Source organism: Nyctereutes procyonoides, unplaced genomic scaffold (assembly GCF_905146905.1).
Source record: "Nyctereutes procyonoides isolate TBG_1078 unplaced genomic scaffold, NYPRO_anot_genome, whole genome shotgun sequence".
In the NCBI taxonomy this organism is placed as follows: domain Eukaryota; kingdom Metazoa; phylum Chordata; class Mammalia; order Carnivora; family Canidae; genus Nyctereutes; species Nyctereutes procyonoides.
In genome coordinates, this window is record NW_026575140.1 from 50,635,682 (window position 1) to 50,759,229 (window position 123,548).

Genomic DNA, 123,548 nt, shown 5'->3' on the forward strand with positions numbered 1-123,548 from the left:
AGGGTGAGGTCGGAGTTTGGAGAAATTTGTACAAGACACTGAGGACAAGGAAGCCTGGACTTGGGGGTGAGCACGTGTGAAGGAAAAGCGGAGGGCCCCCTATGTGTGATCTCTGAAGTGGAGACTGCAGGGAAGGGTTGAGGGTTTGCCAAGGGGTGTTAGAGGTTGAACTGTGTCTCCAGCATCCCCAAGTGTATGTGTTCAAGTCCTAAGCCCTGGGACCTCCAAATGCGACCCTATTTGGAAATGGGGTCACTAAAGGAGTAATCAAGTTAAAGTCAGGTCACTACAGTGTGACTAGTGCCCTTATAAAAAGGAGGAAATTTGGACCCAGAGACACCCACTGAGGAAGAATGCCATGAGAAGGCCAACAGGGCCATCTCTGGGCCAAGGAGAGGGCCCCGGGAGCAGATCTAGGCCCCAGACCCTCAGCAGGAACCAACCCTCATGACACCTTGATCCTGGACTTCCAGCCTCTTAAACAGTGAGGCAGAAAAACTGTTGCTGGAGCCCTTCAGGCTGTGGTACTTGGTTCCAGTCGCCCTCCACGCGCCACGCGGAAATGTTGATGGCATGGCTCATGCCGGGGCCGGTGGCACCACGGTGGCTTGGCCCCTGGGGCTGCCCCACGCCGCTTAGCAAAGGCAGAGTTTGACTGCTCCCCTTCCTTCCCAGGGGCCTCCCACTACCTCCCCAGCTGCCTGCCTTCCTGGTTCAGCAAAAGAAAATGATTCCTGTTCTGAAACTAATACACCCCAAAGAGACACAAACTTTGAAGAGTAGTGCAACTCTTTGTGGAAGGTTTTCTTGGGGGTGGGGTTGGGTGGAAGAGACATGTGTGTCACATTGCACAGGGTTCTTATAATGCATGCTGTCTACACTTGTCTTCTCCTTTCTCTCCTCCCACTCGGAGTCCCCACCAAGGCTGCAGCAGCTACTTGAGCCCCTTTACTCTCCTCCCACTTTTTTTTTCTAGAAGATTCCCAGCTGCTCTGGATCTTCTCTGCTTCCCCTTTCCTGTCCTCTTCCAGCTCTTTCAACTTCCTTCCTCATCCTGTGCATTTCCCCCCTACTGGTCTCCTTGTGCTCTTTCTTATGTAGATCAATTCAACTTCCTGTAGCTTAGTACTGGTCTCTTCTGGGCTTCAACCCAAACAGAACAACAAGGGCAGGGCCTGAAAGATTCTGTCCTCACTTTCCAGGGAGGTTGCAAAGATACCATTTAATTGTAAGGATATCATTTACTATGTGTTATTATTATAAGTATTGATGATAGATCGCTGAAGTGACTTCATAAGAAATTGCTTGTTCTACTGTTTGGAGCACATCAAATTAAGACCAGTCTTGAATCTGAGGCTCATCCTATTCTGATCAGGGAACAGAAGAAATAATGAAGCTTGATGTGGTAAATATAAATATCACACCTAAATTGATGTTAATTAGTGGGTCTGGTGTCAGTAATAGAGTTCATATTGTCAAGGCCAGTCAGTGTCTGGGATAAGATTGGTGCAGTAGGGGCACCTGGATGGCTCAGTAGTTGAGCATCTGCCTTTGGCTCAGGTTGTGATCCTGGGGTCCCGGGATCGAGTCCTGAATCGGGCTCCCAGCATGGAGCCAGCTTTCTGCCTATGTCTCTGTGTCTCTCATGAATAAATAAATAAAATCTTAAAAAAAATTGGTGCAGTAATAGGTAGAGATGGACAATGTTAATGGCTCTCAAGGCACCTTGATAACTAAATATAATGATATAATGTATAGATATACATACATAATTTTAATTCCCACCACATAGAAAAAATACAACACTTATCTTTCTCTGTATCTAAGCCTAAAATATTTGTGCAGAGATGCCCACCATTTCAGCCAGAACTTGAAACTTCCCCAAACTACACACACACACACCAACCTCTTTAAATGGCTATCACATCCACTTACCATCTCCTCTCAAGCTAGTGTTTCCTTTAAGACCCACTTGAATTTTTTGATTTCACATGCAATACATGTTCACTGTAGAAAAACCATGAAAGGAAGCTGGAAGAAAAGAAAGTTAATGCTGTCAGGTATTGCAGTGACCAGTTTCGTATATATGCTTTCAGGTTTGTGGTATTAAAATATACACATGAATATCTTTTTTTTAAATAATAAATTTATTTTTTATTGGTGTTCAATTTGCCAACATACAGAATAACACCCAGTGCTCATCCCATCAAGTGCCCCCCTCAGTGCCCGTCACCCAGTCACCCCCACCCCCCGCCCTCTCCCCTTCCACCACCCTAGTTCATTTCCCAGAGTTAGGAGTCTTCCATGTCTTTCTCCCTTTCTGCTATTTCCTACCCATTTCTTCCTCCTTCCCCTCTATTCCCTTTCACTATTATTTATATTCCCCAAATGACTGAGACCATATAATGTTTGTCCTTCTCCAATTGACTTATTTCACTCAGCATAATACCTGCCAGTTCCATCCACGTCGAAGCAAATGGCGGGTATTTGTCATTTCTGATGGCTGAGTAATATTCCATTGTATACATAGGGTGCCTTGCCACCCCCTTGCCCTCCAGAGATGCCCCCCCACCAGCCCAGCTGCCCTCAGGCCTCAGAGTCCCTGGCACCTCCTTCTGCTCTAGCTGCTGGCCACCATCCTCTTGGAGCCTTGTGGCCACTCACTCAGCCCCTGCTGCCCGGGCCACCTCCACCCCACTGTGTGGCCCAGCCCGGCCCATGCACCAAAGACCCTGCATGCCGTAGGCATTCAGTGCATTGTGGTCAAGGAGCAGACCGAGGAAGGAATGGCTGGATGGCTTCAGCAAGGACATGTAAGCCCTCTTCCCCCGAAAGGGCACGAGTGAGATTCAGGCTGCCGTTCCTCACATCCCCGGGCCTCTTTGCCCCCAAAATAGGAAGCATCTGTTACCCTTTGCACCTCCCACTGCCCCATCCTGCCACCCCAAGGCTTTCTACTGGGCCTTGCCAGGACCCAGCCCATGAGGTCAGGACTGGCAGATATGGCTACTCAATAAATACTTGTTGAATGATTAAAAAAAAAATGATGTCCATTCATCTTTCGATGGACACCGAGGCTCCTTCCACAGTTTGGCTATTGTGGACATTGCTGCTAGAAACATCGGGGTGCAGGTGTCCCGGCATTTCATTGCATCTGTATCTTTGGGGTAAATCTATACATGAATATCTATCATCTATCTATCTATCTATCTATCTATCTATCTATCTATCTATCTATCTATCATCTATTTACCTACCTATTTATCCGTCTCTAAATATTTATTTACAAAAGTGAGGCTAAACACATACTGTTTGTATATTTATAAAAATGGCATTGAATGCATACCATTTTGAGACCTCTTCCATCTTTCTCTCTCAATACTTGTTTGTACTTATTCGCGTGCTCTTCAGTGGCTGCTTGGTCATGGTGGAAGGGTCATGGGACAATCTTCTGGATGATGAGGAGAGGATGGTTGGGAGAAGGATCTAGAGTCGGGGGCCTTGTCACGCTCTGACACACAGGCACCCATGAAATAATTGTTGATGGACTGAGTAAAAACTCAAAGACAGATTGATCAAAGGGAAGAGTTAACTTATTTTGGGACTTATTACAATGACTTTATTAGACTTTATTTTTATTATTGTTTGGATCATGGGAGGGTCATCCCTAACTGAGTCAAAACAAAATACTCTCCAGCAACTCTGCTGACATGGGCTTGTAGGCTCCCTTTGATTGTGAGTTTGAAAGTGCTCCATGCAACAGTCAGCTGCCCAAACTAACTAATGAGGGCACCGGTGTATCCACAGGGCCTCTTGGGGGATGTTCGGGTGAAGCCTTCAGGCCTGTTCATGGATGTGGGATATTCAGTAAATCAGGACAAACTTGAGGAACCACCCACACTTCAGAGAACTTTTTAAACCAAACTTTCTGGGATTTATGCATCACCACACAAAAATTTCCCATGACTTAGATGACCAAGAGGGAATACAATACTGTTTTTCATAAACAGTTGGGATCTCTTGGCTCAGGGAGCAGTGGCCAAGGAGACATCATAAACGGAGCAAAATCTTGTAGATGTCCATGTGTTTTTCTTTCTCCAGGTCAGATGCAGAACCACTGAGGCTGCTGACTAGTGCAGGTTCTGGGTGATGGCCATGCTGGCGATCAAGAGCAGAGGGGACGTGGTACTACACAGGTCTAAATACATGCCTTGGTGGCTGAAACTGATGGCCGAAATGTCTGGCATTCTTAATACACATTCCGGGCAGTTTAGGGACTCCTGGCCAGCTAATGTGAATTTAAGGGGAAAGAAAGAATTATTTTTCTGGAATGATCCCATTACCCAAATTGGACTCTTGTTATCTTGTGCTCTCTGGTGATGGGATAAGAGAGACACTCCCAGCCTGGCAGCTCCCTCCTCCCCTGCTGACTGGTGTCTTGGGGTGACTCAGCTGAGGTATACTGGGGTCATCTCTTCTGGGTGGTCTATTTCTTGGGGTAGGGATAGACCCCCTGCCCTGCTCTGCCCTACCAGTAGGCTCCTTCTTCTTCTTTTTTTAAAAAATATTTTATTTATTTATTTATTTGAGAGAAGGAGAGAGAGGGAGAGGGAGAGAGCATGAGCAGAGAGGGAGAAGCAGACTCCCCACTGAGCAGGGACCCTGATGCGGGGCTCCATCCCAGGACCCTGGGATCATGACCTGAGCGGAAGGCAGAGTCTTATCTGACCCAGCCACCCAGGTGCTCCTCTTTGGGCTCTTTTACACCTTTCCTGTGAATGAGGAATTTCAACTATACTTTTGGGGTGGCATGTGAAATCAAGTGCCCTTAGTTTATACAAACAAAAACAAAAACGAAACCCTTGCTACTTGAGTGAGATAATATTGAGAAATACTTCCCCAAATGCTGGTCCCACTTCACATGTTAAAGTAGATTCCATTTGCTCTAAAGAAATAGTCCTTGACTTCCCAGCCCCATGGAGCTCTAGGTGTTGATACTTCCACCAAGAGTTTTGGCTCCCTGACACCCACACTGATGAACCTTTTTGATAAAGGCTACCTCTGTAGTAATAGGTCAAGGTCCACCTGTGGGTGGCATAAGAGACCCATCTGGGGATAGGACATGTTTGAGGAGAGGCCTGGGCACCAGGCCGGCCCATGCCTTCCCCAACAGGTTTGCCAGGACATGCCCTTCTGCTTCTCTTACAGATCAATCACCCAGAAGCTGGAACTCCAGGTCCTACTAAAAGGCTCCTTGGCTTATTGGTTCTTGAACAGGGTAAATTGGGAAAGAAAGTCCTTGCTTTTTAGGTCAAAGTTCCGGATTAAAAAAAAATTATGGTAAAATATACATAACTGAATTTACCGTCTTCTCCATTTTGAAGTGTACAATTCAGTGGCAGGAAGCACATTCACACAGTTGTACCACCCTCACCACCACTCACCCACAGAACCCTTTCCATCCTCGCATAGGTTTGTCCACTCCCCACCAAAATCAAGATACAGATTAGTTCCATCATTACAAGGATGGCTTGCGTAGACAAGGTCTCAGTGTTCAGCGCTAGATTTCATGTTCCATTTCCAAAGGGTGGGAAGCAATGACGTAACTCGGCTTTCATCAGGAGATGTCCTACTGTGGGTTTCCAACACAGACACCTGAGTCCAGGTGATGATTCATCACCTGAAGCCTCAGCCATGCCCTCCAGGGTAATGAATGGAGGGCGGGATGTGGGCGGAGGCCTGGGCTTCTAGTACTTTCAGCCAGCGCTGCCATAACACATCTCTTGTCCTGGTCATCAGCCACCAGGGTTATGCCGTCAATCCCCACACCGCTAGTCAAATCCCATCCAGTGTCACTGGAATTAAATCCCAGAGAAGTGGCCTTTCAGATAAAATGCCTCCACTGGAACATTGCTGTCTAATAAGAATACAATGAGAGCCACACACGTAATTTTAAATTAAAAAAAAAAACAACACATGGAATTAATTTTAATAACACACATCGAATCCAATATATGCAAAACATAATAATTTCAACATGAAATCAATACAAACATTTTTAAAAAATATTTTATTTATTTATTCATGAGAGACCCAGAGAGAGAGGCAGAGACACAGGCAGAGGGAGAAGCAGGCTCCATGCAGGGAGCCCGATGTGGAACTTGATCCCAGGATCCCGAGATCACACCCTGAGCTGAAGGCAGATGATGTTCAACCACTGAGCCACCTGGTTGTCCCAATAGAACCTTTTTGATGAGGTATTTTGCATCCTTTATTCTTCCTATGAAGTCTTGGATATTTGGTATGTATTTTGCACTTAGAGGGCATCCCAGTTTGGACCAGCTACCTTTCAAGGGCTCGGTACCCATGAATGTGTATTGGGCAATGCAACTTTAGAAGCAAACTCTCCAACAGGACCACCTGTTGTCCGAGGAGCTTGTGGATTCCACTGATCTAAGCATTTGCCTTGACGGTGTTCACGTAAGCCATGCGTGGGGCCAGCTGGTGGTGGAGAGTATACCAGTCTTGCTCTTAGGGTTTTGCTCCCTTGGGAATCTGTTATTTATTGGGGGCCTTGGCTGGTCCACCTGTTTAGTGGCCTCAACCTCAGACCTCGTCTAGAGGGGCAGAGAAGCACTTAGCCCCGAGATGCACATTGACACCTTTAGACAAAGTACAGGCAAAGCCAGTTGGCAGCAGCTTTTTAAAGGACTTGAGATGGAATTCCAGACTTTTGTTAGGGAGTGGAACTCTGACATTTGCTACAGATCCAGATAGGACTCTGAAACATCTGGAAGTTGGTAGAGTTCCCTGTGCCCGAGGGGCTAGAGAATTAGCCACATTAGTCATTTGGGCTGACCTGACATGGGCTCCAGTGTGGGGGGCAGTCCCTCTCTTTCTCCAGGCACTTCTGTTCCAGCATTCTTCCCAGGAGTTGGCACTGCCACCCACTTGCAGCCACCTCAGGAGATAGCTGGGATGCCAGCACCCCACAGGAGTCCTTTGTCAGCAGAAAGCACCCCGGCAATGGAGGGCTGGATAAAAAGTCCTCTGTTGTGTTGTAGGCTGGGGCAATGTCTACCTCGGCCTACACTTTCATTATGGGGATATTTCTCTATATGCTTAATGCTCCCGAGAGAAGTGCAGACTTTCTGCAAAATGTATGGCTTAGTGGGCTTGCACATTGATTGCTTTTCTTGGAAAGACTGCTATTCAGAGTCTGACCCCCACTCCCTGCCCTCATCCCTGCCAAATGCAAGCAGACGCGTGCAGCGTGCTTTGAGATTGAGGGCCGAGAGGTGTGTACAGAGGGAGTCTGTGCATTTTGCACACACTGGATAAAATATTGTGAGGCTTAATTCCACCTGTGTGCACAACTCTTTACTTTTTAAATGTGAAAAGGCTGAAACCGCATCTGTGGCTTGTGTTATATTTCTGTTGGGGCAGCACGTCTCTGGCGGGTGCTGGACAAGGGGCCATGGTGTCTGAGTTCCAGTGTCGCCTATGGGCACCGATGGGCTGGGAGATGGAGCACATCCCTTCTCTGGGTCTCAGTTGCTTCATCTGCAAAATGGGAGCATTGAACTAAATAATATTCAAGCCACCTACAGCTTTCTGCCTTCTCTGCTACCCAACTCACAGATGTGATGGTCAGCACAGCCGGCCTCCATTCATGCAGAGACAGGGCTCATGCTCCCATCGTTTTGATAAACGGTTAAACAGCAGAGTATTGGTGACCCTGGGGTGTCCTGGGAGCACCTGTTTATTTATTCATCAGGCACCCCCCCCCCCAACCCTTGACCAGGCTAAATTCTCTAGAGACCTATTCTCTCTCTCTCTCTCTCTCTCTCTCTCTCTCTCTCTCTCTCTCTCTCCCTCTCTCTGTCTGGAAACCTAAGCTCCCTGAGTTTCATCACATCCCCACCCAGGAGGTGAGAGGGGCCTAAGAAACACCACTCGCAGCCAGCTCCAGGGTGCAGGGCCCCGCTTCTCAGAAATCAATTTCAGGGCAAAGGAGCAAAGGCATTAACTGTCTCTTCCAGGAACACTTCTGCAGAAATCTTTTAAAAGCTGGAGGGAGTGACTGCCTCCGGGCTCTTTGCATTGTTTATGCATGCAAACATTGAAATAAATATTTAAGGCAAAGGAGTAGAAGAGCCGCGGGTACTCACTGGGCTCTCCTTTGCAACAGAGAAGCCCACTTGGGTTTTTGTCTTTCTCTCCTTAGATTTCTTTTCCACCAGCCGGTCAGCATTTCCTTCTCTGCTTGAGACTTGCCTTTGGAAGCTTGAATGGTTTTTTTCCCCTCTCACAGGGAGTGAAGTCCAGGGGGGGAATTCCAGCATTCTCTTGCTCTCACCTGCGTTCCCCTGCCCTGTCCCTGGCTCTCCCAGGTGACACCTGTCTCTGGCCAGCGCTACCTTTGTGTTCTCCACTTACATGCTGAGGGACTCCTCCACAATAATTAAGGCAGCAATAGCTACCCTCTCCTCGGGGCTTACTCTACAGACCTGCTCCATCTTAGTTCATCCTCTCCGTGACGATACCTGGTGGGGACTGTCGCCGAGATCCTGGCCCATCAGGGGGGCCTGAACCCAGCCAGTTCCGTCCTGGGACCCACACTAATGACCGTCTGCTGACTTCTTTCCTTGTCAGCATCGATTTCTCTCTCTCCCTTACAATCTGGTAGCACCTTGGCTTCTCTCTACGATAGCACTTCTGGGGGTTTGCTCAGAAGTACCAAGTACCCCAGAGTCGGGGGCTTGAAGATCAGAAATTTATTGTCTCTCAGTTCTGGAGGCTGGATGTCCCAGTAAGGGTTGGTTTCTTCTGAGGCCTCTCTCCTTGGCTTGTAGATGACTTCCTCCGTGTCCTCCTGGGGTCTTCCTTCTGTGTGTGTCTGGGTCCTAATCTCCTCTTCTTATAAGGATGCCAGCCCTCCTTGAGGTCTGCCCTAGGGATCTCATTTAACTTAATTACCTTTTACAGCCTTCTCTAGAAAATATAATCACATTCTTAGGTGCTGGGGATTAGGACTTCTTCTTCTTCTTGTTCTTCTTAAGATTTTATTTATTTATTCATGAGAGATACAAGAAAAGAAACAGAGACACAGGCAGAGGGAGAAGCAGTCTCCCTGCAGGGAGCCTGATGCAGGATTCGATCCCAGGACCCTGGGATCATGCCCGGAGCAGAAGGCAGATGCTCAACCACTGAGCCACCCAGGTGCCCCAAGTTGGGGGGCATTGAGTGAGGTCTGTGGGGCCTGAGACTGACAGCTGAGGTCACCATGTCTAGCTGGGGCTGGCTTTGGGATGCCATGGACATTGGCCTGAGGAGCTGGGGTTTCTTTGTTCCTTGTTGCCCATGAAGTCCAATTAAGGTGAGGCGCTGGGCAGCCAACTGGCTATGCCTGGCCCCTTCCTCAAGTTCATGGCATGGAATTTCCAGGAAGGGGCATCTTCTGCTCTTACTGTTGCTTTTTTAAGTAAGAAAGGTACAGCCAATCCTGCTGAGTTGCCCCCAGGTTTCCCCGTCTTGGTAAATGTCAGTACAAAGATGCCCAAAGCAGAAACATGACCACCACTCAGACGCCTCCAACAACGTCACCCCCTGAGTGAATCCATCTCCAAATTCCAGTGATTCCATCTCCTGAGGACCTCAGGAGTCCCGCTCCTCTGTACTACCACGCACAAGCCACCACCCTGTTGCCAAGACCCTGCTGGGCTCTGGGCTTCTTGCCATAGTGTAGACCCTGACTCCCCACCCCACACTCCAGTTTGTTTTGCCCTCAGCCGTCAGAGACATCTTTCCAAAATGTGACTCACTCCCCTGCTTGGAACTTTTTGGTGACTCTTGGTTATGCTTTGGGTTAAGCCCCAGGCCTCTCTGACCTCTACCCAAATCCTCTAGCTGTCGGCCACATGGAATGTAGTGAGAGCTCCATGCCCAGCTCGACCCCTTTCTGCTTCCTTGCCTCCCTGAACCTAACTCGTCACTCACGTCAGATGCCATCTTTCTTGGAAACGATCCTCGATCCCCAGTCTGGGATCCCATGTGGCTCTCTACTATCCCTGGCGTAACACTCACCACAAGGAAGTTAGGCACCCATGTGCCTACTGCCTCTTCTCTGGTTCTAGGTTCCCTCAGGACAGTACTTGTTGTCCTTGTACCTCCAGGGCCTAACACGGGGTTTGCACAGAGAAGGGATTCAATACATAACTTATTAACTGGGCAAACAGGTCGTGCATTCCTACATGAGACCATAGTCACCCTCTTCCTGCTTAAATAGGTCCAAACTTTGAGGACCTCATGAAAGTTAGAATGTTCAGTTCTGGTTATTTTGAATTAAGGCCCGAATTCTCCACCCACATAAGTAACTCCAACAACATAGGTAGAAAGGAAGAAATAACCTGTCAACCTGGTTTGGCTCTTCCTTGTCTTTCTCTGGGGGCCCTGGTTGGTTAGAACACTGTTGCATAGGATGTGAGCGTGTGGGATGGAGGGAGCCCAGAACAGAGGTGGAGCTTGGTAGCTCCTCTGTTGATCAGAAATAGCTTCCATACTGGGGTGTTATCAGTCTAGGTAGGCTCAGGGGCATGGGGTTCTTTTTTTGTGTGTCTGCTGTAAACCTGGGACATTCTGTTTTCCCTCTAGGCAGTGAGAACAGGCAGACTGAGGCCTACATTTGCCTCATTACCTTCCTGTGTGTCTCTGAGCAGGGGCTTTCAGGCCCCTTGGGATACCCATAACCTGACAGAGGATGTAGATCAATCGACCCCATAGTTTGCCCACCGGCAAATGATGAAGGAGCCCTGCGTCCTCCCCAGGGCTTCAGCTGGTGTGACCACCCAGAATAAGATGTTAGAGGAAGCTCAGTGATTCACAGGGCACAGGGACAGCTCACACATAACCAGTTCCACCCTCTGAAGTCAACAAAGGCTACTCAGGTCATCAGTTAAAAACCATTTCTGTGTCTGCCTAGAGAAGCACATTCCGCAGTGGCAACTACAGTGATCAGAGGTCTGTAATGTAGCTGTGGAGACGTTCAGTCAGAAAGAACTTAGCAACAGAAGGTAAATAAATATTCGGGACTTCCGGTTGCAGAAGGCAGTTTGCATCCATGCTCATGAAGCTCCATCTGCATTATGGGAGAGGGTGTGGGAAAGAAAAGCAGAAGACCATCAGGGTAGAGAAATTGAGGAAGGAGTCAGCTGCAGCCACATGCTGGAAGATAACACATTGGGCAAATAGGAGCTGACTTAGCAGTATGGGAAGCTCATTGCTAACTCTGAGCCAGGAAAGATGAACAAAGCAGCCCAACTTATGCCCTAGAACCCTCCAAAGGCTCACAAATGGCAGCTCCCTGTTCCTCCAAAAGTGGAAGTCGGAGAGAGTATCCTTCAAAAAGCTGTCAAAGAAGAAGTTAGTTTCACCCTATTGGCCCCTCCTTACCCCCATAACTTCCTGCCTTCGCTTTGCATAGTCAGATAATGACCTGACCCATATACTGATAAAACATCAGATTTTTTTTTCTCTGCAGATGGTTAGATGGAAGGTCTCTAGATGGGGGGATGCCAGGCATAGTGAACCAATACTCAATGGCTGTTTTGGATTGCTTCCTAAAGAGCTGGGTGCTGTGGGAGGTGGTGGCCCTGAATTGATGAGGAGGGAGGCAGTTTTATGATGGGAGGGATGATTCATGACAAAGCACAGAGGCCAGAAAGCACCGGTTGTTAGGGAGATGGGCTTGGCTGGAGCCAACAGGGACTGGTACTGGGTGGACAGGACTGAGAAAGGAGGTGCAGCAAGCTTTGAGGCACATGATGATGCCAAACTGGGGTAAGAAGGGGTGTGGCTAGGATGGGGCTGCGGATCCAGATGGGAAACAAAGCACAAACTCTTCCTCTGGCCAAGGCAGATGCTATCTGTTCCCGCAATTGCTCCTTTGGCTCTCTAGGTCACTGCCATTCCTCATAAATGCAAACAATTTTGGCAGGTAAGAACACTAGGTTTAGGAAAACAAAGTCCCAGTTCTGTGACGCATTTGAAGGAATCCAACCCAGAAAAATGAACTTGACTTTATACAGAGAAAATATATTCTCTTAAGAGACGTCTTGAGCTATTATCAATCTTTGGCCTCCCACAGGGCACTGAATGTGTTCACATACAGACCCCGAAGGCAGTGAAATCATGCCCACTCATCATCACTCCTGAAGCCTCCTGGCCAGGGTTTCTCCACTTTCCTTTTCCCACCCTTCCTGCAGGGCCCAAATCACTCTGAGCACCACAGCCCATGTAAGGTAAGCATGAGCACCTGACAGATAGGAATCAGTTGATCTTATTTTAAAAATTTTTTAAATTTTTAATTTTTTAAAAGATTTTATTTATTTATGAGAGAGAGGGAGAGAGAGAGAGAGAGAGAGAGAGAGAGAGAGAGAGAGAGAGAGGCAGAGGGAGAAACAGGCTCCCTGCAAGAAGCGCAATGCAAGACTTGATCCCAGGACCCCAGGATCACGACCTGAGCCAAAGGCAGATGCTCAACCACTGAGCCACCCAGGCGCCCCGGTTATCATTTTTGTTTAAAGACAGAAAAGACCTCTCTGACTGCACATCACTGGCACCCCTCACTTTACTTCATGTGACAAGATTCCTATTTATCTATAATTGATCCCCTTCATGGTCATCAAACATACATTTAATTGAGAATCTATGATATCTGTTCACATTTCAAAAACATTTGCAATTGAGCCTGATGAAAATGATCCAAAGAGTTGGCAAATTGGAGGCAAAAATCATCCACTCATCCAATGTTTATAATACTATGCATTTGCACAGAAAGGCTAGAGGCTTTGGGCATTGTTTATGTAACAGTCTGTGATTATTTATGTAACAGCTTATGATTATGTAATAGCTTATGAGCCTGAGATGGAATCCAGAGGATGTGTCCATGAAAGAGGGATGGGCTGGACTCTGGTGAGTGTAGTTTCATAAGAGGCTGAGGGTATCGTGGGAGGGTGCCCATCCTAAGGCATGAGGAGCCAGGTATGATAAAACTCTAATCGTTGCAACAATCGTTGCAAGGGAAGGGTGATTCTGTGTGGGTGTCACTCAAATCCATCCCAAGAACAACATGTAGACATATATCTCGGTGCCAGAGAAGAGAAGGGAGGATCTGAAAGTAAAAATGGAACTATGTTACTAAGAATGCTCATAGGCAGTGGGTCAGAATGAGGAGGTTGGCCGAGAGCCAGGGAACTGTGGATTATAGTGGTAAATGTTGCTCCATCTGTGCCCATTGGTAGTGAGGACAGGAAAAATTCAAATGATTTCCACACAGAATACTGCTTAATGAGTGACCAAAGTTCAAGCAGGGGATTAAAACAAAACAAAACAAAACAAACAAACGTAAATGGCCATAAGAGGGTAGGAAGTGCCATGTGCTAGGAGGGAGGATCAGATAAACTACTCTAGCCATTCAGGAAATGGAAAGAAGGCTTGCAGAGAAGGTGTGGGCAGGAGCAAAGGTTGGGTAGCACACAGGTAGCCCTGAACAATGGGATAACTAACATTGACTCTGTCCTCCAAGTTCTCCTTACCTTCCGCAATAACACAGCTCCCAAGTTTTAATTGGGAATTTGGTCACTTTCAAAAAAAGGCATTTCCTAAATGCTCCTGCAGCTAGATGTGACCTTGTGACTGAGTTCAAAGAAATGTTAGTGAACTGTTGTTATATGGCAGTTTCCAGGAATGATCCCTAAAAGACAGGTGCTGTGCATCCTTTGCCCTCTTTTTCTTTGCCCCTTCTGCACCCTGATTCATGCAATGTGGATATGATGAAGGAACTCTAGGTTCTACCTCGGACCATTTGGATGATGGAGCAATGAACAGGAAAGAGCCTGGGTCTTTAAACTTCCAAAGGAAGAGAAATAAAATCTGGTTTTGTTTAAACCTGTTATTTTTGGTCTCTGTTTTTCCTAACAACAATCCTGACTATACAGATGGATGAGATTTAGATAAATGGAGGTGGAGTTCAGGGAAAGAAGATTCCAGGCAGAGTGACGGCAAGAAGACAGTATGAAGGACATGTGAGGAAGAAGGGGAAGAACCATGAGGGTCTGCTGAGAAGTTAAGGCCAGTGAAGGGGAGAAGGAAGAGGTATGATTAGAAAAAGAAAATCACTGGATCTAGGTAATGCAAGGCTCCAAACAATGATCAAGGAGTCTGGACTTTATCCTGTGTGCAGTGGGGAGTCACTGAATACTTTTGGGTGTGGAAGTGTCCTGATAGGACCAGAGCCTTGTGGAAATGAATCAGAGAGCAGCGAAGGCAGTAACACCCACTGTAGGGCTATTGTAATATCTGGGCAGGAGAAAGAGTGTGTCTCAATAATGACAGGGACAGAGAGAATGGAGAGAAGAGGTAAGATCCTCAGATATTGGTTCCCCCCCTCCCCCAAGTGTTCTCCAGGAGATTATTTCTGAGAGCAATTTTATTTGGGAAGGGAGACTAAGAAAAGTTATGGAACCTTGAGCACAGAAAGAAGAGGTGAAGGGAATGTCACTTGGGGGAAGATAGGGCACAGAATGGGGCATTGGGGGGCACCTGAAGATGAATCACCTACTGTATAAACAATAGGGTGCTTTGTGTATGATCAGCCTTTGTATTTGGGGTCCATGAGGGATAAATACCTACTCACTACTTCAGAAAACTTGAGACAGCACTGACCATAATCACATAAACTTCACTAGGAGAGGGAAGGTCCCTGCTGCTAATTGTCAAGAAGTAGCAGAGTGAGAAGATATGGTTGGTCCTCCAGGCAGAGCCTACGGGGTCACCCTTGGAGAAGGATGAAAACAGGGGTCATCTCACCCTGGGGAAAGTGATGTTTACCCAACTGACAAGTGTCTGATGTGCCAACAAATACGAGGTTATAATGGAAGACCTACCTCTGGGTATCTGTATTTTCTTCCAAGGAATTTCTGTTCTGATCTCAAGGTAGCTTGGGATCTATTGGAAAAGAGTGTTTTGTGAACATGAACTCAGAGCACTGAGAATTAGTTTTAGAGAGTGCCTGGCAAAGGCTTCAGGGTATATTATTCCACAGACTACACTGGTATAGGGCTTAGGGCACTTACATTTATCAGGTGCATCCCCTCCCTGTCTCTTGCCACAGCACAGGGATAGAGAAACACTTTCTTTTCTTCTTTTTTTTTGAGAAACACTTTCTAGACTGTTTGGACCTCCTGTCTTTGATGGCAGCATTACTTGGCCAGGGCATAATTCTTAGCTCATAGAATGAGTCGCAACACTTCTCTGGGCTATAGATCCCTCCTCTATAAATTAAAGCTCTTAACCACATCATGATGAAGTCAATTCTAGCCCCAACACTCCAGGATGCTGTGAACACATCTCACTACCTTGGGGGCATCAGGGTAAAGAACATGATGCCCAGTCCTAAATCCAAGGGAGTGTCCAAGGGAAAGCAAAGGACTGAGTCAGGAACCGGAGTCACAGAGTTAAGTCACTCCTTGATGGAGCTTGAGGACACCACAGCCAAGAGACAACCTTGGCAACAGTGTCTTTGACAGTTTTCTTAAAGTCATGACAGTGTTTGATCTACAGCGGGCCCATACACTCTAATTTGCCTTGACTCTGGGTAATCAGACTGGTCTACTGAATTTGAAGGGCCCTACTTGTTCCAGATCAGGCTCCTTCATGGTTACTATGCTTTGATTGGAATTTTCCAGAAATGGATGGAGACAAGAGTCTGAAAAAAGCCTAAAAACATTGTATGCCTAGACCCCTTACCGTATCCTCATAAAGTAAGATATGAATGTCAAGTTGCGTTAGTACGCAAATGCATCCTTTCTATTTTTGCTGCCTAAGAGGACTCAACTTGTTCCTACATTCTCTTCTTCCCCAGGCAGTACAATTATTTCCTCTCACTAGGGGGGCATGTGAGAGGAGACTGTGAAGAGACTGGTCTAGTTGAAGCATGAGCATGGCTCAGGTAACTCTTTCATTGTCCATCCCCCAATCCACAATTTCCACGGCCGGTGAGTGCCCACATGGCTCATGTCCCCCCACCCCCAGCTCGTCTCTGGCCAACCGTGCTGGTCCTCCTCCAGCTCACCAGTGTGATACATTGCTCATGCCTTTTTCTCCTGGGCTGGTGTTCAAGCCAGCTATGGCCTTCTCTGGTATTCAAAGAGTGCCGGTCACCACGTGTCAAGGCATCTGCCGGTAAAGAAGTAAAGACCCAGTCTGCCTGCTTCAGAGGTGCTCTTTGATGGAGCCAGCACATCATCTCCCGTGCATTCTCTGAAAATGAGAGCTACTGGAAATAAGGAATTAGCATGTCATGGGCAACAAAGACCAAAGTTAAGGAGGGTGGTGATCAATACAGGTTAGGGTAAAATTGGGAGGGGCAGTGTAGACAAAAGGCCAGCATCTGCTCAGCCTCTACTGAGTGGTGCCTTTGTCTGGGGAGAACCGTCCCTTTGCCCATAATCTCTTCTCCTAGATGAGGCAGTACCAAAGAGAAGGAGAAATAATGGGGTGTTTTCCATCTCAAATTTATCAGCCATACAGTGTGTCACAGTCAGAACTATCACCTCACATTTAGTGGGCACCAAGTCCTATTATCTCCAAGACCTCAACATCTTTCAGATCTACTTTTCTCCAATCCCTACTCATTGATCTCTCTTATCTGAAGTATTACCTTGGAGCAATATGGCCTACTCTGGCCATATCCCTGCATATCCTCTACACCCCTTCCAGACAGATTTGCCTAAAGTATGACTGATTATGGGGATGACTTCACTGCTCAAATCCCTTCCATTTTTCTCCAGTGCCTATTGGCGATGGTCCAAACTGGGAGACAATGCTTTCTGGGTCCTGCTTGCTCATCAGTTCAAACTTAGGACTAGCCACTTGCCATGGCACAATCTACTTCATTCATCATGGGCCCCAGGCTTCCTAGGATATTTCTCACTTGACTCATATTTGCACAAAACACTTTGCATCTCCCTTCTTTTCCTGCTGAAGTATTGCCTGTCCTTCAAGGGTTTGTCCAATCACTATTGTCTCATGAAGCCTCTCCCAACTATCTTGAAGAAACTTAGGTGATCCTTCATCAAGGTCACCATTGTGTCCAGCACCCAGCAGTTGCAGACCAGAACAACTGCCAAACTATGTTTCATTTGTTTACACTTAGTGGAGAAACCCAACCTGTAATCACATTTCTATCTTCACAGTCCCAGCACCTTACGTACTGCTCAGCATTTATTGGGTGTCCAACAATTCTTTTTATACACTTAGTTCATGTACAGAAAAAAAGGAGAATAGTAAATAGAGAGGTGGAGAGGTTGGCTGTGCTGCTGGTAGAAGGGTAGATGCGAGGTTCGATGACTTGGTAGAAATCTGAGAGAAAAATATATTAAAATAATTGTGCTTGGATGTTTTAAATGAATGTTGGCTTGGATGTGCAAGGAGTAATGGTAAAATGAGGACTTGTGTTTTTTTTTTTTTTTTTCCTCCATTCCTGGAGTTTTGGGGTCTGAGAGGTCAGAAATGTAACACTGCACTTTTCCTAAACAAAGCCTCAGTTTGTCATCTGCGAGTGAGGGGGAAGATCTCGGGTGAGGGGGAGGAGGCCAACAATGGCTTTTTTTACACCCATATTTCTAGCCCCTGGATACTTTGGTTTGCCAGCAAGGGAAGCCCTGGAGCCAGACATCATGAGTCATCTGTAGAGGAGAAAGAGTTACCCCAGGGGCAAATATTAAAGGGCATTCCAAGTGCAGGCAGCTTTTGAATTGTTCCTTGGAGATTTGTGTTTTCAAATATTTCAAAATATTCAACAGGTACCTGCTGTGTGCTAGGCAGGAGAGTACTAGGCATCTGTAGACTACTAAAATTCACAGTCTAGTGGAGAAACGTGAATATAGAGAGACAATTCCAATAAAATGCAATAAGCCTCCAAAGTGCTAGAGGAACAGAGTGAAGATTAACTGCATTAGTTAAGATCAGGAACAGATGTATACGACAGAAATCCTCAAAATAATAGTGGCTTATATAAGATGGAGGTTTATTTCTCTTGCACATAAAAAATGTCCAGGAGCAGGCAATCCTGGGCTGGTATGATGGCTCACCTGCATTAGGGGCTCAGAATTTTGTCTTCTGCTCCATCATTTTGGCTTGTGGCTTCCTCACCATCTTGTCCTTGCTGGCTAGCAGAGCTTCAGCCAAGACACCTGCATTCCAGGCACCGGAAATGAGGAAAGACGAGCCCCTCTTATCTCCGGCAGCTCTTGTAGCAGCCTTCTTGTAGGACAGCATTCCTGCTCAAGTCTTGGTGGTTAGAACTTAGTCTCCTGGCCGTATCTAGCTGTAGAGGTGCCTGGAAATCGTCTTTTTTTTTTTTTTTGGGTGTAGTCAGCAACATTTCCAACTAAGAGTTGGGATTCTATTACAAAATGGGGAGGATGGATGTTTATGTGGCCAATCAGGAGTTTTTGACATACTAACCTCAACTGAGGCATTCTGGGGAATCTATTTGAATCATAAAATCAACATTACTTAAGATTCCACACACTTCTTCCATAAGGGAAGGAGTACATGAACTGCACAGTTTTAAGATTTGGGCTCTAGGAGGACAAGGGCTGTGGTAGAGGGACAGAGATGAGCAGTTAGGAATTTGCAAACGTTTTGGTGCTTGAGTTGTGATGCATATCCTTGTCCTCTCTGAGTTGGAGAGAAACACACCAGAACAGTCCAGATACCCCCCACTCCCAAGGCAGAGCTCCCTGGTAAACCTGAATGGGTGAATGTAACTTTGGCCAGGAGTTAATGAAGACTCTGGAATCTAGGCTGGTGAGTGCCAAGCAGATAAGACTGGACTGACTCATCCAGCCTGGGATGCAGAGGATTGGAGAAGGTGAGAGTCTGAATATCACTCACCTTCTATGAAGTGATCCTACTCCCTTGTCAACCCTGACCTAGTGACTGTCTCAGACTCTCACTGCTCAGGTTGTCAACCTCTCCTTTCTTGGTAATAATCTAGTTCTAGGCTGGAGGTTTCAATAATTCCTTGATCCTGGGCTGAGGTGAGGTGTGGGGACAAAGGGAAAATATTCTCCCCTGTTCCTAGCCTCTGAGTAAGAGGGTGAATGGCACAAGGTGTGGTAGAAATGGTGCTGGGCCACATCATATGCAGATCCTCAAGTTGCTCGGAACTTGAGTTTCCTCCTTGACAGATGATAGTAGCTTCTGCTCTCCCTCCCTTGAGTTTGTTGGGATGATCTTACTATTATTCCTTGTTTTTTGTTGTTGTTCAAATCCTAAGAAAGGGAATCTGACGGGAGGATATATATGAAGTAAATTCAAGCAGTGAGTATTTAACAAATAAAGAAGCACAAACAGCTGCAAAAATATGGAATCCCCAAGAATTAGTTTATGGGTAAAAGAATAGGGTAACATGGTTTGGGTTGGTGTGTTACCAGCTTTACGGAGGTAGAGCTGGCATGAATGAACAATTCAAATTTTTACGTATATAAACAAATATACATGTGCACCACGAAATAATCACTACAATCCAGATAACAAATATATATACACCTACCAAAATTTTCATGTCCTTTTTTGTCATCCTTCCTTCTCATTCCTCCCTGCCCCTACCTTCTCTTCTGTTTTTTTATTACTATAGGTTTATTTGTGCAATCTGGAATTTTTCACAAAGGGAACCATACAGTACAGTCTGAAGTCTTGTTTCTGTCTAGAGTAATTATTTTCAGATTTGTCCATGTTGTTGCATGTGTAAATAGCTTGTTCCCTTTTATTGTTATTTGTTTACGCATTCACTTGTTGATGAACATCTGGGTTGTTTTCAATTTGGGGCTTTTAGAAATGGCGCAGTTTTAAAAATTTAGGTACAAGTTTTTATGTAGACACATGTTTCCCTTGCTCCAGGATAAATACCCAGAAATAGAATGACTGGATTACATGATAAGTATATATTTAAATTTGTTAAGTTAAGCTTTTAATTGTGGGAAAATTGTAGTTTCTTATGCAGTTGTCAGAAGTCTTATCTTTACCCAATTTCCTCCAATGGTGACATTTTGCAAAAACAAAGTACAACTTCACAACCAGGATATTCACACTGCTATAATTCGCTGACTTGTTCAAATTCCCCCAGTTTTGTTTGTGCTCATTTGTGTGTGTGTGTGTGTGTGTGTGTGTGTGTGTACATTTAGTCCTATGCAATTTTATCCCATGAATATGTTCATGTATCCACTGCCTCAGTCAGGATACAAACTAATTGCACCATCACAAGGATCCACTGTGTTCCCATTTATATCCACACACCTCCCCTCTTCCCCACGCCATCTCTGTCCTCAGTTCCTGACAACCACTAATATGTTCTCTATCTCTATATTATTGTTCCTTCAAGAATGTGACGTGACTGGAATTATAGAGTATGTAGCTTTGGGGATTGACTTTTTTTTCACTCAGCATCATTTCCTTGAGATTCATCTAAGTTGTATGTTTCTTTTTATTGCTGTATAGTACTCCATGGTATGGATAGACTGCTGTTTCTTTAACCATTCACCTGTTTAGGGACTTTTTGGTTGTTTCCAGTTTTTGTCTATGATAAATGAAGCTATTACAAACATTTTGGTATAGGCTTTTGTATACACCAAATTTTTCATTTTTCAGGGATTAGTGCCCAAGTGTGCCATGACTGCACTCTGTGGTAGTTGTTATGCTTTGCTTTATAAGAAACTGTCACACTGTTTCCCAGAATGGCTGTACTATTTTCCATTTCCAGTTGACATGACTGTGCAACTTTCTGCGTATCCCATGGGCCACTGGCCCCTATAAAGCTGCTATGCCTCTTAGTCTCGGGGTCCAAGTCCCTGCTCCGCTGTGTCGGGTGCACTTGGACCCAAGCTCCAGCTTGTAAATAAACCCTTGGGAGTCTGAAAATAAAAAAAAAAGTAAGTAACCTATTTTCCTCCACATTCTTAACAGCCTTAGAGTGTATGATTTTTTATTTTTGCCCTTCTGATAGATGTGTGGTGATGCCTTATTGTGGTTTTAACTTGCATTTTTCTGGTAGCTGTTGCTTTTGAACATCTTTCTGTTGCCTATTTGCTATTTGTATATCCTCTTCAGCAAAAAAAAAAAAATGCCTATTTTCTAATGGGATTTTCTTCTTAATTTTGAGTTTTGAAAGATTTCTTAAAATTATAAATCCATTCTTAATCAGATATGTGATTTGCTAATATTTTCTCCCAGTCTTAGCTTGTGTTTTCATCTTCTTATATATATATATTTAACTTTGTAAGAAATAGCCAAACTATTTTCCGATGTGGTGGGACCATTTAGCATTCCTACCAGCAGTGTACGAGAAAGAGGTCCAGTTCCCCTATATCTTTTGCCAACACTTGGTATAGTTGGTCTTTTGAATTGCAGATATTGTGGTGAATGGATAAGTGACATCTCAGCATAGTTTCCCTCATGGTTAATGATAATACAAGTCTTTTCATGTGTTTATTTGCTATCTGTGCATCTTCTTCGGTCAAGTGTTTGCCTAGGCATTTTGCCCATTTTTATTGGGTTCTTTGTCTTCTTCTTAAGTTGTGAGAGTCCTTTACATACCTTGATATAAATCACTTGTTGGATATGTTTTACAAATATTGTCTCCTAGTCTGTGGCTAAGTGGGCTGTGTCTGAAGAAACATCTTTTTTCCTGTAAGAACTAGATTTCATCTCATTTCTCAGGAGTAAAATAAAATATCCTATTCATATGGCCACTATTAAGACGGAGGTTAATTTGTTTGATTAGTATGGCAAATAGTAGAAGGCATTTCATCCCATGTTACTGGAATGATGGGGAAAGGAAGCACCAACAAGCAAAGATGGGTAAATGTTTTTGAACTATTTCCTAATTTTACCTGATTATTTAGTATTTAGTTGCGTAGTTATTTTTCATGCTTTTTGGTATTTTATCATTGACTAATTGCTGTTATTTTTTTATTTTTACTTTTTGTTATTTTGATTTGACTTTAAGGTTGAGTGAGATCTAACATATTTTAGTGAATAAACCATTTCTGGTTTTTTTTTTTCCCCTCTGAAATGCCTACTCCTTTCCATTCACATTTTTCTGTGGGATTGTTTGTCATTTGCTGTTGTTGATTCATATGACCTGCTTATTAATTAACATTTGTATATATGTTTCTATATGTCTTATGAATATTTTTAGGGGGGCAGTTTGATGTTCTGTTTTATTGGTGGCTTTTCATACAGGAGTTAAACATTTTTATAAGCAAGATTGTAAAAAGGTGAGAAATGGAGGTAAAGATCCAGATACTTCATAGGAATTACACCTTTTCTTGGTGTAATTACACCTTTCTATTGGTGGCTTACTGGGATGAGAAGAGGCTCTGGATAGTGGGGGGAAGGATCGAGAACCATCTGGGCTTGTTCAGAACAGATTCATGGAAAGAAAGCAGACCTGCTAGTTACAGACCCCTGGGTTCTAATCACCATGTTGCTAACACCCAGCAACCTAACATTGGACAAGGCAGCCATTCCCTCAGATTCTCCACTTTGACAGTGTTAAAATAAAGCATTTAGTCCAGATGATTTCTAGTATCTCCCCCAGTTTCAATATTATTTGCAACTGGACTGTATCGCCATCACATTGACATGAATCGGCTACTGGGATCCTCAGACAGAATCAGCATATCCACAACATGTTGGTCAGCCTCAAAGCTTGGGAAGTATCACCCCATTTGCAACTCTCTCTCTACTCAGCTCTTCTGCTCGTTTCTCTTTAATGGCCTTGGCTCAAAATATGCAGCTTGTGGGGAAGGGACAGGAAATTGCACAAAACCCTCAGATGATCCTGGGTGTCTGGGGTTGGCAGAGTGGCAGAAAGGCAAGAACATGGCTTTTGGATCCTGATGGGCTTGGCCCTGATCCTGGATCTGTCCCTCACCAGCTGCATGACTTTGGATGGGCTCCTGAAACTCACTGGGTGTCTGTTTCCTCTTCTGCAAATTTTCTTTATTTGCCTGTCTCCTGGATAATTGTGACCACCAATACTAAACAAATATATACTCTTCTACCCATCATAATAATAAAAATCCAGTGACTATAAATACACTAGGTTAATAAGAGCCTTGCATCTAACGAGGTGCTAAATAAGTATTTGGTGATTAAAGGAATATATGATGTGGAGAGAGAAATAAACACTCCCGTCTATTGTTGGTGGGGTTTATTGTTTTAAATAGTACGATATTTTTGGAGGCCAAACTAGACTATTTATCAAGAGCTTTAAAATTTGCAAGTCTTTTAATCTGGCAATTCTAGCTGTAGGATTTTTTTTTTTTCCTAAGAAAATAACCAGGGGGCGCCTGGATGGCTCAGTCCGTTGAGCATCTGATTCTTGGTTTCTGTTCAGGTCATGATCTTAGGGTCATGGGATCCAGCCCCTACTCAGGATGGAGTCTACTTGGGATTCTCTCTCCTTCTCCCTCTCCTTCTGCCCCTCTCCTCTGCTCTCTCTCTTTCTCAAATAAATAAATAAATCTTTTTTTTTTTTTTTTTAAGAAAAGGATCAGGTAAAATGTATATAAGGACATTTGTCCACAGGTGCCAGAGTGCTATTAATGGTGAAAAACTGACAACATTCTATATGCACAATAATGGGGGACTGGGCAAACAAAGTATGGGTCACTCCCAGTGGATATATGTAGCCACGGCATACGCTGTGCTAGAAGAACATTTGGTTTAGAGAATAGGCCTTGATGCCTATGATGAGTTGAAGCTGGTTATGTGGACTTTGGCAAGTTTACTCAAAGTTCTCAAAACATTAATTTTTCCATTTGTAAAGTAGTTATAATGATGCCAATCTCATTGGGTCAGAAAAAAATTGACAAATGCTTGGGATAGCTGTGGTAGGCCACCAGGGCCCCAAAATGACAAGAATGAGCAATTCATATGAACAGATGGAATGCATCCAACGAAATAATGTAAGCTAAAGAGCTATATGATAACATTGTTAGAAAAGTCAATACACCTACAGGTAGAATGTAAAGAAAAAGTCTGGAAAGATATATGCAAACATGTTGATAGTGGTTATCTCAGTGGGGGTGTTGTGGATGGATGAAAGATTGCTTTTCATTCATGTGCATTTTCTATTTCCTACTGTGTAATAGAATTATTTCTGCAATAAAAATTCAAATTATATATATATGGTATGTGTGTGTAGATATATATATTTATATATATACCTATATATATATATATAATACTATATATATATATAGTACCACCGTATATCTATATATAGATATATACTTTTTAGAGTATTTGGGAAAGGATTTTTATATTGTTTGGTATCATTTGATGATTTTTCAAAAAGAGAGATGACCTGATGGGCAGATTTAGTTAGTCTGATCAAGGTTTATCAGATAAGAGATGGCTCCATCCCTTTTGGAGGAGCTTACATTATATTCCCATCAAGGGACTTTGGATACTGACTTCTCAGGTGTGGCTAGGTATGTAGCATTGGAGTTACCACCTATAGTGCTCCTTGGGAGGTCAACAACAGGCAACAACAGTAATCAACATTTACTGAGGACTTACTGTCTGCATCGTGGTGTTAAGCATTTCCTATGAACTGTTCAATCATGACAACTCTGTATTATGGAGCTCTTTTTCCCTTTATTATGTGGCTTAGGAAATGGAACCATAATCCTTGTGTTACCCTTAAGGCTGGCTTGTCCTTTCCCTTCCTCTGGGACAGCTCAGATGTTAATAAGGATGATAATGATCATCTTCATGATTCTGATACTTTCAATAATCCTGTTTTCTAGAGTTAGGGATGCTTAAAATTAATATAATGAATTTTTAGCTGTTAGTGCTTGAAATTATCATTAATGATGTCATTTGTAATTTTTCTTATTTCATCTTTCTCAAATGTTGTCTTACATTTCAATAGGCATCTGTTTTTTAAAGATTTTATTTATTGATTGATTATTAACTCTAGTCCCCATGCACCACACATAGTGTTGAATTTTTTCCCCATGCATTTTTGTTTGCAAATCCAACCTTGAAATGAAGTTTATTACTCTCTAAGAAGATGGAATTATGATGTGGATGAGCTGTCATCTGACAGCAGTTCTTCAGCTACATGATCCAGATTCCAAGGCAGGTGTGTTTTAGGATTTATCTAGAGATTAAGCAGCCGTGAATGACACAGTGAATCATACCTTCTGGCTCTGGGTCACATGGGTGTTGCCACATGCTGTGCAAACATTAGCCTCATTCCAGTTTCCTAGTCTTCTAGTGGGAAGAGTATTAAGCTTCATAACAAGAAAATTATGTTAAAATCCAGTAGAAATAAATTATTACAAAAGTGAAAAGGCAATATACTCAGAAACATCTAGAAACTCGCAAGTATGTGGATTTATTATCCTAATGAATACTATCAATGTTTTCAGTGTTTCATTTCACTTTTTTCTTGTCAGATGGAAAACCAGTGGAATTGCTTTTCCTTTTTTGATTATAGAAGTCCAGAATGAGGTGCTCTCAGTTTGGGTGAATCCACTTTTTCTACTTCCCTCAAAGAAGGTGGAATGGGGTGGGGGGGGCAAAAGACAGAGGGGCAAGAGAAAGATTAGCTAGCAGTCATCAAGTACTTTTACATGCTAGGCACTGTTTCTGAGTCTGAAAACTTTAATATATTTTAACTCATTTGTAGTAAGTGCTTTTATTAGTCTGATGTTACCAATGACAAAACTAAGATGTAAAGGAGAATTTGCACACATAATAATATGTGGTAGAGCCAGAATTTAAACATATGTGATCTGACTCTAAAACCTGGCTCTTAATCTGTGTATTATTTTGCCTCCTCATTGGCAGCCCTGGTGTTTTATTTTTTATTATTTTTTAATTTTTAAAAAGATTTTATTTATTTATTCATGAGAGACACAGAGAGAAGGCAGAGACATAGGCAGAGGGAGAAGCAGGATCCTTGCAGGGAGCCTGATGTCAGACTACTCGATCCCCGAACTCTGGGATCATGACCTGAGCTCAATCGCTGGGCCACCCAGGTGTCCCATCCCTTGGTGTTTTAAACTACAATCTCTCCTCATTACTTGTGGATTCCATATTCGCGAATTTGTCTACTTGCTCAAATGTGTTTATAACACCTACATTAGGACTCATAGCTGTCCTGGTCCTTCTCAGACACACACCTGCATAAAGTGACAAAAACATATGAGGTGTCTAAAGTGAACACAAGGTCATATCCTTCTTGTTCTGGATCTCTGTACTGCAAGCCAGGGTCATCTCTATGGGTATATTTAATGCCAGATTTTCCATGTTTTGTGTTTTTGTTGTTGTTATTGTTGTTGGTGGTGATTTTGTTGTTTAATGTGGCTTCCAGGTGTAGTGCTGAAATGTTATTTGGTGTTCCTAAGTGCAAGAAAGCTGTCATGTGTCATCTGGAGAAAGTCCATTTGCTAGGTTAGCTCTGTGGGGACATGAGTGACAGCACTATTGGCCATGAATTCAATGTGAGTGAATCAACAATATATATTAAATAAACTGGATTTACACAGGAGCAAACATAAAATAGGGATATGTATTGATTGGTTGAATGAAAATATTGCGATCAGGGACTCAGAGGAACCTAGCCTTGTATTTTTCCAAGAAGCAATGGTTCAGTATCTACTAATTCAGTGTTCTCAGTGACTTTAGAGACTGTAACTACCATGAATGATGAGAACCAACTATATTGATATCAATTATCTATATATCTATCTATCATACCAATTACACTTCAACAGTACTAAAATATTTCATTATAGTGAAGACTCTCCAGGAGGGTGGGAAAACAAGTCTTTAATCGGAACCATCTCCCTTGCAGAGCTGGGTGTTGTATGAGGCTATCATAAGCCCCTAGGACACAGTGACCTGTGAAGGACAGCTATTATGAAGATGACAGCATTCTGAATCATTTCAGGTAGGTTGAGACAGACCAGTGAAGTGATTCCTAGTGTCGATGTTAAACCCACACCCTGTTCCTACCCTTCCAATAATAAAAAGTTCCAGACTTCATAAACATTAAATTATATTCTGAAGTCCAGTGGAAATGAATCAGTAGAGTAGGAACACACAAAAAATGTCCTATACAAGGGCAAGAAGGTGTTTATCACCAAGTTAGGGCCTGAGTGTGTCTTATGATTACTTATTTTGCACAAGGTTTGCTCTTACTGTTTCAGGTTTGATCGCCCAGAGTTGGTTCACTTCACTTGAAATGACCACATAGCATTTGAAGGTTTGGATGTGCTCATTTATTTCTTTAAAAGATTTCATGTATTTATTTATTTATGAGAGATACAGAGAGAGAGAGAGAAGAGAGAGAGAGAGAGAGAGAGAGAGAGAGAGAGAGAGAGAGAGAGGCAGAGATAATAGGCAGAGGGAGAAGCAGGCTCCCCATAGGAAGCCTGATGTGGGACTGGATCCCAGGACCCCAGGATCACAACATAAGCCAAAGGCAGACATTCAACTACTGTGCCACCCAGGTGCTCCAGATGTGCTCATGTTTTTTGTGGTGGTTGGCTGGAGTCTGACCTTGAGACAAAGAAGTAAAGCTGCAGGAATTTACATTTTTAGAGTGATTTAAAAAATCAGATGTGCTTTAGTTATTTCTTCTTCTTCGTGTAGATAAAGAAATAAGAGTCCTGTCCCCCCACTGGGCCCCACCAGATAGTGGATAAGGTAGCCTCAGGTCTAGATCCCATGACTTCCATTCAGGATTCTTGTTAGCACACTGTCTCCCTGGATTTGATAGAACGAATCCTACTTTCTTGGGGGAAAAAAAAAAGAAGCTACTGTGTCCTAGCTAGGTTGGACAGTAGGATGTCTCCCATCCATCTCCTCTACCCAACCCAGAGGTGATCAGCAGTTAAGACATCCGAACTCAGTTAATGTTCGAGAGGCCAAAACTGCACCATTAATCCAGCCAGCTGCTTTCTGAATGCATATGATTAGTCCCAGAAGATACTAAAAATGGGTGCATCAGTGCAAATCCCCCTGAGCTGCAAGAATCTTCCCAAGCATAGCTCACTGATCCTGGATAGGTTCTTATTCTGTTTCCCTTGACATAATGAAAATAGGTTCATTGGCTGATTACTAAGGGCCAGGTACTATGCTAAGTACACCACATTGCCCATCATTTAGTGCTGCTGAAGTTCTATGACTGAGGCACTGTCAGCATGCCCACCATAAAGCTGAGAAAAGCAAAGCACAGAGATGTGTTCACCTTGTAGCTTACAGGTGAATAGTGAGGGTTGGTCTGGAGGCAGGTGACATACTGCTGTGCCAATATATCTCTTCAGCCGCATGGTCTTCTATGTGGTACACCTGGTATCCAGAAAATTCAGGTAGACAGATCTGGATTAAAATTTCAGTCCTTGGGACACCGGGTGGCTCAGTGGTTGAGGATCTGCCTTTGGCTCAGGCCATGATCCCGGGGTCCTGGGATCGAGTCTCACATCTGTCTCCCCACAGGGAGCCTGCCTCTCCCTCTGCCTATGTCTCTGCCTCTCTCTGTGTCTTAATGAATACATAAATAAATAACATCTTTAAAAAAAATAAAATTTCAGTCCTTACAGGTAACCTTCATCCAGCTACTTAACCTCCTGTATCTTCAGTATTCCCAGTTCTAACTTGGGGATACCTACCTAAGGAGCAAGTTGTTCCATGTAGGTCTACAATTAGAATCGTGTACCAAAGTTTTAGGATTACCTAAATGTGAATAAAAATGGCCAAACACTTATTTCTATGTGTGCATGAGGGAACTGGGGGTGGGCATAGGGTTGAGTGAAGAGGGAAAGATGTCTTTGGGCAGCTGCATCCATATGCTATTAAGAAAATAACCCTCCTAGCTTTCTAAAGATCCAGTGCTTAGTAAGTTCTTGATCCTAAAACCAACTCTTCTGAAAGTGGCACCGTCTTTTGAGAGGGTGTTTGCTTTCCTCCTCCTTCAATAGACCACGCTCCATGAATTCCTGGAATAGTTTCACCGTAAAAGCCAAGATCCGAGACATCTACAATCGACTCTCTGGACTGTGTCTGTGCTCACTCCCACTGGCTGGAATTTTTTATGAGGAGTTGGGACAAAGGCCATTTTGTGGCTACTCCCTCTGCCCCCTGCCCAGAACTGGCTCTACTGGAATGCACTAATTGCTGCTGAACAAAAGGACGCCTATGTCTCTCTCTACTCCATGGTTGTGCATTGATTCTTTATGGCATTGGTATCAAAACAGCCAGTGTTTCCACTCCGTGGTCTTTTTGCAGCCACAGAGCACAGCACCTTGGTCTCCTGCACTCCCAGGGAAGTGCCTGTGAGGCTGTGGTATGTGACAAACGACAGGCTTAATTCACCTAGCACCCTGTGGAGGAAAACACCTTCGGCTGGTCACAAGGACCCCTTTTGTCTGTCTGGGCATGTGCAGCTGTGACAGACTCTGTGGGCCCAGCCCAGGTGTGGAAAACCAGTCAAACATATTATTCAAATGTATTAAAACCATTCAAACATATCACATCCATAGGCTGGGTGTGGACCTAAGAAGAAACATGGCCCTCCCCAAGGAAGTTTTTAAAGAGAAGAACAAATGAAGGGCATGGCAAAGGAGGTGGACTGAACTCCTATGTGAAAGTTTTGTGAAGTCATAAATCCATAACAGCACGAAAAACAGAAGATTGCGTTCCATGAGTCAATAAGGATGGAGGACTTTCTGAAGATGGAGGGGAAGACAGAACAGCAGAAAAGCCATCCGGAGGACATGTGGTGAAAGGCTGTGAGTGGTGGGAGGAAGCCCTGTGCCCAGTCTTCATGTGAAAGCCCAGATACAGATAGGACTGCTGGGCTCTCCTTGGGGACATAACTTGGGAGCTGCATTTGAAAGTCCAGCAGCCCCTTCCCCCAGCTCCTACTTCCGAAGCAATAACTTTTGCACCCTGACTCAGATAGTTAGAGTGAGCACTGGGTACTAAGAGGGAAGGAGGTACCTCCAGAGGCTATTGAACCTGAAGAAGGATGGAGGCCTGCCCAAGCCAGAAAACCTCACCTTACAATCACCAAGAGCAAAGTGCAGTGAAAATAAACCCCTTCATAGACAGACAAGGAGGGAATCCTCAATACGAAAGGAAGCATAAGAAGAACCATTCCTGGGCACCTGAGTGGCTCAGTGGTTGAGCATCTGCCTTTGGCTCAGGGCATGGTCCTGGGGTCCTGGGATTCAGTCCCACATCAGGGTCCCCACAGGGAGCCTGCTTTTCCCTCTGCTTATTCTCTGCCCCTCTCTCTGTGTCTCTCATGAATAAATAAAGAAAATCTTAAAAAGAAAAAAGAACAACCATTCCAGACAAATATACATCAGAAAGAGAACCATTGATCATAATAGGATGTGTGTGGGAAATCATCCTCTAAGGAAATAAGTAAAAACAGAAAAATACTTTAAAATAAAGATTAACTAATTAATTGATGTCTTATGATGGGTGAATTGGATGATCACCATAAGAACAGCTGATGTAAAAAAAAGATCGAAATAGAAATTCTATACATTTAAAAGAAGATAATTTTTAAAACTTTTATACATAGAATAAATAACTAATGTGAAAAATAAATCTGTGATTCAAACAGTTGAACCAAGAAATTCTCCCTGATTTAGAAAAATGTGAGGGGAACCTGGGGGGCTCAGTCATTTAAGCATCCCACTCTTGATCCCAGGGCAATGAGATCAAGCCTTGTGTTGGGCTCTGCGCTCAGTACAGAGTCTGAGACTCTCTCTCGCTCTGCCCCTCCCCCCTCATGAGCTTTCTCTCTCTAAAACAAAATTTAAAAATCTTAAAAAAAGAAAATAAATTTTTAAATTAAAATTAAAAATATGGTAAAATATACATACAGTTTACATTCTAGCCATGTTAGCAGCATTAAGCATTCACACTCTTGTGCAATCATCACTACCATCTGTCTCCAGAACTTTTTTCATCTCATGAAACTGAAACTCTCTCTCTATTCAACATGAAATGTCCCATTTCCTTTTTCCTCCAGCTCCTAGAAGCCACCATTCTACTTCCTGTCTCTATAAATTTGACCCCTTTGGGGACTTTATACAAGTAGAATATCTAGTATTTGTCTTTTTGTGACTGGCTTATTTTCCCTTAAGTAATGTCTACATGGTTCATCCATACTGTAGCCTGTACCAGAATTTCCTCCTCATGAAAGGCCAAATAACATTCCATTGTATGAATATGCCCCATTTTGCTTATCCATTCATCCACTGAAGAACACTTGGGTTGTGTCACCTTTTGCCTATTGTGAATAATGCTTCTATGTTCTGGATTTTTATACTGTAAAAGAAGAAGATGAAAGAATAAGACAAAAGGGAAGAGATCTGGAGATCCAAAGTTCCAAATGTCGTTTAAAAAAACTCTGGGAAACGAACTAGGGGTGGTGGAAGGGGAGGAGGGCGGGGAGTGGGGGTGAATGGGTGACGGACACTGAGGGGGGCACTTGACAGGATGAGCACTGGGTGTTATTCTGTATGTTGGCAAATTGAACACCAATAAAAAATAAATTTATTATTAAAAAAATAAATAAAATATTTACTTATTTATTTTAGAGAGATGATACTCTGCTCACACAGTGCCAGCAGCTGCACAAGGGTGAGGGTTTGGGGATTCTTCCCCAGAGAAAACAGGTCCACACAGTGAAATCTGGAGGAGTCCAACTGTGGAGGCCATTGGCTGATGAATGTGTTCACATACTTGGAGCTCCTAATCGCCTTCTCGATGTCTTGCTCTGAAATATGAATGGACAGTCAATGATCATCAACCATTGACACAAGTGCCCAAAATGAACAGAAGAAAAGAGGGAGGAAATTATGCTGGGAAGAGAAGGAAACTGAAAATATTGCACAGCTAATGCTTCCAAAGTGGTACGAGATGACATTGCATTCATACAAGAACATTGTTCTTGGTGGGGGGAGATTTGAATCATAAATAAAAGCTCTTAGAAGGGTATTTGGGTGACTCACTGGTTGAGTGTCTGCCTTTGGCTCAGGTAGTGATCTCAGGGTACTGGGATGGAGTTCCACATCAGGCTCCCTGCAAGGGGCCTAGCCTAATCCTCCCTCTGCCTATGTCTCTGCCTCTCTCTGTGTATCTCACATGAATAAATAAGTAAATAAAATCTTTTAAAAAAAAGCTTTTCGAAATGAAAAGTATCACTAAAATAAATGAGACAAGAAGTCTGGGTATATGGTCAAGGAGATCTTCCAACAATGTAAATATTAAATGACAAAGTAATGGCAAGCAGGAGAGAAGTAAGAACATTAGAAGCTCAGGAGAAACAAAATCCACCTAACACCAATTCCAGGGGAAATAGAAGGGGGAAAATTATCAAAGAAATAGCGCAGGAAGATTTTCTGGAATTGATGGACATGGCAGTCTACATAGTAAGGACCAGCCAGGTGCCCAGTACCGTAAAAAATCAAATAAGCAAACAACAACTGTGTAAGAAACAAATCTACATAAAATTTCAGAACAGTAAGGATGAAGAAAAGGGGAGAAAAACCGGGATCACATATAGAAGTATTAGGAATCACAGTGCTATCACACCAACCTGGAAGTCAGATGACAAGATCCTGCAGGAAAATTATTTTCAACCTGAAACTTAATTCTGAGTCAAACTGTTAATCAAGGGTGAGGGACGACTGATGCCATTTTCAGATAGATAGGGAATCACAGATTTTACTGACCATAAACTTTCACATAGGATAGGCTATGAGGATTTATTCCACTGAAGTGGGAGAGAAAAGTAGAAATGAAAAAAGCAAAGGAGCCAGGTAAGAGAATATTTAATAGAGAGAGGGAGGGAGAAAAAAGGGCCAGTGGAAGTCTCAGGATGTCAGCTGTGTGAGGTGAAGCTCTGTGAAAAACATTCAACTGGGTTGGGGAATGTTCCCTGGCATCAGAGCACCTTAGTTCTGGTCCAGATTCTTCCAAAAGTGTGACTTTGGGCAACTCTCTGAAACTCCCTGGGCTTCATTTTGGTTCCCTTGTCTGTAAAGAAATGTCTGTAAAGAAATGAGACTGAACTGTATAATTTTTGAGTTTCCTTAGATTTCTAATATTCTTTGCAGAGCAAGAGGAAGAGGTCAGTGATTAACTTTTTCCAGAAGAAAAGTGCAAGTATATATACTTTTCACTTCCTGTGGAACAAAATGTTGGTACCAGAATAAGACAGAAAGAAAAATAGAGCCACTTGACATTTCTTCTAGTTCTAAAAGCCTACTATTCCTTTATTTGTGTGACCATCGAAGTTAAATTTCGGTTGGTCGATATGTGTATGGCTGTTGTGAAACCAAATCAAGTAACAACGCACTAATTGTCACCTTTCTTGAGGTCTTGTGTTGGCCTGAACCCCTGCTGGTGGGCCTAGTAGAGGCTGAGGCATCTCTACTAAACATATTTCTCGTTAACTATTAGCTTATATTTATTTATTTATTTTATTTTTTTAATAAATTAATTTTTTATTGGTGTTCAATTTACCAACATACAGAATAACACCCAGTGCTCATCCCGTCAAGTGCCCCCCTCAGTGCCCGTCACCCATTCACCCCCACCCCCCACCCTCCTCCCCTTCCACCACCCCTAGTTCATTTCCCAGAGTTAGGAGTCTTCATGTTCTGTCTCCCTTTCTGCTATTTCCCACACATTTCTTCTCCCTTCCCTTATTCCCTTTCACTATTATTTGTATTCCCCAAATGAATGAGAACATACATACACTGTCCTTCTCCGATTGACTTACTTCACTCAGCATAATACCCTCCAGTTCCATCCACGTTGAAGCAAAGGGTGGGTATTTGTCATTTCTAATGGCTGAGTAATATTTAAATCCAAGAACATGTTATTGAATCTTACAGTTATTTTTAATCAAACGAGCATCTGAGTGGAAAACAAGTAAAGCCTCCCGTTTGACCCAGTATCTTCAAGCTCTGGGTCATGTGATATTTCATAACACACTCTGACCCCTCTGGACTAGCATCGCCACTTGAAATCCCATGTTAGAAGGAGCTCCACGATAATCCCCACTGGCTGCTCTGGGTTCCAGACAGGAGATGATGGTGTGCTTTCTCTTGCCATGCTTGAAGCCATGCCTGATGGACTGCACCAAGATTTAAGAGCCAAGCATCCCCAGACAGCCAACACTAGGTTAAAAAGTCGAGTTTCTTATGAGGAAGCAAACTGGGAAGTGTCAGAGAGATGTAGAATCAAATTCTAGCAACATCATGTAGTAACTGCTTAGCTCTGTATGGACTAATTTAGCTCTAAAATCTCATTTTTCTCCTCTGTAAAAAGGGGTTAATAATACTGCCCTTTTGTAATACTGCCCTTTTAAATTTTAGTGACATAATACATGTGAAGCACACTGTCCTGTGTGGAACGTATGACCACTCAACATACACTTGCTATTTTGTAGCACTTGTCTTAAACAAATTCAAGTTTCTTAAGGTACTCAGTAAAATTTTATAGATGTGGAAAATTTTGCAATCAGAATGCAAACGAAGTAATTCCTTCATCCACTGCCAAATCCAAAGTTGTAAAGATTTACTACTATGCTTTCTTCTAAGAGGTTTATGGTTTCAGCTCTTTGATTTAGGTCGTTGGTTAATTTTTGTATATGGCATGAGATAGGTGTCCAACTTTGTTCTTTTGCCTGTAGATAGATACTCTATTGACTCAGGACAGTTTGTGGAAGAGATTATCCTTTTCCCATCAAATGGTCTTCACACCCTGGTTGAAAACCAGCTAGCCATAGATATCGGATTATTTCTGGACTCTCACTTCTATTTCATTGAGTGTATCTTTCCTTACGCCAGTATGGCACTGTCTTGATTACTTTGCTATGCAAAGTTTTGAAATAGAGAAGTATGAGTCTTCTACACATCTTCTGCATTTTCAATTTGTTTTGGCTATTCTGGGCTCCTGGAAATTCCACACGGATTTGAGGACCAGCTTTTCCATTTCTGCAAAAAAGGCCATTGGGATTTTGAAAGGGATTGCATTGACTCTAGATCATTTTGAATGGTGCTCCCATCTTAACAATAACCAATCCATGAATGTGGCTGCTTTCTATTCATTTAGGTCTTGTTTAATTTCTTTCAGCAACGTTTTGCAGTTTTCAACTCACAGGTCTTTCACCTCCTTGGTTAAATTCATTCCAATGTATTTTATATTTTTGGATGCTATTGCACAGGAATTATTTTCTTAATTAGCTTTTCAGATTATTCGTTGCTGGTGTATAAAATCACAACTGATTTTTGTGTGTTGTACTCATACCCTACATCTTTGCTGACCTCATTTGTTGCTCTAGAAGGTTTTCTTTGTGTTCTTTGGGATTTTCTGCATGTAGGGTCATGTCACTTGTGAAGAGGGGTAGTTTTACCTCTTCCTTTCTTATCTGGATGCCTTTTATCTCTTTTTATTGCCTACTTTCTCTGGTACTTCCAGTACAATATTGAGTAGCAGCCTTGTCTTGTTCTAGATATTAGGAGGAAAATGTGCAGTCTTTCACCATTAACTGTGATGTTAGCTATGGGTTTTTCATAAATGTCCTTTCTCCTGTTGAGAAAGTTACCTTCTAGTACCAGTTTTCTCAGTGTTTTTATCAGGACAGAGTGTTAGATTTTGTCAAATATTTTTTATGCATCACCTGAGATGGTCATGTGTTTCTTCCCCTTTGTTTTATTAATTTAGTGTATTACATTGATTGCTTCTTACACGTTGAATCACACTTGAATTTCAGGAATGAATCTCTCTTGATCATGCCGTATAATCCTTTTGGTATGCTGTCAGATTTGGTTGGCTAGTATCTTGTTGAGGAGTTTTGCATCTGTATTGATAAGGGATATTGGTCTGTAGTTTCCTTTCCTTGTGCTGTGCGTTTTATGCTATGCATGTTTGTGTGTGCATGCGTGTGCACACACACATTTATAATTTGCCAAATATCCAAGCTGCTTCAGACACTCAAAATGAAATGTTTGTCCAATAAGTATATCATTATACAATACACTAGGAAGGATGACAACTAAGAAGATTGATTTCCCTGATTGTTGTTCTCAGTTCTGATTCCCAAGAAAACTACTGGGCCGTGCAATTTATATCAACCCTCATCTCATCTGTGCTACATTCAGAGTAGCTGTACCATGTTGTCAAGTGCACCTCAAACTTTAGTATACATACATCTCACTTAGACATGCGATACAACTTTGAATTCTGTTCATTCGTCACAAAGGCAAAATCTTAGGTTCTGTATTTCTTATAAACTCCCAGGGGATGCCATTGCTGCTGGTCTGTAGACCACACTTGGAGCAGCAAGTTTGTGGCCACCGGTTAGGTAGGGGTGGGCCCATTCTTGCTTTGATTACTAATTACCTGCGAACAAAACTCTCCAATCATGAAGGCAGCCACGTTAAAGCAAAAACTCTTCACAAGGTGCTTAGGGAACATGCATGTGTGTGTGTATGCCTATGTAGGAAGAGCCAGGATTTTGTAATATGGTGTATTTGTGACTTTGACCTGATCTAAGCCATCAGTCTGTACAATTCCATTCGTTTATTCTACCCGTTGAAAGCAAACAGGGCCAGGCCATAGCAACTGTGCAGCTGATGAAGTTTTCCTATAGTGTATCCAGCTTCTGCTTTTGGTGGCCTATTTTAGAAAACAAAGCCCCCCACCCCCCAAACCCCCAATTTTATGGGGACCAGTGCTTCCTGCTGCTCTTTCCTGCTTATTTCTCAACATTGGGATGAATCTGTTACCAATCAGTTGCTTTTGCGCCAATATCCACTTTTTGGTAGGAGCTAATGGGGTTAACTCATGGAGACACTGATAAAGCGCAGGTTTATATGTAAGTCCTGGGGATCCTGAGCATGGGTCGGTGAGGGACACATTGATTGGCCTTGTGATTAGCTCTGTCTTGGCATGTCCCCTCCACATCCTTTCTCTGTTCTCTCCTCTCTAGTTCCTGCCCAAGCACAAGTGGGGGCCGCCCTTCCTCCCCTTCTACCGGAGTAATCTTTTCTTCCATCCCAGATGTTTTGTGTTTCCGAGGACCTGCTCTGATTTTTGTCACTTCTTTTATCTCAAGATTATGCCTGGAAAGAGTACTTTTCATATTATTTCTACCTTTTGTAGAAAGATATTAACTAAAAAGTATAATACCAGAATGTGCCTCCCTCCTGAACAGATCATTCCAAGGTTATCCCTGTGTGACAGGACAGTGATGAGCAGCTTTGAGTTCAAATGCTAAAATGGAAGCAGGAATTCCTTGGGAGATAGGACAGGAGGAGTCAAATCATTACCATTTGGGCACATTAGAGCCACAGTCTTCAAAACATGGAGCTCACATAAATCTTAAAAATTTCTTTAAAACATTTTATATTCTCTTACACTTTTTAAAGTTGATGTGCAAAAAAGTTATGTTTAAGTAATTGCAAAATGTACTGTCAATACTGATATTTAAAAGTAAAGTTGTTACATCATTCCTTTTTAATATATCCAGTAAAATATGTAACTAATGATATCCACCATCACCTATTTAAAAATAAATGAACAAGCTTATCTTAATGGTCAGAAATTTTAATCAATTCTTTGAGCTCATTTTCCTATTCTACTTCCCCCTCAGAAATGCATTTTATTGTAATGTGTATTTGGGCTTGAAAATCTCCCATTGATCACCCTCTTGTGTTTCTCTGTCAAAAAAAATTTTTTTTTAATTTAAATTCAATGTGCCTGGCCCCTGGGTTGCTCAGTTGGTTAACTGTCTGCCTTTAGCTTGGGTCATGATCTCAGGGTCCTGGGATGGAGCTCTGCATCAGGCTCCCTGCTGAGCAGGGATCTGCTTCTCCCTCTTCCTCTCTCTCCACCCTTGTTCCCATGCTCTTTCTCTTTTGCTTGATTACTGTTCTTCTCAAATAAATAAATAAATAAAATCTTTTAAAAATTTCAATTTGCCAACATAGAGCATAATTTTATTTTATTTAAATTCAATTCAAAATTTGTATAAATGAAACAAAAGAAAATATAAACAAAACAAAATATGTACAAAAGTGAGATTTAACAATTTTGAAATCTTTATAACAGCATCAAATAAGGTTCCAAGCATAAAGATGTCAAACTTTTAATTACTGGCATACTATTGACCTAAGAAACAGAAATTTATCTTATTATTAAACTCCCAAAGCAACATTTTATTGGAAATACACCTCTCCATGAGATAGATGGGACGTGATTTACTTATTCTACTATTAGTACACATGTCACTGCTAAACTAAGTTGAGTTTCCATGTTATGTCTGTGCCAATGTCTCATTTTTATGGATGCTGGTGTTGAGAAACTTTGTTCACACAAATTAAATAGGACTGAAAGAAGAATCCTTGTATCAATGTTACTCAACTTAAAATATAATTCCTTCTGAATGATATGCCTTAAATAACAAGATCATCTATCTTCAAAAATTATTTGATGGATGAACAACTGTTTGAAACTTCCTTTAATTTTGTAGGAAATGAACTAAAACCCACTACACTGGCAAAATAATTCATTACCTAATTATTACAGTCATAGACTTTCTAGCCTTTCGGTTGTCTCTTCGTTTGTCACCCCAAGATGTTTCACACCTGAAGCCAACATGTGTTTGAAAGTACGTAGGGTCTTAGTGAAAGGATGAGGGAACCAAGTGGACTCCTTGACCCTGCTCCCCTCAAGGAAGATCAGTTGTAGGAATGAGTATGTACAGAAGCCGAAGATTGGAAATTGATGCCCTAAAACCACCTAAGTGTCGACATGCTCCTTGGAACATATTCCAGGGTGTCTAGCAGGCTTGCCTCATAGACTAGAAGTCTCCACTGCGCTGCAGAAACCTGCTATGTTACACTTCAGGTGGTGCCCCAGACCCAGCAAACACCCGTCCTCAATGCTCTGCGTTTTCTGAGAACGACTCTCAGAGCCATAGTAGAGTCACTGTGTCCTCTGCAATCTCTTCCTGACTCTCTTAACCACCCACTCAAGAGAGTGTGGCACCCAATAAGTTATTTAAAGTTTCTATATATGTGTCTCAGATACCAATTTATATATTTTCATTGTTATTTCTAAGCTGTGTGCTTGGATGTGTATACAAACTCCAGGGATAAAGAACCAGGGGAAGAAAGATAAGCTCTAGTACTCACAAGAAACCCTGATCTAAATTAGGACTTGGGCCAATCTGCCTTAAGCTGAGAGGGGAGAGAAGAAAACATTTTTTTAAAAAAGTCTAGTTATTTAAAAATAGTTGTCACCTTTCAAGAAGCCTTGGTCATTTTCTGTAAGAACTGATGACCTCATCCAATGTTGTGGCTAACTTGCAGCCACATATAATTAAATTCTGTCTTGCCATGTTTCTGCTGCAAGATAATGTGATGCTTCTCTTCCTGCTATGCTGCTGTGGGAGGGGGAAGCCAGGAGAAAATAGCCACCATGTGTGGCTGTGGAGGTTCAAGAATCTTCCGCCGTCACCCCTCTCTTGTTCTGTAGCAACAGTGATGTGCTCCTGTGAGGGGAAGGAGAGCTCTTATCTCATCTGTGTTCCCATTTAATTTGGATAACCACCTGTGAAGGTGGTATTACTATCCTTACATTACAGATAAGGAAACCAAGTCTCAGAGCGGCCATGACTTGGTCACTGTCTTGTACCAGTGGAGGGCAAAACCAAGACTACCAGTTGGGTCTGTCTTATTAGTGAGGTTATGTTCTTTCCAACAGGCATGGGGTCACCTTAGGTAGAAAACATCTCCCTAGCTGTACCCCAGATGGAGGGATGGGAAGTCACTATGGTAGATGACTGTGGTCTTCAGAAATGCCTATGAGCATCTAGAGCAGTGCTTCCCAACCAGTTCTGTATCACAGCATGTAGAGAAGAGGAAAGCAGGTATTTGGGTTATACAGAAGCATTCCAAGGCTTGAGGCAAAAGGCCCAGTGTCATCCCAGCTGCTAAAGACAGCACACTTGTAATCCATGTAGACCATTGGTACTGGTGGTCTGACCCACAGTGTACAGGTGCAACTCAAAAACAGTTTTTGAGGACCAGCCACCATGGCAGTGGGGTGTCGGCAGAATTGTATCCTTCATAGGATAAGCAATAGATGATCCTTTATCAAATTCATGACGACACACTTAGTGCCCTCAGAGCACTGGTGACTGAGTCATAGGGTGGAAGAAAGCGGGAGGACACTTTCATAGGCAGCTGTAACACTTCTTGTCCTGGTGGGTGGAGAGATGGACTGGGATTGCCTACAGATCATACAGTTGCTCACTGTCTTTTCTCTTTTTCTTTGAATTGATTGACAATTCAAACATTGTTCTGAATGAAGTAAGAAGAAATAATACAGTGCGGAGTTGATGATTCTCACTTTAGATTCAAATGATTTCTAAGGAAGTAGAGAATATACAGGTGTATATATGTATATGTATGTACATACACACACAGAGAGAGGTGGAGAGATAAGAGAGAATATATAGGCATATATTCTCAGCAGATAAGTGTAAGCAGGCTCTAGGTATTTGGGTAAATCTGAGGGCATTAGTGTCTCCTGAGTATGATGAGATTTGCTTTTGGGTTTTCATTGTAATCTTGAAGACTCTTCCTTAGGGAAGCTTCAAGGCAGTGAGACGCGGATGCTTTTAGCCAGGGTCTGATCAATCAGAGGGAAGATGGAGCTACCTAGGTAGGGTCTGTTCAGAGATAATATTTCCACCCTTGCTCGGTTCACCCAGAATTGCTGTTTGGAGAAGACTAGAAATAAAGCTCTAATGAGAATGCTCACATGAGGCTTCCTGGATATAGGGGAAACATCAAAGGATGTTGGTGATGGGTCTCCCAAACCTGGGGAGAGAGAAACAGAAGAGACAAAAAATTCCTCCTGGATACTTAAAAAAAATGAAACTTAATTTGAATTAGAAACATAAGTAACCTTAAAAAAATCTCATTCACCCTCGGTGTCTGTTGAAAGATGAATGGATAAAGAAGGTGTGATATGTGTACGCAATGGAATATTACTCAGCCATTAGAAATGACAAATACCCACCATATGCTTCGATGTGGGTGGAACTGGAGGGTATTATGCTGAGTGAGATAAGTCAATCAGAGAAGGACAAACATTATATGGTCTCATTCATTTGGGGAATATAAAAAATGCTGAAAGGGAATAAAGGGGAAAGGAGAGAAAATGAGAGGGAAACATCAGAGAGGGAGACAGAACATGAGAGACTCCTAACTCTGGGAAACGAACAAGGGGTGGTGGAAAGGGAGGTGGGCTGGGGGTGGGGGTGACTGGGTGACGGGCACTGAGGGGGGCCCTTTATGGGATGAGCACTGGGTGTTATGCTATATGTTGGCAAATTGAACTCCAGTAAAAAGAAAATCTCATTCACAAGCAAGAAAAAAGACAACTTGTTTACAATGTAGGTTATGTAAGTTTAGAAATATCTATCTCAAACAAAGGAAATCAGGAGACAGAATGTCCTCTTTGCCTTTAAAAATCCCCTGGTTACATCATACACCTAAAACTAATATAACACTGTAGGTCAATTATACTTCAAAAAAAAATCCCCAAGATTTAAGGATCTTCTGAACAAAATGTAAAATCTGTTATTATTGCTCAAATCCAAGTAAATTCCTTTGTATGGATTCCCAGGCTCCACCCTAGACTTACTGAATCAAATCCTCTTGGGATGAGACCCCAAAATCTGCATTTTAAAAGCTTTCTGGGCAATTCTGATGTGTAATGCTCAGTACTTGGGAATGTTCTAGCAGAGCAAAGATGTCTATGTATTGTGACTCAGATGAACTAAATATCAACCTATGAAGAGCAGTTGGTATTTTTATGAGCATTCTAGAGAAGTGTTGGGTAGGGGTGGGAGAGACGATGTTGATTCCAGGCAAGCTTGAATTCTAGTTGTTTGCATCTGGTTGTGTCTGTAAAATTCTGGCCTTTCATTCTGACAAGGAGGGTTGTAGTGTGGATACTACACACCTCTATGTCCTACCAGGCCTGATACCTCAAAGGTCATTCAACTTTCATTTCTGAACAAGGATGTCTGTCCTGTAGTCCTGTCTCTTTTTTTTGGGCCCTGGTGAGCTGGACTAGATCAGTAGTTCCTTTTTAATCGAGTCATAGAGCAAACCTGGAGCAAGTCCCAGACAACACGGCTCAGTTTCCATTCTAGTGTGGTCCCTTCATCACTGAACCAAAGGCATCCAAAGGCTTAAGAGTCACCTGTAAGCCAAAGGGCTCCACATTTATGATTTATATCATTCCCTCCACACTCCTGGTTGGTGGACTTTTCAGTCTTTCTTTCCCTTATCTGTCTCCTACCTAGCTTGGGAACTTCATCTTGGCTGCTGCAAGTGACAGAAGGGGTTTTGGAAGTCCGAAGAGGATTTGAATATTTTTTCTACCTCAAGCATGAGGACTAGTCTGCCTCCTTTCAGTTTTTCAGTATCTCCTTCCATCTTCATTATTCAACTTATTAGAACACTAATTTGTCTTCGGGTTATTTCTATTCAAATCATTATGGCCTTCTAGATAATTCTCTGGAAACTTTACCTTAAGAATCTGGCAATTAGTGGCCAGAAAATTGGGGCCACCAGTGAGGTGATTCCTAGTTTGTGGTTTAGGCTCTTTGGGGAAATAGAGAGATCAGATTATCTCGAATAATGAGGGTTACAGGAAGGAGACATGCAGAAATAAGAAATCTCATGGAAATGGGAAAATGTTTGCAAACTAGAGAGTCACTGAAGATGTAATAGGGCCTCAATGACAGTAATATCTTGTTGCTCCCTGGCTGTCCAAATCTGTGAATCTCAACTAGAATTTTGCAACATCAAATGTGTTAATTCAATTACTCTCTTTGTAGCACAAAATCAAATGTTCTGAGAGAGGATCTAGTTAGATGGGCTTTTGTGCTAAGCCACCTCTGTCTGCTTGCCAGACTACAGATGGGCTACCTTTGAGCTAGGTGCCCACCTGTGGTCCCATCAACTGTGGCCAGGGAGCACTTGATGGTGGTAGATAGCACATCATAGAATGCATGGCCATCACCATAGGTTGGGTGCCCAAGAAGCTGACCCTGAAGATTAGTGTAAAAATTATTTATCAGAAAGTGTTCCCTTAGCAGGAAGAAATAGAAAACCTGAACAGGCCAATAACCAGGGAGGAAATTGAAGCAGTCATCAAAAACCTCCCAAGACACAAGAGTCCAGGGCCAGATGGCTTCCCAGGGGAATTCTATCAAACGTTTAAAGAAGAAATCATACCTATTCTACTAAAGCTGTTTGGAAAGATAGAAAGAGATGGAGTACTTCCAAATTCATTCTATGAGGCCAGCATCACCTTAATTCCAAAACCAGACAAAGACCCCACCAAAAAGGAGAATTACAGACCAATATCCCTGATGAACATGGATGCAAAAATTCTCAACAAGATTCTAGCCAATAGGATCCAACAACACGTTAAGAAAATTATTCACCATGACCAAGTAGGATTTATCCCCGGGACACAAGGCTGGTTCAACACTCGTAAAACAATCAATGTGATTCATCATATCAGCAAGAGAAAAACCAAGAACATATGATCCTCTCACTAGATGCAGAGAAAGCATTTGACAAAATACAGCATCCATTCCTGATCAAAACTCTTCAGAGTGTAGGGATAGAGGGAACTTTCCTCGACATCTTAAAAGCCATTTACGAAAAGCCCACAGCAAATATCATTCTCAATGGGGAAGCACTGGGAGCCTTTCCCCTAAGATCAGGAACAAGACAGGGATGTCCACTCTCACCACTGCTATTCAACATAGTATTGGAAGTCCTAGCCTCAGCAATCAGACAACAAAAAGACATTAAAGGCATTCAAATTGGCAAAGAAGTCAAACTCTCCCTCTTCGCCGATGACATGATACTCTACATAGAAAACCCAAAAGACTCCACCCCAAGATTGCTAGAACTCATACAGCAATTTGGTAGCGTGGCAGGATACAAAATCAATGCCCAGAAATCAATGGCATTCCTATACACTAACAATGAGACTGAAGAAAGAGAAATTAAGGAGTCAATCCCATTTACAATTGCACCCAAAAGCATAAGATACCTAGGAATAAACCTAACCAAAGAGGTAAAGGATCTATACCCTAAAAACTATAGAGCACTTCTGAAAGAAATTGAGGAAGACACAAAGAGATGGAAAAATATTCCATGCTCCTGGATTGGCAGAATTAATATTGTGAACATGTCAATGTTACCCAGGACAATTTACACGTTTAATGCAATCCCTATCAAAATACCATGGACTTTCTTCAGAGACTTAGAACAAATTATTTTAAGATTTGTGTGGAATCAGAAAAGACCCCGAATAGCCAGGGGAATTTTAAAAAAGAAAACCATATCTGGGGGCATCACAATGCCAGATTTCAGGTTGTACTACAAAGCTGTGGTCATCAAGACAGTGTGGTACTGGCACAAAAACAGACACATAGATCAATGGAACAGAATAGAGAACCCAGAAGTGGACCCTGAACTTTATGGTCAACTAATATTCGATAAAGGAGGAAAGACGATCCACTGGAAGAAAGACAGTCTCTTCAATAAATGGTGCTGGGAAAATTGGACATCCACATGCAGAAGAATGAAACTAGACCACTCTCTTGCACCATACACAAAGATAAACTCAAAATGGATGAAAGATCTAAATGTGAGACAAGAATCCATCAAAATCCTAGAGGAGAACACAGGCAACACCCTTTTTGAACTCGGCCACAGTAACTTCTTGCAAGATACATCCACGAAGGCAAAAGAAACAAAAGCAAAAATGAACTATTGGGACTTCATCAAGATAAGAAGCTTTTGCACAGCAAAGGATACAGTCAACAAAACTCAAAGACAACCTACAGAATGGGAGAAGATATTTGCAAATAACATATCAGATAAAGGGCTAGTTTCCAAAATCTATAAAGAACTTATTAAACTCAACACCAAAGAAACAAACAATCCAATCATGAAATGGGCAAAAGACATGAAGAGAAATCTCACAGAGGAAGACATAGACATGGCCAACACGCACATGAGAAAATGCTCTGCATCACTTGCCATCAGGGAAATACAAATCAAAACCACAATGAGATACCACCTCACACCAGTCAGAATGGGGAAAATTAACAAGGCAGGAAACAACAAATGTTGGAGAGGATGCGGAGAAAAGGGAACCCTCTTACACTGTTGGTGGGAATGTGAACTGGTGCAGCCACTCTGGAAAACTGTGTGGAGGTTCCTCAAAGAGTTAAAAATAGACCTGCCCTATGACCCAGCAATTGCACTGTTAGGGATTTACCCCAAAGATTCAGATGCAATGAAACGTCGGGACACCTGCACCCCGATGTTTCTAGCAGCCATGTCCACAATAGCCAAACTGTGGAAGGAGCCTCGGTGTCCATTGAAAGACGAATGGATAAAGAAGATGTGGTTTATGTATACAATGGAATATTACTCAGCCATTAGAAACAACAAATACCCACCATTTGCTTCAACGTGGATGGAACTGGAGGGTATTATGCTGAGTGAAGTAAGTCAATCGGAGAAGGACAAACAGGGTATGTTCTCATTCATTTGGGGAATATGAATAATAGTGAAAGGGAATATAAGGGAAGGGAGAAGAAATGTGTGGGAAATATCAGAAAGGGAGACAGAACATAAAGACTCCTAACTCTGGGAAATGAACTAGGGGTGGTGGAAGGGTAGGAAGGCGGGGGGTGGGGGTGAATGGGTGACGGGCACTGAAGGAGACACTTGACGGGATGAGCACTGGGTGTTATTCTGTATGTTGGTAAATTGAACACCAATAAAAATTAATTTATTAAAAAAATAAAATTAAATTTTTTAAAAAAAGAAAGTGTTCCCTTGAAAAAAAATTAGTAAAGATAGAGGAAGTGAGATCTAGACATCTAGATGGGAAGTCAGAGGAAGCAGGAGTATGGTATTATCAAATCTCCAGGAGGGTAGGTTTGGTTCAGTCCTGTAGGGGAGCTCTGGAGACAGGGTAGGTCACCCCTCAGAGTTGTCACAATGAGGGCAGGGAAGTGGGGGTATTTATACCCCTGAATTTATTAGTCTTTGAGGAAGGGTTGGCTCAAGTCACAAATTCCTAGACACTTCAGCTTTCCTTATGCTGGCAAAATTGATGCTGGCAGCCAGAAGGCAGTCCTTCCTTAAGGAGATGTAGAGTCCACTGCTATGAGTGAAAGCACACCAACAGGCTGTGCTTAAGAAATGGTCAAAGTGGGGGTGCCTGGGTGACTCAGTCAGGTAAGTCTGCCTTCAGCTCAGGGTCCTGGGATAGAGCCTGGTTGTTGTTGGTGGTGGTGGTGGGGGCGGTCCCTGCTCAGCGCCGAGACTGTTTCTCCCTCTCCCTCTGCTCCTCTCCACGCCTCATGCTCTCTCGGGTGTGTACTTTCTCAAATAAATACATAAAATCTTTAAAAAAAATGGTCAAAGCATCTGAGGGAACATGGATTGTAGCACTAACAGCATCTGCTACTGCCACCTAAAGAATGAGCTAGAGAGGCTGTCTTCACCAGGGCACTGTGGTCATGGTTTGTCCGGCCTATATTGTCTCACTAACAACAACGAACAGAGTTGAAAACTTAGGTTCAGCATGTAAAAGGTGCAGTCAGGTATCTGGTACCTGTGTCTACAGTATGGCATCTTCAGAAATGGTGAACAGAAGCTCACATCAATCAGGCAAAAGCCATCACAAAGCAGACAAGAGTTCACACTCGGCCAGACTGCAGCTGTTTCCAGTGTATTAAGAAGAGATGAACTGTTTTCAACCATGTCAACAAAAAGAAATCAACTTTCTTATCACTGAGAAATACCATTTCAAATATCTGATACAAATATAGCACATCTGTTTACAGCCAGCTCCATTTTTATTTCCACAAACTCTCCTCAGTTTAAAGAGCTACACGATATTCCATATCACCTATAAATTAACCATTTAGGAATCCCTGGCTGACACTGTGTTCCCTCTTTTGAGGACTCTCGTCACATTGGAGCCTACACCATGGGGGTTTTCCCACGTCCTACTAGATAGTAATCTCTAAAGATAGGAACAGGGACCCACTTACAGCAATACAAACATTTAACAACTGGCTTTCTGGGAAAAATATATTCATATATACATACACCACTTTATTATATATTTTAGTGATATAAAGGATGTATGGCACATAATTTATATATAAAATAATAATAAGCTATACAATACTCTGTGTTTTAAGTTCCAGATAGCCAATTGATTTTCACAGAGTGCTTTCACTGATTTTTGCTGAACTCTTCTGTCTCTGGCCAACCTCTCAATGCAGTTGAACAAGGGGAGTTCCAACCTGGATGGTGGTTGATATCTTCATTTATGTTAACAGGTAAGACAAAAATGAAGATGTGTGCTACAACTTCACTCAACGGCATGAATGACTTCCAAAATGATTCTTGTGACTAAGGCTGGAAACTTACCGTTCCTGTCCTCCTAGGGTTCATGGGAGAGATGATATGTAAAGACATATGATAATGGGATAATGACTCTGATGGAAGCACAAAGAAACAAAACCCTGTGGGAGCTTATCATTTCCCACTTGATCAGGAGGCCACAGCAAAAAATGTGATTCTGGGCATGTCATGGAACCTCTAGAATCACAGCTCCTCACGTGCTAAACAAAGGAGTTAGAAGATGATATTTAAACTAGGCTGAGTCTATGTACCTTTGGCTCTCTGGAGGTACTCCCAACAAGGTGTGCCCTGCAATTCATGCAATGAGAAAGTCTATTCAGTTAAAAAAGGCTGACGGTGATACACACCCCTACAAATAGCTTAGTAACAAAAGCAAAACATAACAGTGATAGCTGATATTGTTGTGCTACGGTTGTAAATGATAAAATTCTCAACGAATGCATCACACACTCAAGTTTCCCAATCAGTCCTCTGTGAAGCAGAGTTTACTCATGTAAACATGAGTCCTGTATTCTGTACATTAAGTCAATGTCGATCCAATATCCAGTCCATAGGTTGACATTGCTGCCTTCACATACTGACAATCAACACAGTGCTCAAGGAAAACAAAGCCATTGATATGGATGGTGCAAATTTGAGTAAAATGTTGTGCATCTGTTGCTAAGTAATTTCTAAGAATCAATGATAAAGAACACATTTCAAGAATCTACATTATTCTCTAATTTTTAGACTGCAATTTACAGCTTACATTATTCTATGATTTAGACTTTCACATTTTTACAGTGCAATATTTCCAGTTTCCCCATATAAATAGCCATAAAATGAATTATGGAATTAAAAGAATTTAGAGAGTGGGCAGATTAGAGACAGCTGGCTCTAAGGGCAATATTCGCTATTTCATTTTCCTAAACATTCTCCTTCACTCCCACACACTCATACCCCCATACTCCTCTTTCACCTCTTTCTCTCTCAGTTCTTTTTCCATCAGTTTTCCATGAGCCACTCTTTGACTCTTCCTCCTTATCCCCACACTCCTAGGTAGGATACTTGGATGGGGAGCTGTCATCGAACCTCAACTGAATTAGAATCTTTCACTGAATATAAAGATAAACCCATTACTTCTCTACTGCTTTGGAGAAGGTCTGTAATTAGCTAGATACATATATCAATTTTACTTTCTCTCACTGAAACATATTTTTAAGACACATTTAATGCTAAGCCAATGTTTCCCAAACTGTGTTCTGTGGAATATTAGTGTTCATGGAGATGTTAACAAGTGTTCTGGTTTTAAAAACTCTTTGGTTGGAATCCAGGGGGAAAATACAAATGGGCACATTGAAGACTAAGATTTCCTGTGCTAAAGAAAGCCTATTTAAGTCTCTTTATGTCAGAAATTCACAAATTTATTTGATTATAGAGCTATTGTTGATTGAATAGCCTCTTTAATGGACCAGGGAACACATTTTGGGAAACACCTTACTAATGCAGTAAAACTTTTCTTTTCTATGCTCAAGAGCTGAGGAAAGGTGCTCTCTGGCTCCATCTCAGTCTCACAGGGCTGCTGTTCTCAGGAGAGAAGCAGCAGTCTGTGATGGGGGTCTCTGCTTACTTTCTTACTCATGCTCATTTTTGGCAAGTTTCTCACTCACTGTCTCCTTCTCTGCCATCCAGGATGAGCAGAAGCTTGTCCACAACCCTATTACAACCCTGCTGACCTTCAAAGATCTCACAAAGTAGCTGTGGGCCACCACTAGCTATCTGGGCCCTTTATCTTATGGTTCCATTGGCCTTTGTGCTGACAGCAAGCATCTTCTGCAAGGACTCTGATCCCAGAACTTGAGGAGGTTATGTATAAACTCTCTTGGACCAGCTATTGGATCCTGATCTGTGGGCCACTAATTCTCCATTCCAGGTGGTATTGAAATTATCTAGCCTGCCTTACTAAAGGTGTTATCCTATAAAAGGTGACTTTAATGCCTCCCAACAGGGCACCTGTGCCCCAGTGCCTGGTTTACCTGTTGTTACAGATAAGGCAACTCACCAGGCCTCCAGCAGGTATTAATGTGAACTGGGCCAACAGTACATTTCTCACACCAGCATTGATGAGTTGAAGTTCAAGGTTGTGAAGGGTAGTGCCCGCCACAGTGTAACCCTTTAAAGCTACTTCTTCGTAGTTGGTATTGTGTTTTTGATATATGCCTTATTTCAAGCTTATTTGTTTATCATATAGAGGCAAAGAGAGTAGAAATTAAAACCAGACAGACCCGGATTCAGAGCATGGCTCTTCCTCTGTTTGTGTGTCTCTGGGGCAAGCTACCCAACATCTCCAAACCTGCATGGCCTCATCTAAAAAACAGAAGTAATGATAATCAATAGATTATTATTGCTAGTAAGAGAAATAAATGAGATTATGCCTGTAAAGCCCTAGTATAAAATATGGTATATGGCACAGAGTGAGGGTTCATGAAATATTAACTACGATTTGTATTATTTACATTATTACAGTCCAATACTGGTGTGTGTGTGTGTGTGTGTGTGTGCATTCGTTAGTTAACTTCCCCAAGTTGAATTCTTTCCTGTAAAACGTAAATTCCTACCACATGGTGTTAAGGAAGTTGCATGGGTGGACGGTGATGTATGGGAGACAGGTGACCCAGACCCTGGATGAACTAGTTAGTGGAGGCTACTGTGGATGGAAATATCTGCTCAAGAAAAAGGGGGGGGGGACCGCAAATCTTTCCCTTAGAGTGAGCAGGGAGGAGAAGGTCACTAGATAACGCCGCCGTGGGGAAGCCCAGCTGGGCAGCAGACAGGTGTAAACGCGGAGGCTTGCCCGCATCCTGCACTAGAATGGGGGCCACCAAGCCCTCTGACGCTGAAGAGGCCCCCCAGGAGCGGCAGGGTTACCTCCGCGGCCTCTCCCTTGGGTTGCGCTTCCCGGCGTCACCTCCGCGACCCGCCAGGTCTCCCGGAGCCTGGTTACTAGGCGCGAGAGCGTCCATGGCAACCGCCGGCCGCAGGGTTTCCCTCGGTTCCTCCCGCCGCCCGCCCTTCCTCCCACGGCCAATCGACTCCCAGCGAGCCGGCAGGGGCGGCCGTTGAGTGGTCCGCGGGCGCTGACGTCACAGTCGGGAGGGCGGGGCCGGCGCCCGACGGGTCGGGGGCGCAGCCGCGGAGGGCGGTCGGTGGGGGGCACCCACCCTTCCCGCTCACCGCCCCTTCCCCACCCCTCGCCGGCGGCCGCTGACAGGTGAGTGGTCCGGTCGGCGCCTGCCCGCCGCTGGGACGACCCCGACCGCGTCCCCTTCCCCGGCGAGGCCCCATCGTTTGACCCCAGAATTCGGGGTGAAGCCGTGGAAACCCTGGAGTTCCTCAGTCTGCACCTCCCTGCTCGCACCCCTCAAAGCAGAAACCGTCCAAACCCCCGGGTACCCGCTCCCCAGGCCCCCACCCCATGCCTTCGTAGCTTACATTTCCGACGCTTTTCAAGGAGTGAGAAGTTATTTCTAAATACAGAACGAGCAAAGGGGCGCCTGCCCCCCGGATCCTGTGCTCACTCCCGTGATTTCTTCCACCAGTGAGCAGGGCTTTTGCACGGGGCGCTGTGTCCGGCCTCATCCGCCGGCTTTTCAAGTGCGGCCAAGGGGAGGGGTTCCAACCAAAGAGAATTCCTGACATTCCCATCAAGGCAGGTGTTCTGTTTCCCTCTGACCCTGAAGCTCTTACTTTTTTTTTTTTTTATTTTTTTATTTTTTAGACCAAGGCCCTTTATGTTTCTCCCTGGATGCTTATGATGGTTGTAGATACATATTTTAGAAATGAGTAATATTGGGTGTTTGGTCGCTGTGAATAAAGCAAGTTGTTCCACTCATAGGCAAAGTGTTTCGAGGTTTGTGATAAAATATTCTACTCTTTTTTTTTTAAGATTTTATTTATTGATTCATGAGAGACACAGAGAGAGAGGCAGAGACACAGGCAGAGGGAGAAGCAGGCTTCCTGCCGAGAGCCCGATGCAGGACTTGATCCCAGGACCATGGGATTAGGACCTGAGCCAAAGGCAGATGCTCAACCACGGAGCCACCCAGGAGTCCCTACTCTTTTCTTTTTAAAGTGAAATATTTTGTGCAATAAGTGGAGTGTCCAAGCATCCATCTGCTCACTCAGGCCTCAGTTAAACAAACAAGCTAGCAACGTTTCAGTTGTGGATGACATCTCCTTCCTATGTACCCCTTGGGAATCTCATTCCCCTTTCTTCTTTTCCAGCTGAACTTACCTACCAGAATTCAGTGTTTACTTATATTCTGTATGTTTTTATGCCTTCTCTACTTCTGTATTTGTCCAAAAACAAATATATAGTGTTATCCTTAAAGTTTGTATAATGGCATCATGCTTTACATGCTCTAGGTTGTTTAACTGCTGTGTGATAATGTTTGTGTGAACTTACACAAATGATGTATGCCTACTTCTGTTGATAAACTTTTAGACTGTTTAAAAGTTGTTAGAAATTTTATGTTGAGACTGTCTGAAAATTGTAAGAAATGTTATGTTAATTTAAGAATGTTTAGAAGCATTCTTGTACATTCTTCTACATTCTTGGGTACACACTTGAGTTTCTCTAGGCATATCAAAAAGTTGAATTGGTGAGTCATGGGGAATGTGCTTTTTCAACTTTGCTAGAAACTGCCACATAGATCTCCAAAGTATCTTAATTTTTCTTTCCACTTTCAGTGAAGAGAGTTCCATATTAAATGTTTTTTGGAAGAAATATATTATGTGACTTTTCCTGCATTCTTATTTAATATATGCATAAAAAGAAAATGCTTAAATGTTGAAATCTGCTACAATTTTTAAAGATCTGCTCCTCATTAATGTATGGGGGCAGTGTTTTCTTTCTGCCCCAGTTTGAAACTGTGACTAATTAGGTGGATATAACCAAAGGAGCTAAGGAGGGGGGGGAGTTGTATATGATCATTTCAAGGCTCTTCTGGTCAGTGATGTGAGGCAAGGTATGGAGCAAGTCATTGAAATCTTCTTTCTGTACTTGTCATGTCTTCTGTAGAAAGTGATCCACAGGTTTTTATACCTTAAAATATTTATGATTTTAAAACCTTGCCTAAACATGCTAATAAAATATGTTTATCCAACTTGAGGTCATCTTTTGGATTATAAGTGGAGCTTCCCTGTACCTACAGTCTTTGTGTTATTGATCATATTTTTAGCATGTTAATATTTATAGAAGACAATTATAGCATTTTTTCCCAGTAGGTAAATAACTATTGACTCCACATTAAATAAATATAGCCAAACACTGTATTTGACTTCATTTCTTAAAATGCTTTTTGGTCATGCCTAAAAGTATAATAAAAACAATTGCATAACTTAGGGTATGACTTTTTCCACAGCTATTGTTAGTAATTTTTCCAAAGAATTTGTTCAGTTTGCTTGCAAATAAGAGACATTTATAGATAGCATCAGTTAATGATCTTAGTGTGTGCTGCACGAGCCCTATTCATGTGTGACTCCGAATTTAGAGAATAATTTAAATGTTGTAAAAGGCACATCATCAAAGTAAGCTATGGGCTTTAAAAAAAAAAAACAAAACCTGAGGTATTATTTCCTTAAAAGTGGTAGAATTCATGAACAAATCCATTTAGGCATGAAGTTTTCTTTGAGGAAAGATTTTAAACTCTAGATTCAGCTCTTTTAACTACCATAGGGCTAGTCAGGTGATCAATTTCTTCTTTGGTCAGTTTTGGTTATTTGTGTTTTTAAAGCGTTTTGTGCATTTCATCTCTGTTGCCAAATTTCTTGGCATAATGCCTACTTAGGAAAAAAAAAGTGTGTTTAATTTCCTACTATTTGAGAAGTTTCCAAATATTCTTCTGTATTAGTTCAGTATGGTCAGAGAACATATTCTGTATCATTTCAGTATTTTATGTTTATTGAGAACTTGTATAATGGTCAGCATATGGTTTACTTGGGCGAATATTCTCTGTGTAATTGGAAGTAGTATGTAATCTGCTGTTTAAAAGTATTTTTCTTTCAGTTTTATTGAGATAAACTGACATATAGCACTGTATAAGTTTAAGCTATACAGCATAATGTCTTACATATATTGTGAAATGGGTACCACAATAAGTTTAGTTAACATCTGGCATCTCATATATACAAAATAATCTGCTGTTTTGAGTGATGTATTCTATAGATGTAAATTAGGTACAGTTAGCTATTTTGTTCAAATAGCCTACTTATTAACCAACTTTTTATTTGTTCTAACAATTACCAGGAGAGGAGTGTTGAAATATCTGACTATAGTTGTGAATCTATGTCTCATTTTAGTTCTATTAGTTTTGGCTTTATGAGTTTATTTTTTTATTTTTTATTTTTTTGTCACAGAAAATCCAATTTATTATTGCTAAAGTTAGATTTTGTGGAGGACCAGTGACCACATATTAGCAGTCTCATCAATAAAGTGACTATTATCTATAATCAGAATTTTCAAAAATCTAAAATTATATACATATATAATGTAATACAAATATTTTTTCTATCCTTTAATTTCCAAAGCATGCTAATTCATATCTGACTGATAGTACATAAATATCCTTTCATGATAGGACAGGACATAAACGTTATCCCAGTTACACAAAAACAGATACAAAATAGTGTTATGTGACTTCCTTGTCTGAAATTATAAACTAAGTTTGTGTGCATATATATTTTTAAATCGCTTTATTCCCATTCCATCCTTTTGGCTAAACTTTATTCGTATATTATCTGCCCTTCTGATAGTCCCCTCTCTTATGAAAGGCATTATTATCCAGTCACCCCAGACAAATCTTCTTCTTCACCATCCCCCCACCTTTAGTCATCAAGTGCTAACAAGACATCTTCTTAAATCTTTCTGGAATTAATCTCTTCTCCATTAGAATTCCCTTTTGCAAGTCAGTTTCTTCATAAGTCTGACATGAAAGATTTTAATTGCTCTGCTGAAGTTTTTTCTTCTTTAGTGAATGGTGACAGCTCCTGGTCTGTTTGCTTCATGGTCATAGTCTTATCGACAGTAGCAAAAATGCGGTTCTTAGTTTCTTTCTGCTCTGCAGTAATTGATTAAAGCGTGTATGCAAAGTTTGATATTGAGACTTCATTGCTGACAATTCCTTTAACAGTGTAACTGGATTTTTCTCTGCTGTATCAGGATGATTAGTCTTGATTTCATATTCCAGCCTGTACTGAATGTAATCCAGATCAGAGTCAGTTTTCTGGAACATCAGTTCCAGCTTATTGACCTCTGCCTTCATGTTGAATAGTTGACATTCCTCAGCGGCTTTATGTGTTTAAAATTCTATTAGTGGTTACATAGAAATTGAAGATCACTATATCTCCTTGATTAATCCTTTTCTCCTTATTTCTCTCTTTCCTCATGATAGTATTTATTGTCCTGAAGTCTGCTTAGTTTGTTATTAATATAGGCCCTTCAATATTTACATGGCATATCTTTTTCCATACTTTTAAAAACTTATCTGTGTTTTATATTTAAAATGGATTTTTTTGAGATAGCATATAGTTCAATATTGCTTTATAAAAACCAGCTTAAGAATCTGTGCCTTTTGGGACACCTGGGTGGCTCAGTGATTGAGCGACTGCCTTTGGCTCCTCGGAGCACAATCCTGGAGTCCTGAGATTGAGTCCCACATTGGGCTCCCTACATAGAGCCTGCTTCTCCCTCTGCCTATGTCTCTGCATTTCTCTCATGAATAAATAAATAAAATCTTTTTTTTTAATCTGTGCCTTTTGATTGTTTAAACCATTTATTACAAATATAATTATCAGTGTGATTTGGTTTGTGTCTACTATCTTGCTACTTGCTTCCTCTGTCTTACTTTTGTCTCTTTTCTCTTGGATTAATTATATGTCTTTGTAAGTCTTCTATTTTTTTGTCTCCCCTCTTAGCTGGTTAGCTTTAATTCTTTTTTATTTATTTCTTAGAAAATGTTCCAGGTCAGTGGTTCAAAATATTTTTAATCTTAGGATCCCTTTGTAGTCAAATAACCTCATATTGAGGATCTCAAGGAGCTTTAGTTTATGTGAATTGCATCTATTGATATTATTATATTAGCAATTAAAATTGAACAGTTAAAATATTAAGTCTTTTAAATATAAGCATTGCAACCCATTATATAGTAACATAAGTCAAAAAAAATTTTAAAGATCTTATTTATTTATTCATGAAAGACACAGAAAGAGAGGCAGATACACAGGCAGAGAGAGAAGCAGGCTCCATGTAGGGAACCTGATGTGGGACTTGATCCCAGGACTCCAGGATCATGCCCTGGGCCAAAGGCCCTGGCTCAACTGCTGAGCCACCCAGGCATCCCACTCAAATGCTTTATTAAAAAGCTATATTTCTGAAACAAAGAATATCTAGTGAGAAGATGAGCATTATTTTACATACATGGTAAAGTTCTTTGATTTCTGTCTTAGCAGCTGGGTTCTCCTATATACTGTATTTAGTCTGTTGTGATCACATATCATGTGACTCTGGAAAACTCCCTTGTTAATTTGTGAGAGAATGAGAGTGAAGAGGGAAAACAGCACCTGGGCATTTACTATGAAAATAATTTTGACCTTGTCAGCCCTGAGAAGGTTTTAGGCAAGTCCCTGGTTTATGGGTGATGTCTTGAGAACTGATGCTCTCAAGTTTGCAATATGCATTTTATACTTATTGCAGTATATGTTTAAATAACATTATTTCATTTTAGTTATGACCCTTAGAATAATACATTTCCATTTCGGCTCTCCTTTATTGGTGCTATTATGACCATATAATTTACTTCTCTTTTTATTATAAACTCCACGATATATTTTTTTTATTATGTCACTTTACACAGCCATCCTTTAAAGAAATTTAAAAGTTAGAGAAGAATATTTTTTATACTTGCCATTACTGGCAGTTTATTTCTTTGTGTAAATCCAAGTCTCCATCTGGTATGATTTCCTTTTGCTTGAAGAATTTCCTTTTAAGAATTCTTTTAGTGTAGTTCTGCTGAAGGTTAATAATCTTGGCTTTATTTCTATGAAAAAATTTTATTCCACCTTCATCTTTGAAGGATCTTTTCACTGGATATAGAGTTCTAGCCACTTTTTTCTAGCCATTTAAAGATGTTTGTCTTTGGCTTGGATAGTTTTTGACAAGAATTCTGCACTAATTCTTATTTTTGCTCCTTTCTATATGTAACATGTCTTTTTGCTCTAAGTTTTTCTCTTTATTTTATTCTCTGATTTTCAGCAATTTGATTATGATGATCCTTGAGGTGATGGGGTGGTGGTGATAGTGATGGTAGTAATTTTTGCATGCATGCGTGAATGGGTGTGGGCTTATCCTCTTGGAGTATTTGGAGTTTCTTAGACCTAGAAATTTATAGTTTTCATCAAATTTGGCAAATATGGAGCCGTTATTTCTTCAAATATTTTTGTCTTCCTCCTTTTTCTATATGACTCTGCATATATGATGTTAGATTACTTGATATTTGCCTGTGTTACTGAGGATTTTCTCTCTCTCTCTTTTTTTTTTTTTTTTCATTTAAAGAAAGTCTGTGCTTTGGTTTGGTTAGATTTGAACTCACTAATCTGTATTTCTCCAGTGTCTACTCTGCTGTTAATCTCATACATTGAAATTGTTCAAGTATAAACTGTATGAGTATATATTGTATGTTTTATTCCTAAAGTTATGCGTGGTTCTTTTTTAAAAATTATGTTCTTGTTTTATGTTCATTTTACTCTTGTTTTCCTTTAAATACTTGTACATTGTTTGTTTGTTCTATCAAATCTTTCCTGTTGCCTGATTTTTTCCCTAATTATGTGTCACATTTTTTTCTGCTGCTTGGCATGTTTGATAATTTTAATTGAATGCTGGACATTGTGATATATATTTGAATGTCTTGATGTTGTCAGGCAATTAAATTAGTTGTGGATTAATTTGATCTCTCTGAGACCTATTTTTAAAGCTTTGCTGGAATGAATTTTTAGTATTTTTACTCCAGAGATAGATCAGCCTTGTCTCTAGTGTGTGACTCCTTTGAGGTCTCCATGGAATGCTCCAAGTGATCACCTCCACTCTGACTGGCCTGAGTTCAAAATATCTCTCCACCTTCTGTGAGCTCTAGAAATTGTTCAGCTGACAACCCAGCCATCATTCTTTGCCAAAGTTCATACAGCGTTCCTTCATGTATGTGCAACCTATTGCTCAGCAAAGACACAAATGGGCCCCTTATATAGGAAGCTCTTTTTCTACATAGCTTGCTTTATTCTGGAATCCTGCTTCACAATTTCCAGCTGTCTCAGCTTCCCGAAATTCTGATCTCTTCAACTCACAAAGTTGCCAGGATCTGCTCACTTTTCATCTGGTTTTCCTGTAATCTGGAAATTGCCTCCAGGAAGAATGCCAGGACAATCAGAAGGCTTGCCTTATTTGTTTCTCTTTTCTCAGGGATCAGAGTCTTGTGCTGTCCATTGTTCAAAACAGGTATATCATATATTTTGTCTAGTTTTTTAGATGTAAGAGGCTAAGTCTAGTTTTTATTACTCTATCATGATTGGAGTCAGAAGTCTATTTTGAAATTTTAGGTCTTTCTTAGGACATGACATTCTCAGTTTCCTTGACCAATAATGACCGAAATATAAGATGTTGCACACCATTGTCTTTTAATCAGTCTTCTTGAATGACTTGCAAGATGGCTAACTGGAGCTGGAACTGCCATTGTGTAACTGTGTGAGAACATGTGTCTTGCGTAAAATATTGTCTCCATGTGAAACTTACTGCCACACACAAGGATCTCTACATCTGTGTACTTTAAACAATGGAGATTTATGCTTCAGATTCCAGATTTAAAATTATATCGCATCCCTAATTAAAAAATATATCACTAGAAACTTTTGTTGAATTAAAAAATATATCACTGGAAACTATATTGAATTAGTCAATCCGTATGTCTCCTCTGGCTTCTGAACCTCTGCATTTCACAAATCACCACTCATAGTATATGACTCATGGCTTAACAAACATGGGTTTAGATGCCTCAAGACTTCAACATAATAGGTTTTGGGTAAACATATGTGGTAATTCTACACTTGGAATTCCTTGGTTGAAGGACCAAGTAAGTGTGTTGCTAGCTATTATTGTCAAGAATTAAGAAAATCCAACTAAGAGTCATTCAATACCCACATGAAACTTCTTTATGAAAGAAAAGTGACAAGATTATGTCTAGATTTGACTGGAGAAAAGGTTAGAACTGAAAGTAGCCATGAAGACCCTAAGGTCTCAAGTTGCTTTGAATTTGCTTTTTTTGAAAAACAGTGTTTAATTTTCAAACTGAAGTGAAGAACTGCAAGGGGTTATTAAGGTTTCCTTTTGACCATCATACTCCTAGGCTTGGCCAGTACAAGTATTTGGGGACTGAGGGAAGGAAGAATTAGGAGAAGGTCGGGGAGTTAGGACTGTGTGGGCCACCACCATGGCAGTGGGCAGTTGTTTCACCACATGTGGAATGAGTGTGTTTCAATTTGACCACAATTCTACAAATAGATTATTTTGTGGTTTGGGGACCAAAGGCCTCAAGACATAGCTATTTGAATAATCATTGAATGATTTTTTTCTGATATGTTTATATCTGATTTATTTTTCCTTTTCAGTAAATGGGTCCATAAGCACTAACCCCCAAACAGAATGATATTTAGATACTGAAAAGTATACCATAGACTGTGGCATCTTGACTTTCCTAGCTAATAATGACCAAAAGTTCCAGACAATAGAATATTTTTCAACCAAAGAAAAGAATATTATTATTATTATTATTCAAAATAATAAAGTGGATCTATATGTTCTAACAGGGGAAGAGGTCAGAAATATATATTTTAAAATATATGTATTCTAAATGATACATATAATCATTAAGATAATTCAGTATTTATATTTAAAAAGGTCTTCATATGTATAAATGGTATATAAGTAGGTGCATTTTTAAGATAGTTTTAAAAACAATACATATGTTGGTATATGAATTGGAAAAAATCTAGAAAGAAACAACTAGAATCAATTATTCACTGGAGATCACTTTGGGGGAGGGATGGATATTTATCTTTTATTTTATATACTCTTTTGGATTAGTAGTTTAAAAAGCTCACTTTTAATGGACATTTGTTTTAAGCCCAGAATGATGATAAGCATTCCAAATACTTAGCATTGTCTTACTTAGCCCTAACAACTGCCCTAGAATGTCTATATTGAAGGTGCCTAGAGGTGACAAGTTGCCAAGAAAAGGGAGCCAGGTATTTGCCTGGAGCTATGTTTGCATACCAAGCACACTATTGTTATTATCCAGGTTTTGTGCTCATTTAGGATGACTTGGTAGAGGAAATGCTGCCAAGTAACACTTTGCTGTTAATACCTCTCATAAGAATCCAGAGAAGTAAGTAGTAGTATTATTCTTAATTTAGAGATGGTAAACTGAGGAACAGATAGTTTAAATAATTGGTCAATGCCTCACAGCTAGTAAATAGCAGATTTGAGTCCCTGTTAAAATGCATACTTTAGTCTCTTAATTTAGATTTGCTACAGGATAATAATAACTTAAATTTAAAAAATTTCAGAAATTCAAATGGCCAACCTAAAGAATGTAATTTTTAGTATATTCTAGAAACAAAGATAGAAAAAAAATTTTTTTGGAATATATTAGCACTGGTAAAAGTGGATATCAAATTAAGACAAATATTTAACATGTTAGGGAATGCTGCTACTAAAAATAAGTCAAATGTGGTGTTTATTTGTAAATTTTCACCTAAGATTAATTTATGTGACTGTCTGTTTTTACATCCCCTCCCCTCCTTTTAAACAGGAGAGATTTACAATAGTGTTTGAGCATCATGGAGCCTTTAGGTTCTACGTTAACGGCAACTTATGCCCACCCTAGACCAACACCAACCAACTTCCTACCAGCCATCAGTACTGTGGCATCAAGCTACAGGGACCGCTTCCCCCACTACAATTTAACCCATACCTTGAGCCTTCCTTGGAGACCAAGCACATACTACAAAGTAGCATCCAACTTACCAACCTTGGGCCCATACTGCACCAGATCTCAGAAGGTGTGCGAGAGCACCATGCTTCCCTTTGTTTCTAATAGAACCACTCTCTTCACAAGGTATACTCCTGATGATTGGTACAGGTCCAATTTAACCAACTATCACGAATCCAACACTTCCCGACATAATTCAGAGAGACTAAGGGTAGATACATCTCGCCTGATTCAAGACAAATATCAGCAAACAAGAAAAACCCAGGCAGACTCCACCCAAAATTTGGGAGAACGAGTCAATGACATAGGATTTTGGAAATCTGAAATCAATCATGAGTTGGATGCGATGATTGGAGAAACGAATGAACTCACTGATGTTAAGAAAAAATTGGAGAGGGCTTTGATGGAAACAGAAGCCCCTCTTCAGGTAAATATAAGAACTTTGATAAAAGACACTACATATTTGTATGATTATAATCTACTGGTCAAATTACTGTGGTTATTATCTGTTGAAATATATTTTGCTTTACCTGTAGAAGCCAACCTCCTATCAATACATCTGTTAACTACTTTCAAAAACCATGACCAGTTTTGCACATCCTGCAGAACAACTCTTTAAGTAGAAAGAATTCTGAATGCAAAGCAAAGGAGGTTAATTAGAGAGACACCCTTAGGACCCACAGTGTTTATGGTGAGAATGCCATCTTCCCATCTACTAAATAGGCTTCCTGGTCATTGCTTTCCCTGGATATCATATATAATATTTGAGAGAAAAAAGTACTATTATTTTAATCGGTGTCATGAAATGCCTCCTGTTAATGTGTTACAATTCCTTTTTGGGGCATAGTGAAATTATCAGTGAGACCATCTTAGGAGATGGAGTGAATTTGGTAATAGAGAAATGAGCCTGAGGTTAAGCCATTTGTAGTGGTCATGGAGGCAGCATTTTAGTTTGTTGCTAGCCTCTGGCTACCCCTCACCGTTCGAGGGTGTGATGGAGGAGGGGGTCTCCAACCCCATTCTACCCACCACCATTGAAAGAAGACATTCTATATTTGAAGACACGCAAGTTACAGAAATTATTTCAGAAGCTGTATAAAATTGAAGCAAACAGCAGTTTTCTTCACGTTTATACGACTTCCCATATGATAAGCATTTGCAGTATGTCTTTATTATGACTTCAATGACAGAAAAATTTAGAGAACTAAGGAGTTAGAGGTCTAGTGGGTTGAAAAGTTTGTTGGAGACCCCTGTACATTGTTACTTCTTATTGTGCACCCCCACCTTGTCCCCCCCAACAGACACAAGCATACAGAAATAAGCACAATCACCAGAAATCCTGAGCAAGGGTGCTAGTACATAAATGAGACCTTTTTACACTAACGTCAAGAAATACTTTTGAGGATTGGAAGCCTTTCCATAACTTCTTCATGCTTTGGCTCATATTGAGGATTCCTGGTCTATTCTGCACCCCACCTTACCCACCCCACTTTAGAGTATCCTTAAAATGATAGCCACTTACCTGAATTTCCAGAGGACATCTAATTTCTTCCTTTTAATACTCCTTTCAGTGAGATGGTTCTAATTTGTATTTTTTCCTACAATTCTTGTCCAAATGTTCCTATGTGTTCAAACATTTACTATCAGCACAGTGCTAGAAGGTTCTGATTAAAATTAGAATTAGTCACATAAACAGATACATCTTAAGGGGAAAATCCAGATGATCGACTAATATAAGACAAAAGAGTTAAAATTCCCTAATAAAAATGAAAATTAAATCAATGAAGTATCCATCTTTGGCCTATCATATTTGCAACAGTGGAAACTGATGACTTCTGGAGTTGGCTGAAGTGCAGCAGGTGGATACTTTTCTATGTTGCTGGTAAGATTAGTAGAATCCTACTAGAAGGTGGGTTAGTAGAAACTTAAAAAAAGCAGTTTAGTAATATACATGGAAACAGTGTTCCCCTCAACCCATTAATTCATCTTCTAGTAAATGTGAATTTTACTTTTAAAACAATATGTATCCACTCAAAGATTGTGTTCAACATTTTGATGTCAGATTACAGTTGTACATACTACTATATTTTGTGCTGAAAAGGTTAACATTATGCAGTTATTACAGGTCACAAAATAGTCTTTGAAAAAGTATTTTAACATTTATGTAATGTTCTTTCAATAATTTATTATTAGCAATCCAAGCTGTTTTCCACTAGAGTCATTAGCATACTTTGTTTCAAAGAATATTTTATGACCAGGGCCTACTATTTAATGTCAATCCTAAAAAGCATAATATAAAATTCTAAGGACATTATAATCTGTTTTGTTATTAACAACAACAACAAAAAAACAGTGATAGGAATATGGTTAAATCATTTTCTACTTTTCTATATTTTTTTTCCTTAATGGATAAGACACATTATTTGGAAAACAATAAATGGGACTTCAAAAATAATCACTTGGATTTTTGGCTACACAAATATTTTGGTATCTTTAAAGATAATAATTTGTTTCTTTCTCACTCTTCAGTAGAAAACATTTGGAAGTAATATCTTGAAAACTATGTTTCAGATTATTATTTCTATAGAAGGAATTAATGTTTAAGGAATTTTGTCAGATGCTGATGTGTAAGAATGAAGTAGATGCCATATGCTTGATTTTGTCACCTTTCCAAATTAGAATTCTTTTTCCAAACTACTTTGAAGAGTGAACTCTGTCCTTTTAACTAGCAATAGGGATTTACTTAGTTGTCATGGTGGGTCTTCTGCTAAATTTCCAACAAAATGGCTTGAAAAGTTGGTATTGGGAATATCTATTGACTTGTTTTAGAAACAGGTCCTAAGAGCTGCTTCCTGATCACTGATTTTGGTTACTTTCTATTAGTGCTTTCCATTTTTTGTGTATCTGTAGGTAGCCCGAGAATGTCTATTTCATCGAGAGAAGAGAATGGGGATCGATCTAGTTCACGATGAAGTGGAAGCTGAACTGCTGACGGTTAGTATGGTCAATAACAAAAAATGTCATTGCGAACACCGGCTTAATGTATACAAACAAACAAAAATTATGTTATATGAAGCCATTTATAAGTAAGAAGTTATAGTGTCAAATATTTATATCATTTGGAAAAGATTTTTTGGGGGGAGGGTTATAAAAGTAATGGATGTTTATTGAGAGAATTCAAAAGATACAGAATAGGACAAAGAAAGATAAAAATTGCCTGAAGCTCAGTTGGACAGAAATCACGGTTAATTTAGGAGAATTTCAGTTTATTCAGAGAACTTCAGGAAATTTTTTTATTAGCCATACTTAGACACCATGCAACTTAAAAACACACAAACATGTCTTCAAGATTAGAATTACACTGTATATATAATTTGACTAGTGTTTTTTTTTTTTTTTTTTTGGCTAGGTGAATGCTTAATGATGTTTATTCTTAAATGTTGTAGGGAAGGCAACGCCAATCTTTTTTTTCCATTTATTCATTTCTTTTTTTTCATTTGTTTTTACTGAAGTTCGATTTGCCAACATATAGTATGACACCCAGTGCTCATCCCATCAAATGCCCTCCTCAGTGCCCATCACGCAGTTACCCCAACCCCCCGCCCATCTCCCCTTCCACAACCTTTTGTCTGTTTCCCAGAATTAGGAGCTTTCATGGTTTGTGTCTCTCTCTAATTTTTCCCATTAAGTTCCCCTCCTTTCCCCTATAATCCCTTTCTCTATTTCTTTTCTTCCCTATATGAGTGAAACCATATGATGATTGTCTTTCTCTGATTGACCTAACTTCACTCAGCATAATACTCTCCAGTTCCATCCATTATTGAAGCAAATGGTGGGTATTTGTCCTTTCTAATGGCTGAGGAATATTCCATTGTATGTATAGACCACATCTTCTCTACTCATCTGTCGAAGGACATCATGGCTCCTTCCACAGTTTGGCGATTGTACCATTCTTTCTAAAGATGTAATTTTTCTAGAGCAGTTTTAAGGACACCGCAAAATTGAGGGAAAGGCATAGACATTTCCCATATAACCTCTGCACCCACGTAGGCACAGTATCCCCCATTACCAACATCCCTGACCAGAGTGGTACATTTGTGACCATTGATGAATCTACATTAGTATATCATTGTCATCCAAAGTCTGGTATACCCCTAGCATTCACTCTTGATACAGATTCTATGGGTTTGGATAAAGATATAATGACATACTCATCATTGTAGTGTACAGAGAATTTTCACTTCCTTAACAATCTTTTGTGCTTAACCTATTCATCCTTTCCCTCTAAAAGTGCTTTATTCATTTAAGAATTGCATTGGGGTAATTTTCCTATAGCATTAGATATACTTTCATATGCATATGTATGATATGCATGATTTTAATGGTTACACTGTGTTCCACAATGTGAAGGTGCTATCATTAAAAAAACAAACAGACAAAACAAAACAAAAAAAAACCTCTCTTTTTTGAGTAGTTAGGTTTGTTTCCCTATAACAGTCCCCCTTCTGTTTTTTTGCTATCTTAATAACACAGCTGTGTACAAAAATATTCTTTTTTTTAATTTATTTATGATAGTCACACACACAGAGAGAGAGAGAGAGGCAGAGACACAGGCAGAGGGAGAAGCAGGCTCCATGCACCGGGAGCCTGATGTGGGACTCGATCCCGGGTCTCCAGGATCGCGCCCTGGGCCAAAGGCAGGCACCAAACCGCTGCGCCACCCAGGGATCCCCCCAAAAATATTCTTATTGATAACTCTATGTATTTCTGATTATTTCCTAAGAATACATTTCAAGAAATGTAATTGATGTGCCAAAGGCATATGCATTTGGGAAATTTTCCTATATAGCCAAATTGTCATCCAGAAGCAGATAGTTATATGTGCACTACTGTGCTGATTCTCCTGCTAGGGTCTCTTCCACCTCCACCAATTAAATGTGATTTAGTTCTAAGTTCTCTTGCCTTCACTTCCCAGACTTAATCCCATGAGATCTATGCCATTCCTTAAGATTTCAGCCACTGAAAAAAGCCTCGGCTCTTCCTAATGTCTTTTTCAGGCCAGACACCCTATTATGCATTAGTTCTGTGTCCCTAAGTCCCTGTCAAATGTGTTTATGTTGGTAACCCTGCTACCTGTCTCCCTTTTTTTGGTTAATACTCATGAAGCCTACAAGTATACATTTCTTCTACCCTGATTCCTTCTGCCTTCCCCTTCCTACTGATGGTACCAAGGTTCTCCAGTCACTTGAAGCATGGCTTGCTGACTCTCTTCACCCTTTGTAATCAGTTTCCAGCTCCTTAAATTGTTCTTCCCCTTTGTACTCCATTCTCTCCTCCCATTGCTCAAAACCATCTTTTCCTCCATTAGAGCTGGTGAATGCAAAATCCCCAAATATCCTCTCTTCACTTGAATCTGTACTACCATGATCACCAGTGGTTCCATCCGCTAAAATCTCTTCCTTGACTCCCTAATTTCTATGGCTTTCCATTGTCTGGCTCTCAGTCCTTCTCAGTCCCGTTTCCTACTCGTTTTGCTGAATTTCTGCTGCAAGAAATCAATACATGATCCCTGAACCAGCTTTGCTGGGTTCTGCCTGTTTGCCTTTCTGTGATTGGTCGGTCCTTGGTTAAAAAAAAAAAAAAAAAAGAATCCTTGGTTTGAAAGTAAATATGATGAGCTAGCAATCTGGTCATCAGTAATATTACCTTCACAAGTCACCAGGGTCCATTTTAACATTGCATTAAATTATATTTTAGTGACCTACTGCATTATGGATGATAAGCAGGAGTTTTTTTCTTTGCTCTTTGCTTTCCTCTTCTGCCTGATTCTTCAAAAGACATATGAGTGGAAACAATAAATTCAGGAAAGTTTTGGCCACTACAAAAAAGCTATGCAATCTCTTTTGTAAAAGCCACAGTGCCTATTGCTGCACATGAGTGAATAAGAGTAAGATATCTTGGATCAAGTAGCTTTATGGGAATAGGTCCACGTTCTGCTGTTTCTTCCTTTCCTGCCTCTGATGAATCTCCCATCTTGAAATGATCTGTCATCTACTTTGTCATTAAAAGGGGGAAGTATTTACCAGAAAATATCCCTTGGCCTCTTATTCTTACTGATCCTAGATGTTCTGTGAAGTAAATTATACGTGGTTCTAACAATTTTTAACTTCATCAGAATATCTGTTGGTTATTTACAAGAGGTTTTTTTTTTTTTAACTTTGCCACTTTTAATGTATTATTCTAGCTTTAAAGACTAATTGCCCCTGAAGGTTTTAACAACATCAATAACTGGGTCCTACACCCAGAGATTCTGATTCAAATCTGGAGTGAGGAATAGGCATATGTATTAAAAATATTCCCCAGAAAATTTTAATGAACAGCCAGAACTCAGAACCACTGCTTTAAAACTACAAAATATTATTGATAGGAATTCATTAAGATCTGAGTAAGTAGACATATCATGTGCATGCATTGGAAGACTTAAATAGTGGTAAGGTGGCAATACTCCCCCACAAGGACCATAGATTCAACAGAATCTTCATCAAAACCCCAGCTGACTTCTTTGTAAAAATTGACAAGCTGTCTGTGAAAATCACTGTAAATTCAAGGGATTCAGGACAGCCAAAATAATATTGAAAAAGAAGACAGAGGACCCACACTTCTTGATTTAAAAATTACTACAAAGCTACAATGCATGAGACAATAAAGATAGACATATAGATTTATGGAATAGAATTTGAGAATCCAGAAATAAACCTTCCCTTTCACAATCCATTCACTTTCAACAAGGGTGCCGAGACGATTCAATGGGAAGGGAATACTCTTATCAACAAATGGTGATTGGACAGTTGGGTGTCCATGACCAAAAGACTGACATTGGACTTCTACATCACACCATATATAAAAAAAATGAATAAAAATGGATCAAAGACTTAAATGTAAGAGTTAATTGTAAAACTCTTAGAAGAAAACATAGGCATAAATATTAGTGACATTGGACTAGGCAATCATTTCTTAAAACAGATACCAAAAGCACAAAGCACACACAACGTAAGAAAAAAGAGAAATTGATCATTAAAATGACAAACTTTGATGCGTCAAAGAACATCATCAACAAAGTGAAAAGACAATGCATAGAAAGGAAGAAAATCTTCTGAAATCATATATCTGATAAGGGACTTGTATTTATAGTATGTAAAGAACTCTTAAAACTAAAGCTAAAAAAGAAAACAAACAAACCCAAAAACAAAAACAAAAAAACCCCACCAAATAACCCAACTCAAAATAGTCAAAGGATCTGAACAGGGAGTTCTCCAAAGTGAATATACACATGGCCAATAAGGACAGTAAAGATTGGTCATCAATAGTTCATCAGGGAAAGGCAAATTAAACAACAATGAAATTCCACTTCACACCCTTTAGGATGGCTATACATAAACACAGATAGTAACAAGTGATGGTGAGAATGTGCTAATGGGGCTGTAAAATGATACACCTCCTCTGGAAAATGGTTAAACCCAGAGGTGCCACATGATTCAGTAGGTCCACTCCTATGTATCTGCCCAAAAGGAAAAAAAAGTACATGCCCACACAAGAACTTGTACATGAATGCTCATAGCAGCATTATTTATTCATAACAGCCATTTAGAAACAACGCAAATGTCTGTCAGCTGATGAGTGGTCTCTAAAATGAGGTGTAGCCATGCAATAGAACGTGATTCAGCCCTTAAAAGTGCTGAAACATTCTGCTACATGGATGATCCTTGAAAATTTATGCTAAGTGAAGAATTCAGTCACAAAGACCGCATATTGCAGGATTCCGTTTCTATGAAATGTCCAAATTAGGGAAATCTACAGAGACTGAGAATAGATTAATTATAGCCTAGGAGAAACTGGCTCAGGGGATTAGAAACTGGGGTAACAGTGAAGAAGTGTGTTTTTTCTTTGGAGGGTGATGAGAATGTTCTACAATTGGTTCTATGATGGTTACATAACTGAATATACTAAAAATCATTGCAGTCAAATAGAATATTTTTAATGTACATGAATTATATCTTGATAAATCTATTTTTCAAACAACCACTACTGCTTTAGAGGTTTCATATTTTCTTAGACCAGTAGCAGAGGTTACTTTGTCTCAAAATAACTAAATCTGCAATGAAAGTAATGGTTCGTCAATTGAGGGGTGCCTTGGTCATTGCCAATAATTTCAAGTAATGAGTGTATACTTTGCTTACTCAAAGTAGTGATATTAGCATATCTTTTCTTTTTACCAACACTGGCCTAATTTTTTGGAATAACTAAAAGAAAGAAAGAAAGAAGAAAGAAAGAAAGGAAAGAAAGGAAAGAAAGAAGAAAGGAAGAAAGGAAAGAAGAAAAGAAGTTGCCTTAAAAGCCCTGCTTTTATTTTTTTATTTTTTAAAAGCCCTGCTTTTAAAGAAGGTGGCCATATTGAAATATTTTCTCATGAATTCTGTCAACTTTTACATTCAATCAGTGATATTCACCAAATTCTTACAGAATGGCTTCTCTTGGGGGACTGATTAAGGTACCGTCTTTTTGGTCCTCCCAGACCAGGTTAACAACTTGAACTTTTTTTTTATTCATGGGAAACAGAGACACAGGTAGAGGGAGAAGCAGGCTTCCTGTGGGCTTCTCCCTGCAGGGAGCCTGTTGTGGGACTTGATCCCAGGACCTTGGGATCACAACCTGAGCTAAAGGCAGACACTCAACCACTGAGCCATCCAAGGACCCCAAGTCCTTGAACTTTTTAAAGCCAAATGAACCTTTGAGTACAGATTAATAGATAAATTAACACTGGAGACAGTTCCAAAGGTCTTTGGTTGTAGGCATTCCCTATTTCCATGAACCCATCTGCCCTCAACCATCTGACATTCACTATATGGCATTATTTAAATTCAAATATAGAAATTATTGTTGAAGAATATTTTTTATAGCAAGAGTTTCATTAAATGCATCCCCCCCCCATTAAAAGTCCCAGAAATTCCCACTATATGCATTGTGTATACATAGTATAAGAACTCACTAGGATTTTGGATGTTAAATAGTATTTTCTAAGCAATAGCCCATGCATTCTTTGGCAAATAGCTTAGTAAAATAACTACACACACACACACACACACACACACACACCACACCATAGAAAAAAAAGGAAGATTGAACAACATTAAAAGCAAAGACTGATGCACAACTCACTGTGAGAATGTGTGAGAAACCTTTGCTGCTTGTAAGAACATGGCGAGCCTTGATGACAACATATGGTGGGAATGTAGCTTTTCATTTATTCCACTGATTCAGATCAAAGAATTAGTCGGTAGGGTTATCAGTGAAATGAACTCTAGGCATATTTTTATGTGAAGCAATAAGAGAATAAGAAGACTATATAGTTGAGTAATAATTGATATTGGAATGGTACTGGAATGGAGAAGCCCTTTATAATCAAATTAACAAAGACAGAGACCAAAAGGGGATATCTAATACATTTGACCTCATAGGAATCACAAACGTCTGCATATCAAAGTCACTATGCAGAATATAAAGGCAAGGGACAAGCAGGTTAAAAATATAGATATATTTTCATATTATATATATTTACGTATATATTTATAACATCTATGATGGGAAAGGAATGAATTTTAAATATAAGAATCCTTATAAATTAATAAGGAAAAACAACAGAAAAAGTGGAGAAGCAGAGTGAACTGTAGTTCACAACAGAAGAAAGCTAAATGATGAGCAAATACATAGTTAAAATATTAACCTGCAAATTTCATGAGGTTTGTTGTTTGTGGGAGGGGTCCTATCACCCTAGCAAAAATGAAGAGGATTTGTTAGTGACCATTTAATAGGTAAAGTGAGGAAGTGTACTCTCATTTATTATTGTGAGTGGTACAACTTCTCTGAAGGGCAATTGGCTGTATTTGCCAAAATCTTGAAAAAAAGGTATACCCCTTACAATTTACTGAAGTCGTTCATCATGGTATAGTTTAACGTCATGGGAAAATGTTCAGATTTAAAATGGAAAGGTGGGGGCCACCTGGGCGGCTCAGTCAGTTAAGCGTCTGACTCCTGATCTCATCTCAGGTCATAATCTCAGGGTCATGAGATTGAGCCCTGTGTCAGGCTGGCATTTAGCAGGGAATCTGCTTCAGATTCTCTTTCTCCCTCTCTTTCTGCCTCTCCCCACCACTCATACTCTCTCTGTCTCAATAAATAAATAAAATCTTAAAATATATAAATAAAATGAAAAGGCAGGCTGCAAAAACAATACACATGGTGTGATCACTCTGTGCTTGAAAAAGTGGTAACAGTGACCATGTGCACTTATCTAAATGTCTTCTTGGTACTATTTGGAGTTTCTCGATTTTCTAATGTGAATTTGAATTTCAGAAGGAAGCAAAAAATGTTTACTTAAGACGTCTCGGATACAACACATGCTATGTAATAGTGTCTATATTCCTAGCGGCATTAGAATGCTGGGTGTGTGATCAAGTAGAGTGGTGTATAAAGGTGTTTGTATGAGTGTAGTGGCTGAGTAACAGGGCATGGGTGGGAAGGGTGGGCCTCCCAGTGTGGAAATCAAGTTTCCACTTGGACCAAAGAGCTGGATCTGTCGGAGGTTACATACACTGCCAGAAGAAAGTCCCTTTTTGGCTGCCCCTTTGGCTCACCAGTTTACTTTGTCATGGAAGAGTAATTATTATAAAAAGAAGCATGCATTAAATTCAACCTTGCACATCATCAGAATTTATTTACTTATTGTTTTACTTAAGGGCCAGAGAGAAAAATAAAGGCAAATCCTACAGTTTTTATTCCTGTCCCAAATTGTTCCATAAAGTAATTTTCCTATAGCCCTATAAAGGGGTGAACCTCAGTCTGATGTTTAGATTGCAGTATCATGAGGGCATAGAGATAAATAAGTGGATGTAAAGATTGTCTTCTTGTTTTATTTTATTTTATTTTAAAAAGATTTTATTTATTTGAAAGAGAGAGAGAGAGAGCATGAGCAGGGGGAGAGGGAGAGGAAGAAGAAGGCTCCCCGCTGAGCAGGGAGCCCTATTTGAGGCTCGAGGCTAAATCCCAGGGCCCTGAGATCATGGTGCTTAACAGATTGTGCCACTCAAGTGCCCCTGTTTTCTTGTTTAACTTGACATTTTTTCCCAGGAATGAAGTTTTCCTTTGTCAATGTTTTGTTACATTTTTGACTTTGGATGTTATACCTGATGATGAAAACATTAATGTGTGTGTTTTTTTTTTTCAATCAAGTAGGAAGTTGATATTATTCTGTGTTGTCAAGAAAGGATGAAGCTGCATTTGGATAAGGCCATTGCTCAACTTGCGTAAGACCTTTAACTCTATATACAATTGAAAATCTGTCTTGAAACCGTGCTTTTGTGCCTCCCATTCAAATTTATCCTAGCTTCTTATGTAAGGATTTCTTATATATGGATACACATACATACTCACACACATATACATTTTTATTTGGAGGCTAAGATGAGTACTTGGAGTGCTTGCTTTAAATTTGTAGTTAAATAAATAATTTTGAGGGGCGCCTGGGTGTCTCAGTTGGTTGTGTCAGGCTCTTGGTTTCAGCTCAGGTCATAATGTCAGGGTTGTGAAATCAAGCTCCAAGTCAGGCTCCATGCTCAGGACGGATCTACTTGAGACTCCCTCCCCCTCTACTCCTTCTCCCTTCTTGCATGTGCTCTCTTTCTCAAATAAATAAAATCTTAAAGAAAATCAATTTTGAGATGCTATAGAAAGGATTTCAGCCCTAACTTGGAGTATGGCTAAGATTTCTTTGAACTCAAAAGACTTTCATTCTTTGAGGAGAGGTTAACTTGTGAATTTTCATCCCAACAGCTGGAAAAGTAATGAACTGTGGCTCACTTTTATGATTCTTTCCAGAACTCCTTAAAGACTCAGCCTTCTCTAATTACCCTGGTCCCTGCTCCCTAGTGCTCTGGTCACACCACTGCAACTTTGTAATCGTTCACCCATCCTACTCTCTACCAGGATACATAGCCCTCTTTCCTTGACAATAGTAGATAGTAGGTACTTGATATTTGTGGTGGGGATTGGGATGGCGGGGGCGGGGGGGGGATAATAATCAAAGGAAGATCTTATGCAATGATAACAGCTCTCAGCTTAGAAAATACATTGTTTGAGCCTCTTTCCTAATGTGACTAGAAAGATGAATGTTCACCTGGTTATGGCCACGGAAAGCAGCATCAAATATGTCACCCAAAGGAAAGGATGCTTCTGTTTATACAGATATTGTCAAGGATAATTTGTGATACCCCAGAAGGAATACATATTTTAGAGGTATCAGTATTGCTTGTTTTGTTTGCCCACCAAGCTCTGCAAGTCAGAGAGGTTTAGATGTCTGGGATCTCTCTCTTGCTGTGACTAGAAGGGCTCTTTAGCCAGAAATGTTGAGGATAGGTAGAAGATTAGTTAAGGATGACTGACTATTCGTGGTTTGGTTAACTCTAGAGTTTACCAGAGCTTCAAATACAAGGCAGTGCAGATCTGATACTCCTTTATGCTTTCTGCTGCCTAGAAATTGGAGAACTACAGTTTAGCATGGTTCACAGAATGGCGTCTGTTCTGTTTTTTTTTTTTTTGGAGGGTCCAGGTCCCAATCCTATTTTCTTTTATAACTTAAAATCCTCAGCTCCTCCTCCACATTCTTCACCCTTCTCATCCAGATTGTTCCACTGTGAAACATCCACATCTTCCTATCAGTGTCTGCTACCAAATCGCCTCATTCCTGACCCTTTGAAGTCTTTGCAGGAAGTTCTGTGTCCATGTATGCACTGTGTGGAACCTTTGTTGTGATCCTTTAAAAACCTTAATATACAATGAATAAAATGTCTACCTCATTTCCTGGGATGGTTTCTTCAGAATTTATGAGATCCTTAATGTGGTCATTGGTTTTGGTCCATTGAAGGTGATAGGAAGAGGGCTTTTCAACTCTATTTGCTTTGGAACCCACAATGAAGGCCTCAGTTTGGATCTCAGTTGGAAATGGAATGTCATTAGTCACCAACATGGCAGCCAAGATTTTTTCCCATCTTGGGCTATAAGACAGAACAATGGGGTGCTGCCTAAAGCACCTTCCTAAGAAGGTTCTGATGTTAGGTCAGAGGAGGTCAAGGTTATGTCAGCTCAAGAGAGGAAGGCTATGGGGCATCTTGGTCCCAGAACCACAAATGAGAAAGGCCTTTAATCTTAGAGTTTGAACACAATAACCTGAGATGGGAGACCAAACAAATAGCAAAGGGAGGTGTCTTTATCTGTTGTATGTGCTTTAGAATCCACAAAATTGTTTTAGGATTCACAAAATGCGGGCTACTGGCATGTTGCTACCTTCATTTCCATTTTACACACACACACACACACACACACACACACACACACACACACACAAATGAACTCTCATAGATCAAGTGACTTACCTAAAAGTATGGGCTAAGCTATGGGGAAGCTGCAGCTGGAATTAATCTATTCAAATTCAGCGTAGGCTTTACCACATGGCTTCTGTATGCCAGGAGCATTTTGAATGGCCAGGAATACCAAAACAATGAAGATCATCCATTCATCCTGCTTTTCAAATACTATCTATATGCTAATGATTCCCCAATTTTTATTTCCAGCCCAGACTTCTCTCTCAAATTCCAACAGCCTCCTTGGTACTACACTTGGATATTTAATGGATGCTCAAGCTCAGTGTATTGGCTGAACTTTTGTCTTCTCCCCAAAAAACTTTCCCACCTCTGTCGATGAAATTCTGCTATTCCAATTACTCAGCTTCTACCTCTTTTCCCTCCACTGATGTTTAATCTCCTAGTGGAGTCTCTTGGCTTTCTCTTTAAAATATACTGAGAATCCGAACACTTGTCACCTCCTTCACTGCTACCCCTTGGTCCAAACTGCTAGTATTTCTCACCTGGCTCACTGTACCTATCTGCTAAGGGATCTCCCTGCCCCCTGCACCAAACAATCCTTTAAAATTGTAAATCAGCAGTCCCTCACTTCACTTGGAGGAAAACTCGACTCCTTCCAATGTCCTCCAACACAGCTCTGCATGATCTGCTTCTTCCCCCTGCAAGTCTTTGCTCAAGCATTGCCTCCTTAAGGAGTCCTACCCTGACCGTCTTATTTAAATCACTCACACTCTTGCTTCCTTTTTTTCTGCTTTGTTTTCTGCGTTGTTAAGCTAACAGGCTGCACGATTGGCTTATTCATGAGGGATATTGCCTATCTCCTCTTTGTAGAGTGTAAGCTTCTTTGGAGAAGAGCTGTTTGCTCTGTCCATTGATGCATTCAGGCTTGGAGAACAGTGCCTGACAGGTAGTAGACACTCAGTAATTTGTTGAATAAACTGCTGCCTTAATAAAGATGTGGCTCACCTGTCACCCATGCCCATGCCATGGGCCTGTCTCTTTCGTAGTGAGTTGTCAGGTCTCCTCTCTGTTTGGCAGGACAGGGAACACCATGCATCTCAGTGCCTCTTCCTTCCCGGAGGGTGGTGGCTGCTGGAGCAGATGAGCCAGGAGGCCCCCAAATTCCTGATCTCCTTTCAAGCCCTCTGTCTCCTGCCCCAGGACAAAATATTGATGCTTTATTTCTATCTCCTGGCAAACTTGGCCAACTTCTTAGGCCTCATGTGACCATAAATGGAGTTCACATACAGATGGAGAGAGGCCCTTTATAAATGTCTCAGAACTTCTTGGGGGAATTGTCCCTTAAAGAATGGAGGAATTAGGATATAGAAGAGGAAAAAGAAGAAGCAAAGAGAGGCACAGATGTGGCCTAATTTAAACCAATGTCCTATCTGGATCAGTGTTTGTGTTAGGAAGACGGACCCCAGCCCTGGGGTTCCAGATACCCACCTTCTGTTTATCTGCACCTCTTCTTTCCCAAGGCCCACCATGCATGGGAGGGGCAGCGTGGGCTAGGTTCTAATTACTCACATGTATGGACATCTCCAGGGAAGTCTCCTTTTAATTGGGAAGCTGGACATGGTGTGAAAGAGGAGAGACCTACATGAGTGGGTGGGTCCCAGCACAGAAGGGCAATTACTCTTCCTTATATCAAATGACTACCTAAACCTGAAACTCCATTTCCCCACCCCTATCTTACAGAGCTAACAGAGCCTCCCAGCATGAGCTGGAGAAGGACCTGAGTGATAAACAGGCAGCCTACCGAATCGACGATAAATGCCACAATCTGCGAAACACGTCAGATGGTGTGAGCTACTTTCGCGGAGTGGAGCGGGTTGATGCAACGTAAGTCAAGCACAAGCCACTTCTGAGATCTCGATGTCATTTAATTCATCCTCTCTCCCTTCAAAATGATGCAGCTTACAGGTTAAAGTGCAAAACATGGGAAGATGTGGGAAGGTAAAAGACACACCCTGCTTTGGATGAGTCTTCCATAACCAGGAGTATTCCTCAGTCAGGCTTTGATACTTGCCTCCTATATTGTTTTGTAAAAGAATATTTGTTATTTACACTTATTGTGGTGAGCACTGAGTAACATATAGAATAGCAGGATCACTGTGTTGTACTGCAAACTAATAGGACATTGTAAGTCAACTGTACTTCAATAATAAATCTTTTCTAAAGCTCAAAAAAGAGGATATTTGTTATTTGTATTTCTAATTGTGAAAATAACAGTTACTTGAAGCAGAAAAACCTAGGAAACACATATAAGCGTAAAGAAAATAAACTGTTGCCAGTGTATTGGATGCCCTGAATTCCATAGGGTACAAGCTAAAAAACAGCATCATGTTTTATTACCACCACTTGTTAAACTTGCTCCACCAATGGTGACTTTGCCAGGGCTCTGGATGCAGTCTTGGCTTCATGGTCTTTCTCTAGTCATTTCCTTAAAAACAAAACAAAACAAAAATAAAAACCCGACTTGATCGACTTGATTGAAGTGAAATTCACCTACACTAAAATGCATTTTGGTGAGTTTTGACAAATTTCTATGCCTATGCAACCGTGACCATGGTTGAGATGAAGAATATTTTTGTCACCTTGAAGAGTTCCCTGTTTTCCTTCCCATGCTTATGCCCCCTTCCTTTTAAAGTGACCCCCAAATAGATTCTCTTTTGTAAGGCTGGTCACCCCCAAAGCAGCATGTGCCAACTTTGATTTTTAGATTCTTCAGGTATGAATCAGATTCAAACCCTATGCCCTAAGTGTTCCCCTTGAAATGCCTTTTACTTGGCTTGAAGTGAACAAGAAGCATCTTCCTCTTCTCCTTCTGGGGCAGGGGATGTGCCATTATCTAAACACATGCTCTGAGCACCTTGCCCTCCATCAAGGGCCTTCTCTATTTCCAGCATGAGTTTTTAGCCATCCATCATGGAATGTCAGGATATGGAGCATATAGGGTGTTATTTTGGGTCATTGTGGCCTGAGCTAACAACTAGTCAACAGTTAGAGTCTTACGTGATTTCCTATAAGACCAACAAAGAAATGCCACCCATAAGCCCACCATACCCGATGTGACCTGTTAGTCTTTCCAATATATTTTTTAAAGAGTTTATTTATTTATTTATTCATGAGACACACACACACACACAGAGGGAGGGAGAGAGAGAGAGAGAGAGAGAGAGAGAGAGAGGCAGAGACACAGGCAGAGGGAGAAGCAGGCTCCACGCAGGGAGCCTGACGTGGGACTCGAGCCCGTGTCTCCAGGATCATACCCTGGGCTGAAGGCGGCACTAAACCGCTGAGCCACCTGGGCTGCCTTAGTCCTTCCAATATTGTTCCACACATATAGATACAGATTTATATTTTTAAAGAATGGCATTACACACATACTGTTTATATAGTCTGTCTGACTTTTCATTTCCTGATTTATAAAAACTGTGAAAATATGCTACAACATGAGTCTGCATGCCATATGGATCACTCATTTAAAAGTATGATAATTTACCAACTTTTTCTATTACTTTTGGACACTTAGACTGTTTTAAAGTTTTCAAGGATAGTCATAAATATTGCTGAACATTAATGGCCTCAAGTATACAGTTTTTTGGGAGCATTGTTTCCTTAGGACAAATTTTTATATTGCTTTAGCAGCACATATACTCACATTGGAACAATGTCAAGAAGATTAACATGGGTCTTGGGCAAAGATGTCACACAAATTCACGAAGCACATTATTTTTAGTCTAGAGATGTAAAATAGAGATTCATGACTATAGTTAATGATACTGTATTGTATATTTGAAAGTTATTAAGAGAGTAGAATGTAAGTTTTCATCCAAAGAAAAAAATAATTGTAACCATGTATGGCGATAGGTGATAAAGAAATTTATTGTGAGAATCATTTTGCAATGTAGACATGTATCAAATTATTATGCTGTACATCTACCTGAAACTAATGCAATGTTATATGTTAGTTATATCACAGTAAAAAAAATTCTGTTAATGGAATTTCTCGGTTACATTTGATAGGTTCTTGGTGTATGTTGTCCTCTGGCATGATTGTACCAATTCAACAACCCTGCCTGCAAGATATGAGAAAAAACTTTTAAAAACATGCACACCAGAAAATTACCATTCTCTTCAGTCTTTGCTAATCTGATAAAGGGTTATTAGTATGTTGCTGCTTTCATTTAGTACTCTGATTACTCCTGACACTGGATATTTTCTCATTTGCTTATTGGACTGGGGAGACACACTTCTTGTGAACCAACATACTCACATCCTTCATCCATCCCTTCCCCACTGCTCCCCACCCCCTGGCCGACGAGTGGCAGAGGACTTGGTGTATGCTCTGGATTTATAGAAACTAAGCAGGAAAATAAGGAACAATTAAGAAAAATTTTAAATAAGCTTTCCTCTGATGTTTACATTTTATGTAGTAAAACCAGGATTCAGTGATAGGGAATTTCTCCTTTTACAAAATGAATGATTGCCTACAGACTGTTCAGGCTGGTTCATCATCGTTACCATTGTATGGTTCTACCTTTTTTTTTTTTTTTTTTCCAGAGTCTCAGTGCCTGAGTCCTGGGCCAAATTTACAGATGACAATATTCTCCGTTCCCAAAGTGAACGCGCAGCCTCTGCCAAGCTAAGAGATGACATTCAAAACCTCTTGGTTGTGACTGCCAATGAGATGTGGAATCAATTCAACAAAGTGAATGTATCTTTCACCAATCGCATAGCTGAGACTGCAGATGCTAAAAATAAGATTCAGGTTCACTTAGCGAAGGTAAATCAAGCACCAGTGGTACCCGTTAGCTGACCTGGATAGATAGAACAGGGGAGGGGGCTCTGGGACCACAGATCTCTCACCATTCCTGGAGAGACACCATAAGATGCATGGCCTCCTGGCCGTGCAGACTAAGAAAAATTAAAAACAGTATAAAGCACACCATTTATTTTAGCCAAGTAGCCAGGTGTCAAAATGAAATTGGAATCCCCTGGTTTTTGGAATACAAAGAATGCACTATGCATTGAAAGGTTCCTAGCATTTAATAGAAACAAAAATATTATGATTAAAGTTTAATGAATCACTGTATGTAACTAGGAAGTGAATTTATTATTAGAACATATGGGAGGAATGTTTTCTGTGAAATTATTTCAGGCCCTTTTTCTGGAATACAAAACCAAATACAGGAAACTATTAGGTGGATCAAGAGTGTTTCTGATATTGAACTTTTTAAAGTGCTCCAAGCATAAGCATTTTAGAGTGACAATAAAATGAAGGATTTATGCAGAATTTGAATGTTTCAAGATAAACAAAGAGCTCTTTATTTAGCGTCAGTCTTGGAGCCCTTATTATTTCTGTGGATTGTGCTGCCTATAGGTTTTCATGTTTTATTTTAAGAACCTGACACAGTCAGCCATGTGTGCTGGAAGGAGGTATTATCCAACTGAGGGCACCATGTTTTCTTAGACTACAGCAATTTCCCTTCTCATGTTGTTTTCTTTGGGCGACAGATATTTATTGGGCCAGGCGGTGTGCCACCCAGGAACTTATATTTGTCAAGATGTGCACGTGTATGAAAAGCTCATGAACAATTAGTATCAATAGAAAATTAGAAATTGCAGTTGCCAAACAGCAAATGTAGAAAGTGTTGTTGGGGCTTGGAGAAAGAGGTGAACATTCCGACAGGGTGATGTCTTGAATGAAGCCTCAGGAGGTAGCCAGTGAGAAGTGGAGTTCAGGTCAGTAAATGGATGGTGTGTGTCCTGGGAGAGAAGCCTGAAAAGGCAGCCTGGAGCCACACTGTAGAAGACATCCATGGGAAGGTGTTCACTGGCAGTATGAAGCTATTCTGAAGGCCTCTGGAAGGCTCACCTGATGGAGTCCCTTTATTCAACAAATTTTTATTTACTTCTGCTTTAGTTCTCTGGGGTTGTCACAACAAAGCACTACAGACTGGATGACTTAAACAACAGAAGTCACTCCCCCCTCCCCCCCACAATTCTGGAAGCTATATGTACAAGATCCATGTGTCAGCAGAGTTGATCTCTTCTGAGGTCTCTCTCTTTGGTTTGCAGATGGCCAACCCCCACTAGGTCTTCACGTGCTCTTCCCTCTATGTGTGCCTGTGTCCTAATCTCCCCTTCTTTTAAGGACACCAGTCATTTTGCACCAGGGCCTACCATAATGACCTCATTTTAACGCAATTACCTCTTTCAAAGGCTCCATCTCCAAAAACAATCACATTCTGAGATACTGGGGATTAGGATGTCAACACAAGAGCCTTTCTGGGGCTGGGAAAGAGGACAGTATTTGGGCCAGAATGGCTGCATTTGAAGTACTGTGCTGGAGACTTTGGGGGTATACACTGATCAACAACACACTGGCTCTGCCACCTTGTATTTGGATTGAGATGAGACATGAAAGTAGAAAAGACCAGAAAGGTATAAAAAGAACTTGGAGCTGCAGATGAAACAGCTGCAGAAGGAAGAGTTATTTCTGTTGGTGAGAGATAGGGATAGCTTCAGGGGGACAGGGAGCCCCCAAGGGTGGCTTTGGTGATAGGGACAGTGCAATGATCTTCAACAGGTTGTTGAAAGCTTGGGAGGGAGGTCAAAGCTGAAGTGGTGGATTTCAGGGCTCCTTGATTATGCAAGTGGTGAGTCCCTGATGTTACACTACATGAGAGGGGAGAAGGGACAGAGCAGAGAAGTGGCTCAAGATGCAGCCTTGCACTGGAAGTGGTGAGGAGCAGCTAGAGAGAGAGGCTGGGAGTTAGGACAGTGCTTGGCCAGAGAAGACAAGCAGAGCAAGAGTTTCAATGAGAGGGAGACATCGGGGAGGATAATTATTGACTCTGAGAGTGCAGTTTCATGAGGGCCACTGGGTCCAGGTGTAGAGGGGCCACCTGGAGATTTGTTGATCGCAGTAGAGGGAGTGAACAAGACCGTTATGGAATGTGTGCCATGGGGACTGGGAGCAGGAGGCGGGAGGGTACCGGCTGGAGAATACCCAGGTGGGACTGGGTGAGAGCGTGGTGGTAAAGACATGAGGTTTTATAAGAATTTGGGGGACATTGGGGTGTGTCTTCAGGCCACAGGAAGGTGGCTGAGGAAGGGGGCAGTGCTAGGTGGACTTGGAGAACTGGGAGTGCAGAGGTCAAAGCTGTAGAAGAAAGAAGAGTTGTCAGAGCATAGGTGAGAGAGAAGACCAAGGAAGGACTCAGGTTTATACAGTTTGGGGGGACATTCTTTAAGAAAAAATAATATAAAATCAGGAGTACTCCTTCCTTATAAGACACCCAGGTTAAACTTGATTTACTTCAAGGCAAATCCTCCACCAGCAGGAAAACATCTCCGTGACACTGGTAAGAAGAAAAAGAGGCAGAACATGTTATGTGAGGATGACCTAAGGGCCCCTCAAACCTCACAGCCTCACTTTTTTTCAGAGTTATGCACACATGTGAATTTTTAACGACGGGTGATCTGAGGGCTGTGGGTGGGAGGGGGCGCCATTTTGTCATATTTGCTCATTTCTGTGGTATAAATGTCCCCCGCCTGGCAGATTTCCCCTGGAGAGGGAAGAGACACACACAGTCAGCTCTCCAGAGAGTCTGGAGGACAGGGAGGGAAAAAGGCCTTGAGAGAATCCACCTGTCCAGTGGAGAGGGCAAGGCAGGCCTCAAGCCTTAAATGCAAGAGGCCTCAAGTATTTGCTTCTTTTCATACAGACCCTGCAGGAGATTTTCCAGACTGAAATGACCATAGAATCCATCAAGAAGGCCATCAAAGATAAGTCTGCCTTCCTGAAGGTGGCTCAGACCAGACTGGACGAGCGTACGAGGAGACCCAACATAGAACTCTGCCGGGACATGGCTCAGCTACGGTGAGGCAGGAATGTGCCCTTGGCAGGAGGGGCAAGGTCAGGGTGCACCTTGGAGCAGCCCACCGGGCAACCCACTTGCCCCATGGTGGCGGCTCCATGCTCTTTATAAAGTCGCTTTCTGCTGTCACATGGAAGAGCACACTAACAGTCATTGTCTAAGAGCCTTCTTTGAAAGTGTTAATAACTATTAATAATGGGCATGTAGTTTCAGTCGGGGATGATGGTTAAGTTCTAGAGATGGATGGTGGTGATGGATACACAACAGTTTGAAAGTACTTTTTCTTTTAAAGATTTTATTTATTTATTCATGAGAGACACACACACAGAGGCAGAGACACAGGCAGAGGGAGAAGCAGGCTTCCTGCGGGGAACCTGATGTGGGACTCGATCCCAGGACCCTGGGATCACACCCTGAGCCGAAGGCAGACACTCAACCACTGAGCCACCAAGGTGTCCCAGTTTTAAAGTACTTAACACCACTGCACCGTACACTTAAAAATAGTTGAGATGGTAAAATTTTTTGTGCTATGTACATTTTACCACAATTTAAAAAAAAAGGACATAAAATCAACACTGTATGCAAAAAAAAAAAAAAAAAACAAGTGATAAATGTTAAGCCTCATTGAGTGGGGCCGATGGGTCCTCTGGGTTCCTCTGTGCTTCCCAGGGGTCTGGAGTTTCCAGAACACCTCTCTTATAAGCAGCAGAGTATGTTGCTTGCTGTGTGGTTTTCAGTGCCTGGGACTCATTAGAAAGGGACTTGTGGTACCAGTTCCACTGACCCCTTTCTATTTTTTCTCACCCATTTGTTCTCATTGGCCTCTCTTGGCATTTGATATCTTCTCTCCTCATTAAGACCATCCTCATGGTCCCCTAGGACTACCTCAGATTCATTTCAGTTTGTTCTGATCTCAGTAGAAATTGAAACCAGCTGTCTTCATCAAGCACAGTCCTCTCCCCCATATACATGGCAACATGACTGTGGTGCCGCCATTTATCTCCCAAACACTAGATGCCTTTTTATTATGACGATCATTTTTTAAAAATTTATTTATTTATGATAGAGAGAGAGAGAGAGAGAGAGAGAGAGAGAGGAGGAGAGAGAAGCAGGCTCCATGCCGGGAGCCCGACCTGGGACTCGATCCTGGGACTCCAGGATTGCGCCCTGGGCCAAAGGCAGGAGCTAAACCGCTGAGCCACCCAGGGATCCCCTATGATGATCATTTTTAACTTTGAACATTCCTTTTAGGATGGGCTTGTCAGGAATTGGGCAAAGCTTTTCTCCCCCAGCGTTCTGGCTTCATTTCCAACTTCCCAATACTGGCTGGCTTGCCATTTCTTTCTGGATTTCTTCATCACTCTTCTCAGGTCACAAAATGCCCTGCACAGAAGCAAATCAAATTTATAGCACCTGGAGGAACCAAAGCGGCCACTCTTGAACTCCAAATTCCTTTCTGGTGCTGTGGGGAGATGCCACTAGTGTTGTCCCCTACCTGGTTCCATGATGGGATTCCCTTCTCATGACAAAGGATTGATCCTAGGAAGCAAGTCAGGGAGATCGTCGTGAGGCCAACAATGATGAAGAGGAGAAAGATGCTGAAATGGCAAGAGTAGAGTAGTTGCCACCATGTATGGATCTCATTCTGTGCAAGCCCCATCCTCAGCCCTCATTCATGATCTGCATTTCACAAATAAAGAAAATGAGGCAGAAGCAGGTTGTGTGATGTGGTAAGTAGAGTCACAGTTTAAGCCCTTGCCTGCCTCACTGCGGAGCTCTTTTCAGCCAAACCAACCATTTGCTTTTGCTTCCCCCATCTTTCACATGTATGGTGCTTTTACCATCCATCCCCCTATTGCACGCCCGATCCCATCCAACTCCCTCAATGCCCACATGGAGTGAGCTGGCAAGGCAGGTACTGTATCCCTATCTCTCTCTCTCTCACAGAGGATGAAACTGAGGGTCACAGAGGAGATCCTTACAGCAAAACACCCTATTGTACAGCATGCATGTTGTCTGTGTTGGGTGCTAAGAAGCATGTTCTAGAATATATGCCAATGGATTAGCTGCATTTCTCCTTGTGGAGGTGTTGTCTGGGCCATAGCCATATGGGTGTGCATCCAGGATGGCTACACGTTTCCCCAAGTAGGTTCCAGAGAACCCCTATTCCTACATAGCCCGTTCATGATTTAGGATAAGCTGTTCTCCACTCCGGAGGCCAGGCAGGTGCCCGGGTGGCCAGTCTGCCGTGTCCCCGTGCTTCTGGGGAAGAGCATGGTAGTGAGAGCTCAGACATCTGGCCAGTTAGGCTTAGATCACGAATTGTGGCTTTCTGCAAATCTTATTAGGGGAAGCTGAGTGAAGTTTCTTTCTCTGGAAGTTTCTGCAGAGTCACCAGGAGTAGAGACAGGGATACATAAATTGTTCACACTGGCACCAGACAAACCCAGGCTGCTTTTTAAAAGGATTTTGAGTAGTGGTCTAATTTGACATTGGAGTTTTCAGACAAATGAGGCATGGGAGGTTGCTCCACAGAAGCTGAATGACTTTTCCTTTTTTCCTCCACTTCACAGCTACATGGAATTCACTTTCCCTTTGCTTCCTGTAGAATCCATACCATGTCCATTTCTCCTTTATAGACTTTAGGACAAAACCCACTTTTGTTTCTGTAAATATTTGTTTTTAAAGCATGGTGATCCAAAGGACCACGGACTCAGGGAAGCAAGGATGGAGAAAAATTGCAGTTTTCATTTTGAGACTTTTATTTTCATTTAACATTTTCTGAACGGGTTCTTGCAAAAGTAATTCTAAACATTTTTGGCATCTTTGGTGGTGGCAGGCCAGACCAGGCTCTGCTTTACTTCAATAACCTTGGTGCATTAAAAAAAAAAAAAAAAGAATGACAGTAGCTTTATTTGTATTTGAATGCAAAATGTTTTTCAGTTCTGCAATTTCCCCCCAAAATGAGTGGTTTCAGCAGAACAGCTCTCTGTGATCTGCCAAGAACAAGGAAGCCGAGGGAGAGATGTGGCCTTGAAACATGGGTGAAAATGTGTTTCTAAGGGCACAAGGGAGGGAAGTGCAGGATCTCCCAGCTGTACTCACGTAGCAGTGAAAGGCAAGGCACCAGCTGCCTGCGTTCTGTGGATCTTCAATTCCTTTTCTAAAAAAAAAAAAGTGAGAAAACAGTGCAGGTTCTAAGATGAAGGGAGATGCGCTGTGTGGATCTGTTTTCACAGCTTGTTGTTGCTTCTCTGAGCCTTCTGGGGACCCTTTGTGGTGTCTTCTTCCTCCTGGACTGTCTGCAGGTGTCTTGGAAGTGGACCCCTCCAGGCTTCCTCCAGGCTTCCCCTCCAGCTTGTGCTTCCTCTTTGTCACCTGGGCTCTGGTTCTTGTTCTCCGAAGACTCTGTGAACTTGGACTTCCAGGCAGCTCCCTATCTCCTTCTGTGGCCTCCCTCACCTGGGGCATGGAAGTGGTCTTCATCCCACAAGTATTTTTGGGATGCCTGTGGACTGCAGAAGGGGCTGCAGATGCACCCACGAGGAAGGTGGGCTCAGGGAGCTGTTGCTTTTGTTGTGTTGATGGCCTGCAAGGCAGATGTAACAAACAGGCCCAGCCAAGTGCCAGGAGGGCTGCAGAAGAGTTGGTGCTCTTGGAACACATGCCATTAGGTAGCAAAATAGTCCTAGAGGTGAGGGAGGGACTTCTTGAAGAGTGTCTTCACATTTGGGCTTTGAGGATGGCATTAATTAGTGGGATGAAAAGTAGGGTAGGGTAAGAATGTTCTGGGCTGAGATGCCTGGTGGCTCAGTTGGCTAAACAGATGCTTTGGCTCATGTCATGATCTCAGGGTCCTGGATTTGAGCCCTGCGTTGGGCTCCCAGCTCAGCAGGGGATCTACTTCTCCCTCTGCTCCTCTCTCTCATACTCTCTCTCTCTCTCTCAAATAAATAAAAATTTTAAAAACAAAAAAGGGTATTTTGGGCAGTGGAGATGGGAAGGGTGAAGTTGCTGAGGTCTGAGACAGAGCAAGCATATTCAAGGACTTGCCTGCGGAGCAGAGAAGGAAGGGCACAGTGGGTGTGGTGGGTGATCAAGATGCTTTGGTTAGCATCTGCAAAGACCATGTCCCCATGGCCTGAGATGGGACCTCAGATGGCCTGGGGTGCTGGTGACACATCTATTCCACTCCCTCCCTCAGCCAGGGTCAGCCAGTAGCTGGCACATCCTTGAAGGAGGGTGTGCCTAGAGGTGGGCATGGGACAGCAGTTCCTGGGCATTTCTAGACCATCATAGTCTGATTGTCGTGCTGTCCCAGCAAGATAAGTTGGCCCCGTCGCCCTGTTGTGTTGGTCTCTAAAAGCCAAAGAGAGTTTAAGTCCCTCAAAATTGTGTTTCCATTTTATAAAATATTTAACCGTGTTCCTTCTGGCTTTAAAAGTAGTATCTATCTGCTCATGAAGGGGGAAAAATCAGAAAAAGGAAGTAAAAAATAAAACCCATCTTTGATTCTTTGTTGCCATTGAGGGAAAACCAGAGTTAGCATTTTGTTGTATTTCTACCAGGTATGTTGACAAAATTGTGATCAAGCTGCCTATGGGATTTTCTATCCTCTTTCTCTTTCTTTCTTTCTTTCTTTTATTTATTTATTTATTTATTTATTTATTTATTTATTTGAGAAAGAGAGTACATGCATGTGAGCATGAGAAGGGGAGGAGAAGGGAGGGGAAGAGGGACAAGCAGATTCCCCCCTGAGTATGGAGTCTGATGCAGGCCTCAATCCCAGGACCCTGAAATCATGACCTGAGCTGAAGACAGACGCTTAACTCACTGAACCACCCAGGTGCCCCTATCTTGACTTTTCAACGAACATCGTATTGTGAGTTTCTTCCCCCGTGACAAGTACAAATTCTTTTTTCTCAAAGTATTGCTTGCATTCCTTCTGTCATGTGGCTACAGCATATAGGTTATTGTTAGGTGTGAACGCTGTTTCCTCATACTACTACACAACATAAGATAATACTGCAAAGAGATTATTCCTTTATTCTTTTACGTCAAACTTTTTACCATATTTTTCTCTGAAAGTTTTCTTGTTTAATTTCACAAGTAAGATCAAGATGCATTCTGATGTTAAAATGAATTCAATGAATACAGATCTCTATGGGGTACAAAATGAGAACCCCCCCCCCCCGCCTTCCTGCCTTCTTGTCTTCCCGCCATTCAGCCTACACAGTGGCTTCTGATTTGGTGCCTCTCCTTAAAAATGTGCCAAAGAAGAGAGCATGAGAGTTTTGGGTAGAAAAGTTATTGCTTTGGTGCCATCTTAATATTCTGTGAGAGCCTACTTTGTGCTGGTATGACACTGGCCCTTGTGGTAGTGTTGCCCGATTTTGCAAATCAAAACACAGGATGGCCAGTAAAATTTGAGTTTCAGTAAACAATGAATAATTTCTAGTATAAATATATCCCAAATACTGCATAAAATACTTCTACTAAAAAAAAGCCTTGTGCCAAGTGAAAATACATAGACTGAATTATTATAATATATTATTATATAATTATTATATATTATTATAAATTATTATTTATATAATTTAAATAATATTTTTAAATAATATTATATTATTATATAATATTATTATAATAATAATTCAGTCTTAAAAAGGTCGGGAATTCTGACACCTGCTACCACATGGATGAACCTTCAGGATATTACACTGAGTGAAATAATAAGCCAGTCACACAAGGACAAGCACTGCGTGATTCCACCTGTATGAGGATCATAGAGCAGTAATATTCAGGGAGACGGAAAGTAGAATGGTGATTACCAGGGCCCCAGGGGGGATGGAGAGTTAGTGTTCAATGAGGACCAAGTTTCAGTTTTGCAAGATAAAGAGTTTTGTGAATGGATGGTGGTCATGGTTGCACAACAGTGTGAATGCAGGTAACACCACTAAACTGTTCGCCTAAAAGTGGTTAAGATGGTAAATTCTATGTTGTGTGTCTTTGGTCACAATTAAAAAAATACCTACACTAAAAAAATGCACATTTCTTTGAAATTCAGATTTATCTGAGGCATCCTGTGTGTTAACCCAGTAACCCTACACTGTGGAGATTACAAATAGAAATGGTCTTGCCCAAAAGGGTCCTGGATCCTGAAGCCACTTCCCTGGTCTCTGCTTCTGCCTCTTGCAGGGAGCTGAGACCGTAGGGGCAGGAAATGGGACCCAGTTCCTTATTATGGCCAGTGAGACTCCCTATTTCCTTCTTAGTTTCCTGGATAACTGTGTGAAGCTTATAAACACATGTGAGCCGCGTGCCTGTGGAGAAGGCAGTTCATCAGTCTCCTGGCTCAGTCTCCATGTCTGTGAAACAAGGAAGCTGGGCTTGGTGACCTCTCACATTTATTTTCCAGTTGCAGAGTTCTGTGAAGCTAGACTGTTGCCTTGGTATAATGATTTTAACATGGCCTGGATATTTTTCTATGATGGTGAAATTCCTTTCTATCCCTAGGGACACACATATCTTTATGTGGTCTGTGGTTATCATCACCATTCTCTGTACATTAGTGGATGTTTTTATTTTTCTATTTTTATTTTTTTTAAGGAGGCTCCACACCTAAAGTGGGGCTTGAACTCATGACCCTGAGATTGAGAGTCACATGTTTTACTAAATGAGGCAGGCAGGACCCCTGTATTACTGTATATTTTCATTAACTTGGTGCACCTCCAGTCTGCAGATAAATGAATTCCCAAATAAAGAAAACTTTAATATTCAAGCACTACTTACAATTTGTTAAATTTGGAGTTGTGTTTTCAACTGACCGGGATCAGGCAGGGAGCAGCATGGTAATTAAAGGCAGCCAATAGGTCATTCCATGCAAAACTCTAAGGAGAGTAACCTAAGTTCCTTATACCTCAGTTTTGTCATCTGTAAAATGGGGATAATCACAGTATCTACTTCATGGTGTTGTTATGAAATTAACAATAAATTTTTTGATTGTGGAAAGTCCTTAGGATAGTATATACAATGCATATATATTTATATATATAAATACTACATGTAGAGTGTGTATACATAATACATATATATTATATACCATATATATAATAAAGTAGTTAATAAATGTGTTACTATTATTATTATTGTCTTTTTATAAACTGTTCCCTATCTTTTCTCTTAAGTGGCCACATAGTCATCTCTCTTCAATATAATTGGCCAAATCAGTGGGTAATGGAGCCTCTGTTTAATTGCCCCCCAAAAAGAGAGAGAAAGACTTTCTAAATATAAACACAATGGAAGAAATCATAAAGAAAAAGATTTGACTTACTGTAAAAATTTGAAATCTTATGTATAGAAAACACATCATAACCAAAATTAAAAAGGCAAAAAAGAAATCAGGGAAAACATTTGTCAGAAGCAAAGCAGACAAAAAAAAATCAATATGCCTAATATGGAAAGAGCTCTTTGCAAATGAGTAAGATAAATAGTTATACCTCAGTAGAAAGGAGCAAAAGAGAGAAGCAGTTCACAGAAGAAATGCTGCAAGCAACAAGGCCAGTAGACACTCAGGGAAGTTTCTCTAATAATCAGAGAAATGAATATTAAAACAGTATTGACTAATATAATTTGAGGAGATGTGATAGGTTTTTCTATGAAATGATTTTTTTTCTTTTTGTCTTAATGAAGAATGTGTCATTTTTTATCATCACAAGGTAATTAGAGCTACAACTTGTTTCACCACTTATATAGCTGATTTTAAACATTATCTTGTCCTATTACGTTTTCAACAATTACAAATATATTTAGTCTGGGAACTTGAGGCATTGCCTTGGGATGTTGCTGGGGGGCACGGGCATTATAATTTCAGGAATGCCTCATTAACTAACCTCTACCACGGCCACCACCAGGATATGTTGACAAATTGTGCTGAATTCTAGCCATTGAGTAAAGTTGGGTATCCCCCCTCCTCCTAACAATGAAAAGAATTGCCATGATAAAATAGTAATGTAAGAAAGTCCAGCTAAGTTTTGATTTTTCCCATCTTTACTATTTAAAAAAGTGTCACATAGGGATCCCTGGGTGGCGCAGCGGTTTAGCGCCTGCCTTTGGCTCAGGGCGTGATCCTGGAGACCCGGGATCGAATCCCACATCGGGCTCCCAGTGCATGGAGCCTGCTTCTCCCTCTGCCTGTGTCTCTGCCTCTCTCTCTCTGTGTGACTATCATAAATAAATAAAAAAAATTTAAAAAAAAGTGTCACATGTTTATAAGTTTTCCCTCTTCTAAAAAATGTAATAATTTAATATGTGTGTTTGTGTACAAAAATTTGATGGTATCCCTAAAATATGCTTAGTTTGCCTTTTGGATCCTGGGCATTGTTAAGGGATGTGGCCCTGGCCTGATACCAGACCTACAAGGAAGCCTAAGTACTGCTTCCTCTGCACATTTGTTCTGACTTTGGGATGATGCATGTGCACTCAGCCCAGCAGCCACCTTCTAATAGGAATTCAGTAACCATGCAGGCCCTTAATTCAGCACATAACCAACCTTAGGGATGTGACTTCTGCTAAGCTAACCGGGTGCTTCTTTCCTTACACAGTCTTGTTAATGAAGTGTATGAGGTGGATGACACCATCCAGACCTTGCAGCAGCGCCTGAGGGAAGCGGAGGACACCCTGCAGTCGCTGGTCCACACCAAAGCCACACTGGAGCATGACCTGGCTGTCAAAGCCAATTCCCTGTACATTGACCAGGAAAAATGCATGAGCATGCGCAAGACCTTCCCCAACACCCTCCGGCTGGTGGGCTTCTGTTAGGGACCCCACCAGGAACTGGAAAAGTGGAACCAAAGCCCTGTGGCAGCAATTTAAACTGAGTGCTAATATATTCACTAAATAAAGGATTGTGTTGTTAGAACTGTACCAGTGTCCTGTCTTGGAAAGTCTTTTGTTTATGCCCAAACCTTCATTTTCTATATTTACTAGGCTTCTGAGCTATGGAAGGGATATAAAGAAATATAATCAATTTAATGAGAAGGTTAAAAAAAAGATTATTTGTGTTATTCTTGTCCTCTGAGTAACACAAATGGGCTGAAAAGTAGAAATGTATTTCCTCTGTATTGCTCTGCGGTGGGGGCAGGAATCACAAATAGGGTGGATTTTCAGCTCTGTCTCAAAGGAAACCCAGAGGAAAGGACAAAAACTCTTGGGTATGTGGTGATCTGAGCACAAAGGTGGAACAAAACGCAGTACTTTTGGAACAATAGTAAGGGGACCAGTTTCACTGTGATTCATATGGAGGGTATATAACATGGGGAGGTCTTCATCACCAGGTCAAGTAGTTGAGGGGAGTTGACGGACATCTCCGAGCAGGGAAATGGCCTTATGAAATCGTGATTGAGCAATGAAGTTAGAGTGATGGCAGTAGAAACAAAGAAAGGAGAAATGCAAAACATATTCTAAACAATCAACGGGACTTGGTAACTCCATGGGAACTGAGTACAAGGGGTCCAGGATGATAGAGGCGTTGTCCCTACCATGGGTTGCAAAATTGAGCATTGCTTAAATTCCAGGAGGTCCTGTGGTATCCCAGGGATTATTGTTTAAAATAACTTTTTCTTTATTATAAATGAAAAACATTTGCATGACATATTTTGGAAATGGAGAAACACACACACACACACACACACATACACACACACACTCCTAAAATGCACACGTTATCATAACACCCAGAAATGATCACTGAGGTTTGTCAACATTTTATTTTCTGTGCTTTGGCTTTGACTCTATGTGTATATAATGTTTATCTATGTATGTGGGTAATATGTAATGTTTATGGTTATTTACATATGTAAATATGTTTTTGGCTGTTTACCCACAGCATCGCTTTTGAAAACCTTCCTAAAAAACAATACATATTGCCTGTGGGAACTTGAGAAAATACAGACAACAAAAGAAGATAATGTCTTCTATATTTCTAAACTAACTAGATATTTTGACATACACGGAGTTTTATTTCTGTATTTATACACTGGCGTTCCTATCAAAATTGGAATCATTCCAAATAAAGCAGCCGGCACCTACTATGTGTCTGATATCATTCTCTGTGCCTCATTCATTTCAGCTCATTTATGCTTTTTCCACTTAATCATATGCACATTTTCCATGTCATTAAACATTCTTTTCACAGCTTCATTTTAATGACTTATTGATGTACCATTGCATTGAGATTCTAGAATGTTCTATAACCAATTTCTATCACTGGCTACTTATACCATGCCTCACTCTTATCATAAAAACATAGACATGATTTTATCTTGTTGGCTAAATGTTTGCAAACATCTTTAATATTTTCCTAAGGATATGGAATCGCTAGATCAGAAGTTATGCACATTAAAAAAAAAGACTTTTTTATGGTGTGTTGTCATATTGCCCTCCTGAAAGTTGTGTTACTCTGCACTCCAGTCAGCACTCTATGAGAGGGCCTGTCCTTCTACATCTTTGATAACTGTGATTTTTTTTTTTTACCATTTAGTAGCATAAAAATGTTCTTCTTAATTGCTTTAACATCTTTGGACACTAGTGATGTAGGGAGAGCATTGTTCCCTGGACCCTTGATTTTTTCTGTTAATTGCTTGTTTTTGTAATTTGCCTGTTTCCCCTATTTATCTTTTTTTTTCCATTTATTTTTGAGAGTTCCCTGTATATTGATCATATGACACTTTCACCATAGGTACTGAACGTGGATTCTTTATATGGCACCAGCCTTTACATTTTGTTTATGGTTTTTAATGTACAGAGGTGGAAGTGTACAAGTGTTTCCATGGTTTAAGTATTGCCTCTGGAGTTACATGGGAAAGCTCTTCTTCATCTCAAGATTATTGACTTGTAATTTCTTCTCAATCTTCTAGTGTCTTCTGAACTTACATTTAAACACCTGGAATTCAACCTGATAGGATGTCAACAGCATTCTGGCTTTGAATGCTTTGATGCGGAAGCTCTGAGATGGGAAGGTGGTGTTACCCGAGGGAAAGGCTTTCTCTCTGTATCTCCTCCCTGTCACTTACGTGTAGACCTCCTCTCTGCCATGAGCTAGCTAGCATCTCTCTTTCCTCCCTGCTCCTATCTAACCACTGTTGATCAACCCCAAATCCATCTCTCTCTCTCTCTCTCTCTCAAAAGTATCTCAGACCTTGGTTAGTCAATTTCATGAAATATCTCAAAATGCTAGTAGTGTTGACAAACATGGTAAGCTTGGACCAGGGGTATTTTTGTGGTCTCCGTGTATTCTTTTAAAAATCATTTTAGAAATCAAATCCTTCTCCTTTTGCTTCTAATGGAAACAAAGACCTCTAAGTGCCACTCAAACGCTTAGGCAATGAGAGCAATCAAGCGTTGATAGTCATCGCTTTTAGACGACAGTAAGAATAAACAAATTCCCCATTTCTCAAACTTGTTATATGTTTCAGGGAAAATCTTGGTGACTTTTTCCATGACCTGCTACCTTTTTTTAAAAGAAATATATGCTTGTGGAATTGTTTTCTTTCCCCCCCTTAAACATACGTTGCCAGCATTACAAGAATGTGATGGGAAGAAAACGTAGTTCAGACGCAGAAAAAGGCCAGTTCTCTTGTTATTTCAGTAAACTGTGGGCAAGCCTGTGTTCCACAAATAAACATTCGGTTGCTGATCTTAAATATTGTGGCCACTTCACGAAGGTAAATAGTCTAACGCTGAAATGCATGAAGAGCGAAGAATCACCAAGTGTGACCCTGTGTGAGAATCACAGGCTTACAAATATCAACACGGGATGCGGCTTTATATATTCAGGCCCAAGGTATCTTGACTAGTTTGTGGCTTTAAGGAAGGGCTGCTGGAATGTCAAAGGTTTCCACCTCCCCAAGCATCATTCAGATTTAGAAATGCGTGTAACTGCCCCTAAATAGCCAAGTCACCTATAATTTTAGTAATTTCCATTTATGCCTCTGGAGAAGTGTCATAAACACCTCACCTGGCACTTTCGAACTCTGAGTTCATGCTGTAAATAGCCGAGGTGGGGTCTGGTTGTAGGTTATAATTTTTGTTTTGCCCTGAGAGTAGGGATGGAGTCCTTTCCTTTGTATGCAGGACTGACCCAAGGCGCACAGGAGGCAGACTGGCTGTTTATTGCTGTGTCCCCAGGCTCATTTCCACTCTGCTAGCCCTGACCCTTCCTTCAACTATTTCCAGTAGTACCAGGTTCACCATTGACTTGGTTGCCAAGACCAGTCTTCTGGGCCCACAGAGCTCTGACAGTATTTTCGGAACCCTATATATTTATGCATTCAAGGGGAAAAGACAATATTTCATCTCTTCACCAGAGTTGGACAATCTTTTTCACCTTGCAGACCAGCTCTAGACCTTGGTAGTGTGTATGTGTGGAGTGCTGAATTAAGAAGGATGCTGAGGCCCTGTGTGAGCTTGGACAGGTAAGAATCGAGAGGTGCCAGAGGATAGTGTTGTCTGCAGGAGTTCAGGGCAGAGAAGTGGCCGCACAAAAACAATTAGCCCTGCTCTGAGTTGTTCTGAATCCTTCTCAGCTCAAATCTTTCTCCATCAACATCAGAAAGGTTCTGTTTTGTCTTCTAGGGCTCATTCTCTCCGGACCTTGCTATTTGCTAGTTTTTCTGGGAGCTAATAGGAGACATTCTCCTGCTGAGATTTTTCCTCTTAGCAAAAGGACTTTTTATTTTTAAATTTTCTTTAAAAATGTTATTTATTCATGAGAGACACACACCACACACAGAGAGAGAGAGAGAGACGAGAGACATAGGCAGAGAAAGAAGCAGGCTCACTGTGAGGACCCCGATGTGGGACTTGATCCCTGGACCCCAGGATCAGGACCTGAGCCAAAAGCCGACGCTCAACCGCTGAGCCACTCAGGCGCCCCTAGCAAAACAATCTTTTAAAGAGCTCACCAGGACTGTAAAGCAATTCTGGTGGCATTGTGGCACAGTGAGGAAGGAGCTTGTCAGGGACAGGGAGCCTTTTACTGCTGCTCTAAATGGTACCTCATTGTGTATGGATGGATAGAGCTGTGGGAACCATACAAATTGCTTGTTTTTCTCACTTTTCTTCCTCCCTGTAAGGTGAAGTAATAGCCTTGGACTAAGTTTCAAGGTTCTTGTCTTGGGTGTTTTAGTTCCTCAGTTACTCAGACATAAGGATGCTTTTCCTACAGTCCCCTCCCCTCCCAAATTGTGCTCTGCTTGCCTGAGAACCTGCTCTTTATTGAAACCTATGTATTTACTGATAACAAACAAAAATCATTACATATATTGGGGGATATCCATTTATTTGCAACAAGCTGGCCGGTTTCACGTTTCAACCCCAGGCTACATGATGTGTGTAGCAAAGATGGAGTTCTCTTTAAGTGATGAGGCCAGGCAACCCGAGAGGAAAATAATAAGCCAGGGCCACAGATAAGACTTAAGAGCACCATTCACACCACAGAATGAAAGAGTAAAGCATTAACACTTTATTTATTTATTTTATCATTTATTATTTGAGAGAGTGAGAAAGAACAAGAGAGCACGTGCACATAAGAAAGGGGAAGGGCAGGGGAGAAGGAGAGAGGGAGAGAGAGAAATCCTCAAGCAGATTCCCTGCTGAGTGTAGAACCTGACCAGGGGCTCGATCCCACCACTCTGAGATCATGATTTGAGCTGAAACCAAGAGTCATACCCTCAACTGACTGTCACCCAGGCACCCTAAAGCACTGACACTTTAAAATAATGCTGGAAGAGGCAACTTTCTCAGTTTCCTAAAGGCTAGATGTAGTAGATATTTCTCAGGGTCTTGGGGGAAAATAATCATACCTCCAAGTATTCATGTCTTTGCAAAGTCCTATCTTCTTCTTGAATATGGGCTCACTTTCTGGTCACTTAACACAGCAGAATACAGTGTAACACTGTGCCAATTCCAGGCAGAGGCCTTGAGAAGGCCTGGAAACTTCTGCTTTTGTGCTCTTGAGACCTTGCTGCTATATAAGAAGTGTGACTATCCTGAGATCACCATACTGTGAAGGAGCCCAAACAGCCACATGGAGAGGCTCGTGTGGATCAGAACCTCAGCCAATGACTGCAGATGGGCTTGTAGGGAGGCCAGCACCTGCTGCCAGTCATGTGAATGAGACCATTTGGAACCTTCCTGCCTTCCCAGTACCTCTGCTGATACCATTGGAGGCAGAACTGCCCAGACAACCTACAAAATCATAAGAAATAATAAACTGTTGTCTTAAACTACTAAGTTATTGGATAATTTTTTATGTCACAACAGGCAGCCCAAACAAGTTTTTTGAATTGCCTATTATTATGTTCTCATCATATAACACAACAATCTCATGAGGCAGTTATTATTGCCACTTTGCAAGTGGGGAAACTGAGACCCAGAGAGATTGCATAACCCCACAGTTGTTAAGCAACTTGTCTGAGGTTATTCAGACAGAAATGCTGGATTGAGTGTTCAATCCCCTTATCTGACACTGGGATATGAGCTGTTAACCACTATTTTATGCTGTTAGAGTCTCTCCAGATAGCTTTGCTTCTCAGTGATAACAACAACAACAACAACAACAAATGTGTAAAATGATGGCACTGATGGATTTAGAATTGAGGACAAAGGCATTTAGGAAAGCTTTAATTTTGGAAAATTTGCATTAAATTTGCATAAAAATTTGCATGAGTGGCTTCCAGCCTCATGGCATCCAGTGGCCATGGTCATCTTTTGACACATGTAATGATAATAGGGATAGTCAACTCGTGCTGAGCAGAGGAACTTTATAAGTATTATTTTACAATCACAGCTGTTCTCTAAGGTGTGCACATTTAATTATTTACATTCAAAAAATGAAGAAATTGAGACTGAGGGAAGTAGAATAATCCAGAGTCAAGTCACTGGTAAAGTTCAGAGTTAGGAGTTGAACTCAGATAGGTTCGCTTCCAAATTTTCCCAAAGATGCTCATGAGGAATAATATTTTGAGCAGTCTCATAAACACAATAAATTATTTTTACCATAGTATTTCAAAGCCCTAGCTCTAAACTTCTTTCATTCTATCTTTAAGTAGAATTTAAGAATAATAACTGGCTGTATACTCTGTTTCAGATTGAAGAAAATATCTCTTACAGTTTAATAGAAAGTACTCAGTTCTAGAACTCAAATTCTTCACTCAACTTCTCCTGGAAGCCTGTCAGCAATACCATGGACACTGATGGATTGTAGGATTGCCCTCCATGTTTTGAGTCTTGTCAGCATATTTTTCCTAAAGAGCATTCAGTCTTAAAAGGGAAATGATTGTTTAGTGACCACATGCACCAGTATTTTGGTGCTAGTTGACCAAAATAGGTTGTTTCCCATATGTGTGCATTTTGTTTTTATCTGAGGTGAAGTTATAGCTACAAAAATAGCTCTTTAACTTCCTCTAGAGAGAAAAGAGAATTCAGAACTAGATCTTTCCAGTTGTTACCTTGGTTTGGACTCTCTTCATCTCACCTTGTTCATAACATGTTTCTTTGCTCATATGCAGCTCAGGGGACACAGAAACATATTAATAAAATGAGCATTAACTACTGTGGTGTGATAGTGTTAGGAAATGTAGAAAGGAATCTAATTATGAAATATAGAGAGGAATTGATGAAAAGCCTAAATCTACAAGCACAGAGCTATCTAGTGAGAATTTCCACAGCCATCTCTGTTCTGTTAATTGGTATTCAGGGTAAGTAACTACCTATATAGAAGTGAAGTTTTGAGATTTTGAGATGTGTTTATTGCTCATCCTTCAAGAAGAGAAGGATAATGTTCATCTCTTGAGGAGGAGAAAGCTCAAAGGCTCAGGGATCCATCAGTGGTGAAATAATGACTATCCATATTGGAGAGTTTCTATGACAGGATGATCTCTTCTAGCTACATTAGACAGAAAGGGATACAGATCTTCCTTAACTTATGATGGGATTACATTCTGATAAACCCATAGTAAGTTGAAAATATTGTCAGAAAATGCATTTAATACATCTAACCTTCCAAACATCATAACTTAGTCTACCTTAAATGTATTTAGAACACTTGCATTAATTAGTTTACAGTTAGGCAAAATCATGTAATGCAAAGCCTATTTTATAATGAAGTATTGAATATCTCATGTATTAATTGAATACTCTACTGAAAGTGAAACACATAATGAATACATGGGTGCAGAATGGTTGTAAGTGTAACAGTTGTTTGCCATCATGATTGCTGCCTGACAGGGTGCTGCAGATTGCTGCGGCCCAGCATCACGAGAGAGGATTGTACCACATATCTCTAGTTTGGGAAAAGATCCAAAGTCAAAATTTGAAATATTATTTCTACTGAATGCTTATTGCTTTCACACCATTGTAAAGTTAAAAAATCATAAGTCAAAACATCTTAAGTAGGGGGCCATCTGTGAAGGATATTGAATATTTTCTAGGGTCACTGATAAAGCTGAGGAAACAGACTCTGGGGTGATCTCCCAAGTCACTCCCAAACCAAGTTGCTAAACTTAAGGCCACCAAAGAAGTTGACTTTTATGGGTTTGGGAAACTCCCATTGAGTTGAGAAGCCACCAAACAGCTATCACATCTAGCACTATTTCTGTTGGGATCAGAAAGCCACCTCTGCTAAATCAGGAAGTGGTAAACACAGCTACCAACTCCAGCAAACATGACCTCTGTCATCCCAAGGAGCAAAACTCATGCCTCGCATCCTTCCTATCTTCCCATGGAGCTGAATTCCAAAGGCAAGGCTCACACAAGTACAACCCAATCAGCCCAACCTGAATCACATCCAGAGCCTGAACTGCAAGACAGTCTGGGAAACGGAGTTTTTTTGTTTTAATTCCTTTAGCCTCTACAGTATCGTAGGGCATATTTTCAGAAGGTTTGAATAGATATCAAGGGATCCAAACCCACCATTGCAACTAAAATTGTGTGAGAATGGCAAGAGATTTTTTGACCTGGACCAACTGACTCTGATTAGCAGTTTGGACTTGGTTTTGAAGAGAGCTCATATTTAAATACTAAACACTATAAATTCATTTCAATATATAGTGGTTTTGAATGATTGCAATTGTCAAAAAGAGAAAGGAAGCCACTTGCTGAAGGTATGGTCCTACATATAGGAGAGACTCCTTTGATTTGTTTTTTACTTAAAACTTGCATATTACACTCATTTGAGAGTCTTCACATTATAGAGTGATTACTGAGTTTTGTCCCTGCTTTACAGAAGAGACAGTTCTGAGGACCACTCACCCATCAAGGGCATGCTTCTGAGCTATATGTTAAGTAGCTATCTGACTTGTTTTATAGCCTACCTATGTGAGGAGTGTTTGAAGACAGACAAATGATTAGTTTCCATAAGGAAGAATTCTAGTGAGAGTTAGGTTAAGATAGAGCTTCCATGTTGGGGAGACAACAGAGAATTAGCCTGGAACTGGAGAGTAAGGCGGGAATAAATGTAGAGTGCATGCTCAGTCTAAAAGGGGGAGCCATTATTATGTGTTGCCCTATTATTGCCAGCAGGAAGGTGGCCTCGTGGGGCTGGAGCTTCTGTACCCCTCTATTGCAGTGATTCACACTGTAGCAAGAGTCAGGAGGATTTAGCTTGGAGAGATGAGAGCGGGCAAGGCTACTGTAATACTATACCTCCAGCTTATTTTACAAACCAACCTAACAAGAAGTTGTGGGTGTGGGGAGGGAGCTCGGATTTAGACCTGGAGCTTAGGTTTATTATATTCACACTGTAAATTAGAGTGCTGATGACCACAGTGAGATGAACCAAAGCCTTGAAATGCAAGAGTGTATCAGTTGGGACAGGCAACATCATGTAACTTTAGTTTATTGTACCAGTATACAGTCCAATAGAAAAATAGGAGATTGCATTGAAGACCATTTAGGAGGTCTTAACTTTAAGTGTGTACTTAACTTGAAAGTACACAGTTATTATAAATCAGGAGACATGACCTAACTCAGAGTACAATATGCAAATACACATACCTCCATGTCTGCACAAGCGGTATGACGCTATATAGTATAATTCCACTTAAGAAAAGTAAAAGGAGCTTGACATTTTCTAGTGCGAAGTTTGAGATGGCAACAGGGCAACTAGACGGAGAGGCTCATACTAGTTGAAGGACTTTTTACAAGTCCCAAACTGGTCATTTTGAAGGACCTGGTGGCAAATATTCTTGCATGACTATAGAAATTAAACTAGTCAACAAAATCAATCCAATGATGAAAAGCTAGGTGAAGTCAATTGTGTCACTGATATAATGAAGTCAGCTATTTGTTTTTAACATTTAACTATATATATATATATATATATATATATATACACAACATTTAACTATATATATAAAAACATATATTTATATAACAACCATATATATGTTTATATGTAGTTTTATGTATATTTCTATTATATATATTTATTTATTTTTGGCTAGGACAAAAATCTGGCCAAGGGTTATTATTAAAAGTAATACTTTATAGAAATATATTGAAGAGGATCCTGGGAAATTGTGAGGAGGATCATCTAATAAAGTCTTTTGGTCGGGAAAGCTATAATCTCCTACATGGCTCCTCCCAATCTTCTCTGAGCTAAATACCACCCAGTACTTTTGTCACTCTTCAACTCAAGGCTCAATTTCTAGTCAAGAAGCTTAAGGATATGAAAATCACCATTTCCCACTAGAAGCTTCACAATACCTTTTGGAATTGCCTCATATCTTCAGCTTAATGCTAGAGACTCCCATATAAGGTGAGGCTACTTGCCTCTCTTCCTTCATCATTCAGTGAGTCCAGATAACTCCCAGAGGATTATGATGAGATTTTTCAGTTGTTTATCTGAATCTCCACTAATCTAATTCCTCAGATTCATGGGAGTCCATCTCAGAGACACTTGGCTATCTCTTCCACTTAGTGCAGCTGTGTTTCTGTTGTCAGCGAAGTTTCTCTTCTAGGCATTTCCCATAAATACTATTTTATGACATTATTGCCAGCCAAACCATTCTTCTTGTGATGTTTATCAGCCCTGCTCAATAGCACTTTCTGCAATGGTGGAAATATTCTATATCTTCTCTTCCAAGAGAGAGATATTGAACACTGACTAGAGTTCCACATGAAAATTTAAGGCACCAAAAATCAGGAATGCTATTTAGTTGCTTCATGTCATGGAACCAGCATGGTGCAACTCCAGACATAAGCCTAAGTCTTCTCTCTCTTGATGATCTTTCCTCTATACCATGATTGGTGGTCCCAACAAGCATTTATCTGCAAAGTTTTATTGATCATCTTTAAGTGTATTAAGTATTTTGGGGATGCCAAGAAATAACATAACTCCATTGGGTCATAAAGGGGTTGCAATAAGGAGAGAGAATCACTTTGTTGACCTCTAAGAGCAAAGAAGAGGGATAGTCCCTGTGTTCACCATCAGGAGTCCAGAGGTGTTACTATGACTATTCCACAAGATGGGTCAGGTTCTGCCTCTGTGCTGGACAGACAAATCTCTTGATTGCTGAAGTTTCTTTAGTGCTTGACACACACTACAGGTCATCAGTCTCATCCATTGTGCCACTCCAAGGTCTTTGGCTTTGATGACAATGAGGCTAAGTAATTAGCTACTAAGACAGAGTCCAGGTTGAAATCTAGATCCTTTTGGGATCCCTGGGTGGCTCAGTGATTGAGCATCTACCTTTGGCTCAGGTCATAATCCCTGGGTCCTGGGATTGAGTCCCGCAGCAGGCTCCTGGGGAGCCTGCTTCTCCCTTTGCCTGTGTCTCTGCCTCTCTCTGTGTGTCTCTCATGAGTAAATAAATAAAAATCATAAAAAATCTAGATCCTTTTGACCCCAGTATTGATTAAGGTAGAAGTGGGTACAGATACTGCAAACATAGTTTGTGCACTGATTCTGGTGGTCTTGAATGCTAGGTTAAGGAAATTTGGATTTGATTCATTGGCAGCAGTCATCCAGAGAATCTTTTAATGAACTTCTCAGTGGAAGCTATTGAAGAAGTAGGAAGTACAAAGAATAAGCTAGTAGTGGTGTTAGAGAGGAAAGATGGGAGAGCTTCAAGAAAAATCATGTAGAAAGGTTTTATGACTTAGGGACTCTTTTCTCTCACAAGCAGGTGTCTTAGCGATGCCAAGGACAGTGGTAGCATTGGAATGTCAAGGACTGGAACTGTTCTGGCACTCCATCAGAAGGTCAGCAGCTCATTTTTAGGTCCAGAAGATGCTAACTGATCATGGGCCGAGCTGTGGAAACGTCCAGCTGGTACCTGATGAACACAGAGTAAGCTACCCCATGCTCTTTGGAATCGAAGTAGAGTGAAGTCAAGTAACTTGAGCAAAGCAGTCAGCCAGTATTGGAAGGTAAGTGAGTATGGAAAGTACAGGAAGAGCAAAGGGGCAGGGAAGTTGCCTCAGAAGAGACAGAGGAGGTCCAGAATGAGGCAGTGGCAAGAGAAGAGAAAGGCAAGTCCAGGCATTATGGTGACTGGTGTAACATAATATAAGAGGTTGCAGGAGGTTGAAGATCATAAATAGACTTGAAGGACATGAGGGAGGTCGCTGATAACTTTTAATAGTTCTCTTTGGGGAGCACAACGTGGCCAGATAACACAGGAATTTAACGGAAAGAGGACTATGTTCTATGAGTAGCAGGGTTGACTGACAGTGAAAGGAAGGACAGAGAAGTAACAACCAGAAACACAAAGGGAAGTCAACACAAAATAGGAAAAATGTGTTCACATTTATAGGAAAAAGGAAAGAAGCCCAGTGGAGAGGATGAGAAATTAAACATATTGGAAGAATCATACTGCATGTACTTCTCTCAACATTGTTTTTTTTTTAATCTTTCAGTCATTCTTACTTGTTTATTATTCCTGAATCAGTATTTTAAAAATATTTATTTATTTATTTATTTATTTATTTATTTATTTATGAGAGAGAAAGAGAGAGAGAGAAAGAGAGTCCATGGGGGTAGGTAGAGGGAGAGAATCTCAAGCAAACTCCGTGGTGAGAACAGAGCCCGATGTGAGGCTCCATCTCATGACCTGAGCCAAAATCAAGAGTTAGATGCTAAACCTATTGAGCCATCCAGGTGCGCCATCCTGAAGCCCTATTTTTAAGCTATAGTAATTGGAAGTGGGATAGGTAGGTGGATCAATGAAACAGAAAGTCCATAAATAGCGCCACATATATATATGGATCTAAGAAAATACTTCGTAATAGTAGGAGAAAAATGGATTATTCAAAAACTGGTTATTTGCTTAAAAAAACACTACACACATTAGGTTGTAATTTCAAGTGATGTATTGACATAATTCTAGCTGGTTATGAAGTTTTAAAAACCATGAAAATACAGGGGCACCTGGGTGAGCATGAAGCCTGTTTGTCCCTCTCTCTCTGGTCCTCCCCCTGCTTGTACTCACTCTCTCTCTCCAATAAATAAGTAAAATCTTTAAAAAAGATAAATAAAAATTAAAACCACGAAAGTACTAAAAGAAAATGTAGGTAAGTTTAATAGTAATATAAGCATATCAAAAAACATAAAATTGTAACTCACAACTGTAGGCCAATGAAACTAGAAGTGAATTCTAGGTGGTTCTGTTAGAAAGCACCTGATGTGGAGCTAAGTAGCTGTGGTGAGGAACCCTTCCATTCTCTCTGAACCTGTTCAAGCATCCAGAAGTATGACAATAGTATATTAAACTCAGAAACTGGTAGTTAGCAGTGAGTGGTCCCTATTGCATTTTTTGGTGAAATTGGGCTTTGGAATTTTTCAAATTCTGGCATCATTTGATTGCAGTTTTAAAATATCAGCTACTCAATAACAACATCTATCACTTCCTCTTGGAGAAAATTGGAGAAAATCATCAAATATTAGGAAGGAACTTAATTCTTTGCAATTAAGTTATTTGCACCAAGTGTCCATCTCTAAGAATCCTCAAGATTGCCAAATATACAGGGAAGGCATGCCACATGCTACACGGGCAAATCAATTGACATCACTAAAATGGCCTTAATTGACATTAGCAGTGTCATGAAGTCGTGCTTAAAAAAAAAGAGAAAGCCACACAACTGAGTCCTAATTTCTAATACTCATTTGAGTGCCTTCAATCCAATACAGTCTGTGTAGAAAATAAAGTCTTGGACTTCTGCCAATACCTTCACACCATGTGCTGAAAAGACATATTTCAATGGGCCCCACTCAATTTTAATTTCCAACTTGAGTGCATTTCCTGTGTGATGTTTAGTAAGCATAATACTGAGAAGACAGACATTTAGGAGCACCTTCTTTTATTTTTATGGTGACTCCCTTCCTCGATGCCTACTTAGCTTGTGTTCCATGTACCTGGCCACGACACACATTTTCCAATCCTCACCATGACTCACAAAATAATTGTTAACTGAAATAAACACCTCTTCTCCTGTACTATAGTTTCCAACAGAAAAATGTCACTGGCCTCTTCTTCCCTGAGTACGTCACTCATATTTCAAGAGTGAGTTCAAATGTTGGTACATCAGTGGTTTAATCCAACCACTGAACCAAAAACAAACACAAGCCTTACTACCACTCCTCATGACATTGTTCTTTCATACCAATACACTGTTGATACCCTGCTTCACTCAAGTTGTGTCTACTGATTTAAGAATTCTAGCACTGTGTATCACTCAAGATGGGCTAAGTTATGCTGCAGTGATAAATGAACTCCAAATCTCACCCAGCGAAGTTCACGTCTGGAGCAGGTCAGTTGAAGGCTGTGCTGCATGTCTTCCTCACTCCCTGGGGTCCAGGCTGGTGGAACAGCCACTTCTGGAACCCGGACAAGATATCATGGCAGTAGAGGGAGAGAGAACATGGCGAGTTGTACACTGGCTTTTACAGTTGTTTTGCCACTCTCATTTCTCTGAGTAAAATGGGTCATACAGCCATGCTTAACTTCAAAGGCAGCAGAGAGAGGCAGTGCTGTCATGCACATAGAAGGCAAAGAACTGGAAATAGGTAGTGAATGGTACTAATGACTTCCACATGCTTATTTGGCTTCCTTGCCAAGCATAAATGTGTCAAAAGCTATGAAATTGGTTTTCCAAACTTCGGGAAAATATTTTGACTTAAACCCTGTTTATGCTTTGAAGAAGACTTTGAATGTTGGCTTTGAAGTTTTAAACTCTTTAGATAAAAAAATATTCAATTTATAACTGGAAAGCAGTATCTTTGTGCTTATTCTAGAAAAAAAAATTCTCAACAGGTTTGTGAAAAAGGTCATCATTGGAAAATGATACAGAATCTTTGTCCCCCATTTGACAAAATTTCTAAACAGACAAATCTTTGCAGAGTAGAATCAAGTAAGTTCCTTGGTCTAGTGAAATTCAATTTTAATTTATTGTTTTATATTTCTAAGTAATCTCTACACTCGATGTGGGCTTGAGATCATGATCTGGAGATTGAAAGTTGCATGTTCTACTGAGCCAGCTAGGTGCCCCTAGTGAAATCTAATTTTAAAATTTATTGTCAGTTGGGGTTGTTTGTGAGAGATCTACTTGCCCATCACTTGTTCTAGCACATGCAGATTCACAATCTATATTTGAATTAGGCTGGAATCCTCTTTCCTGTTTATATTTATGATTTTATTTTGAGCTGTAGTATTTATATTACTATTTTCATTACACTCTTATTTAACAAACCACTTTTGAGTCATTGCTTCTTTTTTGTGAACTGTGGATTTAAAACAAAAGAGAGGCAATAACAACAAGATAAAAAAGCAAAGGGTAATGTGTAAAGAAAATAAAACAAAGTGCTTACATGAATTAGGTAGACTTCATTGATTAGGATGGACATATTTTGTACAAGTTGACTTTAAATTATATCTCATTTTCTACAGTCTTCAGCAGGAAATGTTTTCCCATTGGGTGTGTGAGTTGGGAAGATAATTTACAAGCAAATTAAGTTTAGAGCCTTTCTCCCCCCCCCTTTTTATTAAAAAAAATATTTTATTTATGTATTCATGAGAGGCACAGAGAGAGAGGCAGAGACATAGACAGAGGGAGAAGTAGGCTCCATGTGGGGAGCTCGATGGGGGTTTGGATCCCAGAACTCTGGATCACGCCCTGAGCCAAAGGCAGACCTCAACCACTGAGCCACCAGGCATCCCAAGTTTAGAGTATTTTTGAGTAAGGTATTTAGATGATGGGTAACTCGTGTTCTAGAAAGCCTGTATTTAGATGACTTGTGAAAACGATATAGGCAGAACTCTGTATCCCCAAAGACAGATAAAAGTAGAAAATCCTACCTCTTTGATTTTTAGAAAGTGGTAAAATCTGAAAAATTCAAAGCTTGTGATCTCAGAGAATGTGATTCCCCCTTTCCATTCCACCTGACAATGTCCTTCTAAATACCCTCAAATTGTTTTTAGGTGTTGTTTTGTCTTTATTGTAAGAGACATATCAATTATTTAATTGATCCCCCCTCTTTTAACTTTAAAATTAATAACTTGATGAATCTCAATGAATCAGTGGTCATCATCCCTCCCTGAGGAAGGACCCTGGAAGGGGGTAGAGAAGGGTCAACTCTATTCTCTTCAACACTCTTCCATAGGGAGGAGAAAGCGAAGTCCATCTTCTATGAACCAAAATAAGAAAAAAGTAGAGAAGAATGTCCCTCTGTCTGGCACTCATGTTTATTATCTGCTCTGGTTTGAATGTTTATGTCCCCCAAACTTCATATGTTGAAACCTAACTTCCAAGGTGGTGGTATTAGGAGATGGGGACTTTGGGAGGTGGAACCCTCCTAAGTGGGATCAGTGTCTTTATAAAAGGGGCCCTAGAGAGCTCCCTTGTCCCTTCCAGCATATGAGGACACAGCAAGAAGGTGGAGGTCTATGAACCAGAAAGCAGGTTCTTACCAGACACTGAATCTGCTGGCACCTTGATCTTGGACTTCTCACCTCTAGAACTTGAGAAATAAATTTCAGTTGTTCCTTAGCTACCAGTCTATGATATTTTATATAAGACATTGTCTCAGATAATAGCAGTAGGAGCAAAGAACGTGAGCATGCTGGTAGGGCTCACATAGAAGGAGCAGCAACTCTATGCAATTGAACTTGTATTGGATCCTTATGGGCCAGGTCATGTAGCAGGCACTTTATAGTGATGGGAAGAGGAAACAGGGCTGACCTCATGCTCAAGGGATCATGGAGGTAGTTCCTACGAAGGTAACCTGTGACACAGGCTAAGTGCAATTCAAGAGAGACAAAGTAAGTGGTGTGTGGAGGTAAGGGTGGAAATAGAGGAGCTCTTATGTTTTGGATCAGGAAAAGCTTGATACAGGAGGTGGGATTTAAAGATGGAGACAGATTAATAGGATAAATTGTGACAGACAGAGTGTCAAGGGGATAGTATGAATGAAGGTATAGAAAAAGAATGTGCTTGCTGGTTGGCTGGAACAGTACTCTGTGAGGGAAGTAGTGGAGGACATGCCCAGGAAGATATATTGGGGCCCTTTGGGAGAGTGATTTGAACTTTATTGACTAGTCCATGAGGAGACATTAGGGTCTGAGCTGTGCTTTGGGAAGATGCATTGCCCATGGTGGTTGGGTCTGTGGAAGAAGGGAGGGCTGGGCAATGGTAGAGTTAGTGGTGAGTGGGATAAGGTTTGGTCAAAAGTGAGTTTGATTAAGAGATGGACTGCAAAGGAATATAATTTTCACTGATTGAAAGGAAGAAAGAAACCCAGAAACCTAAGCCTGTTCTGGAAGGGGAATCTTTTTTGGAGGAGGGGGTGAATGGACTTGAAGCTGCTATTCTCTTCTCTCAAATTTATTTTCCCTTTGGAAATCCCTCAATAATTGCCAAGGCCCCACCACACTGTTCTGTGTAAGGATGTGATGTGGGCTGAACTGTGATCTCCCTAAAATTCATAGGTCCAAGTCCTAAATCCCAGTACCTCAGAATGTGACATATTTGGAGAAAGAGGCAATTAGGTTAAGATGTGGTCATGAGGGCAGGCCCTCACTCAATATGACTGGTGTTCTTATAAAAGGAAGAAATTTAGGTGCAGACATGCACAGAAGGAAGACCATGTGAGGACATGGGAAGAGGAGGGTCATCCACAAGCCCAATGAGAGGCCTCAGAAGAGGCACCTTGATTATTTTAGACTTTTAGTCTCCAGAACCTTGAGAAAATTAATTCCTGTTGTTCAAGCCAACCAGCCTGTGCTACTTTGTCCTGGCAGCCCTAGCAAACTAGTCCAGTGTGTAAGGGAAGTGACTTCACTTGATGTTTTAGAGCACAGCCAAGAGAAGACATTAAACATAGGCTTTTGTAAAGTTTGGGAGACAGCAAAGATGAGCCAAATCCACAAACCAAGATAAAACTAGGCAATCGAACTTGTTTGAAATGGCTGGCTTTTTAAGACTTTAGCAACCCATCCCATTCATAAAAGGATGTATCCAGGGATAGATGCCTTTGGATTCTGTTGCTGCCTCTTGCATTCAGAGGGAGAGCCCCCACAGTATCGCTCTGCCATTTTGTCATGGAGCCATGTGCTGAAAGAGGGGTTAAGACTCAGAGCACAGGTGGCCTGTGGTGGGGCATGTGGTCAAGAAAAGAGCAATAGAATCCGACATCACAGCCTCCAGGTTTGTCCACAAACCAGTCTGGACATTCTGGGGATCAGTATGGCCTATGGTGTCCCCATGCACTTGCTGGGAGGGCTCTACCATGAACAAAGTGTTTTTAAGCTTTGATGAAAACTGGGTGTTCCTACTCCTCACCCCTGCCCCACCACAAGCCTGCCTGGGAGGGCAGTAGTACCAGCAGCTGCTGTCCTTGCACGTACAGAGGAGGGGTGGTGATTCCCTCTGACTGGAGAGAAACATTATAGGAACATTCCCTGGCAAAGACTCAGCCCTCTAGAGTGCTCCAGGAAAATAGTTCTGAACACAGGAATTGCCAGGTCTGGATAAACATAGTTCAGCCCCTCAGATGTTTTGAGCATGACTGAATGTTCTCAGCGAACAGCCTTTCATCAGAGGTCTTCAAATAGTTCACATAAAATCCTGATCCTATTCCAAGCTGTGGCTTGGTCAAGAGTTATCAGATCCACTGTTCTGGGGACCCAGCACCGTCAAGTGCTCATCTTTTTGAGATAAAATGAACTTGTGAGAAAGTGAAAGCTTTAGGCTGAGCTCGTGGAGGGGCATCATGCTCCCCAGGAGGGTCCAATTCTGGTTTTCTGGCTAATGGACTTGGGAGGTGTCTTTATACCCTGAACTTCATTTTCTTCATGCATAAATAAGGAATGTTGGTAAGAGTGTGTCTTCATATGCATGGCTCCTATGTTTTTAATCCAATTGAAAAGCAAAAGGCAAAAGGGTTAGAAATTTAAGGTGTTTGACATAATGTACATTAAATGAGTTGTAAAAGAGCTCAAAGCAATGTTTAGCAGCCAACGGGTGGTGCATATAAACATGGGGTCACCATGGGGCAGGCATTCTAGAAATACATGGAGGTTTGGGGATTTATACGCTTTTCTAACTATACTCTCATTTATTCATTCATTCAACAAATATTAGTAAAGTGCTTATTTTATGCCAGGGACTATAATTAGGCATAGGGATCAGAAAACAGTAAGACAAGACCCAGCCTTCCAAGGCTTATAGACTAAGGAGGAATATAGTAAGGAAATAAATGGACAAATAATGCAATAAAGTATAATTAGATTTTAGCAACTGGATGTGGTGTTCATGGTGTCAACAGCCTATAAGTAGTCACACAGATCTGTGACATGATATTTAGAACTTGATTTTCTTTTTTAGGGAATTTTTAGTTTTACAGAGAAATTGAGAAGAAGGTATAGAGATTTCCCATGTAGTCCTCTCCATATATATATTAACATTATATATATATGGAGCCTCTCACATTAACAACATCCCCCACCAGAGGGGTACATTTATTGCAATTAATGAGCTTACATTGATACATCATCATTTACTCAGTGTTGAACATTCTATGGGTTTGGACAGATATGTAATGACACGGGTCCATCATTATAGTATCATACAGAGTAATTTTGCTGCCCTAAATATCTTTTTTCCCCCTGCCTATTCAACCCCCATATCTCCCTCAAGCTCTGTTAACCACTGATCCTTTTATTGTCTCCATACTTTTGTTTTTTCCAGAATGTCATATTGTTGGCATCATACAGTATGCAGTATGCAGTATGCAGCCTTTCCAGACTGGCTTCTTTCACTGAGTGATATGTAGCTAAGTTTCATCCATGCCATTTTAAAAAAAATTTTAAAAAGATTTTATTGATTTATTTGAGAGAGAGAGAGAGAGAGAGAGAGAGAGAGAAAGCACAAACAGGGGGAGGGGCAGAGGGAGAAGCAGGCTCTTCACTGAGGAGGGAGCCTGATGCGGGGCTCAATTCCAGGACCCCAAGACCATGACCTGAGCCAAAGGCAGACACCTAACCCACTGAGCCACCCAGGTGTCCTTCATCGATGTCATTTCCTGGCTTAAAAGCTCATTTTCTTCCTGTGCTGAATAACATTCCATTATCTAGATGTATCACAGCTTATTTAGACATGCTGTGATTTCAATCTTGCTGAGAGCACAGCATAAAATGTATGGGCAGGAACAAGTTATCAAAGTAGTGAGGAGACCAGCTGATCACCCATCACCCACTTTTCAGAAAGGCTTGGTTCTCTATGGGGTGGGGGGAGGTTTCTCCAGTATGATTATCTTCAGAGTGCAATAAAATCCTATCTCAGTACTGTCATGGAAAATGATCTTGAGACAGAAACCAGCTGCTATGACAATGATGGAAACAAGAAGCAAAGATGTCTAAGGAAGCAGTAGTTCTTATCCAGGAAACAGCATTTAGAGAAAACAAATAGGCTGTATTGGTGGACCCCATTGTGGGAACCCATGAGGCCCTTGGAGTGTATTCCTGTCAATATAAAAGCTCTGTTCTCTACAAAGAGTACAACAGTAGGGGGGGAAAGTCAAAAGAAGCTTCATGAAGGAGGTGATCTTAGAGCAGATTCTTGGTAGATAAGTCATATTCTGACCAGTAATGAGGAGGATCTTTGCCTCCTTGGAAAGTACTGATAAAAAAAATCAAACAAAACAACTTTAATTTCTGGCCAAGAAGGAATGTCAGAGACTGGATTTACCCTCTGACTAGAAACAATAAAAAAAAAATCAACAAAAAGCCAAAAACCGGACAAAATACACAGAAACTGGACGTAGACATCAGGCAGCAAAGAACATTCATCCCCTGTATATAAAGAGACATGAATAGGAAGGAAAGAAGGGAAAAATATATGATATATTTAGACTAATTTTTAAAAAGCTGGAGTGATAAATATTGGACAGTCACTCTCAGACTTCCGGGCAAAGAGATACATTTTATAATAATAAAAGGATCAATCCATCAAGATGACATAACAATTCCAAATGTCTATGCACACAGTAGAACTCCAAAGTAAATTAAGCAAAAAATTATTAAACTGCAAAAAGAAATAGCCACAGCCACCAGTAGAAGTTAAATGTTACAACACCCTTTTTCAATATTTGACAGAAAAAAAAAAAGATAATCAGGAAGGATACAGAAGACTCGAGCCACACTATCAATGAAGGGACCTAATTAACATTTATAATGAACATTCCTCCATCCAGAAACAGCAAAATGCATAAACTTTTCAAGAGCACATGGCACATTATCAAAATAAGCCATGTGAGGACCATAAAAAAGTCTCAATGAATTTAAAACTATTAATGTCAGACAGAGTATATTCTATTACTACAATTGAATTATATAAAAAATTAGCTGTAAGATCCGGGAAAAGTCCTCACATATTTGTGAAAGAAGAGACAGACCTCGAAACAACCCATAGGTCCAGAAATAAATTAGAAAGGAAATTAGAAAGTATTGGGAACTGAGCGAAATAAGCAGTACTGATCTAGGCAGTATTACCTAGAGGATTTTTTTTTTTTCAATTCTAGAAGACAGAAAATGGCTTTTCCATCTTTTGAGTGATACTCACTAGGTGCTGAGGGTAAGGAGACTTCTACTTTTAATATAGAGCACTAGTAGGAAAAACAGACCCTTAATGAACCACTTTCGGATTGTTCAACACAGGTAAATTCTAGTTTGTAAAGCAGTCATAGCAAGAAACATTCATAAGTTGGCGGCTTGCCCTTGAAATGTCTTTTCCCCTAGCATTGGTTGGAAGTTTCATTCCCAGCTAACCCACAAAAGCCTGTCTCAGCCACACAGGGGGGAAATCTCAACTACATTCTGTGTTAAATAGGTTGTGTGGCCTTGTTTTGAGACACAGTCACCATCTTATACATTGTTGGCCAAGGAGCAATGCGGGGTGATGGGTAGAGAAAAGAAACCGTGTTTGTTCAAAAAGTCCTTTTACCAGCTGCCAGGTGTCTGTTGAAATAGAAACAGAGAGGTGTGGGTGACAGGTCTGGCGTCTGGGAACAACTGGGCGTCACTTCTGTCTCAGTAATGGGTGTGTTTTGGTCAGTGGGTGAATGATTTGTCCAAAGGCTTGAGGGCTTTTTCCTCCCTGGGGACGCCTGCCCAAGGCTCTTGGCTACTTCCGGCTCTTGTCAGTCCTGAAGTAGGAGCTGGGGTGGACACAGACCGGGAGCCTTTCCAATTTGATACTGTTCCTTTTAACCCAGGGTAATGGGATGAGTGAAGAGGTATGAGATAATTAATGATAGTGTCCATGGGGTAATAGTTTGTGGATGTTTGGCAATGTGGTGGAGACAAGGCTGAGTGTCTCAGTTGGGTTGATTCGATTCATTTTGGCCAATGATGCTAAAGAAAAATGTCAAGCTGAGTAGTACAGAGGCATGTGCCTCTTTCCACCTCTCCTGCCTTCCCACAGTGATCTTGGATGTTACTTATTTATATGGATGTGTCATAAGAAGAAGCAGGAATCCTGGATCCTTGAGTCATAGCTTGGATGAGAGCCTTCACCGACCCCAACTGAACTTGGAGTGAATGGCCAATAATCTTTGTTGGGTTAAACCACTAAGATTTGGGATTTTATTTTCTATTTCAGGAGGGTCCATTCTCTCTTTGTTAATACACTATTTAAAGTTTGAGCCACTATTTGGCTGCAAGTGGTTGCTGCCATGCAGTAATGTGGGCTGGGTGTTGCCAAGTGTCCCAGTTTTTCAAGGCCAGCCCGAAATAGAGACTTTCGCGTGACTCCAGGTTGGAAATGGTGGCAGTGAGTTCAATTTGAAACCATCATGGCCCTATGGTGTGGAGACCAGACGTCAGTGGGCTGGCTTCAGCCTATCAGTGGCTCATTTCCGATCTCCAAGGTCCCTTTTCATCTATGTAAGTATTTTACAAATTTAGTGTCCTATTATATTTGTAACTTCGGGACATTGCATTATGGACATAAATGTCTCAGAATCTTCAAGTTAAAATGTACAAGGCCATGGCCAATGGAGGACAACCCAAAGCGAAAGTATTTCTCCTACTCCGCCCACTCTCTCCTGTCTTTCTTTCTCTGCCACTTTTCAAGAAAGAGGTGAGGCGTTCATTGCCTTACATCAGGTTCTCCAGAAGCCAGAAGCAGAGGGGAATTTGTGAGCAAGTGGTTTACTAAGCAGATACTCCCAAGGCAGACTGGTAAAGGATGGGGACGCAGGGTAGTTGAGAGGAGCCAAGCAAAGGCACCACCATCTTCAGCAACATTGTGTGGAGGGTAGCTTTATCCTCACCCTATAAAATACTGGAGAGTAAGATGCACCTCAAGGTTGCCCCAACCCAAAGCAAGAAATCTGAGTTTTCACTCTCTCCAACCTGGCAGTCTGGTTAATGGCCATGATGGGGGTGGGAGGCCAGTATGTGAACTCCCAGACACCTCTGGCTCTCTGTGCCTGCAGGTACAGCATTCCAGGAGCCCAAGGGCAGCCCTTCAAAGAAGAGATTGCAGGTACTGGCCACTGGAAACACAATGATGGGGGAGGTTGACCAGCAGGGGCACAGAAGTGATAAGACAGGATTTGATGGTATTTTGGTAGAGCACCAACATTGTCCACTTTAGGCATAAAAGAAATTTAAGGGGAAAAATTTCCAAAATTGCACCATCAATCAGTAGAAAAGAGTCATTTTTTTGTTGGGGGCTCATGGAGACATAGGGATTGTAGTTCTATATAAGCAGATGATACCTGCATGACTCTGGGCATCTCATTTAATTTCTCCAAGTCCCAGGTAGCTTGGGACTGTATGGCTGCTGTGAAGAACATAGAAATAGTATGTCAGGCACTTCAGGCCTGGTGCATTTTGGTGCTCACTAAATGTCCTTAGCATCTTCCCTCTGCATGCTCCTGGTACTCTTATGCAATGCTGCAAGGCCCTCCCCCAGGAAGATGCTCAAAGAGACACTCCTGAATGCACTCTAGATTTTTTTTTCTGGAATTTATTTATGCTTCTGCTGGCTGCAGATTAAGAAAGTGGTGGCTCCGTTGAAGGGAATGGATGTTTAGAGGTGGGGCGCATCATCTCACTGGCTGGAGTGCTGTTTCTGCAGCCCCCGAGCTGACTCTGCCCAGCAGTCCCTGCACTGGCATTCAGGGTAGGGCTGGCACACAGATTGGCATCGCTGTCAAGACCATGACTCACAGATGGTCACAGAACAGTGCTCTAAGTACAGCCGCGTCTTCTGGCCAATGGGGTGCTGGATGTTGAGAGTTATTATTTTATTATTCAGTGCCTTTCCCAAGTAAGAGTTCTGTTCTTTACAAAAGTTGTCCTATTATTTGACTTTCCATAGGCCTTGCATTGGTGATTGAAGAAATGCCGTTTGGCTTGGTGTCCAAAGAGAAACTTTAATAGTTAACCTCCAGCCACAAATGAGAGTTCATGGTTCTGGGCCAGGGGCTGTGCATACTGTAGGGCCAGCCACAGCCCTCTCTGCAGAAATTCTACTAAAGCGTGGTTCCCACACCAGATCAATGACAGCTCACAAATTGCTACAGGGTGTCTGTGAGGCCAAGACAGAAATTTAAAGTCAGAATTTAGAAACTTTTGTAGCAATGTCTTTTCCTTTTTTTTTTAATATTTTATTTATTCATGAGAGACACAGAGAGAGGCAGAAACATAGGCAGAGGGAGAAGCAGGCTCCCTGCTGGGATACTGATATGGGACTTGATCCCAGGACCCCGGGATCACAACTTGAGCTGAAGACAGACACTCAACCACTGAGCCACCCAGGTGCCCCTCTTGTAGCAATTTTATGTTGCATGGCATCCAAGTACACCATCAGTGGGCATGTCTATCTTGCACGTCCAGTGGGGTCATGCAGCTGACTGGAATGGATCAGAAATAAAGAAAAAGCAAACTTTCTTTGCCACAGTTAGTTTGAGCAGTCCTGCTTGACTCTGCATTTCAGGACACCCCAGAAATCCACAGGACTCTTTTACAGACTCATAGCATCCCCATAGAACTAAAAGATTCTCAGAAAATACCAGGGGGTTTCCAGAGAGTCCTAGTGATTCCCCCAGAGCCCAAGGAATCTGTTCAATCTCTCTGACCTTACTACTTTCCTCCCTCAGAGAATCAGCTGAGCCAAGTATTAAGGTAAGTTTTCCAGGCCTCAGAGCACCAGGAGGGAGTGCAAGTCAATTTGCTACTGCAGGAGCCGCTGCCTCTGCCCTGCTGGCATACTACTGTTTCTAAAGAATATATGTGGTACTTAACCCCAATTCTAGGATTGTTAATATATCAGCTAGTTTTTTATGTGTAACAAAGAACCCCAAAACTTTGCAGCTTAAAACAACAAATCATCGGTTTTCACCATTCTGACTCCTGGCTGGGCTTGTGTGGCATCCCTTATGGTCTGGGCCAGGCTCAGCTGCTCTCGTCTGGGGTGGCTTACATTTCTGGAGCCTTCTCTGGGATGGCTGGAATGGCTGGTCTCTCAATATCCAGCAAGATTCCCCGGGCTTGTTCAGGTGATGAGAGAATAGTCTCCAGCAGGAAGAGGGCAAGACCCAATGAGCAAGCACTCTTGGAAGCTTCTGTTTCTGCTGAGAACATTCTGTTGGCTCAAACAGGTCACACAGCCAGGTTCAGATTCAAAGAGTGGAGCAATGGACTACACTTTCAATGGAGAAAATAGGAAAGCTACATTGCAAAGAGGCACATCTAGAGGGTTGGGAATCTTTTGCATTCTCATGGAGATGAAGAGGCCAAGTGACATTGCTTGCTTCTGGTCTATGGTAGCTGCTCAATAAATCCCTGTTGGGTGAATACAGTTGTGAGGAGCTTTTAGTTTCCATTCTCCTCACGTAGTTGAGGTTAAGATGGTCAAAATACACTTCGCCCAATGTCTGGTTCTGTCTGTGGATGGCTTTGGATGCCAAGAACATTTAGTCATCCTCTGTTTACTCTCTCATCATGGAAGAGGCCAGCCAAGTCCAGTGACCTTAGTGAGGAACTATATGGCTTTTGTTTCCTTTATAGAAGCAATCACTGGTGTCGACTGGGAACTAATGCTTTGGTTGTATGGTTGTTAAGACCACACCAGCCACTTTCAGCCCTACCAGGTAGTCACACATAGCCTAGTGGATAAGGATCGGCTGCTGAAATTGATGGGTAAACAATGAGTCCATCAGTTGCCCAAGCAGGAGTCCCCCTCATGGCATGCTGTCTGGGTGCAGGGCTCTTGTGGGCTGCCACCAGACAACGTACAGGTTTCTGAACCAGATTGTTCTTTCCATAGCTACATAGTGGAGTAGTTCATACCTTCAGGCTTATAACAGGTGTTCTCCCTCAGCTTGAGACTGAGAAGGGTCTTCCCATTGGCAGCTTACACTGGCAATCCATGTCAACTACTTGCACCTTGGCCTCTCTGGAAAAACAAACAAACAACAATCCATTATGCTGGCTATTTGAGGAAGCTGGAATGGCTTGTGTGATGAGACCTCTGGGATGCTTCTGTCTCTCTGGAGGATTTTCTGTGTGTGTGAATCCTAGGGCCATGGCTGGTTTTCTGTGTGCTGGCTCCAGGATTCTTCTATGTCTCACATCTCTCCATGTATATGTGGGGGTTTATTTGATGGACTTTGGGACTGATCTAGGGAAAAAAGATATGACCAAGAGAGAGAGAGTAACAGGCAACACACTTCATTAGGTGATGTTTGGGTAGGGTTACATGAGAGGGGAGGTCCCTCTCAGCATGAGCCTGGGGAATGGCTATCATCCAAAAGGAAGAGGGAGAAGGAAATCCTTAGAAGACAGGATTCCAAAAGGGGGCTTGCGTGTGTAGGCAATGTTGCTTATCAACATGGTGGGGAGACTCTGGGTCGGAAATGTGAAGGGCTATAGCATCTTGGAGCCTCATAACCACAGGCTTCTATGTCATCAATGGCCTGCAGATGTGCAGTGAGGTTTCATGGGGTGCAAGCAGACAGGTTCTAAATGGACAAAAATCTGCTTGTTTGAGCTATTTTTAAAAATAGTTTAACATGTAAAAATTTGAATTAGACACCAGCAAGCTTTTGAGCTAAAAGGTCTCAGTCTGCAGTGAGAAATACACAGCTTGGGACCAACACACAGAGGCCACCTTTGGGTTGCTCGAATAACATCATAATTGACTTCTACAGTGTTCTCCCAAAGCCCATGATGAGACCACCCCCTGAGTTTAAACACTGTGGTCTCTCCAAAAGGAGAAAAAACATATGACAAAGGAGGGGCTGAGTGGCCACTCGGAGTGACGTGGCATGGTATGACCTCAGAGGCCATCCACCCAATTCCTCTCTCAGAATCACAGTGACAAGTGTCTCAGTTGGTCTCCAAGGATGTTTTCTCTTACCTGCTTGGGGAAAGTTAGCTGGCCTGGCATCCTTAGCGAAGCCTTCTGTCTTCGAATCTGTCCCCTCATTTCCTGAAATGTCTACAGTTTGAAGGAATGCCATTTCTTCTATTTGCCCCCACTGGGAAAGATGAGAACATCAGAGCTGGAAAGGTCATGTAGCTCAGTGTTCCAATAAAAGTGTTTCCAAGACTGAGTTCCATTGGAACCTACATCTTGGAGAGAATCTAGGAATAAAAGTTCAATGGTCCAATAAATTTAAAAAATGCTTTATAATCTAGTCCCTACCTAAGAGTTTCCAAGACTGAGTTGTATATTCAATGATCCAAGATCATATAGGAGCAAGGCACGAGACCATGTCAAGTAGACCACCTCCTGGGAAGTCTCTTGAAAATACCTTCCTTGGAAGGAAAAAAATTCAAAAGAGTCCTGAGGCCTCCCAATGGTTGAGGAGCTCATAAAGTGGTGAAATTCAGATAGTAATCATATATTTTTTAAAGATTTTATTTATTTATTCATGAGAGACAGAGACAGAGAGAGAGAGAGAGAGAGAGAGAAAGAAGAAAGAAAGAAAGAGAGTGCACCAGAGACACAGGCAGAGGGAGAAGCAGGCTCCATGCAGGAAGCCCGAGGTGGGACTCGATCCCGGGTCTCCAGGATCAGGCCTTGGGCTGAAGGCGGCGCTAAACCACTGAGCCATGCGGGCTGCCCAGTAATGATATTTTGATTTCATTATGGTTGCATACCATAATGGATGGAGGTGGCAAGAGAGAGAGAGAGAAAGAGTGAGAAGACAATGTGGCAGGTGATAGAGCATTGACAACCATGTAGGACTTTCCCCTTTGGTCAATGGACCACAACTGGTCAGTGCACTTTTACTCATCCCAACTACGTCTGATTATATTTTTGTAGTGAATCATGAGGATTCTCAAATTCAAAGTCATATACCTAGACTGATGGGCTGTTGGCTCATTCATGGTCCCTCAAGATCAATAAGGGTCCAGGATACTTACTTTATTTTTTAATTTGAGTCTCCTGATTATTTAAATAAGCATAAAATAAGGTTACCAAACTCATAGTCCATATACAATGCTGACATTATACCATCAATGTTGTTGGTAAGCCATCAACATCGTGCTTCCTTGTAAGAGGTACAACTGAATTCAGTTCTATTGTACTACATCTGGGTCTGGATTGTGACTCCATTTGGAGACAGTACAAGAGATGAAGCAAGGCCTGGCCCGTGGCTCTCCTAACCCCTCCCTGGGGTAGGCCCAGTGCCCATTTCCTCCACGTTAGCCAGAGAATCACAGATTCATCTGGTGGAGGCACAAGACTAAGATGTGTGATTATTAATCACGATTGGCTCTGTGATAAGTTCAGTTCCATGCAAATGCATTTTCCCCATTTCATGTTGAACTTGGAAGCCCAGTGTTGTGCTGCATTCTCAGACTTCGCAGGCTTTCAGATCTTGCTTTCATTGTTGTCACCGTGGAACTTGCGATATGTCTGAAAGTATACATTTGTGGGAGTCTAGTGGTTGAGAATGCAGATTGTCAGCATTTATATTTTGGTGCTACCACTGCAGCTGTGTGCCCTTGGCACTACACTAACCTCTCGGTGCCCTAGGGATCAGAGATGTCAGTGCAGTGCCTGGTAAGCACCCAATAAATTACAGATCTATTATTTCCTAACTTTTCACACACTAGGCATGCATTGCTGACTTTTCCTCATTTCATGAAATAAACTTATTTAACGTTATTTTTAGTATCTACATAATATTCCATCTTAGGACTGCACCAAAACTTCTCCAGTCAATTTCCCATTGTTTGAGACTTAGGATGTTCACATTTTCCTTCACGGTAAAAAGGGTTACAAAGGCCAAATTGTTGCATGTCCATCACTATCGTGAGGCACATTTCTAGAATTTTCATTTCCGGATCAGAATTCTAAGCTAATTGCTACAGGAGACCCCGGGGTGCCACTGAAGTCCCCTGGATAGGTGTTCCCTGATCTTCAACAAGGAAAAGTAAACATATTTGAAGCTTTGCCCACTTCTGCCTTGAACCTCTCAAAGGGAGTTTTGACCTTTGTCCGTGAACTTCCCTGGCTCGAGCTGAGATTTCACACTTGATAAGTGAAAACATCTGTGTTCAAGTTCGTGTGTAGTGCAACTGCTGTTCCTCCGGCTCAGAGGCACTTGTGCAATGATGCACTCTGGGGCTTGTTCACTGGGGGTGTCTTCCAGGATGGTTGGTGCAAACTTCCAGGATGGTTGGTGCAAACTTCCTTCTTCTGGTGGGAGATTAATGTCCCATGGCTTGGTGTGGCCTCATCTACCTGAATCGAACATTCCCTTGGCTTCCAGGATGGTTGGTGCAAACTTCCTTCTTCTGGTGGGAGATTAATGTCCCATGGCTTGGTGTGGCCTCATCTACCTGAATCGAACATTCACTTGGCTTATAGCGGACTTTCCTATGCACCTACCTCAAAAAAGACAACCTCTGACACGGAGGCTGGGCTGCCTTCCCTGGCATTGTAGTATCTGGCCTGTGGGGCCCAGAAGATTCGTCCATTCCCGCCCATTCCAGTCTTGGCCCCGTGGCAGGATGGATCACCTTCCCCAGCTCTATGGGCCTCTCCCTGGCCAGGAGCAGAAAAATGTCCCTGAGGAGTAAGAAGTCTTAGAGAAAAGTTTCAAACTTTTCCATCTCTAGCATACATCAATTTCGGACCCTCTCCTGCTTAAATTGCTCCCAGATCCCTTCTAGAAAAGCCCGCTTTCTCACCCTCTGCTTGCATCTATGGAATCTGGCTTTCCTAAGCAACAAACATTGGGGAACAAAGAATTCTTTGTACTTTGTGTCCTTCCAAGAGCACAACATAATCGCTCTGTGCTTTCTTGCTCCCATAGGTGAAGGGAGCTAAAGATGCAATTTACCCCAAGATAAATTTGCAAATTTTAAAGACATAATTTAGGGAACCTGCCTTGTGCCAATTTGGGTGTGTGGGGGTCTTCAGGCTGCTTTCTACCTGCTTCTGTTGTTCCCAGGGAAAGACTTCTGGGGGCTTCTGGGGCTTTAGATTTGCCATCATTCCAAATGTGTGTTATTTATAGAGATCTGATCAAGGAAGTCAAAGTGGCTCCTTACATTCCTTCTTTTCTCCTTTCTCTCCCTCTTCTCTCTTTTTTTCTTTGTCCTCCCTCCCTCCTTCTTTTCCTCCCGTGCTCCAGCTTTTAATACTAAGCTGCTCAGGAGAGTCAGAAGAGTCTCAATGAGGCAATAACCTCCCCTTTTGAGGACCTTTTCAGACCAGATGTGCCCAGGCCTGGCCAAGAACGCCCACACAGGCTGCTGGCTGCAGTGAGACAGGAAAGGCTTCATTTGTCATGTAAACACTCCCCAGATATTGACCCAGTGCTGGGCCAGACTGACGCTCTGACGACACCTTCATCCATGGGACAAATGCCCAATTAAGACTCACCTCTGGTTTTTATTTCCCCCCTTGGGGCTAGTCCACATAATGGAAAAATCACAGGTTTGGAAGTCAGAGGAACTGGTTTCGGGGCCCAGCCATGGCACATTTTCCCTGGCTGATGGAGGAAACATGACAAATTCTCCAAGCCCAACCTTCTTCACCTAGAGAAGATGGTCAAAATCGGCCCCCGCCGTTGAATAAGATACTACAGGCGGCAGCATTTCTGCAACTCTAAAGGCAGAAAAAAGGGGGGCTGCAGCCCACTTCAGAGCCTGTTTAGATCCCACACCATGAGGTCAACAGCAATGGTCTTATAAGATCAAACTGTCCAGTGTGCAGGATCCAGGGCTGCATGGGTGTGCGACACAGAGACCGTGCCTTAGAAGGCGACAGGACACCTTCGAGGGGAACTCACAGGACTGGTGCAAGCAGTGGAGGTTTTAGGATATTTTCTGCTTTTTTAATGGAGAAAAAGAAATGCGGATGTAGAAATAGAATGTATCAGTATCTTTGGCAGAACAAGGAAGTTAGATTATACGATGTGTAGGGCAGTATGGTGAAGAAATATAGATGTTCTGTGAAGGCTGAAATTAGGGTACAAGATAGCCTGGGGAATGGAGCATGGGCTCTGTGGCCGGGACACCTGCTTCACATCTGGCCTTTGCGATTTTTTCATGAGGTGTCCTGAGAAAGCCGCTCAGTGTCTTGTGGTGCCTCAGTTTCCCCTCATATGGAAAAAAAGATGAAAGGGGAGCCTATTCATGAGGTTGTTGTAAAGAGCGGTGCTTGGGTGGCTCAGTTAAGAGTCTGCCTTTGGCTCAGGTCATGATCCCAGGGTCCTGGGATTGAGTCCCACATTGGGCTCCCTGCTCAGCAGGGAGCCTGTTTCTCCCTCTGCCTCTGCCTGCCACTTCCCCTGCTTGTGTTCTCTCTCTCTCAAATAAATAAATAAAATCTTTTAAAAAACGGTTGTTGTAGAGATTAATATTCCTAGAAAATGTTCAGAATGATGCCTCATACACCGAAAGTGCCAAGTAAGCATGAACTATGATTGTAATTGTTACATTTATCAGTGACTTGTGGATGACTTGTTGCTCCCAAGCTGGGGTGGCACAGCACAGCACAAAAGCTCAGGCATTGGGATGAGCCCATCTGATGTGACCTAACTGTGTCTCCTCTGGAAGTCTACCTGACTCTCGTCGTCCCTACTTATGTAATGGGTAGAAATAATAGAAGTAAAATATGACTTGGTCACTATGCTAGTCATCATTATGACAAGTGATGCCGGGGGGATATTCTCCCTGGCCCTAAGGATCTGCTCAACACAGATGGGCTGGGGTTTCTTTTGGTCGAGGACGGTCTCCAGAATAGGGGAGAGAAAGGGCCAGGAGGAGGCAGAGAGCCTGGCCCAGATGGGTAGAGATAAGTGTGTTGATGCCTGATGGGTGGGCCAGTGGGGGAGCACAGCAGGGACCAGCTCTGGGAGTCATCAGACAGGTCTCAGCCAAAGCCAGCAAGTTTTTAGGGCTTGGTTGCAGTTGATGGAGCAATCAAAGGAAACACGAGGCCAAGGGAGCAGGTCCTAGAACATGGAACTCTTGGGACGCCTGGGTGGCTCAGTGGTTGAGCATCTGCCTTTGGCTCAGGGCATGATCCTGGGGTCCTGGGATCAAGTCCTGCATTGGGATCCCCAGAGGGAGCCTGCTTCTCTCCCTCTGCCTATGTCTCTGCCTCTCTCGGTGTGTTTCATGAATAAATAAATAAAATCTTAAAAACAACAACAACAACAACATGGAGCTCTTGGAAGGTTGGAGGGCTGATCAGATGCTTCCTACCTATACCCTGCCCCACCCTTCTTCCTCTGAATTCTTAGCTCTTGGAGCAGAAATGGTCTCAGATATCTTCTGGCTTAGTCCAGCCTGAGGGGCAGGAACCTTGTCATGCAGCCTTCAGGTGGGATCACGGGGGTATCTAGGAAGGGGGTTGTCTGGGGAAGCCCAAAGCCATGCTCACTGGGTCCTCCTTCAC

General features: G+C 41.4%; 1 protein-coding gene, 1 non-coding gene and 1 pseudogene across 2 annotated transcripts; 2 read left to right on the forward strand and 1 right to left on the reverse strand.

Moving 5' to 3' along the window:
* Positions 1–50,888: 50,888 nt before the first annotated feature.
* On the forward strand, positions 50,889–90,938 carry TEKT3 (tektin 3). The gene is made up of 8 exons (XM_055306699.1): positions 50,889–50,931; positions 60,575–61,181; positions 63,665–63,748; positions 72,044–72,114; positions 75,928–76,071; positions 78,796–79,018; positions 81,966–82,120; positions 90,722–90,938. Exons 2-8 carry the CDS (start codon positions 60,603–60,605, stop codon positions 90,936–90,938), a joined length of 1,473 nt encoding a protein of 490 aa, XP_055162674.1. The 5' UTR covers positions 50,889–50,931; positions 60,575–60,602.
* LOC129497671 (spindle and kinetochore-associated protein 2-like) lies at positions 54,636–54,982 on the reverse strand (annotated as a pseudogene).
* LOC129497969 (U6 spliceosomal RNA) lies at positions 77,869–77,971 on the forward strand. Its single transcript, XR_008662018.1, has one exon. It is a non-coding gene; the product is annotated as a U6 spliceosomal RNA (small nuclear RNA).
* Positions 90,939–123,548: the final 32,610 nt, after the last annotated feature.

What these genes read in the sequence shown, in the direction of transcription:
- TEKT3 (XM_055306699.1), top strand. Translation starts at nt 60,603, where the DNA reads ATGGAGCCTTTAGGTTCTACGTTAACGGCAACTTATGCCCACCCTAGA. An exon ending in AAGGCCATTGCTCAACTTGC is followed by an intron (nt 72,115 to 75,927) that starts GTAAGACCTTTA and finishes CCTATCTTACAG; the next exon opens with AGCTAACAGAGCCTCCCAGC. An exon ending in TTCAGGTTCACTTAGCGAAG is followed by an intron (nt 79,019 to 81,965) that starts GTAAATCAAGCA and finishes CTTTTCATACAG; the next exon opens with ACCCTGCAGGAGATTTTCCA.